Below are 135817 nucleotides of genomic sequence, written 5' to 3' on the forward strand. Positions count from 1 at the left end.
AAACGTTTGTAACCTTGTTCTGAAATACTCATTTTTCAAGACAGTTAAGAACCTGATGTTGTTCAACAATGTCTGACTCTTTTGTAATTCACTTTGGATAGAAACGTCTACTAAGTGCATAAATGCAAATATAAAAGTAAATAGTCGTGGTGGAATTTTAGCAGTTTTTCATAGCAACTTTAAAACGTTAAATGTATTCCATGCAATCATTTTAGAAGAGAGGTACAAGACAGCAAAAAGAGAAAGTGGTTCCCAGAAATAGACCAGTTTTACTTCCTTCTATTGTGCATAATGTAAAAACTTTAAACAGAAATAAAGTAGAAAATTACTTGTGTGACACATCAGCCCTCCATTGGCATTAGCAGAAAATTGAAATGCAGACTGGTTAAATAAGAAATGATTACAGATTACACAATAATTAATCTGTGGGGACATACTCCAATCTATATAAATGCCAAAAAATACTTTGATATAGTGAGTAAATATGTGAAATTTGCAAAGTACACAGATGTTACCAGAGATAGCAAGAAGAATTCAAGATAGAAAATTTTTTAACCTGGGCAGAGACGTGGAAGATTAAAATTTAACACAGACAGGAGATGTGTTTGCAGAAAGAAAATTATATGCATTCAAACAATGAACACTGACCTACAAGGAACAAAAAAAAAAAAATCTAAAAAGGATTTTGGAAGTCAGAATGACTCCATAGTCTCATTCTACAGGCAATGTAGAAAATCAATTAACCACCTAATATTTCATTATGTTGCAAAAACTATTAAACAAAAATATACAGACCGTAGTTTTAAATCTCACATTATACTGCCAAGACCACATTTAAAGTATTGTAAACAATTTTGGACACAATGGTACAAATAGTAGCAATAGCAGAAGGGCGAAGAACAGCCAAGAGTATCCCTGTGCTAATAGGCGTTTCAAACTCTGACAGACTAACGGAATTAGATCTGTTTAGTTTTGAGCAGAGCTAGCCAGCTAGGAAACTAGTGGAGGTCTTCAAAATTCTTAAATATATCAATAAAACTGACCTGAAAAAAAAAAATTCAGGGAAACGTACCAGAAGATAATGTGGAAAAATAATGGAAACTGTATTTGTAATACAAAGTAGTTTAGACAGTTGCTGGTGGTAATCTGAAATTAGCTACCATTATTATCATTGCTTTTAATTTGGCACACATCTTTATTCAGTGTGACTGAGATGATCAATATTCATTACAGTTGTTAACATACCTTTTTTGGTTTTAACTGTGGCACAGTCAGCTTAAGCAACTTACCACGTGTCCTACAGGAAGTTTGAGGCAGAACCATGAGTACAGTATGTTGATGAGTACCTAGTATGTTGTCATTATGACGATTTCCCAGCTCACATAACAGTGTCCAGTCAAACTGTGAACCTGTAAGCCTAGGTGAGATCACAGATACAGGAGAAGTAGTAGTTGTACAGAGAGTAACCGATTCTCAACTAGAATGATGTACAGAGCAGTTGTGCCCCTTACTTAACAACCTAAGACAGAATGATGTGTGGGGCTTTGGAGCAGAAGTGAAACAGACTTTGACATGAGACCCCGTTTTAATACTGTAACAGGATACACAAGCTCTGAAAGCCTGTCACAGTGGAATTCTAGCATCCACATTACAACATACACTTTCTTTTGCAGGTAACTCATTTATGGTAGACTGCCTTATGACCAGTTGTGGCTACAAGTGAACTAGCCCGGGCACAATTGTAGGTTGGACCTATAAGGGCTAGCTTGATCCGTTACAATGCCTACTAAAGACAACTTGGTACAAACAATGTTTATTTCTTAGCATATATTCATACAAACGATGTAGCTCAAACTGCTTTACAAGGATGTCAAAGAAGCAGTTATATGAAAAGGACAGCCAAATTAAAATTAGACAAAAAATACATAGTTTATAAAAATAAATGATGCACACTTACATAATATTTGATTTAGAAATATAGTCCTTAAATAAAATACCAAATACAAAACAAGCCCATAATATTAATATTTAAATCAATACCCAATTAATATTTTATATATTGCTTGTATTTGTCACTAAAATACACACAATGGCCAACAAATTAAAAAAAAAATAGCAAATGATATCTTATAATACCAAAGGAGAGAAAATTCAATTCCCATCATATCAGCTAAAAGTCATATTTTGTATACATAAACATTTAAAAACTGCGATCTTTAATAAATATTACATCTAAAATTTTTTAGAAGTGGTCAGGGAATGTAAAAAAACTCTATTTAACAATCAACACACTTACCTTAGACAAAAACAAAGACATCAATCCTGTTATGCGAATGAACAAGGCCCACTTAAACCAGCGGCATGGTGTGTAAATACTGTACTTGTAATGTTAAAAATGAGACTAATGAAGCTACTTTATTTATAAATACTAGAACATTCTCAAAACTGCTTGATCCAATTCAGAGCCACAAGAAAACAGCCTGACAGCACTTCAAAAGTGGCAAGAACCAACCATCAATTGAATACCGGTTCATCTCAGCAGGTATTCCTACACACCAACAATTAACCAGGGATGTGGAAAGGAAACCCCCACATAGTCACAGAAAGGATGTCCATCCATCCATTTTCTAACCCGCTGAATCCGAATACAGGGTCACGGGGGTCTGCTGGAGCCAATCCCAGCCAACACAGGGCACAAGGCAGGAACCAATCCTGGGCAGGGTGCCAACCCACCGCAGGACACACACAAACACACCCACACACGATGTGCAAACTGAAATTGTGCAATGACAAAGAGTAGGATTCGAATGCAAGACCCTGGGTCTAAGAGGCAGCAGCAGTAAACACTGTACTGTAAAACTAAATACCAGAAATAAAAAAGGATTACATTTCTTTGAGAAAAAAGTTTAAAGACAAAACAAATTATAAAATGCAACCTAATGAGAAAGTAATCCTTCTCACCACAGAATACCTGTGTGAAGCATGCGATAATATTCAAAGTAATTTTCAGACATCACCTAATCCAACACATACAAGACTGAACAGCACTAGGAGTGTCATACACACCTACACAAATTGTTCAATAGGTTCATTTCCAATGGTGTCTCACGATACCACTATAGATTTCCCCAACAAATACAAGACATCTGTGCGACCCAATAATAGTAATAGTTTTAATAAGTCTAAAATTGTTTGACAAATGTTGCTGTGTTTAAAAGTCATAATACGACGGAAAATGCGAATACAATCGAGGCGCACACACACAGCCATCCGTAAAAGGTTTAAATGGTTAATTATATGATTTATGAAATTTGTTAAAAGGGCAATATTTACAAATACTTTACTAAAGCACTCAGGAGACAAAATGTACACTTCACGCCGAGGTTGTCCGTTAATAATCCACATCATAATAAAATGTAGCTGCACGTGTCAAGGTATTCGACTTGGCGCCTTTTGTGACCGGAATCTGGGCCAGGGGTCGGGCACCCTCACCAGCTGTGGGAAGTCTCTCCTGGGTGAGATGTGGCTGGTGCTACTCCATTTGAGTAGAAGCATCTTACCGGCGGTACCCAGGGCGCTGCAAGTCAACACGAGTCCGATAATTCGCGGCAGGTCACCAGCACGCTGCGGTACATTGAAGCGCTTCCTGTGAACAAGTCGCTGCCAGGCGAACCCAGTTAGCGCCACCAAAGCACAGCCCAGACCGAGACCGTGTAGAAGCGTCGCTTCCAGACCAGATACCAGCTTACTGGAAGTAAAAGCATCCGGAGTGCACGCGCCGGGGAGCTGGAAAGAAGCCATGGCGTGGGGGGTCGAGGGGGTGGCGACTCCTCTCCTGAAATATTCCGCGAAGCTCAGCTGCGCACGCGCCGTTCAAATGCGCGGTATACGTGACGAACCAGGCCAGGCTGGAGGTAAATCCCAGAGCTATGGATAAGCTTACTCAACATTTAAAGAGAGTTTAACTTGTTTAATTTTGCTTTTTCATGGAGAGTCTGGTTTGCTGCGTCGAAAGCCTCAAAGTGTTATAATAGTATATTAGAGGCTGCATAAGCGACTGCCCTCACGTACGGAGCAAATTTCCGACTGCGCTCGGCTTGGTTTTCAACAATTAACTCAATTGTTCTGTCTGTCATTGTGCTGTATACAATAATTGGCATAGATCATATTACAATATCAAAATGACTGCTCATTTAATGTAGTTTATTGGCATAAAGGGTTGTGGGACTGCAGGTGCACACCGCCACTACCAATGTGACATGGACCCAGTCTGCCTTGTCCTGATCTTGGCTACAGTATAAATGCGTTGGTGTCCTCGGTGATGAAACATTAGTATTTGGCACTATACAGAACTAAGGTGGATGATATATTTCAGTTTATAGCCAACAAAGATGACCACTTAGTCATTTACAGTATTTACCATCTATTAAGAAGCAAACTTAATGGAATGTGTTCCATGCAAGTTTACAAAAAATGTACTGCCATAAAATTATTGTTTAAAAAGAATCCAACAAGTAAAATCTAGTGATTTGTTTTGGAGTTTTATTGCAAGTAGAGTCTGTTACATTTTCAAATTTAATTTCTTATTCTTTGTAATTTTCTACTCTCAGCTCACATGTTTTGTAAAATGGCTTTTACCACTGATAGTTTATGTCTGTACAGTATACTACTGAATTTAAATCTTGGTCATGGGACTGCACCAGAATTTTGTTTGAAAAGAAATTTTGAAATAAAAAGTAGCCAAAGTAACAAGCAGAGAATTGTAACCGGTAAGTCAATAAACAAATAATCAAGGCTCAACTTGTAAAAAGTGAAGCAGAGAGGAGAAGAAAAATCTAAAACCAATACACACGTAACTAGAGCCAAAACATTAATCTTAAATCGTACTCAAAAACCAGAGCTTGACTTAGTTAACCAGAATTTACTAAGTATAGAAAAGGAATAATAGTTAAAGGTTTGAGTTGAATTCAATCAAGGACAATTAGGAAGTACATGAGGCAACCTTTATACGCTTGGCACGGGTATGTTATGCACCGTACACCTCTGGTTGACCTTGCCTAGAAATTGCATAGCAACTACCACTAAAAACCTCTCAGAATAGTGGCACCCATAAGAGTGAGCAGCGTTATTTTAACAAGGCTGATCAGGAGAAGAGGCGTGGTCAGGAATTCATAAAAAAGTAAAAAATGGGAGATTGTTAGCACAGGCAACAAAAACCAAGACATTAAGAAAAACCCAAAGTTAAAATGCTCAAAAACAAAGTTGTAACCAAAAGTACACAAAAAGAACACGCTTGTCAGAGTTTATTTGTGAACTTGAAAAGCAAAGTTCTGTATCAGGTGACCTTTTAACCCAGCACAAAGTTGTTTTTGGGTAGCAATCACTGTAATCAGGCCCAAAACCCCAAAGACTCCTTAGAGACAGGAAGACAAAATAGCAGCACTTGTGATAAACAAAACATTGGCGGAAATGGTTTAATAATATTACAAAGTCTAAATAACGCACAGAAAGTTAATTTCAATACAACAGGTAGACTCTCAGAACTCAAAAACATACATAAATAGTGCATAGGTATAAACATTTACCCCCAAAAAAGGAGAATAAATTATCCTTTTTGTAACAACAAAATGGCATCACGGGAGAGGCATTACTTATTTTCAACATCATTAAAAACACAAAAGGCACAAAAATAGATGTTACCACATGATTCCTTGACATCCAAAACCACTAACACAAAGTAACTATTCTTTGAGGTTAAGGTGAATTTATAAAATCAAAAAACAAATGCCTGACCATGACTATGTCTATCTAAAATTTAGATATTCTCCCAGTGTTGTGTAGATTTTTCTCCTGTTATTGTAGTTTCCTTCTACATCCCAAAGATAAGCATGATGGCAAGCCAATTGATCATTCAGAATTAGTCTGGCATGAGTGTGTTGATATTAGATGTTAAAAGCATTTTTGACATAAAAATTGTGGTGGAGGCATAACATAATTTTTCTTTATACAGTATGTTCCATTATTGTGTAAATCTACGTTTTGTGCATTGAATGATGCAAATGCGAAAAGACTTTGTTTTCTGCTCTTTTCCTTTTATTTCTGACCTCACTTTGTCCTGTTATTTTTTCAATTACATCTGGTCCTGATGATTAATTTCCTTTTTTTTTGCGCTAATGCAATCTTTTATTCGTCGAAGTTTCATTTATAACGTATTGTCCTTTATAAGCTTTATATGCACTTAGACACCTGTATCTGTGTGTGCTGCTTCCCTTTACACTACTGATGTTTATTTTGCCCATTCTCTTTCGTCTCATGGTTCTTCTATTTGTCTTTCATGATCTTAACGTGAAGATCACGTATCGTCTCCTAGTCATTCATTCCACAGGATTTTTTTTTATAATAGAGAGATGAGTATACTAAAAAGGAAAGCAAGTAACTTTGCTATTAAGAAAAACTGAATATTTGATATGAATTTTTGCAATAAATATAAAACAATACACCATTTCCAGACCAAAGTAATCCAAATCAGAGTTGCCAGATGCAAGGCCGGAACCCAACTCTGGTGAATGTATCACTTAATTGCAGCGCCCGAACATACAGGCTGCCACACAAGGGTAAATAAGAATTACTGATCAGCCCAATATGCACAATACTGTGAAGAAAACAAGAGTATCCAGAGAAAAATCTACACAGACGATGACTATTTGGATGCTGGGTTTGTTAGTTACAGAGCTAACCAGTGCACCACTATAACAGTGGATAAACACATACAGCGGTGTGAAAAACTATTTGCCCCCTTCCTGATTTCTTATTCTTTTGCATGTTTGTCACACAAAATGTTTCTGATCATCAAACACATTTAACCATTAGTCAAATATAACACAAGTAAACACAAAATGCAGTTTTTAAATGATGGTTTTATTATTTAGGGAGAAAAAATCCAAACCTACATGGCCCTGTGTGAAAAGTAATTGCCCCTGAACCTAATAACTGGTTGGGCCACCCTTAGCAGCAATAACTGCAATCAAGCGTTTGCGATAACTTGCAATGAGTCTTTTACAGCGCTCTGGAGGAAATTTGGCCCACTCATCTTTGCAGAATTGTTGTAATTCAGCTTTATTTGAGGGTTTTCTAGCATGAACCGCTTTTTTAAGGTCATGCCATAGCATCTCAATTGGATTCAGGTCAGGACTTTGACTAGGCCACTCCAAAGTCTTCATTTTGTTTTTCTTCAGCCATTCAGAGGTGGATTTTCTGGTGTGTTTTGGGTCATTGTCCTGTTGCAGCACCCAAGATCGCTTCAGCTTGAGTTGACGAACAGATGGCCGACATTCTCCTTCAGGATTTTTTGGTAGACAGTAGAATTCATGTTTCCATCTATCACAGCAAGCCTTCCAGGTCCTGAAGCAGCAAAACAACCCCAGACCATCACACTACCACCACCATATTTTACTGTTGGTATGATGTTCTTTTTCTGAAATGCTGTGTTCCTTTTACGCCAGATGTAACGGGACATTTGCCTTCCAAAAAGTTCAACTTTTGTCTCATAAGTTTACAAGGTATTTTCCCAAAAGTTTTGGCAATCATTGAGATGTTTCTTAGCAAAATTGAGACGAGCCCTAATGTTCTTTTTGCTTAACAGTGGTTTGCGTCTTGGAAATCTGCCATGCAGGCCGTTTTTGCCCAGTCTCTTTCTTATGGTGGAGTCGTGAACACTGACCTTAATTGAGGCAAGTGAGGCCTGCAGTTCTTTAGACGTTGTCCTGGGGTCTTTTGTGACCTCTCGGATGAGTCGTCTCTGCGCTCTTGGGGTAATTTTGGTCGGCCGGCCACTCCTGGGAAGGTTCACCACTGTTCCATGTTTTTGCCATTTGTGGATAATGGCTCTCACTATGGTTTGCTGGAGTCCCAAAGCTTTAGAAATGGCTTTATAACCTTTACCAGACTGATAGATCTCAATTACTTCTGTTCTCATTTGTTCCTGAATTTCTTTGGATCTTGGCATGATGTCTAGCTTTTGAGGTGCTTTTGGTCTACTTCTCTGTGTCAGGCAGCTCCTATTTAAGTGATTTCTTAATTGAAACAGGTGTGGCAGTAATCAGGCCTGGGGGTGGCTACGGAAATTGAACTCAGGTGTGATACACCACAGTTAGGTTATTTTTAACAAGGGGGCAATTACTTTTTCACACAGGGCCATGTAGGTTTGGATTTTTTTTCTCCCTACATAATAAAACCATCATTTAAAAACTGCATTTTGTGTTTACTTGTGTTATATTTGACTAATGGTTAAATGTGTTTGATGATCAGAAACATTTTGTGTGACAAACATGCAAAAGAATAAGAAATCAGGAAGGGGGCAAATAGTTTTTCACACCAATGTAAATGTCTTTATAAAGCAAACAAGAGTACATTAAAAAAAAAAAATTGTAAACACAATGACTTTCAGTGACAAAGCATAAAGTGTGTAAGACAAAGTAGGCCCATTCTGTTAGGATTTAGTGGCACACCAGGCCTGTTAAGAAAGCAGAGTTAACAGGGTGCAGGCATCTAGCTGCACAAAACCCCCACTTGCATTTCAAACTAAGTAACTGAACTAGAGCTTTTACAAGGATCTTCCTAGACTTTATTTGATAACAAATCAAATTTGGTGTAAATCAGAGGTAATCTCTTGTGTCAGAAAGAGTAATGTTTTCCCTAAGATGCAGAAGGCACAGCAAAAAGCAGCACCACAGCACTGACGAGGATCATACAACAAAGGGAACTCCTGAATGAAGATTCTTTCCCTTGAACCTGGATCAACAACAGGGCAACAACTCCATACAACATTGAACATTATCCATAAAGACTTGGTATTGTAAAACTATTTATCTGTGCCAAAACAAAGCAGAACTCTAAATACCAGTAAACAGTCCGCCTATACGTTATATGTTTATATGTTTGTCTTTCTAGGCAGTCTACGTGCAGTGTTGTGTCAATGTATATGCAGTTGTTATATTTCTATATGCCTTATGTTTACCAATAAACTGCATTAATTCGTTTCTTAAAATGACTGTGCCTCAGTTACCTTGATATAAGTCTAAAAGCCAGTGACTCGCCTCTTACAGCAAAGAAAGGTAGAGTAAATAAAGTAGGAGCCTTGCTGAATTATTGGATTAATTACCAGCATTGCTGTAGGTAAAATTGATAATTAATTAACCACGTTAAAATTTTCCCACATTATTATGGCATCCTCCTGGGTGGCCATCTTATTGATTAATAATCGTTAAAAATTCCTACAAGTGTATATAAAGAATTGTACAGAGGGTAGATAAAGAGACAGCATGGTACAATCAGGATCAGTAAAATTGTTACAGAACAATAAAAATATATTTAAACTTCAGCTGATTGAAATATAAGAAAGAAGGGGTGAGTTTTAAAAAGATTCAAAAGAGCATACCGATTTGTGAACAGTCCTACAAAAATTTCAGATATGACCTTTCAGGAACTGCAGGAAAATTAGTTGAAGCCATTTTAGAAAGCTGAAATTAACGGCTTTGTAAATCAGCAGAAAACTCCTTAACATAACCTGATAACAACTTGTTACATTTGATCTGTGTCAGAAATCAAGAAGCAGAATTTTAAAGTTTATTACATTATATATTCTTAAATTACATAAAGCTCAACATGTGACCCATCACTTACAATAATCTTCTGATGCAGTTCAGGGGTTCTAAAAATAGATATCCCAAAATGGTTAGACGGTTGAAAGAGTCAGAATGAACAAACTTGATTGAGGAAGAACTATATTTTTTCAAATGTAATCATTGCAAAACAATGCTTTTTGGTCAACTTTTGGTAGTAACAGTCATTACATTACTTTTTATCATGTGTTTTTCTTTGTACTGTACTATTTATATAAGACCATGTACAATACAAATGTCTTCTGGTATACTCTACAATGTTAATGAGTGTTGAAAATACATTTCCTGTTTGAAAAATACTGTCAATGAAAGAAAGTCAAGTGAATATGTTAATTAAGGTAATTTCTGTGTAGAAAAATATATGTACTATTGACAGTTTCAGCTGCTGAGTATCAATTTTGATGGCAAGATGCCACAAAAGTGATTATTGCTTTTAAGTTATAAACTGCCACTTTTATATCAAACTTTAAATACAACTTGCTGAAGTTACATTTAATCACGTACATACGGTCTTACTCTGTTTTATTTATACAAATGGTGCAGGCTTACTTAACGCACTTCACTGCAGTTGGACACGGCCAGTTACCTAACCCGGTGAAGCTGTGATGTTGTGGGCTCCGCCCCCTTGAGACACTGAAGAGGCAAACGGTATTTTCTACATCCCATTGGTCAACAGTTCGACGATTGGTTCGCTCTCATTGGTTCGCATAAGTAAGTCCCTATTCCTAGCACGTGGGCTTACAGAAAGCAGTACAGAGAAAAACAGAGCGCGGAGTTCAGTAAGAGAAGATATTCCCGTGCTGATACTGTAACGTTGTGCAGGCGTCTGAAGAAAAAAGTGACGATTTTCTGTAGATTCTACGAAATATATTTGGGAAGAGAGATAAAAACCTGAACCAAGTTAAGGCTGATCGAAAGTATACCTTTATCGAGGGCATTCCCTGCCTCTTGCTCATTGCAGAATGAAACAGAACTGCACCGTCCCAGCATTTCTAAGTAAATTATGGACTTTGGTAGAGGATCATTCTACCAATGATCTCATTTGCTGGAGTCGAGTGAGTAAAATATGGCGATACCTTTATTGTTGTGTTCTTGACGATGTTGTCTTTATAGTTGATACTGTGATGTAAAATTGTGTGCTGCTGACTGTTGATTAATCCATTTCTTTGATGGTCTCTGTAGTCTAGCAAAACCAAAAATAAACTTAGAAACCTCATCTAAAGGCATGTATATAATTTATTTGTGTAAATCAACACTTGAAATTTTGGTATTTGTTAAAATATGAACTGCGTCACTTGTGCTTGGGATCTGCGCACTGATCTAAAAGTTAACTCTAGGTCGCGAGCCATTCATAATGTGTTGAGTCACGGCCGTAAATATCAGGCGCTTGGCACACTTCAGCTGCAAGTGGACATCCAGGAGTTACCATTTTCTATTGGGGTGTCTTGTCTCAGAAATACCGTTTCCCATAATGTATTTAAAAATGTTTTAATTGTACTTTTTTAGCTTTATAAAGGGTGTTTTACTGTAAATGTGACATTTTGCACTTGTAGCAATGTGACTGTGACGTATTATGTATACGTAATAATAGTATACATAGTACAATATATTAACGGACATTTGCACGATGTTTTCAACTCAAGGTTGATTATTCATTTTATCATTTGTTAAGGAAGCTAAAAACAACTGTGCTCGTTTACTTTAATCTGGATAAAAATAGTTAAAAGAATTTCAGTTTTAACAAGGCATGTCAGAGATCTAATCTGAACTCTCGTAAAAATCGGCCCTGAAAGTTAAAGAAGTAATCTCACGTCCCTAAGAGTCTTTTTTTTTATCGTGAATCCAGTTAACGTAATTGTGTAGCTTGATTTCAGTAAAATATGCAGCCCCCTAAAAGTGTCCTTATTTTTTGTGCCTCCCAGCAATGCAAAGGAGTTTACGCTGGAGTAGGTTTGATGTGAATTTGCTTTTACGAATAAGTATAAATTTTACCTTTTAAATAATTTAAATTACCATTTTGCTCTGTCCAAGATAAATTTGTCTGTATTGTCTAAATTTGTCAATATTGTGTGTTGTCTGGCGTTTAAATCGCCTGAAGGGTTTAACAACTATACAGCTTCATATAGCATGCATGTCAGAAAAAATACATATTCCCCTTTGAGTGGGACACATTCTTTAAAGTTTACTAGAAAAGAGCCAAGCAAAATGACACCTTTTATTGGCTAACTAAAAAGATTACACCGCTGTTTTGTTTTGTGCGACCTTCCCACCAGATATGATGCTCCTGCCGCCTGGTTATTTTGCCAGTGTATTATTTGCCCTCGATTATTTCAGGTTTCTGCAGTGTTTTATCTAGAGCTATTGAAACCTGTTTCATTGAATTACTTAGAAAAACGCGATATAAAGTTAGTTAAGTAATTGACACGCCGCTTGCCGCAACCCTCCGCGACGAATCCGAACGGGTGCGTCATTTTCATTTACTGCGTTGGCATCAGTATGAATAAAGGCACAATCTCTCAAAAACTACATTTCTGATATTAACATCCTTACTTAGTCTGTACACCACTACTCGCTCTTTGGTTTTACCAGTAATGACAGGGCTTCTTCCAGAATAATTGCTAGGAAGCTAATGACATACTTGAAGTCACTCTCAAAAATGGTTCAAGTACTGTAAAGAGGTAGAAGATAACACATCATTCAAAAGTAAATAAGCTATATACACTTCCAAACGCATCCCACATCAACCAGCACGGTGGTCGTTACGTTCATTTTTTACGTAAGTAGCTGACTGGCACAAACCCACGCGACTTTCCCATGTGCTTTCCTGGTCCGCCCATAGGCGGTACTTCTTACCTAATTCGCTGAAACGTGGAGGCCGTAAAAGTCGCAATTGGCTGGATCTCCTCGCACAATTTCATTGGCTGGTGCAACACTGCTCATTACAGAAATGGCCAAGCATTTTACTTGGCACGCTAGAAACACGCGTACAGTACTCGCTGTTTTTTTGGCACGGGTTTAAATAAAGATGACACAGAAAATCTTTCAAAACAAAAAAAAAAAAACATTTATTATAGAAGGTCTGGTTAAATTGGATACACACAATGCAGGGTGTTTTCCTGAGTGGCTAGTGGAAAACGGTTTTATTTTCAGGAGGTGACAGATGCACCGACTTACTGTGACGCCGTGCAAGGCATGTAAACCTTTCACTCCACCAGTAATGGGTATTATTTTTAATGACTTGACTCCACATATTAAAGTTGAAGAATGTGTAAATTAGCATGAATGTTTGGTGTTTTCATCCAGAGTAATAAATTGGGATAAATCACCGTAAGAGTTTTGAAAATGCATCGTGTGGTGTTTTCATCCAGAGTAATAAATTGGGATAAATCAACGTAAGAGTTTTGAAAATGCATCGTGTACAAAGGTAAGCTGTTTATTGTTGAAGAAGCATGATTAGGAGCTAAGTGTAAAGTTGTACATTACTATTCACATTAACCATAATTAATTATGTCCATGTTTCAAATAACCAAAAACCAATACTTCCCAAGTAAAAACATAAAATATACCGTTAACATTTTCCTTTCATTACCTCCTAGAGACTGGATTTTATTGAGATTTAAAGATACGTCGATGAAGATACGTGCCAAAATATGCATTGCAGTACTAGTCTACAAGCAAATTAGTGAATGGCAGAAATGTATTTAGTAAACCACAACTAACATCCGTAAGAAGGTAGTAAAATAATAGCACGTTCGTCCACTGGGAGCTGGCGCTGGTTTTGATAGGACTGGTTGCAATGAACCACACTTGGATTGCTAGGCTGTCACCAGCATACTTGTACACACTTCTAACGGGTCAGCTTATAGCGACTATTTAGTCTTTAACACTTTATGAAGTTGGACAAATACTAGGTTATGTTAAAAGTGTTTTTAGATTTTTTCATGTAAGGAAGACAAACCATTTTCAAGTAAAGTAGTTGTACTCCTTAAACTTGCTGCAAGAAAGGGATGAGAATTAGCACAAACAATTAAGATTTCATTATGGTCTGTACTCATGATAATAATGACCTTATAAAGTAGGAAAAGTGACATGGATAATAACCAGGACAGAATTTGTACCTGTCTTCTTGCATCTACAAAGTAGCAACACTGACTATAGGGCTTCCCATAATAGCCAGTATCATACATGTACTGTAGCTTATACATTAAATAAAAACTCGGATCATCTTAATGATCAGTTGCGAATTCACACGTGAATACTAAAATTGCTAGAGCAGTGAAACTGTGTGCCACATGATCCAACATAATTGCAGTCACACTGTATTGTTACTAAAAATTGCAGCTGATTTACTGGGCTAGTGCATCTTTCATTGGATAATATAGTTTTGTTTCTAATGCTTTATATATATATATATATATATATATATATATATATATATATATATATATATATATATATATATATATATATATATATATATATATATATTATAAAGAAAATTCTATAGCTGCTAAAAGAATTACCTAATCCTAAAATGTAATTTGTTTGAGCCTGTGAAGACATTGCTATATTATGAAGATAATAGTATCTTTAAATGAGGATTAACCTAGACTTGTGACTAACAAAGCTGGGTGTGTAAATACATATACCAAAGCATGTAAGCCTGATAATAATCTTTAATATGACTAACCATAGTAGAAGTGACATAAAAGATGTACAGGCCACAGGCCTACCTGATCAGATTATTGTTGAATGTGTGGGCCTAGTTGTGTACCAGCCTTTAAGTAAAGTGTTCTTGAGCTACATTGTTTCTAGGAGTTTGCAGTGTCGTCTAGGAGTCAATTGCTGCTTTAATTTGCCCATTACACTGAGACTAATGGTTTCTGGAAATTTGCTTTTTGTTATTCTGGCTTTTATATTTTTCAGAGAGCATTATATTGGATTGATTATCGATACTGTAGAATTCCACCATAGTTGAAATATTCAAATGACGTTTAAAATTGCTATACTGTACTGTTTAATTGAACATCAGTAAAAGCAATCAGACATTCCAGTTCAATCTAGTCAAACTAAAAAATATGTTTTTAAAATTATTTATATTTTGTTACAGCAAATTAAAATAGAGGAGCAAAGAGCCAAGTGTATTATGTTTGTTTCCCATTAAAATCTAATCTGCCATATTCAAAAAGACGTGATCACCAAGTAGTAGAAGAGTTTGGAAGACTCCACTCCAAGTTCTTGAAGCTTGGGCGATTGGCATTCAACTGTTGTTCAGATCAGCTGTATGATTTTGTTGATACTGTATTGTCAGCTGTTCAGAGGAGACATGTAAGTACTGTGACATAAAAATTGAACTTGACATCTCAGCTCTGAATGCTCTATTTTGCTTTCATTTCCTCCCTGCATGTCCTGATGTATTAGGGTTCTTACCAACCACTGTCCACTTTATTAAATTCCAATGTCAGACTGTGTCTCCCCTCCTTTATGTGAAGTGAATCAAGCTGTTCTTCTCTTGGCTTACTTCTCGAACATCAGGCATGGATGAACTCTTCTTGTGGATGGGCAGAAAAGAAAATTGTGTTCTGGAATATTTTGAGTCTAGATTGCCCTTGATATTCAAATTCAGATTTTCTTTTTGAATGCTAAAATGATCTAAAAAGCTTAACTTTTTATTAATGTTTTCAAGCTATCATTTTTTTCTGTGTCTGATGTGTCACATTTAAGATTGCACAGGCCAGAACCTATCCCAACAGCACAATGACAACTCAAAAAAAAGTTAGAACTTTTCTTTTTTATATAATTGAAAGTTTTTACATTCTATAAAAAGTCACTGGCTGCATTGGCATGACAATTATTTTGCATGTATTTATCAAGCATCTCAGAACAGGAAAATGGTCCTAACTTGCTCACAAATCTCATAGCAATTCTGCTCCAACTCTTAGGAGTGGGCGAAAAAGTATTTTATCAATTTTCCTAATTTAGGAAACTGCTCCTAACTTATCCGGGATTTAGGAGAGCTCATGAGCTGTACTAGCTCAGCAGGAGCTGCCAGAAGATGCTGTTCAGGCAGAGATCAGCATGGACATTCTGCTTTAAAACGCTAGACAACAGTGAACCCATAAAAAGATAATGATTTGACAGGGACAAAATAGTATTCATCACAAATTTTGTAAGTTATGTGATCCTTTCATCTACGTGGAGAAGCTTGATGTAGTCAGTTGAAATGAATGTGTAATACTATGTGTAAAATGCGGCTTTTGATTTATGTATGTCAAACCCAAGCATTTCTCAAATTTTGCACCAAGCTTTGAATTCCCTTACATGTGAGGTAATATGCAGATTTATACATTTCCCCATGACCTCACATGAGATAATGTCAAAGCAAACTGCATTTGTGCAAATTGGCACTCACAAAGATCATTGCCCTAAGTGTAGATGAGCACACATATGAAATCCGAGCAATACTACAGTATCAACACACAGGTGATCATGGGTCCAAACTGTAATGTAGTAGCAAGCATATTAAAAATGATGAGTGATTGACAGCAAAATATCACACATGTACACTGAGGTTTGCATTTCACAAAGCCCTGGAATATTCAAGTTACACTTTACATGCCCTGGAAGATTTAAGAAGGCAGGCAGAGACTCCTGGGGCACTGGATAAACAGAGCCTCACAGAATATAAAGAGAGTTTCATAATTGTTTTCACATAACAAAGCATATACTTAAGATACAAATGTATAAAGCTTTCATCTTACATAATGGCATAGACAATATCTGAGAATGTGTTTATGCTGATTACTGTTAATACAGTATATATAGCTGTTTCTGTTTATACTGTTGCTATAAGTATTTTTTAGAACAGCTTTCATATAGTGCTTTTCAGAATGGCAAGAAATAAGCTTTGACTCCTTTTTTAACATTTTATGAAAAAAAGAAAACATACACAGTTAACACATAGTTTAGTCAAAAATATTCTTACAAAGAATGCAGTAATTCATGAGTTCCTAGTAACAAAAGAAAGTTTCAAAGTCTACTTTTTTTAACATTTTTTTTATATCTCTAGGGATGCTCTGAAAAAGGTATTAACGATCCTTGCTAAAGTAAGTGGAAGAGAGATGACCATCTATTAATATCTTGTTGCAAAAGTTAAGGATAGATAGATAGATAGATAGATACTGGTTAAGTTTTCTTGAAACTATCACTTCTATGTAATCACATAAAGAACATTGCGCATCAGCAAAAAATTATCTAGTTTAGTCCGGTGTCCTAAGGGCTTTCACTGGGAAGAGACCAGATGACATTCACCTCAACAATTTAGTACAAATGATAAAAAAGAGGATTTGTCCATGATACATCGAACAATTTCATCAGCTTAAAAGTGATACATTTTGTTCAAGACTTCCCTTTGTGAGCCCTTTTATCTTGGACATGTATTTGAACATGAATACCTATTAATTCAATAGCGATAGCAATGTATTTGTATTATTTATACCAGCTGAAGCTTCAGGACTAGAATAAAGTATTTTAATCCACAAGCATGTATTGAAACCAGCCCATGTTTACACAGTAAATGGATAATGTAATTCGACTGTCAAAAGGGTCTTGTGTTGTCCGAGCCTGGAATAATCACTAGAGAATTGGATACTTTATGAGAATATATGTCATTTAACAGTCATTGAATATCTGATACATGGTATCATAAATCTAGTATAATTTTGAGATACTATGGAATTGAGCAGTCAGCCAACACCTTCACTTGTAAAGAAAGCAATCTGGGAAGGATTGTTTTAAAAAGTGATACGTATTGATTGAAAATAAAGACTTACAAGCATGTTGCAGGTTCGACTGGTAATACCTTTCTGGAGTGGAACTGGATAGGTATCTTTGAAACCTATACATACATAATAACAGAAAAATGCAAACTATTTTGAATATGCATCTCTTCCTTGTTTGCTTTTTAAACCTGAATTGATTTTTAAGGGTTCTGCTTGTATTGTAACACTAATAGAATGTCTTTCTTTATCTCTTTGACACCTTTCCTTCCCCCTTTCCTCTTCAATTTTCCAGGGTGGCTCATGTTTCCAAGTATCCAATGAGAGACAGTTTTCCAAGGATATCCTACCTCTTTACTTCAAGCACAATAACATGGCCAGCTTTGTTCGGCAGCTTAATATGTGTAGGTGTTACTGTTTTATACTGAACCTGTTTTTTGCACAATGAAAGAAATCTTGATTACAGGAAACAAAGTCACAGAATTATGTGGGATATTTTTGCTGTGTAAAGATTGTCTCAGTCTACGCATTGGTCCATTTTCAGTTCCACTTAATCCAGTCCAGGGTTGTCAGAGGCAAATCCCATCCTTGCAATTTCTATTACAAGCAGGGACCTGCCATGGGCAGGGTGCTAGTCCACTTCAGAGCACATTCAAGCACACACCCACACTCACACAGGGTCAGTTTTAGAGTCAGCAGTTAGCATGCATATCTTTTGAAATGGGCAGAAAACTAGAATACATATCTGTGAAAAATCCACATAGACACTGACAATCTGCAAACTCCAAACAAACAGTGCCTGGGCAAGAAAATGTACCAAAAACTCTGGAGCTGTGTGGATGTGCTAAACAGTGCGTCACTACGTTAAAACGAATGGTGTTACTGTATATGAGAGAAATGTTGCAATGCATATTGCATGGTTAATAAAAAAAAAAAACAACACAGAATAAAATAAATCTCTTTTTTATCTTGATGAATTTTAGAGCATTTAGGTCTGTTTCAAATAACATAAAATGATTTAAAATTCTCTGATTTTCGGTTAACAAATATATGATTGAGTGAATACTTATTTTGAAATGAAATATTATTTTCAAGAACTGGTAAAGAGTCGGAGTGAGCCCATGTACAGCTATTCCCATGGTTACTTTAAACAGTATTTGCTTGTTTTCACCATGGAAATGCTAAACTCATAGTAAAACGAGTAGCTTGTTCACTTGAACTTAGACACAGTCCAGGTAATAGAGTAACAGAAAAGGCTGAACAGGCGTCCAGTTGATTTCATAGCCACATTCCCTAATAAATGTCAAATATAGAAACACTTGTCTGCTAAACCAGAGTTTTCCTTGAAAATCCACATGGACAATAGGAGAAAGTGCAAGCTACACACAGGCAGCAACCAGGTCAAAAAATTTGGACTTGGGATTCTGGGGCTGTGTGATAGTAGCACCAACCACTGTGCCTCTCAGAATTTATTACCCTTTAATTACTATGACATCATTATGGAGCATGTGCTATTGATTCCTGTTTAGGTACATCACTGTGCAACTTTTAAAATTAAATACTATATTAGAGAGCCATATAATACTTTAGGGGCATCAGTTGCTTTTTGTGTCATTGATGTACAGTGATCTGTCACCCGTGTATTGGAGGTGTTTGGTGAGATTTTAGTGAATTACTTTGAATGTAGCCATGGACAGATTCTTGCAAACCTTATAACCACTTGGAAGGATAGGACCTTTTCAAACCTTTGTCTCAGCAAGGACAGGGTGACCTCATCTGAAGGTTTTGTTGTGGGAGTGGATGGAACACTTTAACAAACTTCTCATCCCAGCAGAAGCACTGCATAGAGGCAGCTTGAAGAGAATTATTTGGTCGGGTTGGGACCATTTCTGACACTCAAATCTCTAACGTGGTTGAGAAGTAGCAAAACATTTTGTGTTGGAGTGTTTTTCAACTGAAGTGTATATAGACTTCTGACCAGCTGCATACCGTGTTTGTGAAGAAATAACTTCAACTTGAAAAAAATACCAAACTTATCCTTTAACATTTTTCTCTGATTTCTTTGGTGTATAGTACATTCCTGTTGGTGTTTATAGTACAAAAATCAAGTTACTTCTTAAAGTATCCATTGCAGATCAGTGATCTACCATATTTGTTTGGTTTAGGCCAAATGTGTTATGAGTCCTTTCAGTCGAGGATAATGCTATCTTGATCTTGGAGTAAAAACAGAGGAAGTGAAAATAAATAACTTAATCATGATTCAATCAATGGCAGCACGGTGGTGCAGTAGGTAGCGCTGCTGGGTCCTCCCTGCGTGGAGTTTGCATGTTCTCCCCGTGTCTGCATGGGTTTCCTCTGGGTACTCCAGTTTCCTCCCACAGTCCAAAGACATGAAGGTTAGGTGCATTGGCGATTCTAAATTGTCCCATTGTGTGTGCTTGGTGTGTGGGTGTGTGTGTGTATGTGTGTGTACCGTGCGGTTGTTTCCTGCCTTGCGCTCTGTGTTGGCTGGGATTGGCTCCAGCAGACCCCCGTGACCCTTTAGTTAGGATATAACGGGTTAGATGATGGATGGATGATTCAATCAATGGAAGAAACCAAAACCCTAAAAGTCCAGTTTATACTACTGATTTAATCATTTTGTTTTGTTTATTTTGGTTATTTTTACGTAAAACTAATTTAGGTTCTCATTAATCTCCTTTGCATTAGACCCGAGCGTCACTTGGTTGTGAACACAGTGTTAAAACCGCTAGTCCTAAGTGTCACTTCAGTAACTGTATAGATGCGTCTCGCCGAAGTGTTATGACTGAGGATTACTCGAGCTATAAAAGTGTTAACAGCTATATTCCGAAGCATTACTCTGACAGCGGTGTAGGAGTGTCTTACGTAAGTGTCAGGCCCGAGTGTTTCCCAAGCAACAGTGCAGACGCATCTTCTCCTAGCCTCATAATAGTGTCTCGTATGAAATGTTTTTCATTAGCCCAGGTGTTGCACGCTTTTGATAGTGATATGAGCAGTGTGATGTTGAGGAACTTCTCAGGCAGTGAAATTGCAACGAACAGTGAAACCAAATGCGATTCTGATGAATCCGAACGTGACACTCAGGTTTGGGTTTCTGTTGACCCTGCTTCAAATAAACCAGCATCACCTTGTTTTGCTTTTACGGGCAGCCAGGAATAAAAGTGAATGTTGACAGCCAAGATCCACTTACTTACTTGAACTTGTATCTTGATAATGACATGATCGAAAGAATTGTTGTATGCAGAACAGTGTCGTGTAAATGACCGTACACCATTCAAAGATATACAGCACAAAAACATATTTTGACATTGTATACGGTATTAGCATAGTCATTATTATTATTCATTTCATATTAAGCTAAAAGATGCAGTGCTTTTTACATGTTTTTTGAGAAAAAAAATGTAACATTAAAGAAATTAAATGAAAAATCTGCAAATAATGGGTTAATAGGAGGTTTCGGACCAGACTGTTATATTGTTCATTATGTATCAATATGTGCAATATGAAATCTTTTTTTGTCATCCAGGCTATAGCTGGCTTAATAGTTTAAAAAACAATAACATGGTTATGAAAGACATGAAAATAGCCTTTCCTGATATTCAAGTGAATATTATTGTGCATTCAAAGACAAGAGAAACATCCCTCTTATTACTTATACAATGAGATTTTATTTTGTCAACAGATAATACATCTTCTCAAGTGTGTTTCACTTATTTATTTAAATAAATACACTAAAATACAACAGCATATGGACTGGTTACATTAAGCAGTGATTAATTGCAAGATGTTTCTGATAATAAGTATATTAATAATTAGCTAAGAACATTTGTAAAAAAAAAACCAACAAAAATGCTTTCTGATTCAATTTCATCTAGTTTATCACCATCTAGTACTTCTAAAAAATGGAGACATAGATATTACTTTGTGTGACACTGATCAGCAGTTCCTTTCTTAAAACAATATCTGACAATTCTATAAAAAAAAAATAATCAACTCCCAAATACTGTCAAGATAACAAAAAGAGGTCAACCTAATACTTATATTAAAGTAAAACACAAAAAGTGCTGAGTAGTGCAACAATTACATTCACAAGTATATAAACCAACAGTTAAACAGGCAGTTGTACAGTATACAGTTCCATGGCCATTGTTTTAATTTCCAGGAAAAAACAGAGGTGAAAAGGAGAAGTCCATCTCATATAGTGTATATCCGGAAGAGTTTGATCTTAAGCAAGTAGGAGATAGCCACTCAAAAGAACAAATAGTACCCTTAGCATTTCAAACTTTTTGGAGTTTGTGAAGAAAGTAACTACAAAGTAAAATAGCCTACACATTTTAGGACCCAACTGTCCATTCTTCGGGGCCAATCAATGTAGCTAAACAACCATGGACAAACAGAAAAAACAGGAAAAATGACAAAATAAATAAACTGCAATAAAGTTTGACACTTTTTCTTAATGCTTATTATTTGTATTTTTTGTAGAGAATACAATAGAATATGGAACACTGGAAATAACACACTAATAGACTGTATAAACACTTAACAAATAATTAAAAACAGTTTAGAACCAATAGTACATAACAGTCAAAACAAGTGAAATTGAGACAAGGAATTGCCTCAAGTAGTATTCACAAGATACAAGACTAGCCAAATGCCAGACAAAATGTGCTCTGACCGACAGCATCAGAATACATTGACCTTTAGTTGCTTTTTTAAAATCTATTTATAGGTAGCAGGCTAATTTCATTAGACTCATTAAACCCTTTGGGTGATAATGTATTGCACTTAAAGATCCATGTTGATTCAAGCTGTAGTAAACAGAACAGAAATTATTTTGCGTCCAAAACCAAACCTCCCCAGTCCATCCAGGACGGTCCCAACAGGTGAGGTTCTAATAGTTGCTCATCTTCTCTCTTTGTTAACTTTTGTATAAACTGTACAGTAATATTTTTTACCCAAGTAAGAATGAGTGGTGATCAAACCGGGTGGGTTTTTGCTTTGCTCTTGTTGCTGTTTCTATAGATTTATAAAATGTAAAATTCATTATCTATGATTCTGTATAAAATGGTGCAATGTACAAAGCATCTGTTTAATATGAATACAGTACCTGATATTCAGTGAAGAGAGTAAGAAGTAATGGTATCTTCAGATACTCATTGTATTTCTAGTGCTTTGGCATGCACCAAACCCGGTGTCATGCCAATTTAGCAGCCCTTAAATTTCAATTTGAACAGTTCTTTGCAATATTTCAAATTGTTTTTCATATAGTTGAAAGGCCCTTTTCTATACCACATTTTAATTGTTAAGGTGGCTGATTGTTCAGCTGAGAACAAAAATCATACCTTTTTTATTGCTCTGTAGTATTTGTAAGAGAAATTTAAGACCATATTCCCATTTATATTAGGTTTGTTCTGAAAAAACTACTGTCCTTGTCATTACAGATGGCTTCCATAAGGTAGTCCATGTGGATGTGGGTCTCCCACGCGACAAGGAGGAGATCATTGAGTTCCAACATCCCTACTTCCAATGCGGAGCACCTCATCTACTCCAGAAGATCAAGAGAAAGGTGAGAGTAAGTTAGCCATGAAAATGCAGATTTTTAAAGGAACATCGTGTAATTTTTAATCATACTTTTATTTTAAAACGATATTGTATATAAGGCTAGGGAACTGAACTGAAAGTGCACACACTAAGTGTGTTTTGACATTTCTATCTTCAAATATTAGGTATCTTTGAGCAGAGGTGAAGAAGTCAAATTGAAGCAACAGGATGTTTCCAAGATCCTAATGGATATCCTAAGAGTAAAAAGTAGACAAGCAGTTGCAGATGCCAAGTTTTTGGCTATCAAAAGGTAATTTGTGAACAATTTGCTGCTACCCAGACTGTTGCGGGATATTCTTGGTGGCTTTAATAGTTTAAAAATACTGTCTTTTGTGGGTTACAGAGAGAATGAAAGTCTTTGGAGTGAAGTTGCATCCCTGAGACAAAAACACTTGCAACAGCACAAAGTCATTCGTAAGGTAAGACCCAACACAGCACATACATATACTTCTAATACCGGTATTCAATTTGGAGTTCTGCAATAACTCTTGGAAAGTTGTTTGTTTTAACACAAGACTTCACTTTGGGAGAAAAAAATGAGAGACTGGCAGAGTGTCTTCCTAGAAGCACTTATATCATCTCCGCTAATTGAAGGATAGCCTTTCAGTCAACCAAAATAAACTCTCTAGTTATTCTCTGGTTCTGGGCATCAATTTGGCAAGTCTTGTTAGAAAATGATAGGCTGGGATATCTTCATTAATAACCCCATGTCAATTTTCATACCATATAAGTATTGTAGGAGAGCAAGTTTGTGCATGTGGAGTAGACATGCTAGGTAGCCCAGTGTGCATAATAACTGCTGCATATTAACATGTGAATTTCCCCTTGGGATTAATAAAGTATCTATCTATCTGATATATATTTATTAGTGTGTGTGTATACCCCCCCCAGGGCATGCTACGAGCCAGCTACTCCGCGTCTCTGCCTCTAGCATTGTGTAGAGAGGGTGTTGAACGCACGCTAAGGAGATGTGGTCACTCCTCTGAAACCCCCTCTTAAATGTTGATACAATGGGAAATCAATATTTTTTTTTTTTACCACCTCTATGCTCGATCAGCTTGCTTGCTGCTGCTTGTGCCTTGCTGTGTGACCTGCATGTTGTGCAGTGCTTCAGTGCTGCAACATTTAAAAGCCTGTACAGCCGCTGTCCTTTTGTCTCACTGCCTTGTCTCGTGGGACGTTAAAGTGTCTCCGAGAAAATCATGTCTTGACCCATGACTTTTTTTTTAATAATAGAGAAATGTGTATATATATATATATATATATATATATATGAGAGAGAGAGAGACAGACAGACAGACACACACACACACACACACACACCTGGGTGTGTGTCTGACTCATGGTGCCCAAAACTTGTTTCTTCCATGTCTTCATGGGAGTGAGAAGCCAAACAAAATTGCACCTTTTATTAGCTAACTAAAAAGATTACAATATGCAAGCTTTCGAGTCAACTCAGGCCCCTTCTTCAGGCAAGAATGAGCCTGAGTTGCCTCAAAAGTGTGCATATTGTAATGTTTTAGTTAGCTAATAAAAGGTGTAATTTTGCTTGACTTCTCACTACATTCATAATGGCATTTATAAACGCCCAAAAAAAATTGATCAACATCTTCGTGTTCTGAATAAGCAGTTTGTTTAACATTAAAATTTCAGCCTTGTTTAAATTTGTAGTGTGACATTCTAAGGAGTTTACCAAGCTTGATCAGTCTTAGACTATGGCTTGCATAAGGTAAAGGGGTGTCTGCAACATTTAATTTTTTGTTGCTGTTGTCTTGTGATTTAAGATGTGTAAAAATATGAGACGATTTAAATAGTAAAATGCATAAGTTAAATTTATCAAAAAAGTAAAATGTAAGCTATCTTTTATACTTAGAATTTTGTAATTTCTTTGTTTGTTTGTAATTCCTACTTGGAGGTTCCATTTATTTGGCCATAAATAGTTTGCATTTCCACATTGGCATATAACATTATACTCGACTATAGCCATACTTATAAATTTATGCCAAACGCCCCTCTGGATTGTTTAGTAAGCACTAATGAGAATCACACTGATATAGTAGTGCTGGGTGGTATGACCAAAATTCTATATCACAGTATTTTTCAAAATTATACCGGTTTCATAGTATTCAACAGTATTTTTTTTCCAGGCATGAGTGGATGTTAACCACATTTTTCACTGCAATTACTGCAGTAGACTGATTAAGAATAACCTATTCCACTGTCATGAGAATTGTACATTGTACAAAAAAACATTTTAATGTGCACTCAAGTATTAATACAGGTTTGCATGGCCCCATAAAGTGATAGTTTTCAACGGGGTGGCACTAATGAGGAGAAGGAATCACATTGCATGACAGATGCAGTCAAAATATAGAACCTTTTTATTGAACACATTTTGCAAACAAACCAAAAATTTAACAACATATTTTCAACCATCCAAAGAGGCATTTAGATTTATTAAAATATTCAGAGGTGCTTGTCAAAAGTTATATTGTATTGAACTTGTCTTAGAAAAGGAATAAATAGTAAATTTTTTGTAAACCAACTACACTTTGTTATTGTTAACAGTCTCTGTTCACTGACATGTTAAAGTGACTTTTTAAACAACTTTACCATCATTAAACTGCATAATATTTAAACTAATAAATAATAACAATAAAATAAATAATAGTGCAACTTCCAGTAATAATACTATTACTTCAAGACTTCAAGCCCAGGTGCATTACACAGTATTCACCAAATAAAAATAAAATAAAATAAAACAAGTGCAACATGGTGATGACATCTTTACCAACTGAACCATCATTTAGGCGAATTGCATTAATATGGACCTTGCTCCAAGCTAAATAATAAAACTGCAACTACCATTTATAATGCCATTTGTGGTATAGCCCTACAGAATCGTATTAGGGCCAGGGTGAAGAAAAAAAAAATACAGACACAGGTAAGAAAAACAAAACTATACAGTATGTCGAGAATAAAGTCGACATTTCCACTTTATTCTCATAGTTTATTTATAATTAAAGTAGAATGTCATAAACCAAACTTCACCCTAAAATCAATGTTTAATTTACTAGATTTTCTCAAACCCCATCATAAGTTGAGTAGAACATTAAATGCTTTGTGTTAAGTGTTTTCCGACCCAGTTGTTAATTGCTATGCGCTTCTTAAACTGACTTCCTCAACACTAAGAGGAGGCGCCGGCAGTGATCACCGCACAGAATACATTCACTTCATGATATTCCTGTTCTCTGAAAATGCTAAGATAAATACTTGATATCATTTTTAGGAAGAATGCATTAAAGCAGGTATTAAACATGCACGGTAGTGCTGCTCCCTTGCAGTGAGGGGTCCATTCAGAGAACTTTATGGCATGTGTGACGAGGCTTCAAAAACTGGATGTATGAATGGTTATCGCACAGGTTGAACTTAAATATTGTGTAAATGTTGGGTTCATGATCTGGTGGTTGGAGACACAAACACAGAATGTAATGGATGTTCTGCTGAGTGGGCTTTCTTTATTGCATGTATGCTGTCTCTGTCTGATGAACCAAACCCCCAGTTCCTGTCCTTCCTTTTTCTTTCACCACACGATAAACGTCTTTGTGAAATTAAAAGTAGTTATAGACTTAGACCATGGAGTGTTCAGAACTAAAAAAATCTTTGTTGTACATGTTTAATTATGCCATCCATTCAGGGTTGCGCCCATCTCAGCAAGCATTGTGTGCGAGGCAGGAGAAAATCCTGAACGCCAGCACATCACAGGGTGAATACGAGCAAAACATACACTAGCAGGGTCAATATAGCATAACAAAACCCAACATCCTACATGACTTTGAAAGGAAACTGAAGCATGCTGAGTAAACCCACCAGAAAAACATGCAAATTCAAGGCAGGGTACACCCCGAGACCCCCCTTGCTGCGAGGCAGCAGTGCAACCTCCACGCCACCGTGCTCCCACATGATTAATACATGCTTTAATGCATTTCATCATGAAAATTATATCAAGTATTTATCTTAGCATTCTAAATGTTCAGGGAGAAGGAATATCATGAAGTGAATGTATTCTGTGCAGCGACCGCTGCCGAGTCCCGACACCTCCACTGTACAAGAGGAAGTCGGTTTAAAAAGCATGTACCGATTTAACATGGCTCGGGAAACACTTAACACAAAGCATTGAATGTGCTACATAACTTATGACGGGGTTTGAGAAATCTAGTAAATTATATATTCATTTTACGATGAAGTTTAGTTTACGATGTTCTACTTTAATGACAAATTACGAGAATGAGGAGATCGTTCCTCCCCCACACTATGCGACTCTTCAATTCCACCCAAGGGAGTAAATGCGAACATTAATTTTATTTTAGGATTATGTGAATTTCCCCTTGGGATTAATAAAGTATCTATCTATCTATCTATCTATCTGTCTATCTATCTATCTAAAGTCAATATCTCGACTTTAATCTTGTCATAAGAGGCAAGATTAAAGTGTAAATGTCGAGAATAAAGTCAACATGTCGTCACACTATTACACAGTACCCAAGTACATTACACAGTATTGAAAAAAAAAAAATAAAGCAAGTACAACTTTGCTTGCAGTATTATCCTGTAGTATAGAAACAGTATTCACAGATTTGAACATAATGGTCCACATCCGACCTTTTAAAACCAAGTATCTCCAGGCAACGGACATGACTTTTTCGACAAAAGTTCTTCTGTGTCATCATGTTCAACTTTATCATCTGCTACAGCTTCAGTTTTGGAATGTTCTCTGTCCATTTTCACCGCGCAATATCTCCACTACCGCATATATTCCATTACAAACGTGTTTACCGGTGTAGCACTGAAAAAGGTTCCCCCTTAAACAGTTTGCACCACGTTCCGAACGTTGTTTAGGCAATTTAAACCAGTGTTGCGGTATAAGAAAAATCCATATCATAACAAAAATTAAAAATGGTTTTCAGTATGAACCGGTATACCACCCAGCTCTAATTGAACGACTTTTGGCTACAAAAAGTGTTTACAAGCTGTGACACTTGCCAAAGGGGGTCTTGCTAAGTACTGACCATGTCAGGCGCTCAGATGTTTGCTTCAGGCTCTTTTCATTTTTTTTTTGTATTTTGTACCTGTGAATGGTAAAAATAAAAAATGTAATCTTGCTTTAAACACTAAAGAAATGTATAATTGTTTAACTTTATTCCTTTTGGTGATCTTCTACTTACATATCTATTCATAGTAATAGACATTTTAAGCAATGGTACCCAAACATTTCCCTTCCACTGTACATATGTTAAGTAGTTGATTCAGTAATGGAAACATGTCATATGTTAACATTTTACATTTTGTTATGTGATCAAAGAGTGACTTTGGATTTACTGTAAAATACTAGATATATTTAGATATCAATCCTTAATCATACATGCAGTGACTGTGTCAGAAATATAAGCTTGAGAATAGTTTACACATAAATGCAGAATTACACATCAGCATTAACCCAATAACTCAATGCATTTTTGCTCAAAAGCCATTGTATGCATGTAAGGTACTCTTCACATTGCCCTGCCAAGAATAAAAAAGCAAAAGACTGCTTTCATCAATTAATACTGTAAGTAGCACCAGGATGGCATCAGTGAGAAATGGAAACCAAGTGTAGTTAAACCTCAACAAGGTTGTCTTTATTCAGATCAATAATATTGCGGGCTAGAAAACCTACTATACCTTCATGTTGTTTGAGCCAAAGGAATTGTCTGCCAAAACAACTAATTTGAATAGTAGCAATGTTACTTTACTCCTTCACACATCTACTCAAAAATAAAAAAGGAAGGCCATTATTCCTACATTGCCTCCCACTTATCCTTTTAGTGCAGACTGCCCATCTTACTTCGTCTTCCCTACAAAAAGTGTTCACCTGTACAATCCAATCCATAGCCTAGCTCTCCTCTCAGCAACTGTATGGTCACTACAATATATTTACCCCTTAATGTTGGCTGAATCCTTACATCTGTTAACAGAAAACCCAGAAATATGTTCAAAAACCGTATCTTCAAAATGTGATTTCTAATTACGAACATTATTTGCACAGAACTAATAAATGTAAATTCTTCTTCATATGTCCTCATACTGCATAGTACCCAGTCAGTTGCTTGTAACTTTCTATTCTTTGTTTTTGCTGTTCAACAGATCATTCATTTTATTGCAAGCATGGCCCAGTCCAACAGCATGGCAGGAATCAAAAGAAAACTGTAAGTCAACTTTATGTTTCATTCTGAAATAAAATCCAGGGCTATGTTACAATGTCAATAGGTTTAACTTTCCAACTTGTTTTTGTGTTGGCATAATGATGTATGCAATATGAAATTAGTAAAATATTTATATTGATTCTAACTTTTTTTTTTATCATTGAGTACTAGCAGCAATGTTGATGATGAAAGTGCATAATAAGATTTGATATAATGATGACTTTTAGTTAATTTGTCATTATTTTATAATGCTAGTTGTACTGTTATTTTTTGTGCAGTAGACCCAAAGATTTTTTTCATTCACCATTAAATTGACTTACTTTATTAAAAGCGCTTGTCTACAAGACAAGAAATGGTCATACTGACCAAATATAAGACATATTTAGTGATGTTTAAAAACTCAATTGAAAGCGTGTACATGCTTCATGCATTGATATGTAGGAAGCTCTTCAAATTCTGATTTTAACTTTTTTATGCCTCTTCAACATACTGCACAAGGTCAGATTGATATTTCAATCTCAGGTATGCATAGAACACCATTTAATTGTCCCCTGTTGTAGTTACCGGTTAAATTCACTGATATGTTTAAAATCATTGTTGGCCACTGCTGATTGATGCATAGTCTGTCAAGGATCTTACAGGGAAAATCACAGTTCATGTTATTTAGTGATCAAAAGAGACCAGCAAAGTTTATACTTGTCTTGTCTTGTCTGCGTAGCCAGCCATTCCTCATTTTAGACGGATGCAATCCTTGTGCTTGTTTTTCTGAGCAGCTGGAAAACTCTCAACCGATTCATGACTTCCCCATTCCTGTTTGTCTGTGCAGATAGCCAGTTTCACTTAGATAGCCTGTGTCCTTCCATCAACTTGTGTTTCTGCATAGAAGACAGCTGTTGGTCTGTGTATCCAGCAGCTCTCCTCATTCAGCTCTATAAAGACTGATTTTGAAATCTGGCTGTGAGCTTGCCATATTTCCTGCTTAAGATTTTGGTATTCACCTTGTGGAGCCACACTATCTTTTGCATGTTACTGTTGATTCCCCTAGATTTCTTGAGCCGTGAATGTTCATGTGAAATAATGTTTGTATGTTTTTCAGAAATATACCAGTTTCAATCCTTGTTTGATTTCTTCATCATGATTTTGATTAGCTCAACTTCTGGGGTACTTGAAGTCTACCACTTGTACATTACAATTATCAGTGATACAGTGGGGAAAATCTATATTTTTGCCTGCCAAACTGGATTATGACACCATTCTAATATTTGCCTTATCATTTTATAGGCCACTGATGATTGATAACTCTGGGTTGTCTCATTCAACTTCTAAGTACAGCCGACCAATAACAATGGAGCCCAGTATGGAGAGTTCTGCGGTACATGGTATTCCTGTGAGTGCCATAAATTAGAACAGTCTGGTTTAGGGTGGAAATGAAAAACTAGATCTGTAAAACATTTTATGATATTAGCTGTATTGTAAAATACATGAAAATGCTTTGTTAAAAGTTACTTTATAGTTTAAAGCCCTTTTGCAGTTTAAAGGTCCATGTAAAAGTCTATTTGCATATTCTGTAACCACTCTGTATTACATAAGCATAACAAATCTACAGTGAATGAGTGAAATTTACAGGGCTGGTGCATAATGTCATATCAGTGGAACATTTTCAAAACTGAGCTGCAGATATTGAGTTTACTTTGTTAGTAATGTAATAGCCTGCAAGGTTAATAAATATTCTTTTATACCTAGGAGCATAGCATGCTGATGGCATTAATAGTACTCTATATATACAATGACACACTCGGTTGCAGCATGGCTGTGTGTAGTCTTAAGATGATGCATGCTTAAAGTTCAGCTCATGTAATAAAGGTGATGTTATGGCATTCATAGAAAGTTTCATATTTTAAATAATTTTAAAAAAGTCTTTGTTTTTCGTTTGCTAATGTTCTAAATTTTCATATTTATGCCAGAATTTAAAAAAGTCTTTCAAAAATATTTCCCTTTCTGACTTTATATGCAGCAGCTATGTGGAACTTGCCCCAGTCCACCTAAGTATGGCATGCGGATTTGCAGTGTTCTTCAGTTTGGTCTGTGTTTTAAAAAGAATTAGAACACAATAAAAATATTGCAAAACAATTGAATGAGGAAGTTTAAGTGAAGGCCTTAAAAACCATAAATAAAAACCAGATTCAGATTCATACACAAGTGGAAAATGTGCTAATGTTTAAATTCTAAATATTACCAAATTAATCTTTTTTATGTTGAATGTCTTTTAAAGAAAATACAACAGTATCTCATTGCACAAATACACATTACTAGGAGAATTAATTTAAATAATGCCAGTTTTTAAAATAGTAAAGAATATGTAATTCTTTAAGTCAAATTCAGATATGTAGTATAGTCATGCTTCTCTAAAAATAACAAACATACAAGGTGGACATTCAAATAGTGCCTTTTCATTCAGGGATTCATAGTAAGGCTTTGAAACACGAGTTCTTAACATCAGACAGATGCAATGGAATACCTCACCACTCCCTGCACTGGATGACAGAGAAGGTCCGTGTCTACCGCTGTAGAAACATAGCACCTGCTTTAGTGGTAGGAGTATGACTGAGACAGAGTATGTATTGTACCTCGTGTATATACTGTGTATGTTGCATGTAATTTATACTTTATTCATTTGTTTTATTTTGTTTTTTTTAACTGCTCCGTGTCAATCTGCTTTGTTTGTATGACCTTTTTACTTGTAAATAGGTAAGATAGACACTAGACACAACTACTACAGGGAATATTTTAGATAAACGTAACATTTTGGAGCTCATAGAAAAGGAAGGGCCACAAAGATTAAAAGAGTAACACGAGTGAGTCCATACACAGTACATATGTAAAGTAAGTAAAAAAATTTGGGGAAATACCTATGAACTGGAAGCACCAAATCTTGCCCTTTACGTTAAGTACAGGTGATCCAGGTTAAAAGCCAATGCAGAAAATATTCTGGCTGGTATACAGTAGGTGTATTAGCGCAGTCAGAATTGGTTTAATAAAGGAAAGCTGTGTCTCACCAATATGCTTGATATTTATGGGAAAGCAATAAAACATTTTTAAGACTTTTAAAAGGCTTTTCATATACATCTACAGTACATCTGAAGTATATCTATATATTGTTTATGTACTGTGTATATATAGTACAACTGTATTTACTCACTGTTTTGTGTAAAGTGTATTTGTGTATACTGCTTAGCTCCTGTAAATTGGGTTTTGAAGTCAAATATGAATATTAAATTAAAAATCAATCATTTGAAGAAAAAATAGCTATTAGTAACACTAACCGGCTGTTTCAACACTTTACTTCATTATCATTTGAATTGTTCTAAATACTCACAATCAATATCCTGCCAAGCTAGCTGAGATAAACATTAGGTACTTTTCCTTTCGGCTAGCCCTGTAAAATACTGTACCTTTTTTTACCATCAACTTTCAAATCAAACTCCACTAGTCGGATATTAACAAATTAGAATGTTTTTTTTTTATCTTTTTTTATTAATTATTTAAATTTTAATGACTTCTTGGTTTTTTGTTACAGCGAGGAGCTAAGAACACAGAGAGCTTGCAGCACAGTAGCATCTACCCTGGGGGCATGATAATTTCTGATATCACTCACCTTCTGGAGCAGGGAGATGCTGGACATGTTGGGCATTGCATGGAAGGGGCGGGCTCATGGGGAGGAAAACTTGGAGGAGACAAGCAATCTGATTTGATGGAGTGTCCAAAGGAAGTAGGACAAAGAGCAGCATGGAAAGAGTTGAAACCACAAAGAACTAGAGGCATCCAGTAAGTGACAGGTGCATTTGTTCATGTCAGCCTCAAACCACTAACTTGACTTATGTAGGTTGTTTATTTATGAATTATGATAAAATGTTTAAAATATAATTTTGCTTTGCATAGAGAGTGGAACTAGATTTTTTTTTCTGATATTTTCTCATGGCAGTCTGTTTTTCCTAGCGCTTAAGTAGATTGAGAACAAAACAAAGTTCTTTGAGGATCTAATTAGACATTTATTTGGTATAAGATAAATACAATCTGTTGCTTATGGTGAGCTTATTTATCATCATAACTGTGTTGTATTCCTGTGTGCCATGAAAATCTGTTTTATCTTCTATTTACTACTGTCTCTGCAGTTTTTATTTGTTATTTACAGTATTTTCTCTTACAATATTGTCTCTTTTTCATTCCTGCAACTATACTGTACTCACTTTACATACCATTATATTTATATTCAGTATATATACGATTTCCATTTAAAAAGAACAGAATGGGGAAATGACATGAATTTCACATTTACAAATAAAGAGAACTTTTGTAAACCGTCTATTTAAGTTCTTAAGCTTTATTAGATTTGAATGTGGAGAATATAAGTAGATGAGAGATGAGGTTGTGAAAAGCTTCCTTACTAAGAACAGAAAGCATAAGTCAGTAATTGTGTGTTGGAAGAAACATTTGAACCTGGCCTGGTAAGGTGTGTAAACCTTGATGAAAAATACCAAAAAAATAACAACAATAAAGAAACATATTATAGCCTATAGAAGTTTAAGAGTGTTGGTGGCATTATGTATCTAAGCTGCACTGAAAAATATTGATTTGGATTGTGTATTTGTCCGTTATGACTTGCAAATTCATGGTACAAAACAGTTGTATACATTATTTTTTTAAACTGGAGGACAGGTGACTAAAATAACTTGGTTTGACCGTTTCAGGTCCGTTGTCTTAGCTATTACTTCATACTCTCAAACAGATCCAGGAAAGGCACTGAGATGATCTGTTTTGCAGCAGAAGTTATCTGCCATGTTTTATTCTCTGTAGTATGCCTGGCCAAGGCTGCTACGTCATGCTACCCACCACACCTTCACAGGATGGATGTTTTTGCTATTAGATTTTATTGTTTGCTTTTAAATCCAATATACCATTTATCACTAATTTCTGTATTTATTTGTATTCACACTTATATCAACAGATACCTAGATGTTAGCTGGAAAAGTCCACTAGTAAAGACAGTACTGGAGGAGGAGATTGAAAATTTGGTCCCCAACACCATCCCCTCTCCTTTTACTCCTGTCGACTTGTATGACTATCTGCTGGAAGATTGTGGAGGGATGGGCTCTGAGGAAGGCCCTAATGAGCGGTATAAACATTAGCATATCTTCATATCTTCTTTTATTGCAACTATGACATCTGGAAAACAGTGTGCACCAAAGTATTCTGAATGTATGTTCTGAATCTTATTAAATAGATGCTATAGATGATTGAGCACAACATAGAAATGTTCTTCACTTTGACAGACAGCAATAGACAAAATAGGTGGATTTTTGTATATGTTCCACCTTGGCGAACGTGATTTTAGCAGTGACCAATCTTCTGATCACCAAAAGCTGCACTTACAAGCAGATGAAAAATGGAGTGCTGTTTGTAATGCCAAATTTTTATAAATCAGTGTAGCAACAAGTGGAGTGAAAATACGTGCCCTGACATCTTTGTTAAATACAGACGGGTCTCAGTTAGGTCTTGGGTTATGATGGAGTTGAGTTATGGAAATACAGCACATACAAATGAACATAAAACCTCCAAATTGTTTTCAATGAAATTTCAATTAGTTTTGATCTAACAGCTTCATTATTTTTAACAAAGCAAGCTAGTTTTAAACAGCCGCATTGAGGATGAGGTATAGTACTTCAGACTAAGGACTTTGTCTTCATTTTCAATCCTTTTGTTCTTTTGTGCATGAATGTTAAATGTAACTGGCAACATGTACAGCTACTGTATGGAGTAAGCTCACTTGCAGGTAAGCCTCTCGATCAGCAGCTGGCTATTTACATGGAGCAGCAGAACAAACTGCTTGTAATTCCAGGGTCAGAAGTATGACTCCAACTTATGCTTTCTCAGGGAGCACAGTTGCAGAATGGAGGAAGTAAAACTCGGTGATCACTTGGCATGGATAGCTTGTGTCACTGAATGTAACTGGCAACCAGCTGTGCAGTCAGCTCTGACACAGGTAAACAGCTTTCTGTTTGGCAGAGGAGAGGTAGAATTTGCTGTTTATAAGTGTCTCCGTGTCTCAAGTATGCATCCTAGCTGTGCTGTTTCAGTGAGAACAGCAACTGGGTTGGGAGTAAAGTTGATGCTTTTAGTGATCCTTTAGCAAACAACAACAACAACATTTATTTATATAGCACATTTTCATACAAAAACAATGTAGCTCAAAGTGCTTTACAAAATGAAGAATAGAAAAATAGAAGACACAGTAAAAAATAAAAAAAAAGTCAACATTAATTAACATAGAATAAGTAACGTCCGATGGCCAGGTTGGACAGAAAAAACAAAAAAAAAACTCCAGACGGCTGGAGAAAAAAAATAAAATCTGCAGGGATTCCAGACCATGAGACCGCCCAGTCCCCTCTGGGCAACAACAACAACAACATTTATTTATATAGCACATTTCCATACAAATGATGTAGCTCAAAGTGCTTTACAGGATGAAGAAAGAGAAAAAGAAAAATGTAAAAATAGAATTAGGCAATACTAATTAACATAGAATAAAAGTACGGTCCAATGGACAGGGAGCACAGAAAAAAAAAAAACTCCAGATGGCTGGAGAAAAAAAAACAATCTCCAGGGGTTCCAGGCCATGAGACTGCCCAGCCCCTTTAGGCATTCTACCTAACATGAATTGTCTCAGTCAGTCCTCATGGTTTTCAGGCTTCACATGGAATAACTTGATGATGATGGTGGACCTCTGGCCTACAATCCATCAATGTAGGGACAGAACCGTGCTTTGATCAGGTGGTGGTGGCGCAGATCACCATCACAGAAAACCAGAAAAACAACAGAAGAAAAAGTAGGGGTTAGTATGGATTTCAGAGCCACCATGAATGGCAATGATAATTAAATGCATATACAGAACATCAGGATTAAACTAAAATGAAGCTATGAGAAAGCCATGTTAAAATAATGAGCTTTTAGCAGTTTTTTTAAAATGCCCCACTGTATTAGCCTGGCAAATTTCTATTGGTAATCTATTCCAGATTTTAAGTGCATAACAGCAGAAGGCTGCCTCACCACTACTTTTAAGTTTAGCTCTTGGAATTATAAGCAGACCCTCATTTGAAGATCTAAGGTTACGATTTAGAGTGTAAGGTGAAAGGAATTCTGGGATACAGGATGGAGCAAGATTATTTAAGGCTTTGTAAACCATAAGCAGTATTTTAAAGTCAATTCTAAGTGGCACAGGTAACCAGTGTAGTGACATCAGAACTGGAGAGATGTACTCTGATTTTCTTTTCCAAGTTAAGATTCTAGCAGCTGCATTCTGCACTAGTTGCAATCGTTGGATGACTTTTTTGGATAATCCTGAGAGGAGTGCGTTACAGTAATCTAGCCGACTGAAAACAAAAGTGTGAACTAATTTCTCAGCATCTGCAAAGTTATAAGAGGCCTAACTTTTGCTATATCTCTTAAGTGAAAAAATGCTGTCCTAGTAATCTGATTAATATGTGATTTAAAATTCAGGTCAGAGTCAATAGTTACCCCTAAATTCTTACCTCCATCTGGACTTTTAATCCTAATGGATCAAGTTTATTTCTAAAACCCTCATTATATCCATTTTTCCAATAACTAAAAGTTCTGTTTTCTCCTTGTTTAGTTTGAGAAAATTACTTCTCATCCTTTCAGAAACACAAATAAGACATTGTGTCTGTGAACCAAGATAGATTCTTGTGGAACACCATATAGAATATCATGTGTCTTTGACGTATAATTACCAAAAATAACAAAGAATTTTCTACCTATTAAGTAAGACTCAAACCAATTTAAGACACTGCCAGAGATGCCCGTCCATTGACTTAAGGCGATTTCTAATAATATTGTGATCAATTGTTTCAAATGCGGCACTCAGATCTAAGAGGATGAGAACAGATACACGACCTCTGTCAGCATTTACCCACAAGTCATTTACTACTTTAACAAGTGCTGTTTCTGTACTGTGATTTGTTGTGAAATCCAACTGAAACTTATCAAGAATTGCATATTTATTGAGGCCATTTAGCTGTATAATGACTGCCTTTTTACTTAAGAAAAGCAGTTTAGAAATAGGGCTAAAATTTTCAAAAGCAGAGGAATTGAGATTATTTTTCTTTAGCAGGGGTTTAACTACAGTAGTCTTAAGACAGTCTGGGAGGACCCCTGTATCTAATGATGAGTTTACTATGTCAAGAATACTATCAATTAGCACGCTGGGTACTTGTTTGAAACAACTTGTTGGTATTGGGTCAAGGATGCAGTTGGAGGGTCTCAGTTAAGAAATTATTTTATATAAATCAGTTAAATCTATCCTGGGGAAAGAATTTAAATTGTTTTAAAATAGAGTACCAGGGTCTAAGAGGATCAGTATTGAAGAGCTGTACTATATTATTTCTAATATCGTTAATTTTGTGATTAAGAATACAGCAAAAGCCTCACAAGTTTCATTGGAGGTTTTTTGGAGCCATTCCATTGAGTGACCTGGGTTTAGCAGAAAATCAATTGTAGAGAATAAGATTCTGAGATTACTAGTATTGTTATTTATAATTCTAGAGAAATAGCACCACCAAGACGGACTATGTTATTGTATTGTGTTATTTTAGCCTTCAATATCTCATAGTGGATAATCCATTTAGTTTTTCTCCATTTACGCTGAGCTCTCTGGCATGTCCTCTTTAGATCAGACACTCTTTGAGTCTTCCATGGTGCAACAGTGTGGGAGGATTTTTAACTGTTTTTTCAGAAACGACTATGTCAGTGGTAGATCTCACTTTAGTATTAAAATTTTCCACCTTACTATTTACATTATCCTCACGATTGTAGTAAGCACTACATACAGACTAGTTGCTTACAATATTTTTAAACTTTGAGGCTGCAGATAAATCAAAGAAACGTTTTTTAACAGTATGCTTCTCGTTAATTTTTTCTATCATTTCTATATTAAATAGTAAGAGAAAATGGTCTGATAAACCAATATCAATGATCTGCTTCATATCAACTTTTAGTCCTTTAGTAATTACTAAGTCCAACATATGCCCTGCTTTGTGTGTTGGCTGACTAATGTGCTGGCTCAAATCAAGAGTCCAGGAGGTTTATTGATTATTTTACTTTCGGGTCACACTGATTATCAATATGAAAATTAAAGTCTCCAACAAGGAACGTGTCATAGTTTAGCAAAGACAGCATGTAGCTGCTGAGGGGTCAGAAGTCAGTTAGTAGTGGCATTTTGTGCTTCATTTTCAAAAACTAAGATGCTTAAGGTCAATACATTATGCATACCTGTGCCCCATTGTACAGTAATATAAATTATTTGTGTTTTTTAATTGGGCAACGCAGTGGGTAGCGCTACTGCCTCGCAATTAGGAGACCCGGGTTCGCTTCCCAGGTCCTCCCTGCGTGGAATTTGCATGTTCTCCTCGTGGGTTTCCTCCGGGTGCTCTGGTTTCCTCCCACAGTCCAAAGACGAGCAGGTTAGGTGCATTGGCGATTCTAAATTGTCCCTAGTGTGTGTGTGTGTGTGTGTGTGTGTGCGCCCTGCAGTGGGCTGGTGCACTGCCCGGGGTTTGTTTCCTGCCTTGCGCCCTGTGTTAGCTGGGATAAACTCCAGCAGACCCCCATGACCCTATAGTTAGGATATAGCGGGTTGGATGATGGATGGATGTTTTGTAATTTAAAGTACAGTAATATTTCTTTACTGTTGTATTTTAATAAATTTGAAACATTTTTTCTGAAATAAGTATTTAGATAATTTTTGCATTTTTGCCAATGTTTCCATTAATGACAAATATCCAACTTACAGATTTGGGGTTATGGCAATTGGCAGGAACAGCATTAATTTGTAATTTGGGATCACCTGTATTTATAGGTAGCATGTGAAAACTGTCTTAATTTTAAAATTATAATGTTTAAAAATGAAAATCAACTGTAGTTCCCAGTAGGGACGTTGCAGAGATTTAGTGAAGTATTTTTTCCAATGCTCTTGAAACACAGTGTTGATTTTCTGTAGGCAATGCTGATCTCTGCAGACTGATACAATTTCTGGTACTCTAGTCTAGGTGATCATGTGACCTTGTTTCACATGTAATGACTTCTGAAATCAGTTTCAGATCATAAAATTATAATTTTAATGAAGTTATTTACTGATTAAAAATGTGGATCCAGTGGAAAGTGATGGACACAAGGTATTGTGAGGATTGGGCTGCCAAGTCTGTGGTGTGCATTTGGTCAGTAACTTCTCACTTAACAATACCCACTGCTGAATGACTAATGATAAGAGTCGTTATATAATTTTAAGAGAGATCCAAATCACTACAGATGTCTTGAGTGATATCAATAGCACCTTTCTCCCTAACAACCAAGCAACAAGCATATGTGAGAATAAAATGGCACATACAGTTCATTTATTGGTATTGTGGTGCAGGTGGATGCAAGTTGTTGCTGTTGCTGTGATAAATTGTGAGCGCATAGCAGCAGTAATCATAGGAAAACTGTATTGGGAGCAGCTGACTAAATTCTTACATACCAGTAGAATTAGTCATGTAGGGCGCAGAATTCCCACTTTTTGCTAGACATGGAGACAGCACCTGCTAATCTTAGTGCTACTGCTATATATGGCAAGAATTATAATCTTTGTGAATAAGTGCAGTATTTTAGACATGTAGGGAAATTTGTTTCGGAGAAAAAACAAGAAGTTTCAAATATGGCAACAAGAAAATTGATCTTTAAAAATGTAGCAAATGTTACATTTTACCAAATACATATCCAGTTGCCGAGTTTTATGCTTACGTGAGGGGGATCTTTAATCCAACTTTAATCCAAGCTAAAGTAGTGTTCCTGCAATGCCAACACTGTTGGTATCACGTTAATAGTAATCTCCATCATTTTCTGCTATCCACCATCGTAGCCCTCAGCATCACTAAGACCAAGGCAAGCATTAATGGCTGTGTGGAGCTCATATTTATTTCATTTCTCTGTAAGTTTCCACCCTTTGTATTAACTATTTTTACGATTTGTCAAATGACATTCAAATGCATTCAATAGTGACCAGTTTGTGAAGCACTTGAAGATAGCTTTAAAACCCAGTACTGAGTCATATGTTTATAACCTGTTTCTTAAAATTTCTTTTCAGGGACACCCCCCTGTGCTTTTCAGGCTTTTGGGAGGTGCCAGATACCTTGAATGTTATGTGTTTTTCATTGTTTTATGCAAAAGTAACAATATTTAATTTAAGATATAATGCAAAACAAGTGGCACAGCTTTCATTTCATTTTGCAGCTCTTTTGTTTTTATCTTTGTTTGATTTTGATACCGTTCTTAATGTTTAGTTGTAAGATGCCATGTGCCAAAGGAGCTGGTTCATGTTGTTATGAGGAAGTATGAATAAAATCACTCCTTCAGTTTTTGCCAAATTCTGATGAAGTAGTAGTTGAGATTAATCACTTCAGGGAATTTTTCAAAAACTCCATCATCTTGTTTTGGCAGCCAAAAGCCTGAACAAGTCTTGCCATTCTGCTCTGACCTCTCTAAGTAACAAAGTGTTTTTCCCCACAGTGTTTATTGCACTTTTTATTCTCTGTAAATACTAGACATTGGGATGTATGTAAATGCCAGGATGGCAGTTGTTTTTGAGATGCTGGAACCACCATGTATGGTGCCAACAGTTATACTGTGGAGTTACGTAGGTCATATGTTTAGCACACTCTAATGTTTGATCAAAGAGCATGTCTGTGTACTATATGTATTGAGTTGGGAACCACATGATTGGCTGTTAGGAGGATTAAGCTATTTGTGTTTACGAGCAGGTGGACCTAAAGTGGCCACTGAGTCTGTGTATATATGTGTATTTTTGTATATGTGTGCAAATGTTATTTTCTAAAGCAACAAATATATTGCATTGTAAACATACATTGACAATTCCACAATGTTAACCATGATTTATGCCCACTTTTACTGAAATGGATGGCATGGTTGTGTCTTCTCCCTGTACTGTTATTTCCCTTAAGAAAGTCCCAGCACATTCTTATAGCATACATTTACAAAATGTATTTGATTTGTATGTAATAAACATCTTAATTTAGATTTGACATGAGCACTGCCAAGGTCCTTTGTCTCATTTTACTTTAGTTTGAGCTAACTTCACACCACATTTTTCTGTCATCTTAGTGAGTATTCTTTCAAATTTAATATTGCATGTTCTGGTAGCTCTTATTCTAAGCAGAAAGCAAGTTAAGAGAGTTTTCTGCCAGAAATGTTGATTGTGGCATGAACAAATCTGTTGGGCAGTGTGTAAGAAAGTCACATTAAGATATGTTTTGTAAACCTTTCTTAATTGGTATATCACTGCATCCACCTTCCATAATCACCGTTCCCTTAAGTATATTGTTGACTGATTCAGTATCATTGAAGAATGGTTAGGATAGTAGATCTATCCAAGGTGAAAGAAACTTCTTTATAGGTAAGTATAAACCAGTCTTTATAACCAGCTTGGACTGAAAGTTGCATCACGCTTACCTGGTCATCAGAAACAATGTGCATCTGAATGGCATCAGGGAAACCAGGTGATCCACTATTGAAAGTAATTATCTTAATTGCTTTAAAATATATTTGTGTTCTTCAAACATGAAACTGAAATGGTAAATTAAAACACAACCATTTTGACATGAGTTTTCTTAGCATATTTCTTAAGTGTAGCAAAATAGTCTCATTGTCCTGGTTCATGTGGACAGACCTGTTTGCTTGTGTACTGTGGATCAATATACTTTAGAATACTTTGGTATGCAGATTAACAATTGTTCATTTTTTATATCCATGCCAATGTAAAGTGTTTCATGAATTATACGCTACAAAATATTGTTACATGTTGCTTTCTTTACTTAATGTTAACCTTTGATTCTTTATTTCCTCAAGGTATGAAATTGCTGACAATCTGGCACAGATTGATGCAAATTTGGCCCAGATGAATTCATCCCTGTCTGGGTCCAATGACCCCAGTGCTGATCTGCTTAAAGATGTGAGTGTCCATAGGACATGATATATGAATCCTAAGGTCACTTGCATGTGGGCTTCTGCTGTTTGGTAACATAATTGTTCTTGTTAAATCTGTTTCCCAGCTCTTTGATCCTACACCTGGTGCAGCATCTTCCTGTCTTGAAACTGTGAAGGACCATGCAGTGGTAATTAGCAATACTACTATTTCTGCATGCAAGATAATGTCGCCTTTACTGTGCTGTGCTATATTGACTTGTTTTTAAACGTTACTTTCCATTTATGATGGCATTTGTGACATCAATCTGCTACACTTTGTTAAAATGTCTGAAGTGTCAATGCTTCCCAACATTACTCCTTAAATTGGATTGCAATAACTGGTTTTAACTCTTTAAACTCTGCCACATTATTTTACACCACCCTTGGGGACTGAACAGTAATTCAAACTTGTTGATTTCCTCTTTGCTATAATTAAAGCATTTTACATTAAAATTATGTATTGCACACCCCATACCAAATTGCAATGTTTTCCTTTCTTCTCTCAAAGATGGCCAAATTGCTGTATTACAGCAACACCTGTCCCCAGCCTCCCTCTCATGGCCTTCTTGAATGTCCCAATTCATTTGTGTACAGTCTGATGGACAGACTATCTACTAATTAACAGGAGTGTTTCAACTTTCAAATCACACCTCCTTTCACTGCCTATGTTTTCCACATTTGTTCTGTATTTGTTTTGGGTTTTTTTATGAATACATTTTTGAATCTTTAGTAATGTAATTTGAATACACAGTGTAATGTCTTTACTAACTATATATATTAAGATCTGCCCTTCAAAATGTTAGATTGGTCAGGGGATTTCAATAATGTATATGTATGCAGTGGGTATATATTTAAAATGGTAAAAGCAGAGAAAAAATATCTTGGTTTTAGTACTGCTTCAAAATAGTAAAACTAGACATGTATTTGTGAATATTTCATAACAGTTTTTTTTCTGGGTGCTCCTGACACATTCACTTATACTTTTTTAGTGTTTTGAAGCATATTTCAGCTCCTGTAGAAATAAGAATAACATTCAAACTGCATTTTGTAAAGATGCTATTGAATTTTGCAACTTATTCTACTATAACATATGTGTACAACATAATTCTCCAGGTATAAATATTTCTAAATAGGAGAACTGTAAAATTAATATTGAATGAAGGATGATGAAGTTATAGTCCATTAAATCAAAGTAACACAAAATGGACAAAATCAGTCTGAGTTTAAAGGGTTAATTCTACATTATCTGTCAAAATTCTGAATAATATCCATACTTTAAGTACAGTTTCTTTTATTAGTACAATGCAGAATGTTCATGATTGTTGCCCGCCTTCAAGAAACACCAAAAGGCAGGAACAGTGGGTGACAAGTCTACACTGTACACATGTGAGCAGATGGGAAAAATTATACTTTTATAGAAAACTCTTCAGTATCTGGCTAACAGTATTGCATGGGGTAAATTCAGGACAAACGGTTATAAATGATGCAGTTAATTTAAAATACAGCTGACATATTAATTTTCCAGTTTTGTCTTTAAGCAAAAATTTCTTACTGTGGCCTGCATTAATTGCCTGTATATTTTTCCCAATAAAAATTTCATCTGCTTTTATGTGCCAGCAGGATGGACTGTCCTGTGAAAAAGGTGACATGTGTGTAGTTATGATTGCCAAAGTACAGAATCTCATCTGCTCGATTATTTTGGCACCAGGCAGGATTACATTATTTTTTGCTAATGTGGAAAAAACTCAACAAGGAATACATAGAACAGAGTCTTCAGATTTCAGGGTGTTTTTTTTTTTTTTCTTATGCCCAACGAGAAAGCATGTGGATACAATATTGGTTAATAACATTCAACTACAATGTTTTAATACTGGGCCTTGTTTTTTATGTTATACTTTGAATAGCTAATTTCATCATGATTTACATTAACAGATCTGTAATATTCTGATAATGATTTATATATTCTATTTCCTGTTTTACCTTAAATCAGGAACTACAAAAGGAACATGGCTATTCTATCAAACAGAGATCTCATGGTATGTGTGACTTTAAAGAGATTAATATCAGTTACAAGTGCATACATAAAGTGCATGAACTTGTTCATTTTGAATCAAAGCATCCTAAAGTGGCTGTTTAATGCAAAATATCATGAGGAGCATTTTGTAAGAGCAGAATGGGTTGTTGGTGAAAAAATGAAAGGATTATGGACATCATGCACTTGGTAAGCAATGGGAGTCTTCATGCTCAGTTACATAAGTGCTGTTTATTGTTCTGATGGTGACACGGTTCACATTATTTAGCATTGCTGCCTCTGAGTTTCAGAGGCCTAGGCTCAAATCCTAACCTAGACAATGGCTGCACAAAATTTGGCTTTTGCTCTGAGTTGTTCAGTTTTCCTCCCTTTATCTCAAAGAAGTGCAGGTTGGGTTAATGGTCAACTTTAAATTGGCTCGGTGTGAAAGTGCTCTTAGGTGGGCTGGCAAGATGGTAATGTTGTTTTTACATTTCACCCACCACTGCTAGGATTGGCATTGGCTGACCATGACCTTGAAACTGCATAAAGAGATTAGAAAATGGTGATTGATGTTTAATGAAATACAGTGTCTTGAAAGAAGTGTTAGGCCCTTGATCAATGATCTAATTTTACCACATGATAAATCCTACACAAACGTTTTGTTCTGTGTTTTTATTTCAAAGCCATAGAGCTCAAAGTTAGTTTTACAATGTGATATTGTTATATATCAAAAGAATATATTAAAAATAAAAAAGGAAATATGGTGTTTGCATAAGTATTCTGTCCCCACACTTTGAGATTTCATAGAGCTATCTTTTGTGGCTGTAATATATGTTTTTGAACCGGTTTTGCACAATATTCAGGAAGGATTCTGGCCACTTCTTCCAGGAGGTTTACTCCAGGTTGTTTATGGTAGTTGGCTGTAACTGACCCAGTGTAGGATGTTCACCTTTTTGTCTATGAGTCACTTACTGTAAGGCTAATTTGGCCTTGTTTTTGAGATAGAAATGTCGTCTTTCAGAAGAACACCTAAGGTTTGGTGTTTTAGCAGACTGAAATAGGCCATCTTTCAGTATTTTCTTGTATATTCCACCACGTTTTCTTCCTTCAGTTTTAGACAGCTGCCTAGTTCCTGCTGAGAAAAAAACAGCCACCACTACATTTCACTGAAGTTGATGTGTAGTTGTTTGAGATGTGACTAGTATTACATTTGCATAACACCCATTTCTTTAAAACTTGGGCAAAAGCTCTGTTTTGGTCTCATCTGTTTACAACATTTTTCCCACAGTGAAACTGAAATTCTCTCGTGCTTTTTGGTTCTTTTCCAGTAAAGGTTTATTTTGTGTCGCCCCTCAATACAGACCCTTGTTATTCAGTGATCTAGACTTGGTTAACAGTTGCACCTTTTTTTCTAGTCACAGCTACCAACTCTGTAGCTACATCATACTAACTGTTACCCCAGGTGACTTCTCTAACAAGTGTACTTTTTGTTTGTGCTGAAAGTTTAGAGAGATGAACTTTTCCTGGCAGCATCTTGGTGGTTTGACATACCTTCCACTCCCTGATAACTAAACGAGTGGTGGCCAGTAGAATACCTAAATGATGAGATATGGTTTTGTGCTGTTTTTCTAATTTGTGCATTTGTATTTTTTGATTTCTAACTTCCTTGGAATGTACTTTAGTCATCTTTTTCACAGCTGTGCTTGACATTCACAACCTGAATAAAGATACCATAGCTGTGTTTTTTTTTACCCAGAAGATGTGGTAGTTATTTTAATGCTTCACTGGCAAGCACCAATTTAAAGGCAATTGTCTCCTTGTTAAGAAATTGTTTTTCACTTGCGTAAACTTCCTGCTTCCTTAACACAGGGATTGAATGCTTGTGCAAACACCTTATTTACTTTTTTATAATGTAAAACAAGGTAATATAAAAAATAATAATTTTGAGTTTCAGTGCTTTAAAATAAAAACGCAGAGAACAAAACTTTTATTTAGTGTAGGATTTGTTATTCATCGGCATTAGAGATAATACTTTTGCCAAATATTGTATAATGACTTTGAATGCAACTGCCAGAACTGTGGTCTTGAGCAGTATGGTCTGGTCTGCCAAATCCTAAATCAACTCACATTTCCATTCTCCTTCTGTTCTTTTTAACTCCTTTCTGTTCCCTTTCCAGAAAGCCACACTGACGTGGCACAGTATGCAGACCTGTCCATGCAGGCAGACGTTGAGGATGAAGATGAAGATGCCAGTGACATCCTGCCCACACTTCTGGAGCTGGCACAAGAAGCATCTAGCATTGATGTTTACACTCCACAGATGCCCTTGGACACACTTGGCACCAAAAATGGATTTCCCTTAAGTTAGAAATCATGCAAAGTGCTGGGAGAGCTCTAGAGTTCACCAACGCCTGGTGAATCTGAGACAGGACTATTGTCAGGATGCCTGAGCAGCGACAGGCCGAGAAACACTATGCTATTATTTCACTTAGACATGTTACCCTTTAGTCTGCACCTGACTGTTTTTAAAGGATGGACCAATTACAGATGGTAGTTTGGAAGTAGAAGTCAATACACTGAATTGTGATTCATTGTTTAATGACTGGATTTTGACTTCAAGTTCTTTACAGACATGGGCGGGATGGTTTACTTTGGTCACACCAGTGTTAAAACCCCCTTCTGAAGTACTTGTATGTGTGGTAGAGGGACATTTCTGTGGATGTGGATTTTGTGTGTTTAAAATGTGGATACTGTTTTCTTAAGATGTGGAGTCTACCTTTTCAAGTGTTCTTATACAACTGCTGTGTAAAGTGAGTTCTAGATATGCTAAAGCCTCTCTTTCCAGCCAATACTGAAGTAGCATTTTAGCTTGTAGTCTGGTTTTGTAATGTAAATTTGTTTTTTGTAAGAGTAGTCATTCTAGTCCTGGCTAATTACAAAGGGGTATCGTGGATTTGGGGGTATCCTTTTTGTATTTTGTGTTGCCCCTCTGAGATTCATTCAGGACTCCGTATTCCCAGCTGTGACAGTACCTGTCACACAGGGGCAAAACAAGAATTCCTGTGAGAGACTAAAAGATGAGAGTGAAGAAGGTGGAAAGAATATGCATATGTAGACAGTACTTACACTGGATATGCTGCCTTGCTGTTTTCTGGAAGAAGACAAATAAGTGAAGGTTATTTCCACATAGACAAAAAGGTAGAAAAGAAGGCCTGAGACGCAACATTTCAGTTGTGCGGGTTTCTTCAGGTCTGGGAGTGAAAAGGAAAAACAAAAGTAGGCGACAGACACTGAAGGGGAAGGAGGAAACAAATCAAGGAAGAAGAGTGAAAGACCAGATAAAGTGCGAAATGCAGCCATTAGATAAGATGAAAGGAAAGATTAAAAGGTTAGCTGGTCTCGTCACTTAGTGCTGGGGAAATGTATAATTCAAACCTGAAGAAGACTATAAGGATGAAATGTTGTGCATTTAACCTTCGTTTTTTTCAGAAAGAGTACAATCTTTACTTTTTTTCCTTGTGTTGATGCACAATGACACAGCCTAATATTAAGTCCATTTTTCTAATGTTTTGGTAAAAGAAAGGGAGACATTTTTTGTAGAAAGCAATGATATCTTGCTACAGCTAATGAACTAGGTACCCAATCCATTCACATTTAATTGCAGTGTACTAAAAAGAACATGTGAAGATAAAATAGTTTAGCTACTTTATAAGAGTGGGTTTAGACTGCAAGGAAACAGTCCACCTTTATTTTATATATCCCTGCTATATAATGAGCATCATCCCAAGGCAATTTACAGGTATAGGGATACATTAGAGTTTTTCTGTGTATATCTTTACAACTGGGGTACTTGGGTGTTTTAAATACCTTTCTAAACTGATGTGTGCATCAGTGGTGAGAAATACACCACCAGTCTTTGGCTTTAAGGCCCATTGATCACGCTATCTCACATAAGTAAATTATATAAAAACTAAAAAACTCATCCATCCATCTTCTAACCTACTCATCCAATGAAGAGTTGTAGGGAGTGGGTGTCAATCCTGACAGCATTTGTGCAAAGTGTGAACCAACTGTGAATTGGGCACCATGTCACATCAGGGCATACTCCAACATACACCCAGCCAATAAAACTGAAAATGGCGTCTGTGTGTTTAAGATAACAAGCAGGACAAGTTTCATCAGCAGTTTATCCATGTGAGTTGTATTTATTTGAGGCGTGTGTTGCTTAAAGGGGTCACAAAATAGCCAGAGATTTAAACTTTTTTTTTTTCTTGGAGTAAATTGTTAATGTATTTTTTCATGCACCAGCTTTTCCTCTCCAGTTGCCTTTGTTAGTTTTAGTAGAATGTTGAAATAAAAAAATACTCCAAACTAATGATAGTACGTTTTATTTATATAAAATGGGAATGTTTCACAAGATATCATTAAATCACTGGGCTGTGGTTTATTATGAAATGCGAGTGTGAAAAGTGAAAATAAACTTAGGAAAATGTTTAGAGTGCCCTTAATTTTCTACCTTTGGCCTAGTAACGGTTAGACGCTTTGAACACTTTACATACGCAGAAATTGTTCCCTCTATCTTCTGTACATTACAGTGGGATAGACATTCTTACAAATCTGTTCACCTAAACGGCCAAGCAGAGTAGATCAGACTTTGGTACCCCGAGCTCATACTTGGTAATTTCAAGGTTCTCTCGTAGCCAGCTGTGGCAGGTGCTTTTTTTGTCCTCCATAGATAACTAAGCCACTTCAGCTGCTGCCTGTTCTGTCATGTTGACCAGACCAAGTAACTGTACGCAAGAACTTCATTGTATTGACATATACCTACAATCTCATTGATTTGTTCACAACTTAGTGTGTGTGCATAGATAAGGAAAGATGTTCTAGTTGATTGGTTAATTGATCTTATGATCCCCTCTCATGAATAAGACACCAATGTACTTAAATGCGTCCTTCTGAGACAGCTACTCCCCATACCTGCATATAGAAAGTCACAATTTTGCAGAAGATCACTAATCCAAATCATGAAATGTTGATTCTCATCTTAAGCATGTCCTTGAACTACTGCTGCGTGTCAGAGATCAGATGACGGCATTACCCTCAAGAAGCAGAGGTATGACCTTTAGGTCCCCAAACTTGGACACCTTTCAGATATTCATTACACCTTGATATTCTGTTTTATCTCACTATACAGTATGATTAAGTGCTCCTGCTCACTGTCCTGCAATGCCAAATATGTGATCTTGGGGGAGGATTTTGAGGAAACCTCTCCATAAAACATATTTCCCCTTGCTAGGCATTATTTTCCTGTAGACTATAACGATACACTACACCTCTGTTGCAACCCCTGTTAGCTTATTCTTATATTTAACAGCAGTTGCCATGTGCATGAATTCAGGACTATAGGTCACTACTATAAGACTTAACCCTGATACGACTGTCATGGTAGCTTCTCTCTTAGAACTCTTCTCTCAATTAACCTACCTGAGAAAAGAGCTCAGTTTCCCAGCACCGGCGATAGAATAAAGCAAAAAAAATGCAGTTTTAATATTTAAATATTATTATCAGGGCGGCGCAGTGGTGGCACTGCTGCCTCGCAGTTAGGAGACCCGGGTTCACTTCCCGGGTCCTCCCTGCGTGGAGTTTGCATTTTCTCCCCGTGTCTGCATGGGTTTCCTCCCACTGTCCAAAGACATGCAGGTTAGGTGGATTGGTGATTCTAAATTGTCCCTGGTGTGTGGGTGTGGGTGTCCTGCAGTGGGTTGGTTCCTGCCTTGCGCCCTGTGTTGGCTGGGATTGGCTCCAGAAGACCCCCGTGACCCTGTGTTCGGATTCAACGGGTTGGAAAATGGATGGATATTATCAAATAGCTAGTTCCATAGACAAAAGCAAAATAGAAATGCAGCAGTGCAGCGCTAACAACCTAATAGGGCTACATTTGTAGTTTCTCAGTGGCCACTTAATTTGTAGTTACACAAACGATCAGTTTGACTTCTCCCTTCTCTTTGATCAGCTTTTTTTTTCTTTCTAGTTGGCTCTTTATCTGACTTTTATTGCTCTCTTATCACTGAGGCTTATAGTAAGATCTAAATTCCAATCTCCTCATGCCCCTTCACAAGTGGCCCACTCAAAAATAGCAGTTCTAAAACCACTGAGAAGCAGATAGCGAGGTGTATTGTTGTTAACCTTGCATGCAGTCACGGTGCCTCCAAACCAGTTTGTGTGCTTGTGTTGCTTCTCATTCAGTGTAAGTCAGAAATGTATCTGCACAGCTTCGCATCCACACACTTCTTCTTTTACGCACCCAGTTTAAACTTGTTCATTGAAGACATTATACAATTATTACAAAATTCAAGAGGTTACAAATCCACAGCAACAAAATAAAATAACGGTAAAAGAACCTTAACATTCTGGAATCAAATGTATTTGTGTGGTCCTTAACTCTTCATTTTTCTTCATTTGTGAGCATAATTTTCGGTCCCCATTACATTTGCTGTAATGTACACAACCTTATGCCCATTTAGATCTTCCGGACCTTCTACTGTGACGCAGAATTTACAGTATAAAGTACCTTGGGTTGCTTTTATGTACGGCTTTGTGACTTCAATGCATTTATTTTGTGGTGAGGGTCAGAAAAGAAGCTGAAAAACAGTAAGGTTTACACCCAACACTACATTAATCAAATTGAAAGAAATAAATGTTTTTTAGCCCCCAGCTTAGCAAAGAATTGACAAAATATTAACTGTGCTCAGTTCCATGTAAACATGCTGCTCTGTCCTATCTCACTTGTGCAACATCACATATACAAAGAGTGCAGTTCTCATCTTGTGCACAGCATCTCGGTGGTGGATTTGCTTATTAAGCTGAACACAGTGTTACTACTGATAAGACTGAGAGGGGAGCTTTAAAAGGCAACCTCGGGCGTGGGGGGGCACTGTTTACTGAATGAAGCAAAGGGGCCTTAGCAGGCTGCTCTTGAATATGGCTTATCGTCTTGCTTTCAGCGGTTAAGAAGATTGTTCTTCATTAAAGGACAGGAGTCAACGTGGTCAACAGCCTTGTTCTTGAGGTGCTTCTTTATGGCCTGAAAAATCTAGCAGTTTGTGACGCCCCAGGACCTTTTTAACCTCATATAGTGCTATTCAAATCCTTTAAGGTATATGGCTGGAGCTTTACAGTTTCTCATGGTTTGTGCATGGTGCAAATGTTTGTCAAAAGGCTGAGTGGCCATCTGGACTAGCTCTGACAAATATTTGTCTTTTTCTAGGATTCGGTTGCCATCCACTTTTTAGCCTTTGACGTGCCTTTAAGTCTGTTACTATTTAATTTGTTGAATGACTGGATTTCAGCACTGGTTAAATAATTTGAATGTGGCAGACCGGGCAGCACTTTAAGGCAATAATCTATCAGCAATGTAGTGCCTTTCACAACTATCTAAGATAGCAGCGCCATGCCTTTAACATCTATTTACTATACAGGGCATCCGGAAAGTATTCACAGCGCATCACTTTTTCCACATTTTGTTATGTTACAGCCTTATTCCAAAATGGATTAAATTTTTTTCCTCAGAATTCTACACACAACACCCCATAATGACAACGTGAAAAAAGTTTACTTGAAGTTTTTGCAAATTTATTAAAAATAAAAAAACTGAGAAATCACATGTACTTAAGTATTCACAGCCTTTGCTCAATACTTTGTCGATGCACCTTTGGCAGCAATTACAGCCTCAAGTCTTTTTGAATATGATGCCACAAGCTTGGCACACCTATCCTTGGCCAGTTTCGCCCATTCCTCTTTGCAGAACCTCTCAAGCTCCATCAGGTTGGATGGGAAGCGTCGGTGCACAGCCATTTTAAGATTTCTCCAGAGATGTTCAATCAGATTCAAGTCTAGACTCTGGCTGGACCACTCAAGGACATTCACAGAGTTGTCCTGAAGCCACTCCTTTGATATCTTGGCTGTGTGCTTAGGTTCGTTGTCCTGCTGAAAGATGAACCTTCGCCCCAGTCTGAGGTCAAGAGCGATCTGGAGCAGGTTTTCCTCCAGGATGTCTCTGTACATTGCTGCAGTCATCTTTCCCTTTATCCTGACTAGTCTCCCAGTTTCTGCCGCTGAAAAGCATCCCCACAGCATGATGCTGCCACCACTATGCTTCACTGTAGGGATGGTATTGGCCTGGTGATGAGCGGTGCCTGGTTTCCTCCAAACGTGACGCCTGGCATTCACACCAAAGAGTTCATGCTTTGTCTCATCAGACCAGAGAATTCTGTTTCTCATGGTCTGAGAGTCCTTCAGGTGCCTTTTGGCAAACTCCAAGCGGGCTGCCATGTGCCTTTTACTAAGGAGTGGCTTCCGTCTGGCCACTCTACCATACAGGCCTGATTGGTGGATTGCTGCAGAGATGGTTGTCCTTCTGGAAGGTTCTCCTCTCTCCACAGAGGACCTCTGGAGCTCTGACAGAGTGACCATCGGGTTCTTGATCACCTCCCTGACCAAGGCCCTTCTCCCCTGATCGCTCAGTTTACATGGCTGGCCAGCTCTAGGAAGAGTCCTGGTGGTTTTGAACTTCTTCCACTTACGGATGATGGAGGCCACTGTGCTCATTGGGACCTTCAAAGCAGCAGAAATTTTTCTGTAACCTTCTCCAGATTTGTGCCTTGAGGCAATCCTGTCTCGGAGGTCTACGGACAATTCCTTTGACTTCATGCTTGGTTTGTGCTCTGACATGAACTGTCATCTGTGTGAACTTATATAGACAGGTGTGTGCCTTTCCAAATCATGACCAATCAACTGAATTTACCACAGATGGACTCCAATTAAGCTGCAGAAACATCAAGGATGATCAGGGGAAACAGGATGCACCTTAGCTCAATTTTGAGCTTCATGGCAAAAGCTGTGAATACTTGTGTACATGTGCTTTCTCAGTTTTTTTATTTTTAATAAATTTGCAAAAACCTCAACTAAACTTTTTTCACATTGTCTTTATGGGGTGTTGTTTGTAGAATTCTGAGGAAAAAAATTAATTTAATCCATTTTGGAATAAGGCTGTAACATAACAAAATGTGGAAAACGTGATGCGCTGTGAATATTTTCTGGATGCACTGTAGCTATATAGTGCATTTCACATCTATATATCACAGCAGTGTAGTGCCTTTCACAACTATCTAAGATAGCAGTGCCATGCCTTTAACATCTATTTACTATGACTATATAGTGCCTTTCACATCTATCCATTGTTCACAGCAATGTAATGCCTTTCACATCTGTCTGTATGTTTTCTCAGTCCACTTTGTCCAATTACATTTTGCAGGAGCTAGAGTCTAAGCAGATTTGGGTGCAGACAGAAACCCGCCCTGCAAAGGGTGCCAATCCATCACTGGGCACATTCACACACATACTCATACCAGACCAGTTTAGTTTCACCAGTTAAACAAAAGAACTGGAGAGCACAGAGAAAAACCTATATGGACAGTGACCAGACACAGGATCCAAATCCAGTCTCTTGCAACCGCAAGGCTCCGTGCTAACCATATACAGTATGGCAATATGCTGAATCCAAGTAAACCAAAGATTTATATTTATACAGCTGTTTGTGGGTATACAAATTTACATTTTGTAGTAATCTACAGTATATCTATTGTGATCTCTGTGTGTTTATAATTTATTACCCGTAGATTTTGCCTTGTAATTTCAACATGCAAACACCAGTTTGACCGCTAAGTGGCGCTAAATGCACAAACCAAGAATACAACCTGGCACGTCGGTTGTAACTCCGGGAAAGCAAACGGTTGTCCGGTTGCCACTCTTGGGCTTTGGACAGAAACGTCGTGGAGAACCGCAGTGAGTGAAAATCTGCAGTTATGAAGAGCGCTTTTGTCACCGTAGGCAGTACAAGTTTTGATGAACTAATTCTCAGTGTAACGTCAAACAGCGTCATCCAGGTGAATGCGTTGTTTAGATTAGTCGCCGTGTCCCTTTAAAACATTTCAGTCATATCGAAATAAGCAAAGACTTACCACTTGACTGACAGCTCCATTTTATTCCCGGTAGTACGATACATCAAACATTTTTTTTCCGGTAAAAAGAAGCAGACGCGTTGTGTTTTGCTGTTATGTAGTATACACGATGTTTTTAAGTTCAGTACAGTAGCGCGGTGCAATACGTCTTTTTAGTAGTGTCCTAGTTTGTAATCATCATAAGCCAGCTTTAGTACCTATTAGGGGCTTAGCTGCACCGCCCCCCAATAATACATCTTTGGTAATGTATGTGGAGAAGCGTACCCCGTGGAGTCCTCGTACTGTCCACGAGTAATCGGAAGGCCGAACGGGAAGAGGAAGGACTGGGCTCTCGAAAGTCAGAGAGGGAAGAATAAGTCCATTAGACGCCTGACATCAGGGTCCAAGCCGATGGGCTTTAGCAGCCAGTTGACGCGTCCGTTTGCAGTGCTTCTCCGGGTGCCCTCGCCCTTCGCACAGTTCACTGCCACATGCGTCTGATGATGTCTGCTTTTTTTGATAATTCTGATATGAGTGCGTTGCAGTAATGTAGACAGCTAAAGACAAAACCAGTGATATAAAAGATCTAACTTGTGCAATGTTTCTTAAGTGAAAGAACGCAGTCTTAGTGATTTGCAATTTGAAGTCGGAATCCAAAATGACGACAAGATTCTTTCATTATGGCCTTATTTGTAAAGTCAGATGATCTGGTTTATTTCAAAGATCCTCACTTTTTTGTTTGCTGCCAATAATTAAAATGTCTGTTTTTTCCTTGTTAAGTTTAAGTAAATTGTGACTCATGCGTTTGATAATGCGGGTAAGACACTGGCTAAGAGGAGTTCAAGTCTCAGGGTCTTGTGGTGCTATCGACAAACAAATCGGTGTATCTTCTGCATAGCTGTGATAATTCACTTTGTTTTAAATGATCAGGTCTAGTAGGAGCATGCAGACTGAGAGTAATAAGGAGCGCAAAACAGATACCTGTGATATCCTGGCTAAAATGTATCCAGAATAAAATGTTTATTCAGGTATTCACTTAATTGTTGAAAAAATACTTTTTCTAGAATTTTATTTAAAAAGGGCAGGTTAGAGATTGGTCTAAAAGTGTCCAAGACAGAAATAACAAAAGATTATTTTTCCTTTTAAATAATGGCTTAATAAAAGTAGTTTTTAGAGTACAATGAACAATTAACTATATCCAATACACTGTTGATCAGGGACCTCTTTAAAAAAAGCCGGTGGAACTCGTGTGGATGGTGTTAACTGAGTAATTTATTTTACAAAAATCATTTAGGCTTATTTTAGTAAAGGAGTTTAACTGGCTGTGTTCACTAAATTGAGGTACAGGTAGGTTTGTGCTTGGGGTATACAGCATCTGATATCAGATATTTTCCCTGAAAAGGAGTTTGCAAAAGCCTCACATTTAGCCTCCGATGGTTTAAGCGATCACTGAAGCAGACTTAGGGGGCTGCAAGAGACAGTCAATGGCTGTAAATAAGAAGCTTGGATTTCCTGCAGTATTATTTATTACTAGTAATGGCGCTTCACTTGACTTGAGCATTCATAGTTTTCATTCTCTTTCTCTGTATGTTTGGGATTCGTTTGCTCAGAGGTTGATGTGCTTGCTGCTTCCTGAGCAGCTGTTTTGTAATCCACCATAGCTGCCTGCTTCATCTATCCTTCTGTTGGCATCTTTTTGCGTTAAAAGTGATTAAGCCAGTGTTTGTGTTGCAATTACTTAGTATGTTTTCTTTAATTTTTCATTTAAGCTGGCACTTAAGTCTTCAATCTGCCTTAAGAATGATTTAAGGTATGAAGAGGTAAGGAAAGTGATGGCGAAGGTGGTAGGGATGAGAACACCGCAAGGCCTCCCTGCTGGCCGCTGCCGAGAGTTGATCCTACAATAAAATAAAATAAAAATAAAAAAAAGGAATAACCTTGGAGGTCATTCGTCACCCAAATGCGGGTAGTAGAGGTCACTTAGTATATGTGTACCAAATTTCAGGTCAGTAGGTCAAGCGGTTTGTGAGCTACAGGTGATTTGAAATCCTGGACAGACAAACGAACAGCCACGGTAGCGTATTATATATAAAGATTTTGGAGAAATAGGATTTTCTCTTAGATCTAACCAAGATATTTTTTTAATAGAAGCCTTTAGTATTTCATAATTGATTGTTAATGTAGTTTTTCAGTCTTACAGCATTCTTTCTTAAGTTCCCAAACTGCCTCTGTCTTCCAGGGCATTACAGCGGTGGTCAGTTTTTTTAGGAACTTCACTGTCCATCACAATCTTCAGCTTTACATTAAAATGTCGGCGTTAATAATTATGTTGCTGGTTGTAGATACTTGAGTAAGACTGGTTATTTGCATGTTTGAAAAAGCATCAGCAGCAGCTAGCTGTGCATTACAAATGCAACTTCAAAGTGTGCTTTTCTTGTGTTCTAGGAAATGTCATTGTTACATTAAAGAAAATGCAGCAACTCTCAATATATTTACCAATGTGCGCTGTCTAAGTCACGTCATTTCTAAGCCTGCATGAGATAACCAGGTCTACTGTGTAGTCCCATTTATGTGTCAACTGGATGAAATGTTGAATTAGATCAGAAGCTTTGAAAAGATCCATAAATTCTGTGGCTTTCAGATCACAGGGATTACATGAAAGTTGAAGTCACCTGCTTTTAGGAAATTGTCATAACTAGTTATTATAATGGTTAATAAATAGGAAAATTCATTATATTTTGGTGGTTGATATATAGTTAGAAAAAGGGGATGTGGTACTTCTATCATGGTGATAGTAAAATACTAAAGAATGCAAAACTACTGAGGCTGCTATCCTTACAGTTTACTTTGCGCAAAAAATATTTGCTAAGCCTCCACCGCCTTACTTTCCTTCACGCACTGACTGAATAAAATTAAAGTTTAGCAGCTGCTTCAATAAGTACTGCAGATCGATCACTATTGAGCCACATTTAACACAGAAATAAAGAGTCTGTTTTCCTATCAATAATAAGATCATTTACATAAACATTTTACTAGTTAATGCTTTTAACATTAAACAAAACACCATATTAAGTGAGAGGTTTGGAAGGATAACTTTAGTACACCTGGAGATATTAAGACACTGACGTTAACACCAAGTTGTCTGTGCTCTTTAGCAAATCGATAGTGTGGCTTGATATAATGCACCTAGGTAGACTAATTACATTTTTTGTAGTACTAGAGTGTTGTACCGTGTTAGCCATTATGAATGTAGAGAAGAGCCAAGCAAAATGACACCTTTGTAGCTATTACTGTGAATAATGGAAGGCAGTCAGGGACATTGTATTGCCTTTGTTATGGTGGCAGAGAGGAGCTTAGCACCAAATTCAGTAGGATACAGTCCATCCTATCTGTCTGCCCCAGAAGAGGTCCCAGTTGTCGATGAAGCTGATGTCCTGTCCCTCGCAGAAGGATCATAGCCAGTCACTCAGGAATAGAAGTCTGCTATAACACTCTTTGAATCATTTCATCATTGGCAGTGGTCAGTAGATAAAGACATTAGTGGCCTGGCCCGCTCCTTGATGGCTTCAGTGAGTGATATAAAATCTTTCTTCAGCATTTCTTACTGTCAATATCTGATATGGTTTTCTCTAGCATGAAGCGCCACAGTCCCGACATCTCAGGTTTGATGCTTCTCAAGAACCGACAAGGCCTTCCTTGTGATGTGCATACCAGGGTGCCAAGAAAACAGGACACAAATATCTTGCAAGTGTTAGTTGGAAAGTTCAGGTTCCAGACAATAGAGTCACCAATAACATGTATGTCTTGACAGTCAGCAAAGATGGTAGGAGAGCTAGACTGATTGGAACTAACAGATTGGGAAAGTGCAAGTGAACCTGCTGCTGGGCAATGTTGCGGTCAATCTGTTTTGCACTTAGTAGGCCGCGTAAAACAAGCAAGACCTAGCTGACGCTGCAGTGTCACCGGTTCACAAACTCTTAAAAGAAGCTGAGGCAGCAGAAGTGTTTTAAACCATCTGCAGCATTCTTTGTCTTCTTTCAGTTTCTTTTATTGTTAATGGAGGTGCCGAATCTTCCTTGCTATGGCTTCAGGTTCTCTGCAAATATGCTGAAACTTGGAGCAATTCTCCCTCTGTTTCATACTTTCCGCCATCTTGCTTCAAAATCAGTTTAATAAATAAAAGATTCACATACAGTAAAATAATTTTTTTATAAAATGACTCGCTGAGATAAACAGATGTCAATGTGTCATGAGTCCTTGCAGAAAGACTACATGTTGTTAGGTGTGGCTGCCCAACCTGACACTGAATGTTTTGGAATCCCTCTTCAGGTAAGTACAGCTAGATCTATAGACATTGCTCATAGCTCCCATGGCAATTCAGTGACTGGCCATGCTGGGTGCCTTCTGCTCCGCTGCTTACTAATTGTAAAATATAATTTCCACAGTAGATGGTGCCAGTGAGCCAGCACTAAGTCAACTGCATTTTGCTGTCTGACCTTTTGTTTGAAAAATGTCACTGACAATTTGTGGCATTCGTGTAAAGTGGAAATTTTCAGAGATACCACTTCTGATTTCACCTTCCCACATCGTCTATACATGTGAATTTCTAGTGTGTTTTATGGCAGAAAAACAGAAGGTTGCTTTTTATTTTCTGCTTGATTCAAATAAAAAGCATTTAAAGATCATCTCTGTTTTTAAGAAAATAACAGCAAAATTGAATAAATGAAATGTGCACTGCATTGGTTTAAACACAATGAAGTTAGAAAAAGGAGCACAGGCTTCAGCATACAAGGTGATCTGACCTGACTCAGCTAAAGACGCTTCTTCTAGAATCGCCTTGTGTATCTCTGATTTGTGAATAATCTTTTTCCAGTTCAGAGATCCTGAAGGTATTTGGTACTTGGTATTGGGAGGTTTGGAGACAACATGTCCACTATGGTATCCTTCAATAAGGGCGCGTAAATAAAGGTGAGCTTCAAAAGGGTCGACCTCAATTGGGCCCAGTAAATAAAGGCAAACACAACAAAATTATTACAGAAAATTTATTAGATAAAGGCAATGACTGAACGTATAAAAAGGCGAAAGCAAGAATATTAAAACATCCAATTAATTAATGCGTGAACTTCTAACGAACTATTTCTGGAACAAATTTGTGAAGAAAATTTATTAGATAAGGGCAATGATTGAACGTATAAAGAAGTGTTTCCCGTTGATAGTTTTCTCCTTTCTGAATGTGTAGCCTTCGACTACGAGTAGCACCTGCACCTTTGTTGCTCTTCACATATTCCAGAGCCATTTGAACTAAATTATCTACGAACGGCTTTATTCGCCGTGCCCAATTGAGGTCGCCCTTTTGAAGCTCGCCTTTCTGTGCGCGCCCTTATTGAATAGAACCGTAAACTACTGCTTTTGAGGGTGACGGCAGTGCTCTGTGGCAAAACTGATTTCAAAACCAACATCATGGATGAAAAATTAACAAATTGCTTTTATTCTTTTATATGACCATGTACTGTATATTTCTTTGGATATGATTTGAAAAAAGGTGGTTGCTTGGGAGCATGCACTGATACAATGTGATCTTTACTGTATGTGTTAAGAATGTTGGAGGAGAATTGGACTAGAACCCACACAAACATGGAGAGAGTATGAAAAGATCAAGCAGGTTTCAGTATAGCTGAACACACTGGATTTATGAGGGAGAAGTACAAACTTTACTCAATCATGCATCCCACAGAAAACAATGAAATTAAAAGTATAACATTCTCTGTACCATTATGTCTTTCGACTTTAATTATAAGAAACAATATAGAAGTCTAAAAGCTGGTGATTAGTCGGGAATTGTCTTATACATGCTATAAGAACTGTAAAATTTGAAAATGCAGTTTACATTGTGTCTAAATAAAAATTGGAATATTTCACAAAAATGTATATTTCACAATATATTTAGTGGTGTTTAGAAATACATTGGTGCCTGCTGTTGGTATCAGCTCATATGCATCTTCATTCAAGACAGATATTAAGGGCAAGACCGATATAAAGCTTAGGTAAATCTAACACTCTAAGCCAGTAGGTTATTTCTTTTCTAAAGTGTGTTAGCTTGAGTGAATGTGGATGATCTTGTCCATGTACTCTGTGATATGCTGGTGATGCATCCAGAGATGTTTCCCACTTTGTGAACATTTCATAGAGCTGTGATTATGTATTATATGTCTGCAGACTTGCTTCGGAAGTAGAAAAAAGTAGGTAGCTAAGATAGATGGAATCCTGTTATATGTGATTAACTTTCGTGTAGTTTTATAACTAATGTTGATGATGCCTAAGTATATTTCTGCAAAACCTATCTGAATTCTCTAAAACATGTAATTACATTATGAATATAGTTCCTGCCAGTACTAAACCAACCCACCCTCTAGATTACATTTATGTTAATACTACAGACATGGTGAAACATATGCCTGTAAGTACACATGAGTGAGCAATGCTGCTGCAAAATATGCCCAGCCTATATTTGTAACATTGGGTCCAATATTGGAATTCAACCTCAAAGGTGCATAAGTATATCTTTTAGCACAGTCCCACATGCTCAAATACAGCAATCAACCCATACAAATACAAAGTGTAACCAAGCTAGACATTAAATCTGCCCCTTTAGCAACACTTTCTCTATAAAGCTAAATTTATACTTTACATGCAGATTTCAGTTTCTGTATTGGCCACCACATCCATGTCGAATCCCTTTCTACTTGTCCTAAGAAGAGAAAAGCATAATTGAGCAGTTTTACTGGGATGTAAGTTTGTAACACAATAATAATCCTGAAATAATGCAATTAAAGAAAAATGAATGTGGTGGGAACATGTTTACATAGTAAAGGGGTGGAGGATTCAAATAAAAAAAAAAAAAGGTAAGATTCCTCACAGCAAACTCAAGCAAATTATAATCCTGGGATTTTACAGGAGGCAGTTTGCTATCTGGTGGTTGGTTTTGGAACTGCAGGGGCCGTTAAAAGGAGCACATGAAAGGTAAGAACGCAATAATGAGGCAAGATACAGGAAGGTGCAATTGAATTGTCGGTGAACATTCCTATTAGCTCGGCTATATCTGAGGCCGTGGCTGCTGTTTGTGAAATAATTAAGTGAAGCAGGTTCAAATCTGAGAAAAATCAAATAAATGTTTCACACAAGGTACTAGTCATGAGATACAATTTTTTCAGATTCTTGAAAGCAATATATGTTATCTTTATGCACTGTACATCCATCCATCCATCCATTATCCAACCCGCTATATCCTAACTACAGGGTCATGGGGGTCTGCTGGAGCCAATCCCAGCCAACACAGGGCGCAAGGCAGGAAACAAACCTCGGGCAGGGCGCCAGCCCACCGAAGGCATTGTACATCATTCTTATAATTTTACATACTGTGTATTTATAAAAGCTTTTTACAATATCATTACCACCTCCTCCATTTTGTATCCTGGTGTTCTGAGATTTGCTGTCTTGGCATGAAAAAGTCAGCTGGTTGCCGACTTTTGATACACTCAAGCTGCACATCTGTTTCTCATGACCATGCCTCATTTGAAGTCCTAATGCTCCTTCTCAACTTCATAAACACATAACCCATCTTTTCCTGCCTATCTTCTTTAAATAGCTTTATGTGAATGTGTGATTTGAAACAGTGATTGAGCAGATAATTATAGTAAATGGAGAGTGATACCTAGAAGGAGGTCACTCATTTTCTATACCAAATGATTTGGATTTAATACTAAAAAAATTCTTTTCTAGATCTTCCGTGAACTTGGCTTTGAGAAACTGGTTCTCCAGATTGGACGTGGTTTGGTAAGGCCTGAGCCATGCACCTTTGGGGATTTCACACTAGAAGTATTCCAGTACAAAGACTCTATTGCTGAGGAGATTCAGAGAGCAGATCTTGTTATTAGCCATGCAGGTAATCCATCAGATATTGACTTTTGTCTGCTAGCAATCACTTGTGTTTTTTCTTTGTACTGTGTTTTATTACATTTCAGAACCTTAGTCATGGCAAATAACTAATTCTGCACTTATTTCTTGTTTTAACAAAGCTTTCTCTCTACATTGCATGGTGTATTTTCTTGTTACATTTACCAGTTATGATTTGTGTGACCGTAATTATAATTCCACAGTGTTCCTTGTAAGATCTTATAGGCAGGTCATGAGCTTGGAGATGTGTACCTTATAGGTTGGAGTTAGGTTATGTGTGACCACTGACCGCAGCTTTGTTCCCTGTTGTATATGTCAAATCCATGCTGTGCCGTAATTGTAGTCTCTTTTTTTTTGGTCTGCTTGATTTGAAGGGCTTCCTTGTTTGTGATGCATGATAACCTCATCATTGTTTTTATAGTCATCGTAGCATGCCCAGTGTTTTACATAGTATCTCCTGACATAGCCATGTCCCAGACCTCCATTATGTAGAAATGTTCTCATAGTGGAGAAAATATTTATGATTGAAAATATAATATTGGTAAAGTGCCAAAAACACTTAAATATTGCACAGTATTCTGTTGCCATAAAATATAGATTTTTTTTTTCATTTGCTATAACAAATTATTTAGCCCAGTCAGAATTTACATTAGATATAATTATAATCAGTACTATGGTAACTTATGTGTTTTCAAAACTGTCTAGAGCAGGGGTTTCCATATTCAGTTCTGGGGTACCATTCTGGCTGTGGGTTGTCATTCCAGCCTGTTTCATCTCATATTTTGCATTTAGAAATATGCGTTTGTATATTAAAATGTAAACAACATTCAGAAATGTGCATTTTTTGCAACATCTTTAAATGTTAACCTTCTTTTACCATATACTTTTTGATTAACCTGTTCATGTGAATTGTATCAAAATACTGACAATTAGAGATAAGCAATGCAGACACTATTTTGTTTGCATGTTAGTATACTAGGGCTGCTAAAAATTAAGGTTTGAATGCTTACATTAAGTAAATATTAGAATATATTCAAGCATAGGTTCAAATTTTAAGTGCTGCCAGATATACATTTGTACTTGATGTGTCTTTGTATGCTTATTGATATTTTTACTCACGGTGTGCCTCCAGTGCATACAGTGCTTATGACTTGTGCACTGTACAGTCATCACTTAAAAAGACATCCCTTCACAAAAATGGCATTTTCTGTACATGGAAAGTGACATAATAGTGGCAGTGGGACACTTTACATGCCTGTAAATGCATATAAAAAACCTATGCAAAATGACTCGCAATTACCCAACATGTTAAACACATGCGTTACTTTAGTCTTGGCACTCACCCCCCGCTCCATTGGGTGCCTTTCTGGGTGCAAAAGACACAAAGTCAGTGCCTATCTGTATTTTATATACGTCGAGATGAGGTAAGTCTATTTGTGTTTTACAAAAGGAGCTACTGAACGTACTAAGTGTTGCATTGTAATGTTCTTTAAGTATTCCCTCTTCATGTTTTTTATTTGGCAAACACTTTAATTAACAGCAACTTTAAGATATGCTACTAGGTAAAAAAACAATACACAGCAAAATTTTAAAACAAATCACAATAAGTGTAGGTTGTAATTCAGATTGTGGATGGTAGATGATAACTTCATAGAGCGGGACACCAATAGTCAAAGAATAACATATAGGATTAAACTAAACAGGACTGTTCCACCTTTTACAGATTCAGTAAAAATATAACAAATGTAACTTTAACAGTTTTCATTTTGCTTGTTAGAAATGATGCATCAAGTCACCAGCCTCTAACAGACATGTGTTGGTTGAGGTAGTTTTCATGTCACTGAAAATGTTCTTTAAATTGTCGGCTTTAAAGATATCATAATAATATTATGGAAATCAGAAATATGGCAGTTATTTACCATTATGTTTAATGTGAAAGTAAATTGGCCTTTTATTGAAGCAGACAATGTTTAATGGTGTTGATATAAAACAGCAAATCAGGGATCTCAGGTTCCAGAGTGAAACAGTACAACATCAGAAGCACAGCAAGGACTTTTAGGGCAGTGTTTGTCAGCCACTGATGCCGCTGATGGTTGTTCCCGAGGTGCTATTACTCTGTTTATAATGGTAGTGGGTCTCTGCAAAGACAGTTATGTGGGAAAAAGTGCATTGCGACAGCAGAAAGATTCAGAAACACTGTTTTAGGGCACTGGGCAAGTGTCTAAAATCTGCTTTTTGGTTAACGGGCTTACCAATAACAGAGTAGTGTGGTAAAAAAATGTATTCATTTTATAAATGATGATATAAACTAAAAATGCATATTTTAGAAGTGATATACAAAACATATGCAAAATTCAGAAGTACGGCCGTATAGCATGTCTAGAGTAACATTTTGCCAAAATAGGTGCAAGGTAAAAATAAACAAAAAAACAAGGATTATTTTATATCCAAATATCAGCATATGCTTTTAATACAACCTTTTTCATATAGATTTGAATTATATTCAAATGATGTATTTCGTTTTGACAGCCCTAAAATTTTCTGGCATGTTTCTGAGTGCAAAATAACAGAAGAAAAAGACTCATTTAACAATGAGATAATTTAGAAGTTAAGACTTAACCATTTATTTGTGAAGCTGATTTTAATGAAGATGCACAGCCACAGTGGTACTGCAGGATTGGGAACTTGGGACCCCTAGACTATAGTGTTTTTAAAGAAGTAATATTGTAAGTGATTTACATATCTGTGAAAAAGGAACAATTAATGTATGCTGACGTGAGTCTCAAATAAATGCATTTGAGTTGCTCCAGGATGCCTGGACAGAATACTTCTTACAGAGCAGGGTTTAGGGTAATTGTAATAGAGTGGGGCAAAAGACATGATTTGTTAGTCAACATTGTTATTGCTTTGGATTGTGTTGCAGGCAGCAGTTTAAAGATGTTTATAATTTTTACTTTAAATTTATAAGCCATAACGTTCTGAAACTCCATGGATGGGTCAGCAATTCATTGCAAGGTCTCCTTACTCACACTCACATGAGTAATTTAGAATCACTTGTCAACTTAATGTACACAGCTTTAAGGATGTGAGAGATATAATAGAGGGAAAATATACAGTTTTCAGACAAGCAATGCCCAGCCAAGTGTTTGTCAGGGCACTAGATTCATGAGGCAGCAGAGCTAAATACTGTGCTACTGCTGTGTCTCATTGTCATGTCTGCTATTATCAGCACTCCTCTCAGAGTTTGTGATCTACTGAATGACCTACTGTTAGTCACCAGGGGCCCCATGTATAAATGGTGCGTACGCACAAAAATGTTGTATACGCCTGTTTCCACGCTCAAATCGTGATGTATAAAACCTAAACTTGGCATAAAGCCACGCACATTTTTAAGGTAGCTAAATGCTTGGCATATGCAAGTTCTCCACTTGGTTTTGCAAACTGGCGCCACCCAGCATCAAAGCAGTGCTACTGTTCCAGTGTGGTTTCCCTTTCTTTTTTAGATCCACATCCCTGACGTGGCTTTATACAAACCAGATTCCAAAAAAGTTGGGACACTAAACAAATTGTGAATAAAAACTGAATGCAATGATGTGGAGATGGCAAATGTCAATATTTTATTTGTAATAGAACGTAGATGACAGATCAAACGTTTAATCCGAGTAAATGTATCATTTTAAAGGAAAAATATGTTGATTCAAAATTTCACGGTGTCAACAAATCCCAAAAAAGTTGGGACAAGTAGCAATAAGAGGCTGGAAAAACTAAATTTGAGCATAACGATGAGCTGAAAGACCAATAAACACTAATTAGGTCAATTGGCAACATGATTGGGTATAAAAAGAGCTTCTCAGAGTGGCAGTGTCTCTCAGAAGCCAAGATGGGTAGAGATTCGCCAATTCCCACAATGTTGCGCAGAAAGATAGTGGAGCAATATCAGAAAGGTGTTACCCAGCGAAAAATTGTAAAGACTTTGCATCTGTCATCATCAACTATGCATAACATCATCCGAAGATTCAGAGAATCTGGAACAATCTCTGTACGTAAGGGTCAAGGCCGTAAAACCATACTGGATGCCCGTGATCTCCGGGCCCTTAAACGACACTGCACCACAAACAGGAATGCTACTGTAAAGGAAATCACAGAATGGGCCCAGGAATACTTCCAGAAACCATTGTCAGTGAACACAATCCACCGTGCCATGCGCCGTTGCCAGCTGAAACTCTACAGTGCAAAGAAGAAGCCATTTCTAAGCAAGATCCACAAGCTCGGGCGTTTTCACTGGGCCAGGGATCATTTAAAATGGAGTGTGGCAAAATGGAAGACTGTTCTGTGGTCAGACGAGTCACGATTCAAAGTTCTTTTTGGAAATCTGGGACGCCATGTCATCCGGACCAAAGAGGACAAGGACAACCCAAGTTGTTATCAACGCTCAGTTCAGAAGCCTGCATCTCTGATGGTATGGGGTTGCATGAGTGCGTGTGGCATGGGCAGCTTGCATGTCTGGAAAGGCACCATCAATGCAGAAAAATATATTCAGGTTCTAGAACAACATATGCTCCCATCCAGACGTCATCTCTTTCAGGGAAGACCCTGCATTTTTCAACAAGATAATGCCAGATGTGACAGAATTAAGTGCTCGCTCGCACCCTTGTACCCTCAGACTATACGTCAGACACCAGGTAAAAGTCCAATAATGATATTTATTATAATATTAAAGTGCACCAAGCACCACCACTCCACTATTCTTCAATAAACAATACAATAATTAATCACAATCCTCCACTCCCAGACACTTAGCCACCCTGCCTCCCAACTCAGCTCATCGTCTGGGAGCTCCCACAGTCCTTTTATATTCCCTGACCCGGAGGTGTTCCTGCCCAGCAGTCCACAAGTCCTTATTCCTTCCGGGTCAGGGTAAATAGTCCTTTTCTTCAACCCGGGAGCACGTCGTTTCTTCCTGTCACGTGACTGTGACGCACTCCCGGGTCATAGGGCACATAAGAGCCTACGAGCCCCCTTACAGCGGCGCCTGGTGGCCCCCAAGGTATCCAGCAGGGCTGTGTACAAACACTACATAGTCCATGATTCCCTGCTGGAACTCGGGGCATGATCATGCTGTGGGGAGAGCTCCTCCTGGCGGCCTGGGGTTGAGGGCCGGAGTGAAATGCCGGCAATCCACCACACAGACCACATTCTGCATCAATCACAACATCATGGCTGCGTAGGAGAAGGATCCGGGTACTGAAATGGCCAGTCTGCAGTCCAGATCTTTCACCTATAGAGAACATTTGGCGCATCATAAAGAGGAAGGTGCGACAAAGAAGGCCCAAGACGATTGAACAGTTAGAGGCCTGTATTAGACAAGAATGGGAGAGCATTCCTATTTCTAAACTTGAGAAACTGGTCTCCTCGGTCCCCAGACGTCTGTTGAGTGTTGTAAGAAGAAGGGGAAAAGCCACACAGTGGTGAAAATGGCCTTGTCCCAACTTTTTTGGGATTTGTTGACACCATGAAATTCTGAATCAACATATTTTTCCCTTAAAATGATACATTTTCTCAGTTTAAACTTTTGTTCCATGATTTATGTTCTATTCTGAATAAAATATTAGAAGTTGGCACCTCCACATCATTGCATTCGGTTTTTATTCACGATTTGTATAGTGTCCCAACTTTTTTGGAATCGGGTTTGTAAATACACTGAAATTAACCGCATATTGTTTATAAGTTTAATGCATCTGATTGTAATTAACTTGTAACAATATAATGGTCCACGGAATAGCCAAACTATTCTAAATACCATAGCTGCTTTAGCATTATTACTCTCACTGCACCTTCTTCTTCTTCTTTTAGCTGCTCCTGTTAGGGGTTGCCACAGTGGATCATCTTTTTCCATATTACTCTCACTGCACCACTCAGAGTATTTATATCACTATATCTGAGTGTGAATCATAGCTGTACAGCAGCTGATCAGAAAGAGAATTATCAGTATACAGCATCAAGCACACACTGCCTCAGCCATGCGTACTGTCTATTGAACTGGTCTTATACGGCAAATGCTTCAGAGCCTTTCCTCGCAGTTGAGAAACAGTTTCATGCCAAGAACTATAAATGCACTCAATCAGTCCATCAAGTGCTCCTTGTAGAACACTTTGTACTTATAAGTACAATTATCTCACTGTAAACTTGCAATACAGTTATAATATTGCACAACCTGAGCCACTTTATAAAGCGCGTATTTACATATGATGACGATATCATTTTTAAGATGAAATGCAGCAAAGTATGTTTATTATTTTATACAGATAAAACTTTAACTTCATTTAAATAATCTATATTATTAATTATTAAACATGTGAGGACACGGTGCTGCAGCGCTAGAGAGGAGCTGGTGCTCCATTCACGGATTGTTCCTGCCTCGCACTCTATTCTTGTTGGGGCTGGCGCGACACTGGAAGGATAGAAGGATAGAATAATTAAACATGTACTACAAAGGTATTTCAATGTTCCTTAAAAGTTTTGAAGAATCGTCATTCTAAGTTTACAGATGGCTTAATATCTATTACAGAGCTGATTGTGTTGCAAATGGGTATTTGGAGAAAGAAAAGTAAGGACAGGAATCATTTGAAAGAGACAGTACTGCTGCAATAAATTATTTCATCGAAGGTCATGCATGGCGCAGCAGCATCTTGTGTGAGACATGAACAATCAATCACTGCGCCGTGTTCCCATGTTTAATAACATGCTTTAACTCCTATCATCATGAAAATGATATCAAGTATAGATCTCAGTATTTTAATTATTCAGAGAGCTGTAATATCACAAATTTAATGGATTCTGTGTCAGTCGGAGGAAGACAAAGCCCGTTTAAGAAGCGCATAATGATTCACACACATAGAGCACATAGAAGATCAAATACAAAACAGAGCATTTAACGTGGTACTTTAGTTATGATGGGATTTGAGAAACTAGTAAATAAACGATTTTAAGATGAAGTTTATGATCTACTTTAATGACAAAGTATGTGATTAAAGTGGAAATTTCGAGATTAAAGTCGACATTTCGTGCTTTTTTCCCACTGTGTGCCTTTTTTTTCTCTCTGTACCCTAATAAGCTTTCATATGACACTCAGACGGTGGGCTACGACTTGCCTTTTCATGGTGACTTTAATATCTGACAGCTTCTTTTTTTATTTCGGGCACTGTGCGACTTTGTGATCTTGACCTTTCAAGTTTCTCCGGCACTCTATGTCACTCAATCAACTTCCTTCTGTTGTTTATACCACTGTTTAAACCAACAAATAGTACGTTTTTCCTTGCCTCCACTTGGTATTCGCTGAAATTCTTCTATTTCCCCTGTGCTTTTGCCATTGCCTTTTCATAGAACCCTGAGCTTAAGGGCTATTTATATTGATTTGCATATTCAAAGAGGCGTAATTCTGGGAGGAGTTTGGGGAGTGGCAGCAGGCGTGGCACGTCCGTTACTTTTCACGCTGACCGTGATTTATGGAGCGGAAGAACGTGGAAGTTGGCAAACTTTTTACTGTTTTGTCCTTACGCCATGTTTCAGTGTGAATTCTACACACGGCATTATGCATGAGGCCCCAGGAGTTTTTTGTCTAATGACAAAATTAAAAAGTTGTTTATATAACATATTTGTTGATACTCACTATGAATATTTAAAATAATCACTGGTTGATTTTTATAATTTTCTTGTGATTTTGTTTTAATTACATGCATGAATATAACTCAGACCTTTTACCTCCTGAGTTTTACCCTATTTCAAAATGAACAATTGCTGCTAATGACCAAAACTGAAACGTGATTTCTGAATTTTCACACTTGGCCATATGTTTTGATTTTTTATTTTGTCTGTATCTTAATATAACATTTTTCCTGGTGAAGTATTTGTTGTCTTGGCAGAGCTGTTTGAGTCAGTGCCCTTCAAAATGTGCTACATGTCAGATATGTACGACTACAGCCAGATGTATTATTCCTTTATTAGGCACACAGTCATTCATTTTATCTGTGTTTCATCCGTACATTAGACATTGTATGTCAGTGATTTATAAATGATTTTTAAAGTCTGATACATTATGGAAAATTGTACACTTTTGAAAATTAACTTATTCACTCCAAATAAAACTGAAACAAGGCCCAGGCATATGAGACAGCAGAGAAGTCCTTGTTTTTCTAGCAAACCCAGCATTGCATACAGTCAGACTTTGGTTTATACTGTGTTTTGTTGGCAAAATGAGTCTTTTGGCAGCTCTAAAGTGACCCTGTATAAGTGTGGCGCCCCATCCGGGGCTGGTTACTACTTGTGTGCAATGCTGCTTGGATAGCAAAAATGTTGCAGCAAAACTCCAGAGTATTGAAGGCAAGTGCTATACATATTATTTCAGATCTTCGATCTCAAGAACAGTGTTGTTCCCCCTTGGAGATTCTTGCAAATTGCACAAATTTCTTGGGGTCAGCGGCAGAAGGGAAAAAAAACACCAAAAAGCCATACCCTCCCATTGCCAATGTCTATTTAACAGAATGCCACCACCCTAAATGCCCAATGCCATATGTGGTAGAGCTGGGCATGCCCCTGTATCCCTGAATTAGAGGCACTGGATCTGAGAATATTGTATGTTGATTTTTATGCCTTTCAGGTCAGATTTTCATGCAAAGTTCACTAAATACTACTTCTAAATACTGTTTGTAGTATCTGTTATGGTGTCTCAGCACACAGTGGCTAATTTTTGTTGGAGAAAAATTTGTCTTGATTACCTACATCTTGCAAGGATGCACCCACTTAGTGAATTCTTTTTGCATGGCCATATAGTGTTATTGGAAAGATTTTTTTCCTATTATGATTCCTTCATATTGACACTGTCAGTCAAAAATGGCTAAACAGTTACAATTGCTTCTAGGTTTCTACAACTGTTAATGTTGTGAGTGAGTGGTTGGGGTTAAAATAGCTGGCACAGGACACTTCTAGGCTACACTCACTCCCACAACAAAACTGTTTTCTCTTCTGCTGCCTGATCTTATTTTCTGAGTTCTGCAGTCTTTGTGATTTATGCATGTATGGATGTATGTATGTATGGGCTTATCTCTACATTATTTTATAAAGCAGTCTGTAGCAATTCCATCAGGACAAATACTGTGCAAAAATAAACTGAACTTAAGATTTATTTAAACTACAGGAAATAGTTAATTGTTAAACTGTTTTTTTTTTTGTTTGGCTTTGTAAGAAAATTCAATGAATTGACTTGATTATACGTTGTTCCTTATAAAATATTTTATCTGAAAGTATAATATGAAACAGCAGCAGAGCATTCGCACAGAAATGTTTCAATAGTGAGGCAGGCTTTTTCTGTTTTGCATTTTAACGTGTTTTTTGTTGTTGGCACTTTTGGTTTCAGCCAGGAACATTTTGTTTTCACTGTGAGGTGTGGAAATATCTCTGTTTACAAGCTAGTGTTGAACTATGCAAAGCATATTGTGAAATAATAATGTTTAATTTTACACTGTACAGAGAGTTTACATAATTGGCAAAGTATTATAAATGCCTGAATTTATGGTAAAAAGTAGCTATTGTTGCCTGCACGTTATGCAAGTAATATAGTTAATACCAGACAAGATTAACAAGTCACTAAGGCACCAGAATGTAAAGGATGAGCTCCCCTGTTCAGTCCCTACCTCTGACTTTGTCTATTACATATGACAATTCGTTTAACCTTTCTAGTAATTTATATGTAATTGTTATGTGTGTTATGTTTAAATTGCATTTAAAAGTTCCATGTAAAATAAAACATGTTTATATTATCACATACTCCAGTCATGCATCAAAATTTGTTTAGCTAGTAAAAAAAATGCAGTAAAGTTGAAATGGAAAATGGGGAGATGATCTGTAAGATCAGGTTACAAAAGCATTTCCTTTTTTATAATGCAATATAAATTAACAGCTGTTTTTGCAATTTCTGAATTTATCTCACTTGAGTACTATCACGTTAAACTCAGTTGTTTTTTTCTAGGTGCAGGTAGTTGCTTGGAAACATTAGGGGCAGGAAAGCCTCTCCTTGTTGTTGTCAATGATCAGCTAATGGACAATCACCAACTGGAGTTGGCCAGACAGCTTCATCGTGATGGGCATCTTTATTACTGCACATGCAAGTAAGCTTTCGCATCAACCCTTTCAGACATACTAAGTGTGATACACTTTAAATTAGTGCATAGGTAAAAATAAACAAAAAAGAAGGACTGTTGTACATTTGAATATCGACATATACCTTTGTCTTTTATGCACGTAACATCGCCATAAAACCTCCCACATGTTGCACAATATTTATATGTTCACTTAGGGTACAAAAATACTGGCACCTACACTGACTCTGCATACAGTTTGCAATGTTGTTTTGTCATTTGCTGCTTAATTCACTCTTCTCAGTACATTCACCAAATACTAAAATGAATCATTAGTGTCTTTTGGGTGGGGATGTGGGAGACAGGTGATAGACTGACACCACTGCAGATCCACAATTGCTTCTCCATTTGCTGAGATCCACTTGCCTGAATGTACGGATGTTGGTGGAGCTTCGGTCTCATGGAGCTAAGAAAGTGTAGTATATCTAGTTGCCACTGTCCCTAGGCGAGCCTTGTGGTAAAACTGCTCAGGCAAAGGATGAGGCAGATTGCAGAGGCGATATGGAGCAGCTGTTGAGAGATCCAGAAAACAGCTGAAAGAAGACTGGTGCATCTTCAACTCCACACAAGGAGGTTTGTCTGATCACTTACAATCGACAGATCACCAGACAGATGGACAGTGTTTAAACAAAAATCACTTTTAGTATTAAATATATAATAACACTAACAAATATTATATAACACTAATACTTTATATAATTTTATGCAATACAAATCATTTTCAGTATTGTTTATATTTTTTGACTTGCACCATCTTGTTCGAGTTTCTTCGGCTCCAAAAATATTCCCATTTAATTGTTTGCTTGCGAATGACTGATACTGGGAATGTCAAGTTTGCAAATGTGGAGGGGTTACTGTTATGCATTATGCTACATGGCATTTGGGAAATGACGTTCCAGACTGCAGAAGGTACATTAACAGCATTTTGGTTGTTTTAGGAGGCAGCAGATGTTCCTAAATATGTTATTAAGATTGTTTTCCTCCATCACTCTAACACTTATTTTCAGTTTTTTGAGAAGTCTTGAAGAACACACTTCTACCTCTCATTGCTTCTTTCCCACTTCACATTTGCAGTTAGGCTCATAAATAGAGGTACTTTAATAGTTACAGTACATTGATATATTCATACACACACATGTAAATCAAAGCATCATCTGCTCTGTAATTCTGGTACTAGCCTTCAATCTCTCAAACCTGCTTTTCCCATTACACTGTGAAGCTGTGTCTTTTGTAGTTTCCCCAAATCAAGCAGCTACTGAGCTCGCAAGGCAGGATTTAGCATGAGTCAAACACATAACAAAAGAAATTTCTTAGTCTAGTAAAGTTCATTTTAAAAAGATTTAGTGAAAATTTAAAAAGAACGAATCGCAAAAATTCAGAAACAAATGCATTACACATGCACAATAAAAGGCAAAAAGGTTTCTTCTCTGTCTCATTACAATCTTCAGTTACTTTCTATACTTAAAGGTTGTGTAATTTCTCAATGGCAAACTTACATAGGCTTCACTGAGTACATTCTGTTTGTATGGTTTGAAATTGTTTGTACTTCATGCCTTACCAACTGTAAGGCAGATCATAAACTGAACTAGTCTGTAGTCATAATTAGAATATTCCATTTTCAATTTATCTTGTGGGGTTTATAATAGAAACTGTCATTGACAATGCACTAATAAATACACATACATTCTAACATAACTAAGAAAATACTTCTATCAATTTAATATAAGCTAACTAGATAACAAATGACTCTGACACAGGGTATAACATAAAAGTGTCCTGCTGCAAAGAAGTTCTTGTGTTTCACCTCTCAAAGGTTGCCTGCTGCAGTAGCTCTCCTACCGCAGATAAACACAAAGGCAGACAGACAGGGAAACAACTGGGAAGGTGTTTACAAAAAGTCCATTCATTCATTTATTTCCAAAATCATTAAGTTAAGGTCAATCCAGGTTTTTGTTTTTAACAGTGCTCCTTACTGAGAGTATAATTCTAATAACATCTTACTTGAGATATAGCCAGTTGACAGTAAAGATGAGGAAAACAAAAACTAGTCAACAACATTCCTTTACAAAATAAACCTCTAGGAGGTTCATGGTTGATTTTAACGGATAAAGTTACAGTAAGACTAAGGCGCAATTCTGGTGGCCTAGGCCAATTAGCCACTCATCCCATCCTGGATATGGCGTTATTTCAGTGCCACTATTCTGAGCGCACGTAAAAAAATATTGCAAGTGCAAGTGTTGCATTTTGAGGAGAAATTTATTTTGAGCGTACAAAAGCTGAATTTGAGTGAACAAAATTCATTGCTGCGTGCAAAAAATGTATTTCAGTGTTTGCACTTATCCATATACACACACACAATAGCACCCCCTCTCGCTCAGTTTTTTCATTTGCGCTTGCTCGCAATGTGTTGCTTGCGCTCACAACATCCTCTGCTGCAAGCGCTCAACTCTCTGTACACCGTTATAAGTGTGCCACAAAACCAACCAATCACAGACTTGGTTTCAAAAATTCTGATTGGCTCTTACGGTCTCCAATCAGCTCGCTAGCTGCTGCATTCCGGAAACAGTCCGAAATGTAGCTAAATCCAGCTAAACTCAATTAAACCCCAATTTGCGGATAATATCTTTAATTATTTTCTCTTCTTTGGCTGCAGAGTATATCAAAACTCCCTCTATCTGCAAGAAGCGAGGCTGAGTGGACAGTGTTTCCGGTGTCCGGAATGCAGCAGCTAGCGAGCTGATTGGAGACCGTAAGAGCCAATCAGAATTTTTGAAACCAAGTCTGTGATTGGTTGGTTTTGTGGCACACTTATAACGGTGTACAGAGAGTTGAGCGCTCGCAGCAGAGAATGTTGTGAGCGCAAGCAACACATTGCGAGCAAGCGCAAATGAAAAACTGAGCGAAAGGGGGTGCTATTGTGTGTGTGTATATGGATAAGCGCAAACACTGAAATACATTTTTTGCACGCAGCAATGAATTTTGTTCACTCAAATTCAGCTTTTGTACACTCAAAATAAATTTCTCTTCAAAATGCAACACTTGCACTTGCAATCTTTTTTTACGTGCGCTCAATATTTTTTTACGTGTGCTCAGAATAGTGGCACTGAAATAACGCCATACCTGGACAGTTTACAGTATTATAAGTATGTCTAGAGTTGAGCAGTTCAGTAAGAAGATTAAATCCAGTTTAGGGTCAAGAGTGACTGATGCTTCTCTCAGAAACATTAATTGCATAGCAGGCACCCACCCTCAAAAGGGTCACTCACACTCACTCACTCATATGGGGCCAGTTTGAACTTATGAAGTGTCCTAACACACACATCCTTAGAATTACCAGAAGAAAAGCTCACATAGTTGACAAGGTATGTATTTTTTCTGAGACAGTAGGGCTGTGTGATACTGTTTAAATAATTTATTTGCTTACTTTTCTGTCAATGAATACTGTATAAAACAGCTGAGTTCAAAAGTAACAATACAGAATGAAGGTGGCAACTGTATGAACCCCACTTTATCTATTTTTGGGGAATATGGACATGTCCCCATGCAGTAGAAATCATGCCCCTTGCATTCGCATACATTAATCCAGTGGGAAAATAAAACGAGCCAAGTGATCCATACATTATTTGTGAGCCCTTCCAGTATTAGTAATCATTACAATTCAGTAGTGTAGGGATTTGTATAGCAACATTCACTTGTATGCAGTGGTATTACAAACTGCCAGTGGTCAACCAACATGGAGCATCAAAGAGGGAAAATATGACTATTGTAAGTAAATGCATTAGAGGTCCTAGATATTTTGGTTCCTCCAATTGTTGGAAGTTCTTTGATGGTGAACACTTCAGTAGTTTCGTGGTATTTTAAAGATGTTAGAAAACCATACAAGTTAGGAAAAAGAAGCTCTATGCACTATAGAATTCTGACCTTTTGAATGATTGCCTAAAATATAAAAAGACTTAATCTATACAGTGACATATTCTCATGAAATGGTCTAATATTCTTCCTAGCCCTTATCCATGTGCATTTGCAGTCACCGGTGGAATATAGTTGTCTGGCCAGTGAGTGAGTACAAAAAGTCTGGACTTGATTAAATTTAATTTTATTGCCAGACAGCATACTCCATAAGATTGTACCTCATTGTTACATTTACAGATGTACACAAATGTACAAAATGCAGCGTATGACATCATCACACCTTAAAAATGAACAACAGCAAACAATAGTCAGGAAAACAAAATAAATACTTAAAACAATATGACATCATATAAAATTATACTCCTTCCCCATTACATATAAGTTATGAAAGTAAAAATAAGTATATGGAGATCTGGGGAGACAGAGGTGAATCAGAAGTTGTGATTGACCAGACCTACTACTGTACAGTGGGTAAAGAGCATTTTACGTGCCGTGTGGTTCTTCCTCGGAGTGTATTTTCATAAGGGCAGTAATTGAAATTGGTAATTTTTGAATGAGTGTTGTCTTTACTGATGTTGATTGCAAGCTTCCTGACCTAAGATGTACAGTATATAAGAGTCCAGTTTCAGGTCTACAGTCCTTTTTGCTGTCCAGACAGAAGGATGTACATTACGGTATGTTTGAATAGAGCAGATTTACTGCTAAACCAGACAATTATGGAAGAAGTGAAAATGCTTTTAGTGGCTGCTGTATTAAACTGAACGAGCACTTCTTGTGAAAGGCTTAACTTTTAAGTTGATGGAGAAAAAATAAGTGCTATTGCAACATTTTGATAACAAATTTTTTTTTTCTTTCCAGCTAAGCACATGAGTGATAATAATGATAAAAATGTAGATTATTCTAACCAATTGATGGTGTTGCTGTCCTTCTAACCTTGGTTATAAATAGTATCTCTCAGAAATCCACAACAGTTTCAACCATTTTTAGTTTGTTTTAGTCCAGACTGTGGAGGAAACACCTACTGGCCAGCAGATTCAACACTGGCTAACATGACACTTAATTGCAATTGCTGATTAGACCAAGTCTGGTAGTGGCATCAGCAACTCACTGGAGGTGCAGCAGTAAGAGAGAAGAGGAGACAGACAGACCACCCCCATGAAGGGAGTCCATGTCCAGGCTCAGGCTCAGGCACTCTAGCTGATGTCCACCTAGCGCCAGAGTCTAAAACCTGTTTCACAGAAAGTCAGAGACACAACGTGCTCGCTTCCTATTTAAAGTGTACATTTTGCACGCACTATATGCTCTGGTGTGATTGTGTTAATATCTGAACTAAAAGTCACAACTGGAGTTTTGGCATACGGTATGTGAACTTGGAGCGACTAAATGCCGCAAAATGTAGTAGAATGCCATGTTCCTTGGATCTTCATCTGATCTATTTGCACAGTAAGCAAAGTGAAGGGGTTCATGAAAAGAATCTGAACAATTAGCCATTCGAGTGTTTTAATTATTAATGCGGTCAGTTGTATAGGTCTGGTCTGATTAAGGCAATTTTTTTTCCTTTTGGGCCCTGAGATAGTTTGGAATACTTTGAACCAGTCAGGAACTGGAAAGGAGGTGAAATTGTCTGGGTCTTCTGGGTCAGCTGGTTTACTAGAATTTTGTCTCGAGAGGAACAAATTTGCTTCATGCTCAATGACATGGAGGGTGGGATTCGAGTGTAAGAATGAGAAGTCAGGTGGAGCAGAGCCATCAGCAGGGACCTGTGCCTTGATGGAGTGCCTTTAACACTTGCAGTAAAAGCTGTACGGGTGATTAGGAAGAGCAAGTTTAGAGGCTGGTAAGATTTCCGTGTAGAATCTGTAATCCTCTGTAGACCTTTCCAAACAGAGGAACAATCATTGGTGGAATAATGCTGTTTAATGCATCCCTCAGTGCATTCAGAAAGCCTCAATAATCCACTTATGTCCACTTCATTTTTCTGGTTTTGAAGATTTTACTTTCAGTCTGTAACAAGGAAAAATAAATATCTTTGATGTGGTCCAAGTTGCATGCAGCAGTCTGAGGAATCTCATGATAAGAATGACAGATTTATTGGACAAATAACTTCCAAGACTGTTATCTTGGTGCACCATGAACTGTTAATGTAGAAACACATTTCACTGCCTTTGCATCTATGGGAAAGTTCATAACATCGATGAGCTCAGAAAAGATTATATCCAGGAAAAATGACAGCCTCATTTCAGATTTAATTGTTGAGCTAAATCTGGTTAACCAGAACAGTGAAGCTGCGACTAATCAGTTGTAGAGCTTATGAGGATTTGAAGCTTGTCCACAACAACTGGATGTTTGAATGAAACATACCCAGTAGACCTGGACGAAAGAGAAGAACAACATTTGCAAACAGCAGAGACAAAACTAACAAGACAAGTAATGCCTTGCTGTCTTCTAAAGACCTTGATGTGTTCTTTCTTTGATTACTTTCATTTCAATATGTTTTAAACAACCCATGTGTTCTTAACTTCTTTTAATTGCAAAATTAAATACTACATGCAAAGTAGCTCCTTTGAGACTAAATACAAGACTTAGGATGAAGAAGATTGGTGTTAGATAATTTTGATAAAAAATATGTTCTGGCCAGCTCTGTGGGTTCCTTCAACACTGTTCTCCCTTTCCCTGAATTTGCAGAAGATTCCCCAGCTGTGGAAAACATCCTGTGTGGTCCCAGGGCCAAGAAAGGTCATTCCAGTGATCCCAGGGACTTCAGACCAGTTGCTCTTACCTCATACATCATGAAAACCTTTGAGAGGCTGGTCTTAAAACGGCTACATCCACTGGTTTTAGAACATCTGGATCCTCTGCAATTTGCTGATCAGACACATATAGGCATGGAAGGTGCAGTCTTATCTATATGCTCCACAGAGCCTACTCCCACTTGGACAAAGCTGACAACACGGTCAGGATAATGCTGTTTGACTTTTCCATTGCTTTTAACACCATTCTGCCTCTTTAGCTGGGAGAAGAGCTTAAGGATTTGCATCTTGATGCCCCCACAGTCTCCTCGCTCATGGACTACCTGACCAACAGACAGCAGTTTGTGAGGCTGAGGGTCTGTGGGTCAGAAAAAAGGATGTGTAATACGGGACCACCACAGGGAACTGCCCTGCTAACCCTCTACACAACAGACTTCTAGCACAATACCACCGCTTGCCATTTACAGAAAGTTTCAGATGACTCATCCAATATAGGCTGCAAATGGAGATGAGTAAGAATACATGATGGTTGTGGTGGACTTCGTCTTGTGGTGCAGGGACAACAACTTGCAACTCAACATCAGCAAGACAAAAGAGCTGGTGGTGGACTGGTCTGACAACACAGTGGCACTGTAGAAGAAGGGCCAAAGCAGATTGCACTTGCTAAGGAGACTTGGGTGTTTCGATGTGTGCAACAACCTACTGGAAATGTTCTGTCTGTCCACTGTATCCAGTGTGATGTTTTAATCTGCAGTCTCCTGGAGAAGCAAGTTGTGCTCAAAAGAAACACAGTGCCTGAATCAACTTATCAGGAAAGCCTGCTCAACCACAGGAGGAACCCTGGAAACACTGGAAGCTGTTACAGAAAAGAGGATGGTGGCAAATCATGAAAAATCACCTCCATGCCCACCAGGGGGCGCTCTCTTGGAGCACATTTGCCACAGGCTCATTTTAGCATGGTGTGCTAATAAGTGCCTCTTGGGGGTCTTTCTGCCCACTATCAGACATTTCAGTGCTTCCTCCCAGGTCACTTGTTAAGTTTATTTTGAAATATCATTTTGAAATATCTGAACAATATCTATCAAAATCTATCATTTATTTATTTAAATGTATTTATTTTTATTTACATATCAATTGATTGATTGGCTGTATTATTTGTCCTGTGAGTCTGTATCCTTGTTTTTATGTTTCTGCTGCTGCATGTATCTGAATAAGCCCCTTGGGATTAATAAAATGTATCTAATCTAAAATATTTGAACTTATTGTAGGGTAATGCAACCATAGGAGAAATATTAAAAAGAAATGTATGTTGTTACAAAATGCATGTGTTAAAGCTGATTTTAGTTAAATCAATTCAGGAAAAAAATATGACAGGTTTTGTAAATACTGCAGTAGTGCTGTCCTAATGGCTTCATTAAATGTAAAATACAAGGAGTTGAAGTAGCCACAAAATGAGCTGAAAACTATTAAAATGGATGTTAATGAGCACTCTGTTGTCACGAGGCTGCTTCTGCTTTCAAAGGGATTACGTGCACTGTGTCCTCATTTTAATGGCTAATGATTAATCTGTTTTATTTTTCTGTCTTTTCAGGACACTTGCTGACACAATGAAGAGCATGGATCTATCTGCTCTTAAACCATTTTTGCCTGGGAAAACTGAGGAATTTGCCATTTTCATGGACAGAATTGTGGGGCTTGAGAAAGTGGACTGAGAAGTCTATGAATATAAATGCAACCTGAAACAAGACTGTGGTCACTTCCATGGATGGATTTTATTCAAGCCTTCTGCTGCAGCTGTAAGTCAACGATAACAAGCATACAGAAGAAGTGAGGTACAAGCCACAGAGTTTCATATTCCTGTCTGTTACACTGAACAGTTCATCTGTTACAATACTTAACATTTTTTTTTTTTTTTTGTAAAAACGTTACTTCTCATTTTGTGAAGAAAAATATCAAAGAAGTGATGTATTATTTTTTGTTTTTTTTTTGACATGACATTTGTTTCAATTTCTAAAGCATCAGTAGCAATGGCATGCTGCCATCTTTCTGCTGCAGGTGGGTAGAGAGTTGCATTTCATTTGAAAATATACTCTAAACCTGTAGGGAAGGATGTGGGATAAACAGAAATGCACAAAATAACTATTATTGTTTTTTTTTTTGTTGTTTTTTTTTGCTATCTTAAAGTTTTTGAAACTAAGAAAATTGTCTTTTTTAATGCACTATAAAATAATTGGAATATATGGGCATTTATTAATGCACTATGGTGCTCAATATGTACAAAATCTCTGTAGATGTAATTACAGGGTTTAAAGTTGGTGGTGCAAGCCAAGGAACAGCGAGCTTTATTGACTTTAGAAATCAACAAACATTACAATACATACAGTAGTGAGTCGAAACTAGCACTACAGGAGAGCCTTTAAAGGGTTACATTTGAAAATATGTCTGCAGAGTTCAGATGATTGCTCAATCCACAGCAGAGGAGGTGACCTGCTACAGAGACTAAACCAGAACGTCTTTTGTATCCCGTTGATCATTTTTGGTTTGATACTTAGGTAAATGCGAAATAAAAACAACTGAAAACCACATCCTGTTTCAGCACTTCATGGAATTTAAGATAATATAAGCTCACAAACACAGATACACCATTGCACATCTCCTGTCATCCTTATTTGAATTGAGAAGACCCACAGATGTCCAAAAGAGAAATACGGTATGACATCTGTAAGACCAGAATGAATGACCCCTTTCTATGCCTGTCTTTAAGAATACAGAAAGAAGATATGGAGTAAATTATTTTTGCCCGCAATCAGCCCAGGTCAGATACACTGCTTACACCTGTTACTCTCCATTACGTCAAATGTAAACTCATAAACAACACTAGTACTATTTTGGACAACTCATTTGATGTGATATTAAATACTGATTATATATTAGAACACATTCTTTAGCAAATGGCCTGATTAGAATGAAAAATGCATCAAGATTGTGAATATTTGTGTTACCAGTCTGGCAGAAGGATTCAAAGTCTCCATAAACATCTGTATTTTTTCTTAGTTGGGTGAAGTCTTGTGCTGTAGCTATAAGACTGTCATAAGGTAGAAAAGAAGAAAGCCCATCATACTTTGGGTTTAGCCCTAGGAATGCATTCTTGAATAATCCAGGGGAGATGTGCAACATTTGTGTGTTTGATGTAAATCTGTGGGGCATGGAATAGGAGTCTGACCATTAGGTGTTCCAAGCTACACGCTTCCCTTCTTAAATCCACTTAAAAAGCATTTGCAGTGACACTGAGCTAGGAGTGTGGATACATCTGTTACCATCTCAGTTCCAAAAAACAGTTGGGACAGTATGAAGAATGCAAATAAAATCAAGAAGTAGTGATTGGCAATTTTACTTTGACTTGTGTTCAAACCAAAACAGTAAAATGACGAGGTATTTCTTATTTTACCTAATCAACTGCATCGTTTATCTTGAAATTGATGGCTGCAACACGTTAAAAAAAATTTGGGATATGGCGGGTTAGGCCAAATAACAAGGTGACAAGATGAAATAACAAGGTGACCTGAAACGGGGTAGCCAATTGTCCTTGTTATTCAAGAGCAAAGTCAAAGCTCTCCAGTTTGCCAACAGATAAGTAAGTTAATCATCCAGCATTTTAAGGACAATGTTCCTCAAATATATCCTTAGGATTTTGGGCATTTCATCGACTACAGTGTATAATATAATTAAAAGATTTAAAGAATCTGGTCAAATCTCTGCACATAAGGGGCAAGGAGAAAACCACTTCTGGATGTGCGTGATCTCCAGTCCCTTGGGTGTCACGGCTCAGAAAATCGGCTAACGTTTGTCATGGATATCATGACGTGGGTTCATGAATGCTTCAGTAAGCCACTCACCAGTGAATCCACAGAGATAAAGGCAATGTGGCGTCATGGTTAAGGCTTTGGATTTTACACCATGAGGTTGTGGGTTCAAATCCATGAGCAAGTCACTTTACTTGTGTGTGTGCCAATTGGGAAAACAAAATAAAGGCAACCAAATGTATCACCCTGTAAGTCACATTGGATAAAGTCAAGTCAAGTTGGGGAGCATGCACTGGTACAGCGCATTGCCGCACCCACTACATGACAAAACAACTCAGGATCCTGGTTGGCAACCCCCCAGGCAGACACGCGGTCCAGTCCCACCCTCCGGAAATTATCTTCTATCTGCCGCAGCCAGTTGTTACGTGGTAACCTCTTCAAAATCCTTAATCCATGCCTCAAATGCAAGTATTTACATCGCCAAATATGTCAGTGCCATCAAAATGCCAAGTCCATGAATCATCGTCCACGGACATGACAGCCAAAATGTAAAGTCATGTTATCAATATAAAATTGTTACAATCTAAACATTTTCTGATGCACAAAACATCTGAATGACAAGGGCAGGAAACATAAAAATACAAAACACAGATTGCGGGAGATGGACTCAAGAAGAATATTTTATTGATTGCACAGGTATATGGTGACATACCATGCACTGCACTTGGAGTCCAGCAAAAAAATGCATTTCAATACTTTATGCATAACATATGAAATGAAGGGAAAAAAAATTACAACATCGAAAACAATATATACATACTGAAACTCTAAATGCTCTCTACAATTGCTGCTGATCCTGTATATTGGGCCACATGTTCTCATCCACATCACAACGGATATCTTCCTTTGTAATGCAGTGTGGAAAGAACCTCCTAGAATGTCTTATCCAGCCTCTGCAGGCGTCTGCTGTTATATCCCCACACGCAGCTTCCATGGCAGCAAGCCGTGTCATTTATGTATGTGGGTTATGCTCATATACCTTCCACCTTCAAGCCGAGAAGAACTCCTCAATTGGGTTTAGGAATGGGGAATATGGAGGTAGGAATGCCATCAGCATCCTGGGGGGGTTGGCAAACCATTGTCTGATTTGGTTGGAGTGGTGGAAACTCACATTATCACAAATGATCACATACTGTGGTACATTTTCTTGACCAATCTCCTCCTCAGGAATGAGATCCCTGTAGAGGGTGTTCAAGAAGGTCAGCAGATGTTGGGTGTTGTATGGCCCCACAAGAGGAATATGAGTGTGACCCCATTGTCCGAAATAGCCGCACACATAGTGATGTTACCACCCCGCTGGCCTGGCACCTCAACAGTAGCTCTCTGTCCAATCAGATTATGCCCACGTCTTCTTCCTTTGGCCAAGTTGAAGCCAGCCTCATCCATGTATATGAAAAGATGTGGTGGTTCACTTGATTCCAGGTCCATTATACGCTGTATCAAACAAGATACTACAGTAGGTTTGATGTAAAATGCATTTTCATTTTGGACACAATAGAGTCAAATCTAACATATTCATATTGCTTTCACAGCGGTAGCAAAGGTGTCAAGCTGAAATCAACTGTACTGCATGTCGATATACAATGTTGGACTTTTTGCTGTACAGTAGATTACAGTTACAGTATTACTGCACATGTTCAGTCTGACCTGCACATACTAGTACTGACGTTCCTTCACTTCTTCACTATTCCTTTCAAATGGTACGTAGTATAACTGCTTCATACTCATTTGGTTTCTCCTCAGCACTCTGTCAATAGTTGAGATGCTGACAGACTGGACATTCTCAAACACATCATTGTCAGCAACAATGGCAGTTTGTATTTACTTGAGTCTTATGGCATTATTTGCTATGACCATAGCACAAATAGCCTCTTCCTGTCGAGGAGTGCAAATAGGCCCCCTGCCACCTCTTCCAGGAAGTCTTGAAGTCCTATGTGTCACAGTAAAAATACAACACTGAATGGACAACAGTAACATACATATTGTCTAGTGTGGACTATTGTAAATATATGACATACTGTAACATTATAAAGTAATACACACAAATACAGAGTAAAATCGTTGATTTACACACCTGTTCTCTCTGCGAAATGTCTGAACAATCAAGGATACGGCTGTTCTCCCCAAATTTGGCTGCACCCTTTGACCTGCTTCAGCCATTGAAAGGCCATGATTTATAACATGGTCCACAACTGTAGCCCTTATTTCATCAGAAACTGACCTATGTGTTGAACCTCTTCTACCTCTTCTGTTTTGTCTCCTTACACCACACACCCCTACTCTTCTTGGTCTGGGCTGTTCGCGCTGTTCATTTTCTTGCTGTTCTTCTGTTCTTCCATTTTCAGGTTGTCCTTCCTTGATGTGCTTCCACGCTGCATTGTGCCTTGTCTTTATATGCTTGCCAGCAGCAGCTTCAGGAGCAATTTTAGGGGACTGCTCAGTGATTAGTTGCTTGATTGATCTAAGATCTCACACCTTTCGCCCAATAATGTGTCACCTGAGAGCAATTTAAGGTGGTGCAGGAATCATTAGTATTGTGAATACAAACCAAAAAAAGTTTTGTAGAAACCTATAAAATACAATTTACAGCCAATGATATCTTGTTGAACACTTTTGACTGCAATGACTTACACAATGGAAAAATGACAAGTTTGTCTGGAGTGTAAGACTACGCAAAAGAGGGCTACACAATGCATTTAGATCATCATGACATAAGCAACCGCTGATGCATGATATAGCTGAGAATTGCACATAAGCATCTGCCTGAGTTTTGCAAAATGACAAAAACACCCAGAAATTGCTGTTATGATGTTAACAACTGACTAAAGGCTGTGGGAATTGAACGAGCAGTTTTGAGAACTGCAATTCTGTTGTGAGAAATGCACCAAAGCAACTGAGAAAAACTGTAAGAGCAGTTCCTCCCAAGTACAATAGATGTCAGTGCTGTGCTGGTGCTGAACCAGACTCCTGCAAGGATCCATGGGATTTGTAGTCCTGAGGGACAACCCTGTCGCAGTTCTTGTATGACGCCAGAGGGCGCTGCAGGGAGAAGGACTCTCTGTTTTGGGTGACTTTCAGTTGACCCAGAAATATTTCCATCACGCTATGCCCTAGTACTGGAAGTACTCCCTGGGTCCAACATAAAAGGAAGCCGTCCAGCCTCCTGCAGTAAGTCAGAGTCAGGAGGTAGACGGCAAAGCTCACCAGACGGTGAAGAAGGAGTATTGTGAATTAGACATAGTGGTGTGTACTGTAAAAAGGTATTTGGTGAATAATTTGCACCCGGGACTGTCTTAGTGTGGTTGTGGGAGCTTGACGGTGTCTCCTGGTGGTCACAAGTGATACATTTTTGATTGTAATGTTTGACCAAACATGTCTGCCATTGTTTCCTCTGTGAGACACTTGTTTCATAATGTGGCAGTAGCCTCTTGTTCCTGCTCCTGCTCATCCTTGTCATCTCCCTACACAGTGTACGGCTTTTTGCCTTGGGCAGCCAAGTTGGCACTGGCGCCTCGCTGGAATTCCCCCACATCTCTCTCTCTCTTTCTTTTAGTTACTGGAAATCCCCTTTCACATCCTGGGCCTTCTTGAGTTCTGCGGATTATTACATTTACATCTATTTACTTAGCAGATGATTTTATCCAAAGAGACTTACAAAAAAAGTCAAATATAATCAAGTAACAGCAATCTAGGGACTGTTTTGAACAAGTGTAGCAGAGCAGGTTACAAAAGTTGATCACCATAAGCAAAGAGTTATTAAGCTAGCATAACAAAAAACTTCAATTACCAATATGGCCAATATTCACAGAGCAAAAAACATTCATGAACAATTTGACACTAATGACAAAACAGGTGGCTTCTTAAGCACATTGTGGGAGTCGGCAGTTCAAATGGAGGTGGGCTGCTCGTCCACCAACTAGGAGATACATATGAAAAGTGTCTGGACTGAGACTGGATACCACTCAGAGGTGGCATCACCAGACGCCATTCATTGGCAGACCTGAGTGGACGAGAAGCAGCATAACACTCGGGGTCTCCATTGTAGATGCCACATGGGCTGGATGGGCATCTCAGCCAGAAGAGGAGATGGTTCCTTACTCAGACGGGAGGCTCCTAACAGGCAGATAGGCATCTCAGCCAGGGAGGAGAAGGGGATCAGACCCAAAAAGAAGTACCAAAAGGGATAGATGGACAGCCTACTGGACAGGAAAGATGTTGCTGGGGGCATTTTACTCTTCCACTGTGCTAGATGGCAGTGTCCCTGGATATCATTGCCCAGTGGGAAGCCAGCAGGGCATGGCGGGAGATTTAGTCCAGTAGAGCAGCCCTGCTGAGGTCACTGGGTGCTGGAGGAGGGCATTGCAGTGGTGAGAGGAATTGTGGAGAAGAATTGGATTGTGGAGAGAGAAACCTGTGCTTTTGTTAACTTGTGGAGATATTGTGTATTTTGGATAAATAAACCATCCATTATCTGAACCCAGGACTCTTAATGTGTTCGTGTTGGGGTTTGGGGCCCGCTGACACCCTGCTTTGTATCACACCATATACATGGTGTCACACATATGCGATTAGGAGGCAGTCAAAGAGCCTAAAGGTGAGTGAAACATCGCAAGATAAGGGGTTGTCACGTGGTACTTACCTGAACTTCCTTTCATCAACAGAAATCAAGAAGAAAAATAATCCCTGCGACTTCTGGGTTCCAAAATAGCCATGATGACATCACTTCTGGCCAACCTTGATGACGTCACTTCCAGCACCCACAAATCACCTCACTTCCGGCCCATCAGAATGACGTTGTTTCCGGTTCCTGCTGCAGTGTCACATGTTCTTATTCTGTTATATAACTGCCATTTTGTCCCAGTAAATTCATTCATTGTATTCCAAGACTTTGAATCGCTTTTTTTTTTCTTATTGTCTGGATGACAATATACGGGGACGGTCCCCAAAACTTTGTTTTTGTCTTTGTGAAGGATTATTTCTACCACAACAGGTACTAACGCATTGGCTATTCTGAAGGTAAGCATCAAGAATTTGAACTTAATGTGTGCCGCTACAGGAAGTCATTGTAGCTGTCTATGGAGAGAAGTGACACATCCATCTTGGCTAATTGAATATGAGACGGCTGCTGCAATTTGGACATCTGCAGTAGCGTAATAGCACGTGCCTGTCTTCCTGCTTGTACTGAGTTGTATTATTGGGTTTGCCAGTTCCAATATTAGTAACTACTGTTGCCAGTTTATGCTGGGCTGGTTGGTAACTTGGGCAGCCGGGGATTAGCAATGTGGGATTTCTTAATCTTTCTAGAGTGTCCCCCTTGTCTTGTTTGTATAGTTGACCTGATTGTTTGGTTGCAGATCTCTCTTGTGGCTATTCTGGCATCTCTCATGTTTTCATATTGTTTCTTTTTTATAACTGCACTGTTGAATTTTACTAAACTTAAAATCACTGCGGTAAGTAAAATCCAATTCATTTTGTAAACTGCCCTCACAATATTGTGGCATGGTTTGTAGGTTGGGTGGGTCTCTGTTTTCATTTAAAATGAGTTTTCACCACTGCTGTTGCTGTATATTTGTTGATTTTGATTAAAATTTGATCACAGTAAAGGAAAGCACCAAAACCAGAGAGCAGTCCACTGATTGTATTCCTTCTATTCTAAGATCCTGTGTATATATCTACCAGTCCTTGAAGAATCTTGTGAGGTTTGACATACCGGAAAGGCGAGACATGATGTTCAGTGCAGGTGAAAGCAGACTGAAACTACCGCCATCAAATGGGGACATGAAGAGAAAGAGATGGCAACGTAATCCAACATGTAAGCCATCTCTGCTCTGAAAGGATATGAGACGTCAACCACATCAGAACTCTCAAAGGTATCAATAAACCTGATCCATCTGAACTCTTTTGTTGAAGTGGTGAACCAGGTACTGTGTCAAGGAACACCAGCGGAAACTAAGGGGATGTGCATTTAAGACAGAAAGCAGCAGGCGATTCTTCACAAAAGGTGTAGTGGAAATCTGGCACAATCCGACGAATTACTTGTTTATTTTTTTTATTACAAAAAAGGAAATAGCAGCACCGGAGAAAGTCTAGATGAAAGCACCAAGACTGATTCCAGTGCTAAGAGGTATACAGTAGCATCTAAAAATTTAAGCACCCTTGCTTAAAATGTCCATTACTGTGAATAGTAAAGAGAAAAAAAGATGAACTGATCATCAAAAGGCATACACTTAAAGATGACACATTTCTTTAATATTTCATATTTTATTTCTATCATTTACAAGTACAAAAAACCCACAAAATGAAAAAGACCTGAAGCAAAAATATGGGAACCTGACATGGTCAGTACTTAGCAAGACCCCCTTTGGCAAGTGTCACAGCTTGTAAACACTTTTTGTAGCCAGCTAAGAGTCGTTCAGTTCTTATTTGGGGTATTTTTGCTCATTCATCCTTGCAAAAGGCTTTTAATTCTGAAAGGCTCTTGAGCCGTCTTGCATGCACTGCTCTTTTGAGATCTGTCCAGATTTTCAATGATGTTTAGGTCAGGAGACCGTGAGGGCCATGGCAAAACCGTCAGCTTGCAGCTCTTGAGGTATTCAATTGAAGATTTTGATGTGTGTTTTGGATCATTATTTTGTTGTAGGATCCATCTTCTTTTTAACTTCGACTTTTTACAGATGGTTATGATGTTTGCTTCCAGAATTTGCTTGTATTTATTTGAATCCACACTTCCCTCTACCAATGACATGTTCCCTGTGCTCCTGACTGCAACATAAGTCCAAAGCTGATCAATCCACCACCATGCTTAATAGTAGGGAGACGTGTTCTTTTGCTTTTTTCTCTAAACATACCTTTGCACAATTTTGCCAAAAATTTCAGTTTTGACTTCATCAGTCCACAGGACGTGTTTCCAAAATGCATCAGGCTTGTTTAGATGTTCTTTTGCAAATTTCAGGTACTGAATGTTGTGGCTGGAATGCAGGAAATGTTTTCTTTTGCTGACTCCATCATGAAAGCCATATTTGTTCAGGTGTTGCTACACAGTAGAACAGTGCACTACCACCCTAGAGTCTGCTAAGTCTTCCTGAAGGAGTTTTGTAGTCAAACTGGAGTTTAATTTGCTTTTCTAGCAATCCAACGAGCAGTTCTTTCAGATGGTTTTCTTGGTATTACAGACCTCCACCGTTTCTGTTAACTGCCATTTCACATTAACATTACAAACTAAGGAAACAGCTACCTGAAAACACTTTGTTATCTTCTTGTAGCCTTCTCCTGCTTTGTAAGCATCAATTATTTTACTTTTCAGAGTGCTAGGCAGCTGCTTAGAGGAGCCCATGACTGCTGATTGTTGGAGGTTTGATTTTAAGGTTTGACGAGTCAGAATTTCTACAGTGTAAAAGCTAGCCACAGACAGACACAACAGCGCAGTGTCCACCACACACACGTTTATATACAGAAATATACAAATACTATTTACAGTAATCCCTCCTCGATTGCGGGGGTTGCATTCCAGAACCCCCCGCGATAGATGAAAATCCGCGAAGTAGAAACCATATGTTTGTATGGTTATCTATACTAATAAAAGGCAAAGCCCTCACTCACTCACTCACTCACTCACTCATCACTAATTCTCCAACTTCCCGTGTGAGTGGAAGGCTGAAATTTGGCAGGTTCATTACTTACAGCTTCCTTACAAAAGTTGGGCAGGTTTTATATCGAAATTCTACACGTAATGGTCATAACTGGAAGCTGTTTTTCTCCATTTACTGTAATGGAGATGAGCTTCAACGCTGTGGGGGCGGAGTTTCGTGTGACATCATCACGCCTCCCACGTAATCACGCAGTACATAGAAAACCAGGAAGACCTCCAAAAAGCGCTGAAGAAAACATGCATTATATAATTGAGAAGGCAGCGAAACAATAAGAAGCGAGCGAGTGACATATACTACCATATTGATGAGTTCTGCTACTTCGGAAACAAAGCACGATGTAAACCTACACTTTAAATTAAGTTCATAGACAGGCTGCCGCTGGCGTTTGTAATTTAGTGCCTGCCCATATAAGGCCGTCCGTCAGCGGCAATCCAATAGCAAACTGCCACGGGTAAATATTCACGGGTGAAGGACTGTGCTTATGGAGAGGAAGATGAGATGGTCAGGGTGGTGTTTGACACAAACTCAGCGAAACTGCGAGAGAAAGTTTTAAGTTTAAGTTAAGTTTTAAGATGCATGTACACCGAGTGGCTCACGTGAACTGACGCAGTGCACAGATAAAAGGCAACAGTTCCAAAGAGCGCTGAACAAAAACCGAATTACACAATTGAAAAGGCAGCAAAAAATATGAAGCGTCTGATAAGTATATTCATAAATCCAGCTACTGTGGAAACAAAGCACACGGTGGAAAAAGTCAATGTACCGCTAAAGGAAGACAGTGTAAAAAAACCCGTGCATGCAGTGTGTCAGGTCTCAGATAAAGAAGAAGACGAGCTGTTTATTGATGCAGTAAGAAACGAATCGATGAAAGAAACCTGTCATCTTTACAACGATTGACAAACACGGAATGTAACTTGAACACAACACATCCTACAAATACGAGCCTGATTGAAAGAAATAATGATAATCAAATCCTTGATGACAGCAACACTCAGTAACACTCACAAAACAAATACTGTATATTGACAGTCATGTTACGTTATTTTTAAAATGTTCCCTTTTCTTTTCTAGCTTTTTAACACACTACTTCTCGCTGCGATACGCGGGTATATATATATGTATATATATATCCCGATCTACATACTCGAATAATGGATACTTTATTAGCCATCAATGATTGTTTTGGTAAAGCCATACTCAGTGTATTCATTAGATGAACGGTAAAAAAGTAAGAGCGAGGGGAGGATGCAGGCTGTAGTGCGCGTCAACTCTATCTGAATTGCGCGATCACATTTAAAAAAATATATCTTTTCAAGTTCTATTTAGTCCATATTTGTCAAACTCAAGGGCGCGGGCCACATCCGCCCGTGTAATTATATCCGCCCGAGATCATTTTATATACTGTATTATTGTTATTAAAGCCGGGTATATGAAGCGCTGGTAACACAATAAACTACAGATCCCATAATGCAGCGCTTCAGCTGCCTTGCCAACACTTACGCGTTAATCAAGTCTAGCTTATGATGCTGCAAGTTATTGCGAAGCTAGCTCACACGATGCTGAAAGAAAAGTTGATTCTGAAAATAGAGCCTTTAAAACCGATGGGAGGCTGAGTATATGTTTACTGAACCCGTGTGTCTCATTTGTGGAGCTAATGTGGCTGTAATTACAGAATTTAATCTAAGACGGCACTATGACACAAAACATCAGGGTAACCTGAATGCAATGCAGAAGATACAGAAAGCAGAATAATTAAATAAGAATCTGACACTTCAGCGGACGTTTTATCCGTGCACAATCACAAAGTGATTTCAAGTGAAGCTGCTTTTATGGGAGACACAAATGCACCAGTTCACCTTGCCCCACTTTCCCTGTTGCCAAGTAATGTTAAACCAAGTCGTCACTACGGTGTTCCCAAATCGCACTTTGCTGATAAACTGAGCGCACTGAGTTTGCACGGCGCTTTGGTGACTTTGAAGAACAAAAAAAGTCCGTCTACATGCGGCTCGAACCTTGTGCATGTTTGGTAGCACATATCTGTGTGAGAAGCTCTTCTCAGTGATAAAGACTAACAAAACAGCACACAGGAGTCGCCTCACTGATGAGCACCTGCAATCCATCCTGAGAATCTCCACAACACAGAACCTCACACCAAACAGAAACGAACCTGTGGCCAAAAAGATGCCAGGCGTCCAGCTCTAAAATGACATATGAGCAAAGACAACTGAATGATTTGATTTGTTATTGCTGAAAGGAACACATTTTATTTATATTTCCAGGTTTTGTTATGCAGCATGTTCATATTTGAATTTGTATAATTTTGACAGGATATATTTTTATGGAGAGCAAAATCTTTTGGGATATTTAAAATCTAAGTTTATTTTTATATAAAATTACATAAGAGTAAAGAAATTTGAATGTTTGTTCTTTTAACGTTTACTTTATTTCTAACTTGTATAATTTAGACAGGATATATTTTTATGGAGAGCAAAATATTATAAGTTGTTTAAGGTTTGAGTTGATTTATTCAGGAATAATATTCCTGTCTGTTTTTACCATTCCTACCAAAGATATTTCTGTCGACTAAATAAAAATTCCTTCTATTTAAAATTTAAATAGAACTTGAACAAATCGATAGTTCATAATATCCACGCAGACTTGCATAAGAGCGGAGTTATCCGTTTTAACAATCAGCGTATTGCACTGATACTGAAATAGCTGTGTGTGTATATATGTAGATATGTATGTATATGTATATATATGTTTATATATGTGTGTGTGTATGTATGTATATATATGTATTTGTGTGTATATATGTGTGTGTATGTATGTATGTGTGTATGTATATGTATGTGTATATATGTAGATATATATGTATGTATATAGGTGTATATGTATAGATATGTATATATATATGTTTATGTGTGTGTGTGTAAATATATATATATATATATATATGACAACAACACTCATCACTCACAACAGTGACAAAACAATTACATTGACAATCATGTTAGGTTATTTTCAAAATGTTTCCTTTTCTTTTCATTGCTTCTTTAACACACTACTTCTCGCTCTGAGCTGGTATTTTACTAGTATATATATATATACACACACACACACACACATACATACATACATACATACATACACACATATATATAATTTGTGTGTGTGTATGTATGTATGTGTTTTTATATATGATGTAGATAGGTATGTATATATATATGTGTATATGTAGATATGTATATATAGATATGTAGATATGAAGATATGTATGTGTATATATATGTGTATATATATATATGTATGTATGTATATATGTGTGTGTGTGTGTGTGTGTGTGTATATATATATGACAGCAGCAATCCAAGCTTTGAGAAAACAGTAAAAAGGAGGCTTGTCAGACGTCGTGGTACATTTTCTGATGCAGCTACCGAAAACAACTTCGTGACGCTGCTGCCAAATACACAAAACAATTACTTTGACAATCATGTTACATTATTTTTAAAATGTTTCCTTTTCTTTTTCATAACTTCTTAAACACATGACATCGCTGCGAAGCGCGGGTATTTTGCTATATATATATATATATCACAGCGACACTCATAACAGTGACAAAACAATTACATTGACAATCATGTTACGTTATTTTCAAAATGTTTCCTTTTCTTTCTCTTTCCTTCTTTAACACACTACTTCTCCGCTGCCAAGCGCGAGTATATATATATATATATATAGATAGATAGAGAGATATATATATATAGATAGATGTGAGAACAACATATATATATATATAGATACTGTAGATAGATATATATATATATAGATAGATATGAGAACAACACTCATATCAATGACAAAACAATTACATTAACAATCATGTTACGTTATTTTTTAAATTTTTCCTTTTCTTTTTCGTACCTTCTTTAACACACTACTTCTCCGCTGCGAAGCGCGGGTATTCTGCTAGTTTTTATATATTTTAAGCCCTTATAAACTCTCCCACACTGTTAACATTATTAGAGCCCTCTAGACATGAAATAACACCCTTTAGTCAAAAGTTTGAACTGTGCTTCATGACAAGACAGAGATGACAGTTCATTCTCACAATTAAAAGAATGCAAACATATCTTATCTTCAAAGAATGCATGTCAGGAGCAGAGAATGTCAGAGAGAGAGAGAAAAGCAAACAATCAAAAAATCAATACGTGCTTTTGGGCTTTTAAGTATGCTGAAGTGTGACGATGTAGGTTCTGGCTCCACACTCCCATTGCTATTGGAAGCACTCGAACCCCACACCGTCGATAATGAAACCGAGTGAGCTAGTCAATGGAGGCAAATTACTGAGCAAGGGGAAGGTAAAAAGTGCAAAAAGTGCAATAGTGCTTTTATTAAAAACTGTCCATCAATACAAAAACAGTGTTCATAAATAAATAGTGCAGTTCTTTCAATAAATAATCCAATAAAAAAACGTGGAGGTTAAAATCAATAAGAAAAACAATCCTTTAAAACAAGAGGTTAAAATCTTCTTACAGGAAGCAATCTTTAAAACAACAAACAAATCCGGTGTAACGTTTCTGTTAGCGTCTCACCTGCTTTATCCCGTTTGGGCTTAGCAGCAGGCAAGCCCTCCTACAACACACGCGAGACTGGAGACCTCCCGATCCCTGGCTTCGGTCTGGCACTCATCCCAGTCCCCGAGACTTGATGTCCACCAATGACCAGGACGCACACATTGGGGACTCCACCACCAAGCCTCACGACTTCCGCTGCCTTTCCACGGCCTTCTGCGGCTCGTCGCTTTCCTCTAGGCACTCCCGCTACCTGTTCACTCAGCGGGAGCAACATCAACTCAGACGTCTGGGTGTTGGCCCAACACCCAGCTTCCTTTGAGCTGCCCTCGATCGCACGCTCAACACACGCACGCACCGCCTGCTTCCTCGCTCCCTGTAACCTCCGTCCTCTTTTTTTTTTTCTCTCTCCATTTTTTTTCCCTCCGGTTGTTTCTTACACCTCTCCATTTTTTTCCCTGGTCACTCCCAAAACCGACTCGCGCTTCTTTTTAAAATGTGAGGGGCCATCACAGCTGTAGCATTAGCCACGGGAGCAATCACGAATGTGGGCAGTTCCTCACCTGTGCACACGGTGAGAAACGCCCACATCGACGACTGCCCCGCGGCTTGCTACAACATCGCCCCCCTCACGAAGCCGCCTCGGGTGCGGTGATTATTTAAAAATGGCCTTTACTCAACGAGCTGTGGACCCATAACACCACATGAAGCACCGCGATAAAGCAGCATTTTGTAGAGGAGCGTCTGTATCCTCCAGGCAAACAGCCTCTGTGCAAACAGCCCCTCTGCTCACACCCCCTCCGTCAGGCACAGAGAATGTCAGAGAGGGTGAGAAAGAGAGAAAAGCAAACAATCAAGCACCGCGCGGGAAGCGTATCGTATATCATTGAGGAGTTTTAGTTAATATGTAATACATGCTCTGATTGGGTAGCTTCTAAGCCATCCGCCAATAGTGTCCCTTGTATGAAATCAACTGGGCAAACAAACTGAGGAAGCATGTACTTTAAATTAAAAGACCCATTGTCCGTAGAAATCCGCGAACCATCGAAAAATCCGTGATATATATTTAGATATGCTTACATTTAAAATCCGCGATGGAGTGAAGCCGCAAAAGTCGAAGCGCGATATAGCGAGGGATCACTGTACAGTGCACAGCCCTTGGTTCGTCTAGCAAGCTCCGTCCTTCTTCCACCCGACTCCGGCTCCCCAAATGGAGTGATGCGGCCCCTTTTATCTAGCCCCAGATGTGCTCCAGGTGCCTGATGACGGACTTCCGGCAGCACTCCCCAGTGTGGCGGAAGTGCTGCCCTTGCACCCAGAAGCACTCCGGGCATACACCATCCTTGGTCTGTCAGCACTTCCTGGTGTCCCAGAAGTGCTGTCCCCCAGGGATCAAGGACAGGCCGGGTGCCCAGGGAAAAGAAATGCCGCTCTCATGGTTCCTCCCTCCTCCAGGCATCCCGGAGGGGCAGGGTTCCTGGCCGTCTATCACAACAGCTTTGCAATTTGCATCACTTGTGGTTTCCTGATGATGACTGTGAAGAAGCCATAGCCCTAACAAGCTAATGAAGGTCTAAACTTTTTGGTAAAAGTTATCTGAGACCTCAAATGTCTGGGGGTGCCCAAACGTTTGCATGGCACTCTTCCTTTTTTCAATGTACAATTGTACAAAACAAAAACAATACACTAATCTTACATAAAATGCTGAAAACAAATGTGTCACCTTTAACTTTATGGCTTTTGATGATTAGTTCATCTTCTGCTCACTTAACAGTTCACAGTTACAGACATTTTAAGCAGGGGTACCCAAACATTTGCATGTCACTGTACACTATGAGGAGACATTGAAGGATCTGAAACCTTTTCAGTTTAGGGAAATGGAGATTACGATATTGAAGAGTTTAAAGTTATGAAGGGAATTAGTACAGTAGATCTAGACTGCTACGTTAAAATAAATTCTTCAACAAGAACAACAGGACACGGTTGGTAACTCGGAAAGTGTACATTTCACACAAACATTAGAAAGTTTTTCTTAATGTGAAGAACCTTAGACACGTGAAATAAATTACCATGTAGTCTGTTGGAGAGCAAGCCTTTAGGTATCTTCAAAAGACAACTTGATGTTTGGTCTGTACAATCTTTGTGAATAAAATGGATAAGCTTGTTGGTCTGAATGGCCTGTTCTCACTCCAGTTGTTTTAATGTTCTAATGAGTCTTGCCGCTGAAGCAGAAAACTAGACACTTTTCAGAAAGAGACACTGGGCAACTTAACAAGCCAAGCTTGATGGACTGAAAGGCCTCCCCTTATTTGTCAAACTTCTTTTTAGGCTACTTTTTGCAAAGTCACAATGTTACCAGCAGCACTTAGTTGCTTGTAATGAACCGCTATGAGAAGCTGCCATTGGCTTGTGTGGACCGGATGTCTCTGCACAAAGAATTGGGGACAATTAACGAAAGAGCTAATGAGCCCAAGTGTGACTCAAGACACCGTGACTTTCTCAGTGGTACCTTTTAAAAACTACAATCATTTAGCTGGCTGTTGTTTATAAATGTTGGTATTGTCATTTTGTGGTGTAAATGCTAAAGACAGTATTTTTGCAATTGTCACATTTATTTGAATAATTGTAATATTGTAGATTTGGCTTAAAGTGCCCAGTATACTACCACAAGAGTTTTGGGTAGAAAATCTAGTCACTCAGTCCCAACTAATTATTCTATGTTGATTTTTATGAAATATGAATTCCCCATTCATTTAGAATTTTTTTTTAGATTAGAAAAATCATATTCAGAAAGGGGGCGGCACAGTGGTGCAGTGGGTAGCGCTGCTGCTTCACAGTTAGGAGACCCGGGTTCGCTTCCTGGGTCCTCCCTGCGTGGAGTTTGCATGTTCAGCGTGGGTTTCCTCCCACAGTCCAAAGACATGCAGGTTAGGTGCATTGGCAATTCTAAATTCTCCCTAGTGTGTGCTTGGTGTGTGTGCGTGCACGCCCTGCGGTGGGCTGGCACCCTGCCTGGGGTTTGTTTCCTGCCTTGTGCCCTGTGCTGGCTGGGATTGGCTCCAGCAGACCCCCATGATCCTGTAGTTTGGATACAGCAGGTTGGATAATGGATGGATATTCAGAAAGGCTACCAAGTATTCTGGTGCATCAGCTTCACTTGATAAGGATTAGCTATTTTGGTATTCATTTGTAGTACAAGGGTGTTGTACCGTGTTAGCCATTATTAATGTAGAGAAAAGCCAAGCAAAATGACACCTTTTATTAGCCAACTAAAAAGATTACAATATGCAAGCTTTCGAGGCAACTCAGACCCCTTGTTCAGGTAAGATGTAATACAGAAACTGGAGTTCCCTGTGTTTATATACACACTAGGACAAGAAACAACATTTTACATTTAAGATTTGTCATTTAAAGATTTACCAATGTTCTTACTTGTCCTAGTGTGTATATAAACACAGGGAACTCCAGTTTCTGTATTACATCTTACCTGAAGAAGGGGTCTGAGTTGCCTCGAAAGCTTGCATATTGTAATCTTTTTAGTTAGCCTTGCTTGGTATTTATTTGAAACAATGAGTAATTGTTTTTTTCAAAATGGCTTACAATTATTGATAGGTTACTCTGGTTTGGAATACCGACAGACCACTTTGTCAGCCAGTTTCTATTTCAGGCGTCTACACAAATTCATTGAGTGTCACACTACAAAACATAAGATGATGAAGTAATGGTGACCCTCCTTTGGTGACTGATGAAACTGATGTATACTGTTAAATGTATACACCGAAAAACATTGACTAATTGGAAGTCGCTACATAGACTGAAAGTTATTACAGACTACTGTAAGAAAAAAATGTTAAGTGTGGATGATCTTAATAATGTCCACTCCTTTGACAGTTAAAGCTGATGACAAACCCATGCTTGGTTCACCTGTGCTTCACCGCCACCTTTTATAGCAGTGACATCAAGTAAACCATCCTTATCTTACAAGTGTACTTCTGAGATTTAGAAAAGCACATGCAGTTGTCGCAAGTAAAAATCTCTTTGAAAATTTCCAGAATTGATTTCTTTTCGTTAGTGACTAAGAGAAGCAGAGAGACCTAACTTCTTTTGTTTGAAGCCCCCAAGTCAGTGGGAGCTTCGTCCATCACAGGCCTCGTCTGCTGGTGACTGGAGTCTGTTTGAGGGTGAGATCAATGGCCAATCTCAGGTAGGTAGTAACAAAATGCAGGTGGTGCTGTTGTTCAAAATGGGAGATTTGTCACTAGCGCCTGACAGATGGCGTTTTGTTTGTAGGGTATTACAACTGGACATGTTTATCTAATCGCTCATATATTAAGATGGGAAATGGACTGGATGTTTGAGAGTTATTCACACACTTTGCTTTTTTTGGATACAGTGAAGAAATACCTTTGTCCTTCAATGTGTTGGTTTACTACTCTGGTCTACACTGTGCTGGAATACCGAAGAACGTCTGTTAAGGAAAAGGCAAGTGATGACCCTGGGATACAACTGGAGAGTAAGACCTTCATTTCGACTAATGAACGAGCAACCAGGTGAAAAAACTACCGTGTCTGTTAAAGCTGCTCTTGTTGTGCTAGGCATGTGGATCATACTGGCAGAGAACATAAAGAAAACTTCCTTTTAAACTGAACTCTACTATTCCCATGGCAATAAATGAATGTTTAAATTAGAGCTTGCCAGCTCATAAAACTTTGTGCATCTCCTATCCACAGCTCTGTCTGCCAGAACAAGAGAAATGGTGGCTGGAAATTCTAGCCTCTACCCTAACTTTAATTTAGGTTTTGGAGTACTTGTATTTGTACTTTTGTATTTTTTACATTCTCATTATTCTGAGGAAGCCATTTTGTGTTCTGCTTTTGGGTAGTTGCTGTGTGGCCACAGTTATGTTGTTTACTATCACTGTGTCTGTTGATGGTTATGTGACAAAGAGGCCACGTGATGTTTCCATCTCTGCAGCAATCCACCACTCAGGCCTGTATGGTAGAGTGGCCAGACGGAAGCCACTCCTTAGTAAAAGGCACATGGCAGCCCACCTGGAGTTTGGCAAAAGGCACCTGAAGGACTCTCAGACCATGAGAAACAAAATTCTCTGGCCTGATGAGACAAATATTGAACTCTTTGGTCTGAATGGCAGGCGTCACGTTTGGAGGAAACCAGGCACCGCTCATCGCCAGGCCAATACCATCCCTACGGTGAAGGGTGGTGGTGGCAGCATCATGCTGTGGGGATGTTTTTCAGCGGCAGGAACTGGGAGACTAGTCAGGATAAAGGGAAAGATGACTGCAGCAATGTACAGAGACATTCTGGAGGAAAACCTGCTCCAGAGCGCTCTTGACCTCAGACTGGTACGACGGTTCATCTTTCAGCAGGGCAACAACCCTAAGCACACAGCCAAGATATCAAAGGAGTGGATTCAGGACAACTCTGTGAATGTCCTTGAGTGGCCCAGACAGAGTCTAGACTTGAATCCGATTGAACATCTCTGGAGAGATCTTAAAATGGCTGTGCACTGATGCTTCCCATCCAACCTGATGGAGCTTGAGAGGTGCTGCAAAGAGGAATGGGCGAAACTGGCCAAGGATAGGTGTGCCAAGCTTGTGGCATCATATTCAAAAAGACTTGAGGCTGTAATTGCTGCCAAAGGTGCATCGACGAAGTACTGAGCAAAGGCTGTGAATACTTAAGTACATGTGATTTCTCAGTTTTTTTATTGTTAATAAATTTGCAAAAACTTCAAGTAAACTGTTTTCATGTCATTATAGGGTGTTGTGTGTAGAATTCTGAGGAAAAAAATGAATTTAATCCATTTTGGAATAAGGCTGTAACATAACAAAATGTGGAAAAAGTGATGCACTGTGAATACTTTCTGGATGCACTATATGTTTAATAATTCACCGCATCATCCATGTAATACCACTTTGACAAAATTTTGCGAATTTTAGGGAAATAGGAATTTCATCTGATGTACTCGAGGACATCAGTAGAAATTAAGGAGGAGTGCATTTAACTCTGAAGCCATGAAGTACGTCTTTATGCAAAGAGTTGTGGGACTCTGCACCAAACTACCAAATACATGTAGTCAAAGCAGAAACCTTTAAAACATTTAAGAAGAATTTACATGACATATTGTGACAGCCTAGCTATTAGGTCAAGAAACGGCTTTGGTAGACTGAATGGTCTTCTCTTCTTTGTCAAATTTCTTATGTACTTTATGATTGATTTTCACAAGTATTACAAAATTTTGGGAAATCAAGTTCTACATCGTAAAAGCTTGCTTCCCCAATTGTTTAAATTATAATCAGTTTATTTTCCTAAATTTTCAGAAAGCAATATGACTGTCCTGTTAATTCAGTAGTTTTAAGATTATTTGTATGCTTTCTCTATTTGAGGCCAAATTACTGGACTCATATTTTAAAGAACACCTAAACATTGACTTTATTCGAGCCGTCATATCATCAGTGGAAGAACGTGTCGTTCATGTTCAAGCTTGGAGCAGAATTACCACTGAGGCCCGCGATTTTCTGCCATTGGTCATTTTGGTCTTTCTCTTTCAGAGCTGCTTTGACTGTTGAGTATATTTTAATGCCTCTTTTGTGATGTTCTTTATAGTAAATCTGTACGAGAGGCAAGCATGAATGGAAAGCAGCTTTCAGTACAGCCAATGGCCATTATGACTAATCTAAACATTTTCAATTATCATTTTTAAAAAAGCAACACAATTTTATAGATATCTATTGCTGTCTAAATTTTATACTTCAATTACAAATTTTATTCAACAGTTGTTTACCTGAAGGACCTTAGACCAGTGGGTCTCAACCTGTGGGGCGGACCCCCCTAGGGGGGCGCAAAGTAACAAAAAGGGGGGCGCGAAGATGTGAAAAAAAGAAAACAAGAATCAAAAATATGAAAAAAACATCTGTTGAAACCAAAACAATTTAAATTAAACTACATTCTGATACTAGAACAATAAATATAGAGTTAGATAAATGTCGATAAAAGTTAAGTAGGTATAAGAAAATATGCATCTACATTTCAAAAAAATGTTAGGGGCCGCGATTAAAACTAATATGAAAACTTGGGTCGCAAATACTTAAAGGTTGAGAAACTCTGTCATAGATGTCAGCTTTTGATAGTAAACCTGTGACAGCGTATTAACCAGAAGTGTTGTTTCTCTGTAGTTATTTTTAGTTTGTGTGTAAAATTCATATGATGAATAAAAGCTGTTCCTGACAGCTGGCAAGTCACAACCGATAAAGTTTAGTTTTATGTATCTAGGTGTGAGCTACAATGTCTTAATTTTCTTTATTTTGACTCCTTAAAAAATAAATTAAAGAATAAGAAAGCGTGGCTTCTTATGAATGCTAAAAAGATCGACCCAAGCACTAAAATAATGAGAGCAGATCCTTTAGCATCTTGTCATGTTTTTTCTTTCTTATACGGATTACATTTTTTATTTTTTCCAATATTTGAGAAACCACTGACAAGAATTATGAGAACATCATTGAGTCACAGTAAACAAGAAACATTTTAATCTCTACTTTAATAAGTGTGACCTTTATGAAACCAAGGCTGTTATCTCCTGATCTTTACCATTTACACTCAAAGAACTCCATTTGTTAACTTTACTAAATAACATTTTCTCTAATATTATTTTTTCCAGTTATTTTTTCACACAAGAGAAATATGGCACCTTGTCACCCTTGAGAATTCTTCTTAAAGCTGTCACCTACCAAGAAGTTGCAAACAGGCGCAGTTTGTCTGCACTTTTTATTATTTATTATAGACTGGGTTTAAAAAAATTAAAAGTTCATTTAGTACTTCATCAGTTTGCTTACCGGACTTTAAATTGCATTGTTGAAAATATCAGAATGAATTTTAGTGTTATGGTGGCCGTGGGTCTTGCCTAGAGTTTTTTTTTAATTTCGCTTTTTATGCATTATTTTGTTTTTTCTAACATATTTTATAACTGTTTTCGTTCTTCTTGTTCTTGTTTCAGTATACTTCCTCATTTTTATATATAGTGGATGGGTGTGAGAAACAGGGTGAGTCCAGAGAAATGCTGCCAGGTTGCCCCTTTTAATCATATTGGGAGGTTCAAGTGAAAAGGACACAAAGCATAAACTAAAGTGAAAAGAGCCCTCTTGGCTTCTCAAAGGACGACCTCGTAAGAGCAGGTCTGGGCTCCATCCTCTACTAACTCCTGGTCCAAAGGAGACACCACCATTTGGGAGAGTCAGGTTTTTGTAGTCTTCCAACTGGAAGGGACAGGGTCAGCTGCCCTCAGGGGACACCTTCTCGGTGCTGTGAGGAAGGAGTGAGAGGATACCATTAGCGACTGGGCCCCCTATAGCCCTGAAGGTGTTTTTCTAACGTGCATGCTTTACTATATACTGTATATCCAGCCATCAATCCATTATCTAACCCACTATATCCTAACACAGGGTCACGTGGGTCTGCTGGAGGCAATCCCAGCCAACACAGGGCGCAAGGCAGGAAACAAACCCCGGGCAGGGCGTTAGCCCCCCGCAGTTACTGTATATATACAGTATATATATATATATATATGTATATATATTGTGGCCGGCGGGCTGGAGCCCGGCGGACGCCAGGAGGGCGTGAGGAGGGCTTGTGCCTCCTCCAGACCGCGAGGCGTCCGTCCTGGTTCTATTGGGAGCCATGGAAGCCCTACCCTGTAGGGGCCCGTGGTTACCGCCAGGCGGCGCCCCGATGCCGGTTCGTCCCGTGTGGCCCTCGGCCGGGGATGGAGCCCGGCGGGGCGCTTGGAGGTCGGAGGAGGGTGTGCCTCCTCCAGAGCAGTGGGCGTCCGTCCTGGTTAGACAGGGGGCCTCGGGTACAGGGCTTGGAAGCCCAGCCTTGTAGGGACCCGTGGCCACCGCCAGGCGGCGCCCCAGTGCCTGTTTATTCCGGGAGCCCGGCACTTCCGCCACACCAGGAAGTGCGGCGGGGAAGACGACCGGCGAGACACAGATGGCTTCCGGGTGCACGGCCGGCACTTCCGCCACACAGGGGTGTGGCCCTGTTAAGTGCCGGGAAGCAGCTGGAGCCCATCCGGCTCCCCATAAAAGGGGCCGCCTCCCTCCAGTCGGTGGTGGAAGTCGGGAGGAAGCAGACGGAACTGGAGAGAGAGGACGGGAGGCGGCCAGGAAGGCACAAAGACTGTGGGCCCTGGACTTTGGGGAATCAGTGCAAGAAGGCACTGGGGGTGCACGTGAGCAAACCTTGTAAATAGTGAGGGTAAATAAATGGTGTGTGGTGAAACAATGATGTCCGTCTGTCTGTGCCGGGGCCAGCGTTCACAATATATATATATATATATATATATATATGAACATTAGAACACTCTAGATGAGAACAGGCCATTCAGCTTAACAAAGCTCGCCAGTCTTATCCACTTATTTCTTTCAAAAAATATCAAGTCGAGTTTTGAAAGTCCCTAAAGTCTTACTGTCTACCACACTACTTGGTAGCTTATTCCACGTGTCTATCGTTCTCTGTGTAAAGAAACACTTCCTAATGTTTGTACAAAATTTAACCTTAACAAGTTTCCAGCTTTGTCCCCGTGTTCTTGATGAGCTCATTTTAAAATACAAGTCTCGATCCACTGTACTAATTCCCTTCATAATTTTAAACACTTCAATCATGTCACCTCTTAATCTTCTTTTGCTTAAACTGTAAAGGCTCAGCTCTTTTAATCTTTCCTCATAATTCAACCCCTGTAGACCTGGAATCAGCCTAGTCGCTCTTCTCTGGACCTTTTCTAGTGCTGCTATGTCCTTTTTGTAGCCTGGAGACCAAAACTGCTCACAGTACTCAAGATGAGGCCTCACCAGTATATTATAAAGGTTGAGCATAACCTCCTTGGACTTGTACTCCACACATCATGCTATATAACCTAACATTCTGTTAGCCTTCTTAATGGCTTCTGAACACTGTCGGAAAGTCGATAGACTATACATATATATCTATGTGTATGTGTGTATGTATGTATGTTGTGATAAAGGCGCTATATAGGTTCCCGACCCGGCACAGATTCACACTGAGGCATGTGTGCAAATAACAAAACTTTTATTTTTTCTTCAGCCGTGGGGCACATCTTTCCTGTGTTCCACCGGCCCAACACAGTCCCAAAGCACAATACACAGACCAAATCAACCCTTCCTCTGGCACCACCACTCCTCTCAGGCAACCTCATCCTCTTCCTCCCGATTTTGGTTCTTGAGTGGTGGATGCTGGCCCTTTTTATAGCTCACCCAGAAGTGCTCCAGGTGCTTGATCACCTGTGGCGAATTGCACTTCCGGGAGGGACTGTAGAGGTGTCTATAAAGGCTCCAGGGTCCATGCAGCACCCCCTGGCGGGCACCCCAGATCCCCACAGGGTTGTGGAGAACTCCATCTCTCATGGAGCCCTGTGGGAAACTGAGGCACCAACGTCACCCAGGGAGGCTGCCACCAAGCGTCCCGGGGGAGGTACTGAGGAACCAACGGCTGCTCCCCCGGAACATATGCAGAAGGAGCGTCCCGGCCGGGCATGGGACCCGGTCACCTGCCACAATGTGTATTTATATATGTATGAATGCATGTGTGTGTGTTTATATTCTGTAAAGGCAGAATGGTAAAGAGACCTGGGTTTATATCCCAAGTCCACTGTGCGTGGAGCTTACATGTTCTCCCCGTGTCTGTGTAGGTTTCCTCCCACTGTCCAAAGACATGCAGGTTAGGTGAATTGGTGACACTAAATTGGCCCTAGTGTGTGTTTGGTGTGTGCCCTGTGATGAACTGGCACCCTGAGCTAGCTGGGAAAGGCTCCAGTACCCCCCACAAGACTGTTCTGGATTTAACGGGTTAAAGCATGACATGACTTGTATTCTTTACTAGCAAAATACCCGTGCTTCGCAGTGGCGAAGTACTGCCTTAAAATTTTTATTAAGAAGAAAATTAAACTTTTTTTAAACTGAGGGAAAATATGCCAATAATTATTTAAGGATCTCTTTGTATGCCACATTGTCAGTTCGGCCCTCCGGTTGTAATATGACCAAGCTGTGCGCTGAGCTTACTCTTGAGCATGCAACATACAGTTGGCCATGTGAACAGTAATCTTGTTTCAAATCTCACAGCTTGGATTGCTGCTGTCATTATCGGTTTGAGTTTCATGGTTTGCTTCCATTACGACAGTATTTGTAGGACTTGTGTTGAAGCGACATTCGGCATCTGTCAAGCGTTGTAAGCATACAACCGGTTTCATCGATAAAATCACATCCAGCTTTTGAGAGTTTAAACATTCATAAACATCAAAGTGTCCACTACTGAAATCGTCACCTGTGAATCTAAGATGTTTAAGAGGCATTGGTGGTTGTTGAAAGGTGTAAAATATTTGGCCATTTCAGTGCACTTGAAAGCGACAACCGAACAATTCAGCGGCAGCCATCAACTCACATGCAGATGCATAGGTGAAGGGCTTAAGCATCTCACTCTTCTAGTGCTCCTGTGTAGTATAATTATCTCCTGTACTGTCATCAGTCCACACCTTGAACCTGTCCCAGTCATTCAATACATAAGACACAATGTTCCTCCGGATATCAAGAGTGAGCCTGATATGGCCATGCAATATGTAACAAAGAGAATGGAAAAGGTAGGTGCCATCTCTGGGCATGGAAACCACTCAGTAAGTGATAGTTCTTTGAGCGATGGTGATCACCTCGATAGATATGTAAATGGAGGTACGGTTGGAACGATAAAGGAAATGGGTACCTGAGCAATGTAAAGTAAGTCTAAAATACCTACACAATAACTATAACCGTAATAAACAAACAATAAAACAGAGGAGAAGCCGTGGATTAAATAAAAAGGCTGTAGTTATCAGCAGGGAGACGTGAATCCCGTGGTGAAGCAAGGAAGGGAATGTAGAGACTGGAGCGACGGACGGCCTTATATAGGCAGGCAGCCAACAACGTGGGAGGCGTTGGGATGGGGACCCGCCGCCTCACACAGTGACCGAGCTGCAGGCTATGGATGTATATATGTACGTAAGTAGGATTCAGTTAGCGTTGGGAACCCGCGTACCAAATTTCTTGAAGATGGGCCTATAAGTAACAAAGATCGTTGAAAAGTTCAATATGGCGGACGACAGTGGCATCATACCACTGAAATAAGTACGTACATTGGTTTCGGTTAGCGCAGGGAAGCCGCCTACCAAATTTCGTGAATATGGGGCCATAAATAAAAAAGTTCAATGTGGCAGACGTTGTCGACCGTTATGACCGTTATGCGTAGAATTTCGAAATGAAACCTGCTTAATTTTTGTAAGTAAGTTATAAGGATTGAGCCTGCCAAATTTCAGCCTTCTACCTGCACGGGAAGTTGGAGAATTAGTGACATTGGAAAGTTCAATATGGAGGCCAACAGTGGCATCATACCACTGAAATAAGTACGTACATTGGTTTTGGTTAGCGTAGAGAAGTCACCTACCAAATTTCGTGAAGATGAGGCCATAAATAAGAAAGTTCAACATGGCGAACGTTGTCAATCGTTATGACCGTTACTCGTAGAGTTTCGAAATGAAACCTGCTTAACTTTTGTAAGTAAGCTGTAAGGAATGAGCCTGCCAAATTTCAGCGTTCTACCTACACGGGAAGTTGGAGAATTAGTGATGTTGGAAAGTTCAATATGGCGGCTGACAGTGGCGTGATACCATCGAAATAAGTATGTACATCGGTTTCGGTTAGTGCAGGGAAGCCGCCTACCAAATTTCGTGAAGATGGGGCCATAAATAAGAAAGTTCAACATGGCGGATATTGTAGACCGTTATCGACCGTTATGATCGTTATGTGTAGAATTTCGAAATGAAACCTACTTAACTTTTGTAAGTAAGCTGTAAGGAATAAGCCTGCCAAATTTCAGCCTTCTACCTACACGGGAAGTTGGAGAATTAGTGATGAGTGAGTTAGTCAGTGAGTCAGTGAGTCAGTCAGTCAGTGAGGGCTTTGCCTTTTATTAGTATAGATAGACTGCCTTGGAGTGACATTGGCCAGACACACTTCCACTTAACACATACTGTACGTGTTTTTCTGCTGCTCCCTTTTATTTCAGTATTTGTGTTCTTTCATTTTGCTTTGAAAGTTTTTCTTTATTTGTAATTACCTTTTTAATTTTTGGAAGCTGGTTTGGTAATGATATGAATATGGCATTTCATGAAATCATTTACTTTCAGATCTTTCTTTGAGATTTCAGATGTTTTCAAAAATGTGCTTGTTTCACATTTTATAAGTTTAGAGCTTGAATTTCAGAATTTTTTTGGACCTTGGTCTTTATCATTTTAGGATGATCATTTTTTTCTTCTGCTTTTCATTTCCTGTTATTCATTCTTTCATTCATTTTGACCTTTTGTTACAATCTAAGAGTAGATTAGAACTCAGTCTGAAATGCTTCCTTCAGCCAGCCCAAACCCTCTTTCATTTGCTCCTATTGTTCAATCTTTTGTTTTTCTTGGTTTTCATGATTCTTTGCTTACTGGACATCCAGAAATTTGATATTTACAAAATTCTTCTAATAATGTAATATTAAAAATATATTGCTTAATATGCTAGTACTTGTCAAGTATGCAAATTATATAATAAGATCCTTTTCTAAACCTATTGTCTGACTCCTTCAGACCTTGTTATGTTAGGTCTATGAACTTTATTGTGGGTCTGTCAATCTCTAAAGGCTGCTCTTTGATTCTTGATTTTCTCCCTCATTGTCTCCCATTTCATTCCTTTAAAGAAACTGCCCAGCACTTATTATGTAGTAATCATGAACTCTCTTTCTCCAAATCCAATGGCCCAGCTCAGCATTCACAACAAACCAAAATCTAGAAAAATATCTCCTAAGGAGCAAGAACAAAGACATAATTTGTAAAAATTTTAATGAGACTTGAGAGCAACAGAAAATGAAAATAGGAAAGGAAAAACATTTTTATAATATGTACATTACAGAGACGTAATATTTCATAAGGAAAATAAATACTTTTGAAAAATAAACTCAGTGAAAACGGAATTGATCAAAGCAGACGTATAAAGGAATGAATTCACCAGCTGAAAAACTTATGGGCAGTACTGTAAAAATGAAGGCATTCTAAAGCTAACTCTATCAGTCACAGTCACAGTGATGGACTGTTGTGAAAATGGCTGTGATACAGAAGGATGTTATAATTTATCTACTTACTGTAAGTGGAGTGGAGAAAGAGAGAGAGAGAGAATAAAGGCCATCACCTGAGGCCTCATGTATAACGCCGTGCGTAGAACTCGCACTATAACATGGCGTAAGCACAAAAGCCGAAATGTGCTTACGCACAGAAAAATCCAGATGCAGGAATCCGTGCGTACTCCAACTTCCACATTCTTCCGTTACTTTTCACGCAGATCGGGATTTATGTAACGCTCGTGCACGCGTTTTATGTAACGTCCCAACTCCTCCCAAAATTACGCCTCTTTGAATATGCAAATTAATATAAATCGCCCTTAAGCTCAGCCTTTTGTGAAAAGACAATGGGAAAAGCACTGGGGAAAATATAAGAATTTCAGCGAATACCAAGTGGAGGCAAATGAAAAACATACTATTTGTTCAAATAAACCGTGGTATAATCAACAAAATGAAGTTGATCGAGTGACATAGCGTGTTGGAGAAACTTGAAAACTCATGTTCACAAAATCGCACAGTGCCGGAAATAAAAAAAAGAAGTCACATATCAAAGTCGCCGTGAAAAGCTGAGTTGTAAGCCCACTGTCTGAGTGTCATATGAAAGCTTATTACGGTACAGAGAAAAAAGGCACACAGTGAGGAAAAAGCATGAAATGTCAACTTCAATCTTGTAGTTTATTTTGTCATTAAAGTAGAACATCATAAACTTCATCTTAAAATTGTTTAATTAACCAGTTTCCCAAATCACAGCGTAATTAAAGTAGCACGTTAAATGCTTTGTTTTGTATTTGATCTTCTACTCGTATGTGATCTATGTGTGTGAATCACTACTTGCTTCTTAAACCGGCTCTCTTCCTCCAACTGGACACAGAATCCATTACATTTGTGATATTACAGCTCTCTGAATAACTAAAATACTGAGATGTATACATGATATAATTTTTATGATGATAGGAGTTAAAGCACGTTATTAAACATGAGTTTCACTTCGATGAAATAATTTATTGCAGCAGTACTCCGGGGCGGCTCTAGGCTTGTGGTGGCACTGGGCAGAGGAAGAATCGGTGGCTCCTTCGCCCGCCAATGTCAGTAAAGTAGCTTATGCACGGTGGATGGCCTCATCCATTGCAGACACTAGCCGCATCGTGCTCATGACACAAGCATTTAACTTTTGCCAAAATTTGTCGCTGCGTTTTTAGCTGTGTCGTTATTTTCTCTTTCTGTTTTATATTCAATATATATTGGTATAGCCGCCACTGCAGTCAGTGCTTTTCTTTCCCCAAATACCCAATCACCACACAATCAGCTCTGTAATGGACGTTAAGCCATCTGTAAGCTTAGCGCCGATTCTTCAAAACATTTAAGGAACATTGAAATATCTTCGTAGTACATGTTTAATTATTCTATCCTTAACGACACTCCCAGTGAAGAATATAGATTATTTAAATGAAGTTAAAGTTTTATCTGTATAATTTAATAAACATATTTTGCTGCATTTCACCTTAAAAATGATATTGTCATCATATGTAAATATGCGCTTTATAAAGTGGCTCAGGTTGTGAGATATTATAACTGTAGTGCAAGTTTACAGTGAGGTAATTGTACTTATAAGTACAAACAGTTCTACAAGGAGCAATTGATTGAGTGTGTTTAAAGTTCTTGGGATGAAACTGTTTCTGAACCGCGAGGTCCGTACAGGAAAGGCTATGAAACGTTTTGCCGTGGCTGAGACAGCGTGTGATTGATGCTGTATACCGATAATTCTCTTTCCGATCAGCTGTGATTCACACTCAGATACAGTGATATAAATACTCCGAGTGGTGCAGTGAGAGTAATATGGAAAAAGATGATCCGCTGTGGGAACTCCTAATGGGAGCAGCTGAAAGAAGAAGAAGATGCAGTTAGAGTAACAACGCTAAAGCATTTATGGTATTTGGAATACTATGGCTATTCCCTGGACCATTATATTGTTACAAGTTCATTACAATCAGATGCGTTACACTAATAAACAATATGCGGTTAGTTTCAGTGTATTTATAAAGGAAATTATTATTTCAGGAAAATAATGAGTAACCACACAGGAGCAGTACCTTTGCTTTGACGCTGGGTGCCGCCAGTCTGCAAAAACCGAGCGGAGAACTTGCGTACGACAAGGCATGAGGTACCGTGGAAAAGTGCGTGGCTTTACACCAAGTATAGCTTTTATACATCGCGATTTGAATGTGGAAAAGTTCTTATGCAACATTTCTGTGCGTACGCACCGTTTATACATGAGGCCCCTGAATACTTACCATTTACCGAGGATTACATCTACTATTATTAGTGAGAGGTCTAAAGAGGCTTAAAGAGGAGCCATCACGTTTGGATAATTGAGCTGTGAAACTTCCCTGTTCTTATGATGAATGTATTGTATTCTTTCACAAAGCAGGTCATTTTTCCAAGTAACATTTTTGCTCTACTGTACATCTGCACTTTGAATTTGGTTGTTATAATTGTGTCTTACTATTGCATTTAATTTTTCTTGGCATTAGATACACTTCGGTTATATTTTTGCAAATATTTAAAAAACATTTTATTGGGATATATCATGACTTTGCTTTAGGGTGTCTTTTGTGATTCTGTGCCACTATATTGTTTGACTGTATATTTTCATTATTTCAATATATTATTGTTATAATTGCTGTTGTTTCAAGATTGTTTCTTTGGTGTTTGGGGTATCTACAAAATGGAAAGTTTAGTATTGACTTAAGCCAATAAAAAACTTCATAGCCACCTAACTATACAAATCATGGAGAGACACACATAGCTGCCACATTGCTTGCTGGTCCTATTGGTGGTGATTCCAATCCACCTCAGTGTGCCTGCCATATTGGAGTAGTCAAGACCTGCTTGTAAGCACATAAGTATGTAGTGAGACACGTTAAGTTTTCTTGTTAAAATCAGATAGAACTTTCTTATTCCTCAGTTGATTTTTACAATTTTTTAGTTATAATCCCTAGTAATGGCTGTGTTATTGGAAATCAATTGTCAAATTGACATGGTGCTTTATTTATGAAATGTTTTATGGTTAATAGATTGTGGAACCCTCAGAACCCCCAAAGATTCAACATTTGAACAATGGCCACAGTGCCATCTTATCACACTGTTTCAACCTACAGTGGAACCTCGGGTCGTGACCCGAAGTAATTTCCCCCATAGGATTGTATGTAAATACAATTAATCCATTCCAGACCGTGTGAACTGTATGTAAATATATTTTTTAAAGAATTTTAAGCACAAAAATAGTTAATTATACCATAGAATGCACAGTGTAATAGTAAACCAAATGTAAAAACATTGAATAACACTGAGAAAACCTTGAACAGAGAAAACTAACATTGCAAACTATAGCCTTATGAACCGATTGCTGTAAACACTTTTTTTTTAATGAGTTTTAAGCACAGGGAAAAAAAATAAACATTTGAAAAATCTGTAATTTATTGAAAAACTAACCATAAACAAGCAAGAAAACTAACCTTGCATGAGTCAAGTTCTGGCATGAAGGAAGTGAGGAGGAACTGGGTGGAAAGGAGATTACAGTTTTGAGGTAAAGTCCCTCTGTTAGATGCACATCTGACCGAGAACAATGTACAGTACAGGGAGAGACTGAACACGTGCGTAAATCACCAGTGCGTATGAACCGGAAGGGAAACTGGCTTGTTCGTCACCCGAGTGTGTGGTCGTGAACAGATGCAAAAGTTTGGTAAACTTTTTGGTCGTAACCCAATTTGTACATGTTCTGAGACGTTCGTGACTTGAGGTTCCACTGTATCTATAGAAATGAGATGGGTGAAAACTCCCATATATACTCGCGGATACGTTCTCCCGCGGATAAGTCGGGACTTGATTTTACAGTGTAATTTCTGGTATTTTATAATGCTGGTCGTATAAGTCGAATGCGGAAAACTCATGCTATTGGTACAAGGGATTATGATATACTAATGCCCACCTGAGAGAGTAACCATGGAACACACTGCCTTTTTTTTGTATGTATTCTGCCTACATGACCACATGGTAATGACCAAACTATTCCGAAGCAACGTTTGCACTGATTTGTGTTTTTTGTATCTCACACCCTCATACACCTTTATTGTAAATTAAACGTCTTTGAAGTAGTGAAAGAAATTAGTAACTGCGTTGCTGCAACAAAATTTGATGCGTCTGAGAAACTGATGCGAGATTGGAGGAGGCAAGAAGATGTAAAAAAAAAAAAATATTAAATGTCACATTTTTGATCAAGCGTTTAAGTCGGGGTCTGATTTTATGATCGATTTTTCATGTTTCAAGACCTGAATTATTCGTGAGTATATATGGTAAACTGATATTTTATTAAAATATGTTTCTGTTACTGGATTTCCGGTTGCACATTGTTTTCTGCTTGGCTGTATGATTGAGCCCTGCAAAGGAGAGGAATACCAATACATAAGCAATTGGACTACTTAATGCATGTTACTTTTAACATGTTACTTTACTGCTCTTGAGATTGTACTGCTGAGCTTAGCACCGTACCTTCAGCTCATCAACATAAAGTTAGCGATTTCTGAAATATTGAGCCAGATTATTTCAACCAGGTTTAGTGTATGTGATCACCCGAATATTTGCCTCAGGAAATTTATTTTGTGGATCCTTGCACCTGTGGCTGCCGAAAGCATGTGTAAAGCTAATAGAGTGCAACAGACATACACAGACTACAAAATCCTTAACTGTAACCTGGTTAAGGGTTTACATGGCCAAATGACCAGGCTACTTACAGAGAAACCTGTGTCTGTTAATCAGGTTTCATAGAGTTCAATAATCCAGTTTCTCTAACTGGAATAAGGGTTTATAATAACACTATTAAAACCCTCTTTTAATCTCTCAAAATCTGTCCAATAGAACAGGGACAAATGTAGTATTGAATCATTAATCTGACAGGCTATGGGAGCCGAATCCCTTCACTCTTCAACAGGAAATGTTACATGAGTGCCTTATTTAGGTTTACCAAAGTCTTGAAGACATTGTTAAAAGTGGTCATTTACTGTATAGTGGAGAGATGAGATGAATACTAAGATTTATTCCTAATAGTAAAATATAGAGATTTTTTAAGCAAGCAGACTTACAGCCTGTCTGGTGCATATTCTGATTGAATGGGTCTCAGCTATGAAAAAGAAAATGTTCTGTGAAATAAAAATGAACCTAGAAGAGATGGTCCAGCATACTAGGCAGGAAGCACAAAACAAAATATCTTCTTCTTCTTCTTTCATCTGCTCCAGCTAGAGGTCGCCACAGTAGATCACCTTCTTCCATACCTTTCTGTCCTCTGCATCTTGTTCTGTTACACCCATCACCTGCATGTCCTCTCTCACCACATCCATAAACCTTCTCTTAGGCCTTCCTCTTTTTCTCTTGCCTGGCAGCTCTATCCTTAGAATGTTGGGAGATCTTTGTTAATGAACACAATTGTAAAGACTAGTGATAAAAGTGAACGTATATCATGACACAGAGGTGTGCAGGTGGTACAACCATTCTGGGGTACTGACATTGATAGGCCAGAATGCCTGACACATGTTTGTTCAGAGGTGGGGGAGAATGCTCATGTCACACCCAATACAGATGATCTCCGGCACAACACTTCCAGTTATCCAGGACATTTACACCACGCACTGCCTCAGGAAGGCAATCTGCATCATGACAGATGCCACTTATCCTACACTGACATTTCTCTTTCCTATCATCTAGTAACCAGCTCAGCTCTATCAGCACACGCAAAACAAGATTTAGGGGCAGATTTTATGTTGAGGCTATAAGGAGGCTCATAATGCATTCATATTGCAAAACTGATACTGTCAAAAATGCATGTAAGAATGTCACTGTACTCTGTAAAGTGGACAATAATGACCCTATGACCCTAGCAGAATCATCATATTTTGCCAATTATCTTTCAATGTCACTTTGCTGTGCAATGTTAAATACTTTCACTTTCACACTTCTATCAATGCTTGTACGAATTTTGTATTTTCACTTTCTGTGCAGCTCTAATTACTTTTTTTAATTGTTCATTGTTAAACAGCAGAACTGCCATATTATTAATGGTTGATTGTTTTAGTCTGTGGTTTGGCATGCAAGAAAGAATTTCACTGCACTTTGTATTCAGCATTATGTGCACATGTGTATCTGTATGTGTTCAGCTATTGTGCAATTAAAAATGATCTGCCCAGTGTTATGCTTTATGGTTAAACTAGACATAAAAAAAACCCTTAAACTTAAAAAATAAAACAGGTGACAAACTGTCATAGGCCTTAGCACTGCACATCCTGACAGCATTTCCTTCAAGAATAATTTTAGATTGCACCATAGTGTTATGATGCAGAAAGTTCTCTTCACATGGGCCTCCACACTGGCTGGGGAACAAGCTAGGATCCTTACTGGTGCACCCAGACGTGGCCCACTTCACTCCGTCAGTTCACAGAAGAGACCAGCAGGCCCTCAAAGTGAGAAACTGGCCACAAATCTATGTCCCAAAGTACTTTAGCAAATGCTCTGAGAGGGAGTGGGTAACCATAAACTTCTGGCCGCACAAGAAAAGAGCAGAGAAGGAATCTTTAGAAAAATAAAAGGTTTAATTTATAAATGGTTCTCCAAAATGGTTAAAGAACATAAAAAGGAAAAAGGGATATGCAAAATGGTAATCCGATAGCATAAAAAGCACCAGAAATAGAATCTAATAATCATGGTCAAAAAGCAAAGTTAATGTCAGAAATGTAGTATATTAAAAACAATCACAAGAAACTCACCATACCAATCGCATAAGACCAAATTTGACCTGTGGGCCTCTCAGCCTTTATAGGGCTGGTTTCCACACTGAGATGGACTGGTGGTCCCGCCCCTGGGGGACCACCTACAAAGCACAAGGGACATAGCAGAACATGTGACTACACAGAGAAACTAAACTACAAAATAAGGAAAGAAACAAAACATACAGTAAATATACATGAAAAACATACTATAAATTACAGAGAGAAAACATGAAAAGGAACTTGAATGGGCAATAAAGAGCATAATTAGACCAAACCATGGCACATTGCTCGTGTCAGTGCTATGGGTGAATTCTCAGCAGGAAGTGACAAGACTCCTTGAAGATGACCGGGCTGCATCCAAAACCTCCTGGACCAAATCAGGGTCAAATGACTATGATGATCATTCACTGATGGACATTCTGATGCTGGGATCATAGATTAGTGGCCTGAAGGTCTTGTCTGGCCCCGATGCGGGTTTCCTTAAGCCTCAAGTCGTCCTCCTCCAGCACATTTTTTTCATTAAAATTACATTCAATTGATAAACATCAGGTACTGCATCTATAAAAGCAGGAATGTGCAAAGATTTTGAAAGGAATATGTAATAAATTCAATTTTAAATAAACAAATAAGGCACACAAGAGAATTCATAAAGAAATTAAATAGTTCACTCCACAGTTGTGGCTTCAGTTTCAGAAAAGATAATTCAATGATCACTCCACATTTGTCACTTCAATGATGAAGTCAGAGCCTAGAAGAGGGAGCCCTTCAAGGAGCACATTCTCGAGAGCGGAGTGGCAGAAGGGACAGGTGCCCAGACACGCTCAAAGCCCACGTGCTGTTCCGCTCTGAATTTTACTTCATCTGGTTGTGCCACAGCTACATCGTTGGTCGAGTAATCAATAGCTAAGGATATAAGATCACCATCTGTCAGCGGACTTTCCTCTGCCAAGACATGAACATGCCGTATAGCTGTCAGAGATACCTGTTCACAGATTCAGTACTTTACCCATCATTTTAGTACTAGCAACCCTTACAATACCTGTAATGCATTCTTTTAAAACCTCCACATTAGTGAAGACTTTATTATGCTTGACCTGCAGCTAGGCGGGAAGCACTTGTTGCTTGCACTTCTTGAATTAGTTATTGTATGTGTGATGGCATTATAAACACATGCTTAAGGTCCTTTTCAAATTCTCTGTATCCATGTTCATTTCAGGACTTTGTGAAGCAGACATTTTTCCTAAATAATTTTGACAGTTAACCTGCCACATCAGTTTTGAATGTACTTCCTGTCTAATCATTAAAAGTTAGAACAAATATAACCACTGTGGATTTAACATTTCTTTTCACTGCTATGCTGATGATACTCAGGTTTATATTCACGTCTGCAACTCTGCAATGAATCAACTGCACAACTGTCTTTTTGAACTAAGATCTTGGATGGCTAATAATTTTCTTGATCTGAATCAAAATAAAATGGAGGTGCTTATAGTGGGTCCATCAGCTAAAGCCCAAATTGGTCTTGGACTTCTCGGTTCTTTCTCTGTCTTTTGAAAACCTCAAGTCCGCAATCTTGGTGTTGTCTTTGACAGTGACCTCTCTTTTGAGAAAGATTAATTCTATAGTCAAGAGTTGCTTTTTCCAGCTTCATCTATTATGTTAGATCAAGCCTTTTTTATCTTCTAGGGATCTTGAGAAAGCTACTCATGCTTTTATCTTTTCTTGCCTGCAACTCGCTGTATTCTGGGATTAGCAAATTCCTGATACACAGGTTACAGTTGGTCCAGAATGCTGCTGCTCACTTTCTGGTTGAGGCAAGAAAGTCTGATTCTGTTTCTCCAATATTAGCTTCTTTACACTGGATGCCTGTCAGGTTTCGAATTGATTTTAAAATCTTGTTGCTAGTTTTTAAATCTTTACATGGGCTTGCTCCTGCCTATTTATCTGAATTGTGTGCTTTACACCAGCCACCTAGAGTGCTTAGATCTTCTCGTCAGTTGTCTCTGGTTGTCCCTCGTACTAAGTGTAAAACTAAGGGGGACAGGGTTTTTGCAGCTGCTGCTCCTCGCCTGTGGAACTCTTTACCTCATCACATAAAGGAGTCGTCTACAATTGAACTGTTCAAAACAAGATTAAAGACTCATTTCTATTCACTTGCTTTCCGTGACCTTCAGAAATACTGATGGTTCCCTCATTGTAATTATGTAACATTACTTCTATTTATTATTTATTTTATTTATGTTTATTTATTCTGCGGTGGGCTGGCGCATAACCCGGGGTTTGTTTCCTGCCTTGTGCCTTGTGTTGGCTGGGATTGGCTCCAGCAGACCCCCGTGACCCTGTAGTTAGGATATAGCGGGTTGGATAATGGATGGATGTTCATTTATTTTATTGTCTATTTATGTAATTCATGTTAATTTTATGTTTTTCTTTAATTCTATTATTGTAAAGCACTTTGGCCACATCATTCCTATGTTGTTTTAAATGTGCTATATAAATAAAGTTGACATTGACATTTTCATGAGAAATAAAATATGAATTTAAACGATTGAGCTTGCCTGCTTATTTCTTATCTTGCATACGGTAGTACTAGGGTGCTGTACTGTGTTAACCATTATGAATGTGGTGGAAAGTCAAGCAAAATAACACCTTTTATGTGTCATTTTGCTTGACTTTTCACTACTTGCATTTGGTATAAATTTGTGAGTGTGACGTGACTGGATGTGGGAGTGTGTCTGTTGTAGTAGTTTGCTGGTCCTCCTCTGACATTAGTCCTACAGTCTTCTTAGATCTCACACTATGTGCATGAGAGTCTCCATTACCCTCATCACCACCAGGATCACCACACTGTCACACTAATACCTAATATGTATGTGACAAGTTGGACAGATCAACCAACCTTTAACAGACAAGCAATTCGACCATAACCAGACTCACTAATTTTCTTAAATGAATTAAAAGTGTTCAGTGGCCTGCGGTGGGCTGGTGCCCTGCCCGGGGTTTGTTTCCTGCCATGAGCCCTGTGTTAGCTGGGATTGGCTCCAGCAGACCCCCATGACCCTGTAGTTAGGATAATGGATGGATGGATGTTCAGTAGTGGCTGTACTCACATCCAAGTTATTTCTGCCTAGTTATCTTCTGAAGTGTGGCATTTAGTCATGACCGCCACTTCAGGGGCCCACCATTTGTCATCTGTACAACTTTCCATGATGATTTTTCACACTGGACTATCAGTAAAGTATAACTGTTTATATTGTCACGGAGGAGAAAGTTTAACACCTCAATTCATTTTCCAACCATAACCTAATGATGCCACAGATTTGCGTCCATCTGGTGCCACTAAAATACAGTTCCACACTTCATACCTACCTACCTAGCTAGCTACAATTAAAGGAACTTTGTGAAGTATTTTAAATAAGCCAAAATGCTAAAATATTTAACTTTTTAATGTCATTTAACACATATTTAAAAATGTATTTTAGCTGGTCCAATATTAACGTAAATGTGAAATAAAAAAGTGCTGAAAGCCACATCCTGTTTCAGATGTAGGTTTAGATGATATAACACCACAAAAACAGATATGCCGTCATAGCACAGCTCCTATTTTCCACCCTTGTACTTAAAAGACCCACAGAGGAATCAAGCAAAATTGAGGTGTGAGGTCAACAGAAATGAGATGGTGGTCACTACCTGTCTTTGGTATTCAAATTAATCTGGAATAGATTTGCAAGAAGCCATTTAACATAACTAATTGATTTTTTTCTTCTCTCTCTGGAAGGGAGAAGATATAAGGACAGACAACACAAGTACTACTAACAGCTCCTCATCTCACGTGAGCACTTTTAATTGAAAGAACAAGAAGATCGAGTCATCGGCAATTGCCTGATTAGAACAGAAATCACAACTAGTTTCAATACTTTTAGTCTGGCAAAACCAGTTGGAGTCCATAGAAAAATCCTGAACTCCTCATTTGGGTGAAGACTTGTAGAAAGCAAGTCAGACGGACACTTTGGGCCAGGAAACATTAGAAAAGCTTCATAAAAAATTAGGTGTCTTCACAGGGCCATTCAATAAAATGGAGACACGTCCTGGAAGTATGTTTTTGAATTTCATAAGTGTCAGTGGTGTAAAATAAAAACAAAATAACTGTAAGGACAAGTACAGTTTGTGTGTGGTGTCAACAGTGGATCAACAGAACAGACAGCACAGACACCTGTTCAGTTATGTTGAAGAAACACAATATGTCGTAGGTAAGAGCAGCATTCCTCAGAGGTATCCTAATGGAAGCTTTTTTAAGGATCATCTCGAAGATCAGTTAAGTAATGGATCAATGAATTTGTAACAACCAAAATGCCTAAAGCACACAGCCTCTTCAAGTGCTGCAAAAGCAAAGGGAGCCTATAATTTGGATAATATGAGCTACAGATCACAGTGCAGAGCCATTTATGTCAGAGGCTGAGGGGTGACATGTATTGTAGTTGTTAGGCATAAGCAAGGTGTCTCAGCCCTACTTGAAAGGCTAGATGGTCATAATGTGTCTTCAACGCAGAAAGAGCTTTTGTATTTCTACAGTTTTCTTATCTACTTTCCGTAAGCTGTTTTTATGTTAGAGCCCACATAACTTTCTACTTTGGAGTGAGCACTCATATGCTCTTTAAGGAATAATCTCAAAATATTTTTTCAAAGGGTTATTTTGTAGCACAGAAGCAAAAGTTAAAGAATGGTCTGCATCCACCTCCTCTAGCTGTTCATTGGGTTGGCCAGATCAGCTTCTGACTGACTAAGCATATAAATAAAATGAGAGCGAATCAGCCACTCCAGTCATTCACCTTGGACAGACATCAGACATGGCCTTGGGACATTCCCTTAGAGCAGGGGTGTCAAACTCCAGTCCTGGAGGGCCGCGGTGGCTGCAGGTTTTCATTCTAACCATCTTCTTAATTAGTGACCAGTTTTTGCTGCTAATTACTTCTTTTAATTAACTTGACTCAGGCCCTTTAGTTGTTTCTTTTTCCTTAATTAGCAGCCAAACAATAATGAGACACAAAACAAGCCGCCACATCACACAATATCTGAAAATAAAGAAAGGTGAACGTCTCAGTAAGGTTGATCTCTCAACTCACCAAAACACTTTGACGATGTTCTTATGAAAAACAGAAAATCAACAGTTTTGGAAATGTCTGCTGTGGCAGAATGAGAGCAACAAGCAGCCGTGGAATTAAATAACAAGTTTAATTAACAGCAAGCAATTGGCTTCTCATTAAGAAACTGGTTGGAGTTTGAAGTCCCTGTTTGTACTCACGGTAGCTGCGTTTTTCTAAAGTTATCAAAGTTCAGCAGCTTTAACTCAAAAAATGGGATTCAACAAATGCCTGAGGCGCAGAAATGATTCTACAGACAAAATATCTTTGTTTTTAAAAGTTTAGTAAAGTTTTAAAGTAAAACAGTTCACACAAAAAAGAAAGTTAAAATTACAAAAAGGAAGAAATTCATGTGAAGAAAAGTTCAGTTCTAAAATTAATCTTGTTACATCTTAAATTGTTACTGCTTACTTAACATTTCTGAACCATTTCAAAATGGTCAGAAAACTGTATGCTTATCCCATTTCTGAGTTGAAAATGGGTCTTTCAAGTCCCTCTTTACTGGGACCTGTTCTTAGCACAACTGAGCTTATTATCCCACTGTTTCTCAGTTATAGTAAGAAGGTTCTATCTCTTACTAACTTATAGGGGGAAAAGACTATACCATAAGCTATGACTATGGAAGAAATTTATATTCTATTCAAATTAAGCAAATATTAATATGAGTTTCAAAACTCAAAACTTTAACTTTCTAAGATTGGCTCTTACACTCACTAACCTGAGGATACATGTTATCTAGTCCTGGCTAAAAAAGAGTCACTAATTATGTCTAAAACTTCCTGCTCATGTACTCTGCTATATTTAAAGATTGCTTAGTCAAAATTTGAGCAATTACAATCCCTTATGACTATAATATTACCCAGTAAAAATTCCTTTTTAATATTAAAAAGAAGGAAATTGAAACTAATATCAGCATCTAGTCGATTCTAGACATCTTCATTAAGATGTGGTTCATCTTTTAATTGAAGTAGGCTTGCAATTAAATTCTATTTTACATAAATGGTAGCACCACTCACTTCTTTTCTGTTCTGTCTCTCCTTCCTAAAAATGTGTATCCCTTTATGTTATACTCATCCCCATCTTAGTTATTTAGCCAAGTTTCTATTAATGCCATCATATCATAATTATGCTCAGTTACACACAACTACAACTCATTTGTTTTATTCTGATACACCTAGAATTAAAGCAGGTAATTTTAAAATATTATTTATCTTAATTTAGTTGTTTAATTTTGGGACAAAAATGTTTAAGTTACTTTGTGTATCTGTTTTCACACTACAGTGTGTCACTTCATTATAGTTATAAAACTGTCCTCTTCAAAACTCCCTTCCCCTTTCAGTCCTCCACTAAGCTACCCATACCCCTTCCCAAAACATTGACACCCCTTCTGTTCAAATTTAACTCGTCTCAGCTTTAGAACGAATACCACTATCACTACCTTTCTCCTTTTAGCGGCATGTTTTGAGGTGACTTGTTGGGGCTCAGCATGCCTGCCTACCATCTCAGAGTTTTCAGACTCACTGTCCAATTCCACAAGAACCTGAAAACAGATTGACACTTCCAACTCTGGGGTTGATGGCCCTGGACAGTATGCACCCTGTACCTTGTGATTACACCCAACTGTGACCTATCGCTACCCTCTCTGATCAGGAGTGCTTTGAATGTATGTACCATCTCCCTAATGGACGCCTGGGCAATTCTCTACTATCTGCTTCTCAAGTTTAGTGACCCTGAGCTTGAGAAGCTGGATCAGCTGGTATCTCCTCCAAATATAGCACTAAAAGAAGTATGCACTGTCCAAGTCACCCTCCAAAACGTCCAACATTAAACAGGCCTTGCATCATATTGGCCTCATGATAAAATTTGGATTAATTAATTGCTCAACCTCTTCTTATCAAAGGGTAAATAATGTGAATTAAGAAGTTAAGTATACGTTTAAAGAAACTACTGCAGTAACTTCACACCTGCTAGGCCCTTAGGTTCCTGTAGCACTAAACTTTACTTGTCTCCTGCTTGCTTCCTAGTTGGCTGTTTTCCTAACACTGAGCCCCTCTTATTGCTTCTTTACTCACAAGCCTGGTGCCCACACCTACACTGCTTGTGCGCCTCCCAACTAAGGAACACTTATGCCTTCACTCCCCTACTACTGCTAATGTTCCCTTATGTAAATGCTATGCATCTAGTAATCTTTTTAACACCTTCATTTTTCTCACTAAGTAAACATGCTTACTTAATATTATTCCCTACTACAGTGCTGGAAATTTACTTGCTGACCTGCAGAGGCATATTGGGTTTGTGACCCAGCCTACTGTACAAGATTTCTGAGGTAACTCCAGATTCTTCCCATCAATGTGAATGTTAGATCACATTTCTCCAATGGTGCTGGGCGAAAGTGTCTTGTGATTGACTGGCATTCTGCCATGGTTGGCCCCAACTCTTTACATATTACTGGTAAGATATGCTTTTGGCCCATGTTTTCCCAAACTTGGAAAAGTAGACTTGGATGGATTGACATTCTTGTTTATCTCATGGTATTAATTGAGATTATACTCTCAAATACCGCACGACCACTGTCACACACGTGCGCATGGGAGGCAGCTAAAGGGCTTGAGTAAGGGCGGTTCCGAAGCGTGCCGGGATGTGGCAGAGTGCACTGACTCTTTTTCTCCCTTTCCTGTAGACCATTCACAGGAGATCCCACCTGGCTCTCTTGATGTCACTTCCGGGACCGAACCAATGGAAGAAGACCTTGCCGGCCCCGGCCCCTGTGATGTCACGCCCGGACTCGAACCAATGGCTGAAGACCATGAGCCCGATCCCTATGATCTCACTTCCTGTCTTCCCCTTTAAAAACCTACACCTTTTCCCTAGTCCCTCAGTTCTGTCTTGGACTCGTTTGTGTGCACATCAGTGCAGTATTCATTTAAATGACTTTTGCAGCTAGGAAACCAAATTATAAGGGTGGCTGCCCCAAACCTTTCTATGACTCTGTGTGAATTTTGTGACACAACACAAATATGCAAAATAGCAACAAAAATATATAAAAAGAAAAGATAAAGCAAAAGAAAACACCAAACATCCTGCCTACTCTCTGTGCAAGCCATCTCACCTCTCCACATAACACCATGGCTCACTGCCTGACCATCATTCTCTTGCTCTGGTTGTCAAGACCTAACAGTCTTTATGGGAGGAACTCTGTTTTCTTTGCCTGGGCAATTTTGACCACTTCATGGGGTTGGCTTAAATAGAAAACTAGTTTTGCAAACAAAAAAGACTGTATCCTAAATAGCCCACCGGACACTGTGCACCTACTCCGTGCAGCCTCAGTACAGGAAATGTCACCAAAGACACTCACATACTCGCCATCTTACATCTGAGGGGATTTATCACAAGTGGCCGGAAACCAAAATTTTTTGTTCTCCAAACATATAATAAGAACACGTCCAAGAGTATTTAGTAGTAGTTATGCACAGTGCATTCGGAATGTATTCAGACCATTTCACGTTTATTGTGTTGTAGATTTAATTAAAAATAGAGAAATTGGCAATTTTCGCCAATCGCACTACACTTAAAATCTCATAATGACAAATGAAAATATGATTCAAAGAAAGGTGTGCATATTTATTAAGAATCAATCTCTCATTCTTATAAGTATTCAGACCCTTATTTGAATACTTTGTAGAAGCCCCTTTGGCAGCAATTACAGCTTTGAGTCTTCTTGGCTATATGCCTACAAGCTTTGCACAACTGCATTAGGTAGTTTATCCAAACTTTCTGGGCAGATCATCTCAAGCTCAGTTAGACTGGATGGTAAACATCTGTAAACTGCAGTCTTCAGGTTAGGTTTCTTCACAGATGTTCTAAGGGGGTTAAGTATGGGCTTTGACCGAGCCACTCAAGGACAATCAGAGACTTGTGTTACTGCCTACAGGAGATAATAATTTTAAAGTGTGTACCTTTCAGACATAAAAAGAAAATAAATCGAACTGTCCAGTATGGGCAAACCTACTGCATTATGCAAGGCTGCAAAATAAGAAATAGACCGTTGTTAAATATGGACATTTGTCTGAATGACTGCTTCATACCAAGCCTTCTTCATTAATTGGATAGATGCTTATCTCTTTGCTAGTGAGTATGTCTTCTTGTTTTTTAATGATTTGGAAATAATAGCTTTATAATGCCTGTGAATAGTACACACATATGGACGAACAGGAGCAAACATTTACAATAAATATTGTCACACGATAGGACTAACATAGGTTTAAGGGTTGGGATACCAGCTCAATAATCCCTCTTAAATTCTGACAACAAAAGAAAATAATAGGCTTAACAAATACAGTAATGCACATTAGCTGGGTTATCTTTGACTTGTAAAATGAGTGGAAGACTTCTGACTTTCTCTCTCTCACGCAAAGTAAGCCCACTTCCGGACTGAATAAACAGCAGTCGTTCTGGAAGGGACGGGATTTTGGAGCCCTTGCGGGTGCATGGTCAGTGATCCTCTGGTACCCACTGTCAACTTGGAGTGAAATGATACCCCAGCAAAGCCAGTGATTCTATAAATACTGTGTCTGTTTAAATATATATACATATATATATATATACCGTTAAACATGTGCATTTAGGAAGCAGTCAAAAAGCCTAAAGGTAAGTGAAACATCGCAAGACAAAGAGTCGTTGTGGTACTTATCCGAATCTCTTGATCTCCCAACAGGAAATCTGAAGAAAAATAAGTCCTTTCATTTCCGGGTTCCAAAATGGCCACCAAGACGTCACTTCCGGTGCCATCTATGACATCACATCCAGCCACTATGGATGACTTCACTTCTGGGTCTTTTCAGAATGATGTCACTTCTGGCTCCTGAATTTGACATCCTGCCCACCACTTCTTGTTTTCATTACCATTCTGTATATAAACACCATTTTGTTTCATGTACTTTGTCAATTGCTACCATTACACTACTTTTGATCAATTCACCCGTTTTTTCTGCTTTATTTTTGTCTGTTGGATAATATACAGGGATGGTCCCCAAAACTTTGTTTTTGTGGAGCTTCTTTTTTCCTTTGTATTCCACTATATATATACATATATATATATATATATACTAGCAGAATACCCACGCTTCGCAGCGGAGAAGTAGTGTGTTAAAGAAGTTATGAAAAAGAAAAGCAAACATTTTAAAAATAACGTAAGATGATTGTTAATGTAATTGTTTTGTCATTGATATGAGTGTTGCTGGCATATATATATATATATATATATATATATATATATATATATATATATATATATATATATATACACACACACAGACACATATATAAACATATATATACATATAAACATATATATAAATATATATATAAATATATATATATATACATACTGTATATACAACATATACATATCTACATATATACTGTACTAGCAAAATACCCGCGCTTCGCAGCGGTGAAATACCCGTGGATTAAATAAAACCTACACAATAACTATAAAAATCGTAATAAATGAACAATGAAACAGCGGAGAACCCGTGGATTAAATAAAAGGCTGCTTGTTGGCGAAGCAAGGAAAAAGGACTTTCTTATATATCGCTCGTTTATAAAACAGTGCAGAAGCTCTGAGAAAGCTGCTTCCTTCGCAAAGTAAGGAAACGACTGAAGAGACGGCAAGGCAGCTGAAGCGCTGCATTATGGGATCTGTAGTTTATTGTGTTACCAGTGCTTCATATCCCCGGGCCATTAATAACAATAATACAGTATATAAAATGATCTCGCGGGCCAGATATAATTACACGCCGGGCCGGATGTGGCATGCGGGCCTTGACTTTGACACATATGGAGTAAATAGAACTTGAAAAGATATATTTTTTCAAATGTGATCGCAATTCAGATAGAGTTGACGCGCACTACAGCCTGCATGCCTCAATGAGTCATCCTCCCTCGCTCTTACTTTTTTACCGTTTATCTAATGAATACACTGAGTATGGCTTTACCAAAACAATCATTGATGGCGAATAAAGTATCCATTATTCGAGTATGTAGAGCGGGATATATATATACATATATATATATATACCCGTGTATCGCAGCGGAGAAGTAGTGTGTTAAAAGCTAGAAAAGAAAAGGGAACATTTTAAAAATAACGTAACATGACTGTCAATATACAGTATTTGTTTTGTGAGTGTTACTGAGTGTTGCTGTCATCAAGGATTTGATTATCATTATTTCTTTCAATCAGGTTCGTATTTGTAGGATGTGTTGTGTTCAAGTAACATTCCGTGTTTGTCAATCGTTCTAAAGATGACAGGTTTCATTCATCGATTCGTTTCTTACTGCATCAATAAACAGCTCGTCTTCTTCTTTATCCGAGACCTGACACACTGCATGCACGGGTTTTTTACACTGTCTTCCTTTAGCGGGACATTGACTTTTTCCACCGTGTGCTTTGTTTCCGCAGTATCTGGATTTATGAATATGCTTGTAAGTATCAGACGCTTCATATTTTTTGCTGCCTTTTCAATTGTGTAATTCGTTTTTTGTTTAGCGCTCTTTGGAACTGTTGCCTTTTATCTGTCACTGCGTCAGTTCACGTGAGCCGCTCGGTGCACATGCATCGAAGGTTCCCAGCTGTGCTGGTGCCATCTCGTGCTATGTCCATGGCTGTATTTAATGTTACCTTAGTCCTGGCACTTAAAACTTTCTCTTGCAGTTTCGCTGAGTTTGTGCCAAACACCACCCTGACCATCTCATCTTCCTCTGCATAAGGACAGTCCTTCACCCGTGAATATTTACCCGTGGCATTTTGCTATTGGATTGCCGCTGACGGACGGCCTTATATGGGCAGGCACTAAATTACAAACGCCAGCGGCAGCCTGTCTATGAACTTAATTTAAAGTGTAGGTTTACATCGTGCTTTGTTTCAAGTAGCAGAACTCATGAATATGGTTGTATATGTCACTCGCTCGCTTCTTATTGTTTCGCTGCCTTCTCAATTATATAATGCATGTTTTCTTCAGCGCTTTTTGAGGTCTTCCTGTATTTCTATGTACTGCGTGATTACGTGGGAGGCGTGATGATGTCACACGAAACTCCGCCCCCACGGCGTTGAAGCTCATCTCCATTACAGTAAATGGAGAAAAACAGCTTCCAGTTATGACCATTATGCGTAGAATTTCGATATAAAACCTGCCCAACTTTTGTAAGTAAGCTGTAAGGAATGAACCTGCCAAATTTCAGCCTTCCACCCACACGGGAAGTTGGAGAATTAGTGATGAGTCAGTGAGTGAGTGAGTCAGTGAGTGAGTGAGTGAGTGAGTGAGTGAGTGAGTGAGTGAGTGAGTGAGGGCTTTGCCTTTTATTAGTATAGATATACACATATATATACAAATCTACATATATATATCTACATATATATATATATTAGGGGTGGGACTCGATTAAAAAAATTAATCCAATTAATTAGAGGCTGTGTAAGAATTAATCTTGATTAATCGTATGTAATCGCACACGTAAATTTGCCCCAAATCGCAAAGTTTTTGTTTTTTTTTTTTTATTTAAAACGGTTTTAGTGGGCGACAGAATCAAATAATAGACATGGACATGAATATTGTAAACTGAAGCTGTTTTAATTTCTGAAAAAAAGCTTTTAAACTGCATTTGAATTCAAAACAGAAACAAAAATATCATCCCTGGTTAAAATTGGGCAGACTTAAAAATAAAGTGGTAGTTTAAGTACTTTAAGTACATTTTCAGAATAGTATTGTCTTTAAATAATAATAACCAAAATTTCACCATAAAGTGCAGTTTTTCTTCTTAAAAAAATAAGTCAGAAACATAAAAGGTAATTTGACCAGCTTACTCTTTAAACTCTGAGTAACATTAGCCAAAATTATTTTGTACATTAGGCTAAAACAGTGTGATCATTGAACATTTTGTAATTAGATGTATTTAGAATTACTAACGGTCACGGAAGTCCAATGATCCCCAGTAAGAGCCACAAAGTCCGCTTTCTGTAATGCATCTAATTTTGCTTGCTTTTCAGTGTGCACAAAACCATGCTTTTATCAAGGCTTCGGAAGTCGAAATGATCAGTCGTAGGAGCGCGCTTTATTCCGACTCTAACATTTTTGTAGCTGTGATGTGTGCATCAGTGTAATGGATGTACCAGGAAATCATGCATTGACAAAAGTTCCGTTTGCTTGGAATTGAAAGTGTGATTAAATGCGTTATTTTTTAACGCGTTATGGAGTACATGCATCGAAGCTTCTCAGCTGTGCTTGTGCTAAGAAAGGGAAAATTTTAAAAATAACGTAACATGATTCTGCGTTAACCTAATATTTTTCATACGTCCCAAACCAAGGAGATCGAAGGTAAAATGAATCGGTAGCATACATAGTCAGTACATCCCTCTCGGGAATCGAACCTCGGCGTTAGAGGCGAAGACTCTACAATTAGCCACAGCGTGTGGCTTATCTATGCTAAAGTATGTATTGTAGATCGGGTATATATATACATTTATATATATACCCGTGTATCGCAGTGGAGAAGTAGAAGTTATGAAAAAGAAAAGGGAACATTTTAAAAATAACGTAACATGATTGTCAATATACAGTAATTGTTTTGTGAGTGTTATTGAATGTTGCTGTCATCAAGGATTTGATTATCATTATTTCTTTCAATCAGGCTCGTATTTGTAGGATGTGTTCAAGTTACATTCCGTGTTTGTCAATCGTTGTAAAGATAAGAGGTTTCATTCATCGATTAGTTCCTTACTGCATCAATAAACAGCTGTCTTCCTTTTATCTGTGATGTGACAAACTGCATGCACGGGTTTTTTTACACTGTCTTCCTTTAGCAGGACATTCACTTTTTCCACCGTGTGCTTTGTTTCCGCAGTAGCTGCACTTATGAATATGATTGTATGTATAAGACGCTTCATATTTTTTTGCTGCCTTCTCAATTGTGTAATTCGGTTTTTGTTCAGCACTCTTTGGAACTGTTGCTTTTTGTCTGTGCACTGCGTCAGTTCACGTGAGCCAGCTGTACTGGTGCCATCTCGTGTAATGTCAGCTAAGACCCGGCACTTAAAAGTTTCTCTCGCAGTTTCAATGAGTTTGTGCCAAACACCACCCTGACCATCTCATCTTCCTCTGCATAAGCACAGTCCTTCACACGTGAATATTTACCGGCAGTGTTTGTATTGGATTGCCGCTGATGGACGGCCTTATATGGGCAGGCACTAAATTACAAACGCTAGTGGCAGCCTGTCTATGAACTTAATTTAATATAAACTTACGGTTCACGCCGTGCTTTGTTTCCGCAGTAGCTGTACTTATGAATATGCTTGTATGCATCATTTGCTTCATAATGTTTTTCTGCCTTCTCAATTGTGAAATGGCGTTTTGTGCTGATCGCTGTTTGGAGTTCTTCCTTGTTCTCTACGTACTTACGTAGGAGGCGTGATGATGTCACACGAAACTCCGCCCCCCACGGCCATCTCCAACTCAAGACTCCATTACATTATATGGGGAAAAATAGCTTCCAGTTATGACCCTTATGCGTAGAATTTCGAAATGAAACCTGCCCAACTTTTGTAAGTAAGCTGTAAGGAATAAGCCTGCCAAATTTCAGCCTTCTACCTACACGGGAAGTTGGAGAATTAGTGATGAGTCAGTGAGTGAGTGAGGGCTTTGCCTTTTATTAGTATAGATATATATATATATATATATATATATATATATATATATATATATATATATATATATATATATATATATATATATATATATATATAACTATGGTACAGTCATAGTTAGCACCAAGATGATGCTAAATTGAAAATGTCTGGCAAAAAATCGCTCAATTTAAACTAAATATGTAGCAAATAGTCAGTTTAATCAACTCTCTCTACTAACCTTATCCTAACTGAAAGAAAATAGTAAAACAATTATTTCTCTATCGCCACTGAAAACTTGAGTTCCTCTTCACAGAAAGCCTCCATGTATGTCTAAGATGTATAATGAGATGAGAAACTGCAGCACAGGAACAGAGAAATTTCTAAAACTATGTTGTTGTGTATATTGTACACAATTACTGCATAGAAACAAATAAAAGAGTACACAGCTCTTTCTTAATTTTAGAATGACAGTATGGGCCACATATCAGGTTTGAGCATAGCAGCATGAAGATATGCATTTTAGGAGAGTGTGTGATTATGTGGTTTGTATTTGAATTTAAATTTGGTGCATTGTGGATGTCTCCAATTTGACATTAATTATTATCACAGTCTGCTTGGCAAGCAAAGGCAGAACTGCCTGGGCTGGTGACAAAGAACTCTTGGTGCCATTCAGTGCCTTCAAGTCAAAAAAGAGCAACCAAGATGCGTCCCAGATGGACCTCAGCAAGTTCATAGAGCTCAAGTCTTCTCAGGAATGGCACGATTGGCTTCAAAGGACCAAACCAGACTGAAGTCAGGAAGCACTTCTTCATGCAAAGGGTTGTGGGTATCTGGAACAAACTATCAAGTCATGTAGGTGAAGCAGAAATCTTCACAACACTTTGAAAGTATCTGGATGTGATATCGGGACAACTTAACTTGGGCTAACCAATGGGGTTTGATGAACTGAGTGGTCTCTTCCTGCTTGCCACACTTTTGATGTTCAAAACCCTTTGATGTCAGGGCTTTTAGAGAGGTTAAAGGGCAAGGAAAAGTTGTTTGCACTTCGATGCAAAAAGGAAGGAAACTGTGGCTGACATGTAACCTCTGGTTAAAGAAAACCCTAAGAAATAAACACAACCAGGTTGGCTTTTTCTTATAACTCTATAAAAAAGAAAATATGAGCGTTACATCTTGAAGGTGACATGGAAGGGTAATATTAACCTCCTCAAAACATAATTTATGAAAAAGTAGAAGTACGCAGAAATGCAGACTTAAAGAAAACATACGTTTTGTACAGACACAAGCACAAATACACATAGATATTTATTACATTTCAATGACATTGAATTTTTATGGCATCATTTCAGGCCACATAGGGCAAGTAAATATTCTGTTATATGCTTTGAAGTGAAATTTAGAGAAATCTCAGAATGTGTTAGCATTAGAGAGACATGAAGATGATGGTCATTGCTGGCACTGAACATGACAGTGCAAGATTTCACTGTTGTTTTCATTTTTCTTTTATTAAGTTATTGTTTTTTTTATTGTTAATCATTGAACCAGACCAGAGAGAAGGAGTTTGTTTGTGTCAGCACAATGATTTGGGACTGTCTCTGCCACAGGCTCATGTGTGATAGATAGATAGATAGATAGATAGATAGATAGATAGATAGATAGATAGATAGATAGATAGATAGATAGATAGATAGATAGATAGATAGATAGATAGATAGATAGATAGATAGATAGATAGATAGATAAAGAACAATATTAAATTAAAGAGTGATAAAAATGCAGGTAAAACAGACAATAACTTTGTATAATGTCAATGTTTACCCCCCCGGGTGGAATTGAAGAGTCGCATAGTGTGGGGGAGGAACAATCTCCTCAGTCTGTCAGTGGAGCAGGACAGTGACAGCAGTCTGTTGCTGAAGCTGCTCCTCTGTCTGGAGATGATCCTGTTCAGTGGATGCAGTGGATTCTCCATGATTGACAGGAGCCTGCTCAGCGCCCGTCACTCTGCCACAGATGACATACTGTCCAGCTCCGTGCCTACAATAGAGCTTGCCTTCCTCACCAGTTTGCCCAGACGTGAGGTGTTCTTCTTCTTTATGTAGCCTCCCCAGCACACCACCGCGTAGAAGAGGGCGCTCGCCACAACCGTCTGGTAGAACATCTGCAGCATCTTATTGCAGATGTTGAAGGATGCCACCCTACTAAGGATCTATAGTCGACTCTGACCTTTCTTACACAGAGCGTCAGTATTGGCAGTCCAGTCCAGTTTATCATCCAGCTGCTGTCCCAGGTATTTATAGGTCTGCACCCTCTGCACACACAGTCACCTTTGATGATCACGGGGTCCATGAGGGGCCTGGGCCTCCTAAAATCCACCACCAGCTCCTTGGTTTTTCTGGTGTCCAGATGTAGGTGGTTTGTGTCGCACCATTTAACAAAGTCCTTGGTTAGGTCCCTATACTCCTCCTCCTGCCCACTCCTGATGCAGCCCATGATAGCAGTGTCATCAGCAAACTTTTGCACGTGGCAGGACTCCGAGTTGTATTGAAAGTCCGATGTGTGTTGGCTGAACAGGACCAGAGAAAGTACAGTCCCCTGCGGCGCTCCTGTGTTGCTGACCACAAAGTCAGACCTGCAGTTCCCGAGTCGCACATACTGAGGTCTGTCTGTAAGAGAGTCCACGATTCATGCCACCAGGTATGAATCTCTGTTCCTAAGGAGCAGAGGTTGGATGGTCTTGAAGGCGCTAGAGAAGTCCAGAAACATAATTCTTACAGCACCACTGCCTCTGTCCAAGTGGGAGAGGGAGAGTGCATTGGCAGTCTGTTGGTACCTCAGGGAGGTTGTGAATTTGTGCGTCCCACGCTATACGGCTTTTCCAAGCACTCAGAGTAAGTGGAGTGATGGACTCTTAAGAATGAGCTGTGTTCCAAATGGTGCCTCATGAGTGGTCTCTCTGATATAATGTGGAACTGCTTGATACCATCTTCCTCATTTATTTATTGTATTTGAATGAAGCTCTTTATATATTTTATAACAGTTTAGAGCAGGAAAACCCTTTAAACCAACATGCAAAAAATGGTTACTTTTTTAAGTTAGTATTTTTTTTTGTGAAAATATGAACAGGAAGAGAAAACACACAGAGAAAGCAGATTAAAATGTAACAAAAAACAATTTAGTTATTCTATTAACAATTTTAAACTGAAAGTGAGCAGATGTGTTGAATGAAATACAATACAGATGCAAACAATAAGCCTTTGGGGAAAATCAGAAGACCTAAATACTTAAAAATCATAACATAAATAAGGTATTTTCATAATTTTTGCAAACATCTAGCATAATGTCTTTACAAATAAAAGAAGATGAGGGTGAAAGCCATTTTCAGTTCCTACCTTGCAGCTCTTGTGTTATCTCAATGCACACACACAAACCACTTCATAAAGCGACCTGGTGAGATGCTCAGCTCTTACTGATTGTGACGCTGGTCACAGATTCCTAACTTTAATTCTGATTGAGGAATTGGGTAATATGTTTAAATCGTACCAGAATGCCTTCCATGTTCACGCACTGGACAGGCGGTCTGGTGCACTGCTCTGCTTACACACAGAATACCCACCTGGCCCCCTAAAATACACTTTTTCTCTTTAGTATTTTTAAAAATTGCACACATTTTCTTGTCCCGAGGCAACCATAGCTTCTGACTGTTGGTCTTTAAAAGTAAAAAATGTTCAGAATCAGACTTTTTCTGAGTTCTTTTTTTATTAAAGGTGACTTCCTGAAGGTCTTGCCAGAAGTTCTTTAGAAGCAGAGTAAAGATGTCTCCAATACGCTAGGTTAACAGATACATTTTGGGATTTTTCAAGGCAATATTGATTCTTCACAAACATGCCATAAATACATATGCCTTGTGAAATTGTATTCTAAAGTTAAGTGCTTTCTATACTTAAAAAAAATATATATCCTGTCTGCATGGGCACTATACAATAGACCCGGGGTGGGCAATGTCAGTCCTGGAGAGCCGCAGGGGCTGCAAGTTTTCATTCCAAACCTACTGCTTCATTAGAAACCAATCCTTGCCAATCTCAGACCTTATTTGATTTTATGGCTTGTTAGTTTGAAATGTAAGGTTCTTGTATCGTAGATTTTTTCCTTTCCAAAGATATCATCCAAATGATTTGAAGCCTAAAACAGATCATTTTCAGTCTGTCACATTTTTCTATTAATTGTTTTATTAAATCAAACAGGGCACGATGAACGCACGCAGATGTAAGTGGAAACAAGCTAGATGGAGAACTGCTGGCTGCTTTGTCTTTTACATGTTATTGCTGAAAAGGAGTCATTAAAACACTGAATGCAGCAGTTTAAGAGTGAAATAAGCAATTAAGGTTGGGGACCCTTAACGAGCAAGACCACTAAAATGAAGCATTAAAATGTCACTTACCTCTAAGTGCTTCATCAGCAATAATTGACTTCTCATTAAGAAGGTAGGTTGGAACAAAAACCTGCAGCCACTGCGGCTCTCCAGGACCGGCATTACCCAACCCTGCAATAGAGGATACGGGGGCTCAAAGGAAACGCTTACAAACTTACAAAATACGTCCGTTTTCAAAGCCAATACAGCTGCCGAGTATTGATCTGTGCCCTCTGTGTTTCTGAC

The 135817-nt window shown here is 38.3% G+C and overlaps 3 protein-coding genes across 5 annotated transcripts in view; 2 read left to right on the plus strand and 1 right to left on the minus strand.

The window, feature by feature from the left end:
- Positions 1-3891, minus strand: part of LOC120537343 (G-protein coupled receptor 143-like) — a 16343-nt gene extending 12452 nt beyond the window's left edge. The window contains exon 1 of one of the 2 annotated variants that reach the window (XM_039766227.1): positions 3561-3891. In XM_039766227.1, coding sequence (XP_039622161.1) covers positions 3561-3801 — 241 coding nt within the window. In that variant the 5' untranslated portion in view covers positions 3802-3891. Of the gene's footprint in view, positions 1-2296; positions 2619-3560 lie in introns of those variants that run through there. The other variant, XM_039766228.1, reaches the window with a different exon arrangement.
- A 6532-nt stretch (positions 3892-10423) lies between these two features.
- si:dkey-18a10.3 (heat shock factor protein 1) lies at positions 10424-48797 on the plus strand. The gene is made up of 13 exons (XM_039766226.1): positions 10424-10735; positions 17754-17862; positions 22921-23045; positions 23206-23330; positions 23424-23499; positions 29264-29325; positions 30604-30709; positions 32900-33147; positions 34328-34495; positions 42292-42394; positions 42495-42557; positions 44399-44444; positions 46600-48797. The coding sequence occupies exons 1-13, from the start codon at positions 10643-10645 to the stop codon at positions 46788-46790; spliced, it is 1515 nt and encodes a 504-aa protein (XP_039622160.1). The 5' UTR covers positions 10424-10642; the 3' UTR covers positions 46791-48797.
- Positions 48798-54171: 5374 nt separating this feature from the next.
- zgc:92907 (uncharacterized protein LOC436733 homolog) lies at positions 54172-81811 on the plus strand. Of its 2 annotated transcripts, none has more exons than XM_039766231.1 (4): positions 54172-54265; positions 62200-62362; positions 72398-72536; positions 80820-81811. In XM_039766231.1, the coding sequence occupies exons 3-4, from the start codon at positions 72466-72468 to the stop codon at positions 80938-80940; spliced, it is 192 nt and encodes a 63-aa protein (XP_039622165.1). In that variant the 5' UTR covers positions 54172-54265; positions 62200-62362; positions 72398-72465; the 3' UTR covers positions 80941-81811. The 2 variants fall into 2 exon arrangements, with proteins under 2 accessions (XP_039622165.1, XP_039622164.1); XM_039766230.1 differs by having other exon boundaries at positions 54181-54366.
- Positions 81812-135817: the final 54006 nt, after the last annotated feature.

This window comes from Polypterus senegalus, chromosome 10 (assembly GCF_016835505.1).
Source record: "Polypterus senegalus isolate Bchr_013 chromosome 10, ASM1683550v1, whole genome shotgun sequence".
Classification (NCBI taxonomy): domain Eukaryota; kingdom Metazoa; phylum Chordata; class Cladistia; order Polypteriformes; family Polypteridae; genus Polypterus; species Polypterus senegalus.

Coding starts and splice junctions, on each gene's coding strand:
- si:dkey-18a10.3 (XM_039766226.1), top strand. CDS start 10,643: ATGAAACAGAACTGCACCGTCCCAGCATTTCTAAGTAAATTATGGACT. Junction 23,331..23,423: donor AAGTTTTTGGCTATCAAAAG/GTAATTTGTGAA, acceptor TGTGGGTTACAG/AGAGAATGAAAGTCTTTGGA. Junction 33,148..34,327: donor CAAAGAACTAGAGGCATCCA/GTAAGTGACAGG, acceptor TTATATCAACAG/ATACCTAGATGTTAGCTGGA.
- zgc:92907 (XM_039766230.1), top strand. CDS start 54,286: ATGAAGAGCGCTTTTGTCACCGTAGGCAGTACAAGTTTTGATGAACTA. Junction 54,367..62,199: donor CGTCAAACAGCGTCATCCAG/GTGAATGCGTTG, acceptor ATTCTTTTCTAG/ATCTTCCGTGAACTTGGCTT. Junction 72,537..80,819: donor CTTTATTACTGCACATGCAA/GTAAGCTTTCGC, acceptor CTGTCTTTTCAG/GACACTTGCTGACACAATGA.